The 117,661-nt window shown below is 38.7% G+C and overlaps 20 protein-coding genes and 1 pseudogene across 62 annotated transcripts; 8 read left to right on the forward strand and 13 right to left on the reverse strand.

Moving 5' to 3' along the window:
- Positions 1-12,654: 12,654 nt before the first annotated feature.
- Positions 12,655-17,842, forward strand: Pk34A (Protein kinase at 34A). 2 transcript variants are annotated; one of them, XR_016269457.1, is made up of 3 exons: positions 12,655-15,594; positions 15,660-16,901; positions 17,704-17,842. XR_016269457.1 is itself a non-coding variant. In XM_089465571.1 (2 exons), exons 1-2 carry the CDS (start codon positions 15,591-15,593, stop codon positions 16,802-16,804), a joined length of 1,149 nt encoding a protein of 382 aa, XP_089321697.1. In that variant the 5' UTR covers positions 12,655-15,590; the 3' UTR covers positions 16,805-16,944. The 2 variants fall into 2 exon arrangements, 1 of the variants encoding a protein (XP_089321697.1); XM_089465571.1 differs by lacking the exon at positions 17,704-17,842 and having other exon boundaries at positions 15,660-16,944.
- A 224-nt stretch (positions 17,843-18,066) lies between these two features.
- kmg (kumgang) lies at positions 18,067-20,609 on the forward strand. Its single transcript, XM_018001390.2, has 2 exons — positions 18,067-19,764; positions 19,822-20,609. Exons 1-2 carry the CDS (start codon positions 18,067-18,069, stop codon positions 20,431-20,433), a joined length of 2,310 nt encoding a protein of 769 aa, XP_017856879.1. The 3' UTR covers positions 20,434-20,609.
- Positions 20,610-20,983: 374 nt separating this feature from the next.
- DnaJ-H (DnaJ homolog) lies at positions 20,984-23,105 on the reverse strand. Its single transcript, XM_018004364.2, has 4 exons — positions 22,918-23,105; positions 22,634-22,721; positions 22,151-22,570; positions 20,984-22,093 (listed from the first exon to the last, which is right to left on the reverse strand). The coding sequence occupies exons 2-4, from the start codon at positions 22,700-22,702 to the stop codon at positions 21,440-21,442; spliced, it is 1,143 nt and encodes a 380-aa protein (XP_017859853.1). The 5' UTR covers positions 22,703-22,721; positions 22,918-23,105; the 3' UTR covers positions 20,984-21,439.
- A 253-nt stretch (positions 23,106-23,358) lies between these two features.
- On the forward strand, positions 23,359-27,948 carry Sirt1 (NAD-dependent protein deacetylase sirtuin-1). Of its 2 annotated transcripts, none has more exons than XM_089465570.1 (3): positions 23,359-24,202; positions 24,493-25,319; positions 25,613-27,948. In XM_089465570.1, the coding sequence occupies exons 1-3, from the start codon at positions 23,763-23,765 to the stop codon at positions 27,007-27,009; spliced, it is 2,664 nt and encodes an 887-aa protein (XP_089321696.1). In that variant the 5' UTR covers positions 23,359-23,762; the 3' UTR covers positions 27,010-27,948. The 2 variants fall into 2 exon arrangements, with proteins under 2 accessions (XP_089321696.1, XP_017859852.1); XM_018004363.2 differs by having other exon boundaries at positions 23,360-24,202; positions 24,481-25,319.
- Positions 27,949-28,593: 645 nt separating this feature from the next.
- On the reverse strand, positions 28,594-35,944 carry Sfmbt (Scm-related gene containing four mbt domains). Of its 4 annotated transcripts, XM_018002204.2 has the most exons (9): positions 35,590-35,754; positions 35,414-35,534; positions 35,075-35,342; positions 33,606-34,482; positions 31,589-32,932; positions 31,284-31,533; positions 30,685-31,217; positions 30,247-30,617; positions 28,594-29,928 (listed from the first exon to the last, which is right to left on the reverse strand). In XM_018002204.2, the coding sequence occupies exons 3-9, from the start codon at positions 35,216-35,218 to the stop codon at positions 29,596-29,598; spliced, it is 3,852 nt and encodes a 1,283-aa protein (XP_017857693.1). In that variant the 5' UTR covers positions 35,219-35,342; positions 35,414-35,534; positions 35,590-35,754; the 3' UTR covers positions 28,594-29,595. The 4 variants fall into 4 exon arrangements, with proteins under 4 accessions (XP_017857693.1, XP_017857696.1, XP_017857698.1 ...); XM_018002207.2 differs by lacking the exons at positions 35,414-35,534; positions 35,590-35,754 and adding an exon at positions 35,768-35,944 and having other exon boundaries at positions 30,247-30,614; XM_018002209.2 differs by lacking the exons at positions 35,414-35,534; positions 35,590-35,754 and adding an exon at positions 35,768-35,943 and having other exon boundaries at positions 30,319-30,617.
- An 89-nt stretch (positions 35,945-36,033) lies between these two features.
- LOC108610235 (uncharacterized) lies at positions 36,034-38,121 on the forward strand. Its single transcript, XM_018002219.2, has 2 exons — positions 36,034-36,176; positions 36,240-38,121. The coding sequence occupies exon 2, from the start codon at positions 36,340-36,342 to the stop codon at positions 37,915-37,917; it is 1,578 nt and encodes a 525-aa protein (XP_017857708.1). The 5' UTR covers positions 36,034-36,176; positions 36,240-36,339; the 3' UTR covers positions 37,918-38,121.
- A 197-nt stretch (positions 38,122-38,318) lies between these two features.
- Alg7 (Alg7 dolichyl-phosphate N-acetylglucosaminephosphotransferase) lies at positions 38,319-42,703 on the forward strand. Its single transcript, XM_018002224.2, has 5 exons — positions 38,319-38,716; positions 38,777-38,918; positions 38,984-39,197; positions 39,269-39,503; positions 42,118-42,703. The coding sequence occupies exons 1-5, from the start codon at positions 38,571-38,573 to the stop codon at positions 42,611-42,613; spliced, it is 1,233 nt and encodes a 410-aa protein (XP_017857713.1). The 5' UTR covers positions 38,319-38,570; the 3' UTR covers positions 42,614-42,703.
- Mgat3 (beta-1,4-mannosyl-glycoprotein 4-beta-N-acetylglucosaminyltransferase) lies at positions 39,543-41,817 on the reverse strand. Its single transcript, XM_018002220.2, has one exon. The coding sequence runs from the start codon at positions 41,446-41,448 to the stop codon at positions 39,976-39,978; it is 1,473 nt and encodes a 490-aa protein (XP_017857709.1). The 5' UTR covers positions 41,449-41,817; the 3' UTR covers positions 39,543-39,975.
- Rsph1 (Radial spoke head protein 1) lies at positions 42,694-44,258 on the forward strand. The gene is made up of 2 exons (XM_018002225.2): positions 42,694-42,834; positions 42,899-44,258. Exons 1-2 carry the CDS (start codon positions 42,760-42,762, stop codon positions 43,868-43,870), a joined length of 1,047 nt encoding a protein of 348 aa, XP_017857714.1. The 5' UTR covers positions 42,694-42,759; the 3' UTR covers positions 43,871-44,258.
- Positions 44,259-44,365: 107 nt separating this feature from the next.
- On the reverse strand, positions 44,366-50,701 carry LOC108610233 (uncharacterized). 5 transcript variants are annotated; one of them, XM_089465566.1, is made up of 7 exons: positions 50,393-50,701; positions 49,189-49,255; positions 48,635-48,742; positions 46,510-48,567; positions 46,148-46,440; positions 45,438-46,069; positions 44,366-45,376 (listed from the first exon to the last, which is right to left on the reverse strand). In XM_089465566.1, the coding sequence occupies exons 4-7, from the start codon at positions 48,496-48,498 to the stop codon at positions 44,595-44,597; spliced, it is 3,696 nt and encodes a 1,231-aa protein (XP_089321692.1). In that variant the 5' UTR covers positions 48,499-48,567; positions 48,635-48,742; positions 49,189-49,255; positions 50,393-50,701; the 3' UTR covers positions 44,366-44,594. The 5 variants fall into 5 exon arrangements, with proteins under 5 accessions (XP_089321692.1, XP_089321693.1, XP_089321691.1 ...); XM_089465567.1 differs by lacking the exon at positions 49,189-49,255; XM_089465565.1 differs by lacking the exon at positions 48,635-48,742.
- A 391-nt stretch (positions 50,702-51,092) lies between these two features.
- On the reverse strand, positions 51,093-53,746 carry LOC108609667 (uncharacterized). The gene is made up of 2 exons (XM_018001391.2): positions 51,869-53,746; positions 51,093-51,810 (listed from the first exon to the last, which is right to left on the reverse strand). The coding sequence occupies exons 1-2, from the start codon at positions 53,704-53,706 to the stop codon at positions 51,225-51,227; spliced, it is 2,424 nt and encodes an 807-aa protein (XP_017856880.2). The 5' UTR covers positions 53,707-53,746; the 3' UTR covers positions 51,093-51,224.
- A 1,249-nt stretch (positions 53,747-54,995) lies between these two features.
- On the reverse strand, positions 54,996-56,539 carry LOC108620613 (alpha1,4-N-acetylgalactosaminyltransferase 1-like). The gene is made up of 2 exons (XM_089464323.1): positions 55,899-56,539; positions 54,996-55,832 (listed from the first exon to the last, which is right to left on the reverse strand). Exons 1-2 carry the CDS (start codon positions 56,390-56,392, stop codon positions 55,250-55,252), a joined length of 1,077 nt encoding a protein of 358 aa, XP_089320449.1. The 5' UTR covers positions 56,393-56,539; the 3' UTR covers positions 54,996-55,249.
- Positions 56,540-57,422: 883 nt separating this feature from the next.
- On the reverse strand, positions 57,423-59,098 carry LOC149269680 (alpha1,4-N-acetylgalactosaminyltransferase 1 pseudogene; annotated as a pseudogene).
- A 97-nt stretch (positions 59,099-59,195) lies between these two features.
- Positions 59,196-60,837, reverse strand: LOC149269681 (alpha1,4-N-acetylgalactosaminyltransferase 1-like). The gene is made up of 2 exons (XM_089464322.1): positions 59,943-60,837; positions 59,196-59,876 (listed from the first exon to the last, which is right to left on the reverse strand). The coding sequence occupies exons 1-2, from the start codon at positions 60,440-60,442 to the stop codon at positions 59,294-59,296; spliced, it is 1,083 nt and encodes a 360-aa protein (XP_089320448.1). The 5' UTR covers positions 60,443-60,837; the 3' UTR covers positions 59,196-59,293.
- A 6,468-nt stretch (positions 60,838-67,305) lies between these two features.
- LOC149269682 (alpha1,4-N-acetylgalactosaminyltransferase 1-like) lies at positions 67,306-68,873 on the reverse strand. The gene is made up of 2 exons (XM_089464922.1): positions 68,205-68,873; positions 67,306-68,138 (listed from the first exon to the last, which is right to left on the reverse strand). The coding sequence occupies exons 1-2, from the start codon at positions 68,723-68,725 to the stop codon at positions 67,556-67,558; spliced, it is 1,104 nt and encodes a 367-aa protein (XP_089321048.1). The 5' UTR covers positions 68,726-68,873; the 3' UTR covers positions 67,306-67,555.
- A 3,239-nt stretch (positions 68,874-72,112) lies between these two features.
- LOC149269683 (alpha1,4-N-acetylgalactosaminyltransferase 1-like) lies at positions 72,113-73,496 on the reverse strand. Its single transcript, XM_089464637.1, has 2 exons — positions 72,843-73,496; positions 72,113-72,788 (listed from the first exon to the last, which is right to left on the reverse strand). The coding sequence occupies exons 1-2, from the start codon at positions 73,370-73,372 to the stop codon at positions 72,206-72,208; spliced, it is 1,113 nt and encodes a 370-aa protein (XP_089320763.1). The 5' UTR covers positions 73,373-73,496; the 3' UTR covers positions 72,113-72,205.
- A 32-nt stretch (positions 73,497-73,528) lies between these two features.
- Positions 73,529-74,845, reverse strand: LOC149269684 (alpha1,4-N-acetylgalactosaminyltransferase 1-like). 2 transcript variants are annotated; one of them, XM_089464639.1, is made up of 3 exons: positions 74,779-74,835; positions 74,299-74,700; positions 73,529-74,232 (listed from the first exon to the last, which is right to left on the reverse strand). In XM_089464639.1, exons 1-3 carry the CDS (start codon positions 74,796-74,798, stop codon positions 73,650-73,652), a joined length of 1,005 nt encoding a protein of 334 aa, XP_089320765.1. In that variant the 5' UTR covers positions 74,799-74,835; the 3' UTR covers positions 73,529-73,649. The 2 variants fall into 2 exon arrangements, with proteins under 2 accessions (XP_089320765.1, XP_089320764.1); XM_089464638.1 differs by having other exon boundaries at positions 74,299-74,845.
- Positions 74,846-75,406: 561 nt separating this feature from the next.
- Positions 75,407-79,410, forward strand: del (deadlock). 2 transcript variants are annotated; one of them, XM_089466106.1, is made up of 5 exons: positions 75,407-75,706; positions 75,775-76,806; positions 76,867-77,127; positions 77,191-79,176; positions 79,248-79,410. In XM_089466106.1, the coding sequence occupies exons 1-4, from the start codon at positions 75,557-75,559 to the stop codon at positions 79,159-79,161; spliced, it is 3,414 nt and encodes a 1,137-aa protein (XP_089322232.1). In that variant the 5' UTR covers positions 75,407-75,556; the 3' UTR covers positions 79,162-79,176; positions 79,248-79,410. The 2 variants fall into 2 exon arrangements, with proteins under 2 accessions (XP_089322232.1, XP_089322231.1); XM_089466105.1 differs by having other exon boundaries at positions 76,867-79,176.
- On the reverse strand, positions 79,303-81,322 carry pths (probable ATP-dependent RNA helicase DDX47). Its single transcript, XM_018001393.2, has 3 exons — positions 81,028-81,322; positions 80,706-80,964; positions 79,303-80,502 (listed from the first exon to the last, which is right to left on the reverse strand). Exons 1-3 carry the CDS (start codon positions 81,217-81,219, stop codon positions 79,412-79,414), a joined length of 1,542 nt encoding a protein of 513 aa, XP_017856882.1. The 5' UTR covers positions 81,220-81,322; the 3' UTR covers positions 79,303-79,411.
- Positions 81,323-81,534: 212 nt separating this feature from the next.
- Positions 81,535-91,558, forward strand: Dap160 (dynamin associated protein 160). Of its 7 annotated transcripts, none has more exons than XM_018002211.2 (12): positions 81,535-81,677; positions 81,927-82,488; positions 83,116-83,523; positions 83,586-84,016; positions 84,070-84,343; positions 84,409-84,556; positions 84,611-84,874; positions 84,941-85,891; positions 86,071-86,286; positions 86,367-86,640; positions 86,704-86,877; positions 90,031-91,558. In XM_018002211.2, exons 2-12 carry the CDS (start codon positions 82,325-82,327, stop codon positions 90,432-90,434), a joined length of 3,708 nt encoding a protein of 1,235 aa, XP_017857700.1. In that variant the 5' UTR covers positions 81,535-81,677; positions 81,927-82,324; the 3' UTR covers positions 90,435-91,558. The 7 variants fall into 7 exon arrangements, with proteins under 7 accessions (XP_017857700.1, XP_089322229.1, XP_089322227.1 ...); XM_089466102.1 differs by having other exon boundaries at positions 81,553-81,649; XM_089466101.1 differs by having other exon boundaries at positions 81,548-82,488.
- A 143-nt stretch (positions 91,559-91,701) lies between these two features.
- On the reverse strand, positions 91,702-112,608 carry Nhe2 (Na[+]/H[+] hydrogen exchanger 2). Of its 26 annotated transcripts, none has more exons than XM_089466091.1 (21): positions 112,102-112,608; positions 110,180-110,438; positions 108,408-108,671; positions 106,381-106,577; positions 106,106-106,226; positions 105,662-105,800; positions 105,327-105,544; positions 104,974-105,266; positions 104,722-104,847; positions 104,489-104,646; positions 103,986-104,124; positions 103,338-103,352; positions 101,583-101,639; positions 101,381-101,467; positions 101,135-101,315; positions 100,334-100,456; positions 99,311-99,523; positions 97,188-97,400; positions 96,265-96,610; positions 95,150-95,461; positions 91,702-92,941 (listed from the first exon to the last, which is right to left on the reverse strand). In XM_089466091.1, the coding sequence occupies exons 1-21, from the start codon at positions 112,606-112,608 to the stop codon at positions 92,416-92,418; spliced, it is 4,494 nt and encodes a 1,497-aa protein (XP_089322217.1). In that variant the 3' UTR covers positions 91,702-92,415. The 26 variants fall into 26 exon arrangements, with proteins under 26 accessions (XP_089322217.1, XP_017857676.1, XP_017857675.1 ...); XM_018002187.2 differs by having other exon boundaries at positions 100,334-100,426; positions 101,234-101,315; positions 104,459-104,646; XM_018002186.2 differs by having other exon boundaries at positions 101,234-101,315; positions 104,459-104,646.
- Between the last annotated feature and the right edge of the window lie 5,053 nt (positions 112,609-117,661).

The following is a 117,661-nucleotide window of genomic DNA, read 5'->3' on the forward strand; positions in this document are numbered from 1 at the left end:
ATCATCGACAGCTTATCATAGTTTGTAAAAAGTAAATATAAGTTGGAAGTATATATATTCACATGATTCCCTTGACTAAAATAAAGTACTATAGGAATATGTATATGTTTCGCTTTGCAAATGTTGCTACATGTACTTACAGGTGTATAGCCAACGATGACGAATTCAACAGAAACTCCAGCAAATGTCAAGGAATTTTTCTGTAGAAATAAAAGACTGAATGCTTCATATGTCTGCGCTATACAAAATGCAAATGTGGCTCGAATCGTGTTTTATTCATTTTTCTCTTTATGTTGTTGTTGTTGTTTTACTTTATTTTAGTTTTAATTGCGCGCACGCAATAATTTTCTTTGATGGCACATCAGCGTCAAGGCGAATCACCCAATATGCGCCATCCATCATAAATGCCAGCTCACCCCAAAGTGGCAGCCGATACGGAATCCCACTGAGGAATCTTTGATTATGAGCGCGTGCGCACAATCAGTCAGCAGTGGCACAGTCAGTGTCAGTCAGTGGAAGACTCAGACTCTGTCTCTGTCTCTGCCTCTGCCTCTGCCTCGGACTCTGCTTCTGTCTCTCTGACTTGGATACGATGTCAGTATTTCTATGGCTCAATTATCATGCATAAAGCGCAGCGTTCATAAAACGATTCTGCGTTTCTTTCTGGCCAAATGGCGTCTTGCGCCTTGTTTTGCATGCGCTGCTCGTTAAGAACGACGCAGAGAACAATGCAACAGCAGCAGCAGCAGCAGCAATCGCAGCAACGGCAGCAGTTACCCAACTGGTGTCCAGTAATGGGCTAAGCCCATTTTACCCAAGTCACAGTCATAGCCCATACCAAAGCTGCTCTGGCATATAATGATGCCTCGCAAGCAAACAAAACAAAATATAACCAGCGCTGTGCACTGCATATTGATTGGCCAACAACTTCTCCCAAAGGCACGTTGCAATCAGCCAAAGAATGTGATAAGACAGCGCGCAAAGTCACAATCTCATCTTCACTGTATTATTATAGAATAGAAGTTAGTCAATACTAGTGAAATTGGTTATTATTTGTGCAAATAAATATATAGCTAACCATTCTCTTTACTTGTAAAATACTTTTTAGATATTCAATATTTTTTTATATATATTGAATATTATATTATATTCAATTATATTACATAAATGAAAAGATTTATTTTACTACATTTGAGTATGTTGCACCTTCCCTAAACATATCTAAATACTAAATTTATGAATAATTTCATGTCGCTCAATTCATAATGAATGAATTATTATTATTCTTAGACTATATAGGTGCAGTACAAAGACTGAACTGAAAATGCTTATCCTATGTGTGTAAAATTTACACTTTTTCCACACCCACAACTAGCATTTTCCTGAAATACTGCGCCCATAACTCACTTGTTACTCATACGGCACACAGGAAGATACTGCCGTTTGCACCGCTGTCAAATAGGAGAAGCTACATCTATATACACACTATAATCTATATATACTGTAAATCTAAAATATTTCCGTAATTTGCTCAAAATATACATTCGTCTATCTAAGACATTTTTTATATCTATATTCCAGCCAAATCTGGAAACTGTCAAAACTAAATTTATTTATTTATTATATCATTTATAAAAATCTATTTCCTTATTCAGAATTTTTCTATCAATACTTATTTTAAATAATATTTGATCTATATATGTTATATTTATCAATAATGTTTAACTATTTAGTTCTTCAACATATTCTCGATATTTCGTTGTAGCTCTTACAAACTTTTTCGATCTCAGTTCGAATGATTTGGGGCCAGTTCTTAAGCCAAGGCTGGCATGTACTCATACAGTCGTAACATAACCAATTTAATTTGTTTGTTTTACTAATCAGTGGCACGTACAAGCCCGTTTCGATGCCCTCTATCTATATAGGTATACGTAAAAGTGGGTATATTGGTTTGTATTAGAAGTGGAAGAAGGGTTTGTTGATTCTTAAACTCAAAGAACATATTCGTTAAATTATGAAAAAACAAATTTGTATAGTTTTACGCTAGTTTCAGTCTAACTTTGCATAAACATAAATAAAACAAAAATCATATATAGTTTAAACTGGCCTGTACAAATTTTATCTACACTTTCCATACTCTTTATCTTCGATAGGCATCAGATTAGCCTACGGCAACCTCTTTGATTACAGGGTAGTGCATAGTCGACTCATGTCTATGGCACTCTCACTTTTTTTTGCGTTAAAGTGTCTGTAGCTTGTGGTTCGGTTCTTTTGGGCTGTTTGCTCAAATTGTTGTTGTTGCTGTTGATGTGCCGTTTTTGTATTGCCCGCCGTTTGGTTAAACAGCCCACGTTTAAACATGGCTAAGAGCGTGCTAATCAAGTAGCTCAAAAAAAGACAACAACAAAAAAATGAAAATGAAAAAAAAATTACGCGACCGACTGAACAAATGCTGTTGGGCCGTGTTGTTGGCTATTCTGCTTGGCTATCTGCTCGTCCGCTGTTTGGCTGTTTGGCTATTTGGCCAACCTATCTACATTTGGCTGTACGGGTTTTGGTCTCCTATACAGAGTTACGTTTTGGGGCTGGGCCACCGGTTCGTTTTGATGGCTTCTAGGTGAAGGTCATTGTGTGACTGAAATGTTAATTCCGTCTGTCCACCCGTCCGTTCGTCTGTTCGTCCGTCTCTCTCTGTCTGTCTGTTTGTCTATCCGTTTATAGCCAAACACTCTCTACCCAGCTACGGCATGTGGGCAACAAGAGTTTCTTTTTATGACAGTTGATATATTCTGCTTTGAGGGTGCCCAAATGCTTAATGTGGTTAGAACCCATTAAAACAAAACAAAACAAAACAAAAACTTGGCTATTTGAGGCAAGCGTTGGCATCAACTGAACTCAATTGGTGTTTGTTTCACTTGATGTGTGTTTATGTCCATCAACTTTGCTCGTTTGAATTGACTAACTGAATGATTGGCTAATTGACTAAATGCTAAGACTGCTTATCAATACGAAGGTGCAAATCTAAATTGTTTTTATAATAGTAGTTACCGTTTTTTGTGATTTATGTGAATGAAAATGAATGAAGTTAAGAATTGTTTGGGTTTATTTAAGTTTTTATAGAAGAAAATGTTTTTGTCACTTGCACAAAATATTAAAAATTAATTTGGAATTATTAATATATATAATGAAAAGAAAAAATGAGGTTAATATTTAATATTACATAGTTATTAATACTTGAATTTCCATTCCTCAACTCTAGATCTGTGAAGCGAAAAGAGTTAAAGCTGCAATAAAAAACAAAACAAATAAGAGCAAAAAATTATAATAATAATAATACAATTAAAATTATAAATATCCAAATGCTTTTTTTTATCATGCAAGTATTAATTTTTACTAATCAACAAATTAATTATATTCAAGATACGCTACATTCTAACGTAAGTGTCTCTATGGCCAATAACCCATCGACTATATTATAACATAATAGGTATTTTAATCCAATTTTGAGTTATTAACAAAGCTCTATATAGTTTCAAATTAAAATGCTCTGCGAATATATTAATATATAAATATACGTATTATAATTTTAAACATAAATATTTAGAAACTATTTTTCTTTTAATTTACATAAAAAACCATTTAATTTTACGGAGCTAGCTCGAACAATGTTTCAATCTAAGTTATACTTTCAAAGCATATGCACTCCACTTTGCCCCTAACAATATTATTTTTAGTTCACAAATAGTTAGAGCAGACAAAATATGTGCAACTCAACTTTCATTTAGAAATTTCGTATAAATTTTCTGTGTCACGGCCACGTTGCATATTCCAGCATGTCCTTTGTTGTTATTTTTATTTATTTTGGGGCTTTGTACTCTTGAGCTTTTTGTGGCAACTAAAAGTGTCCAAACAATTTGCATACTGATTGTCATAACATCAAAACTTTGTCAGTTAACAAATAAAGAGAAATGCTGTTTCCCGCTATGCAATCTTTATGCTGTGACGCATAGGCTCCGTGTCCGTCCCAGTCTATGTATATGTATATGTATTTATTTATTTATTTTTTTTTTTTTAGGGCGGAAGTTCCTATCGTGTGCTGACAAACGTGTCTATGCTGGCCCCGCAGCTCTGTCAAGGGGCTAACCCTGGCGCTTAAGAGCGACATTGTTGACATTTCGCTGAGCTATCTGGACAGTTGGATCGCGATGTCTGCCCGATAGGCCAGGCAATCGGATTTCAAATGAATGCGTGAATGTGTGCGGATGTGTAGAGCCGTGGATGGGTGTCTGCCAGATGCCTTTCAAAATTTATGGCGGTTCGCGAACAAACGCAACAAAAAGGGAGTTCTTGTTCATGATAGAATGTAAAGGTTTCTTATTTTTTATCGAGTTGCTATTGCAACAGTTCACAGGCTGCAAGGTTGATTTATTTCTGCTTATTTCACTTATTAAACGAATTACATAAGAAATATAGTCCGATGCATATCTGCAAAACAAATTGCAGGCCGTCAGCTGAATGAATGAGCAGATGTTTGATTGCCAAAACAAAATTTTTGAGATTGTTAATCATAAAGTAGCTGCGAGCTACTGCATACCACAACTGTTGAACACTCTGCGAAATGCCAAAGGAATTCCACAACAAACATCTTCAAAGACGCGCAAAATTATGTTTCAAAATATTTTATATGCAAATATTATTTAAGTGGTAAATAATGAAACAAAATGAATTGAAATTCAATGGAATGGAGACTTTTTAGATACTCTACAAACGTTTTATTTATGTACATTACCTGAAATTAGCTTCTTTTAGCTATTTCAAATTTGTTTTAAACTTACATTTTATATGAAGTAATACGACTTAAGTACAAATAAAAATAACATTAAAAAAAACTTGTAAGCTTCACGTTTAACTAATTACGCAATATAATTAAAGAGCTACTCTATGTTATCAACAAATTTAGACTCTAAATAGCACACTTAGATCTAAATATGTATAAATAAATATACATATATGTATATTCAAGCTATGTGGCCCATATACATATGTATACTATACGAAGTGATTATGTTTTAGTATATATTTTTATGATGAACTTGTTAAATTTTAAATGAATATAAATAATTAATAGAGACTATGTTTAAGCATACGTAAAATTTTTTATAACATTAAAAAAAAATAGATAAAGGCAATTAATAAATAAATAAATTTAAAAATGAAATAAAATATCTATAGGACATTATTATATAAATATTTTTTTTTTTAAAGATAGAGGCAATTAATAAATTAATAAATTTAAAAATAAAATAAAATATCTATAGGAAATTATTATATAAATAGAAAATTAATTTTATGTAAATAAAAATTAAATTAAGTGAATATACCACATTATTTTATTTAAATTAATTTTATGTAAATAAATAGGAATATACCACATTATTTTATTTTTATTAAGATATTATATACAAGATATTTTCTAATAATTTTCTTAATCTTAATATTAATTAACTAAATTTAACTACACATAACTACATAACTGAACAACCAAGCATATCTTCACTTGCAAGTCTTTGCCATTTAAAGAGTACGATTTCCAATCGATCAGTCACTTATAGACTCTATAGCTTTTAGCTTAGATACTCTGCCAGACAGCATAGCAGCAGCTTCAACGACGACAAAGGCAGCCGCAGGGCAAGCACGCGCTCGCCATATATAAACATACATATATACAAACATATTCATATACACAATTTATGAGCTGTGCCAAGCCGAAGATCATAAAACATATACAAACACACAGCCATGCATACATGTATGCATGCGAGGCAAATATAGGAGATATTGAGAACTGGCCCCGTTGTGATTTACCGACTGCGCTTCAAGTAGCCGTGGCAGCTGTCAATCAATCTGGCTGCAATCGGCTTCCATATGAGATGCCTATAAAAATGTCAGTGGATGATGAAGAGTAGGGAAAAAAAAGTAAAAGTGGCTTACGGTAAAACGATCTGTCGACAACACGAAGACAAAAGTGAAGAATCGCTATCTCCTCAATCCACCGAGCCACACCCCCAAAAACCCAAAATGCGTGCGCATCCGCAGTTATTAAACGACAAAACAAAAACAAAACAAAAAGACAATTGCCGACCTCAAAAACGTTTAGCACTCGAAATATTTGCGATCTGCCTGACCGATATTGGCAATAAGCCAGTGCATACATCACATATGCTCGGCTGCTGCATTTAGTTAATGAGCCCTTAAACTGTGCCGTTGCGTTTTCACTTGGCCAACGATCTCATTAAGCCGCCGCGGAACGTGAGCCCAGCCTTAAAAAGGAAAAAACCTAAAGATATACATATACATATATGTACATATTTATTTTTTATTATTATTATTATTATATATTGAGCTGGGTGTGGTGGACTCTGAAGAATGGTCAAATGCGATGGTCAACACGTTAATTTCTACCTGGTCACAAAAATGTATTAAAAACACTCAACTTTTTTTTTTATTATTTTGCAGACCTTCGCGGCGGCCTAACGCGCAAATAAAACCCCCAACAAATTGCCGTTGTTTTACCCACCAATTCTCCGTGGCTTTTTTTCTTATTTAAAAAAAAAAAAAAAAAAAAAAAAAAAAAAAAAAAAAACCTTTTCGAGTAACACGAAACGAAACTGTCAATTGATGTATTCGGCGCCAGCTTTTGGGCCAAGCCAAGTCAAAGTTTTTTTTTTTACTTTTTTTTTGTTATTTCCTTGGAATTATCTTAATGTGAAATCTTTAACTATGCTTGGGACATGGTCGGCAAGGGACACATACAGCCAGACAAATAGACAGCCAGACATACTAATACATTTTTCTGTGCACACTCACACGCACGCATACATGCATATGTTTATTGAGTGTACCTTAAGACGGTTTTAATGGATTTCGCTTGACATGGCTCGGGCTGCGCTGCCTTTGACAACGACCAAAGACTCATTTAATTGCAAAGTTTTGTAACAACCAAATTTTATTGTGAAACAAGAGAAAAGATTTTGTATATCATCTCCAGCTGTGCTTGTGTGTGTATTATATAAGAAAATAGTTACGTCCTTTTGAAATATTGAACTCAAATTCAGAGCTTTCTTATTCAATTTACTATAAAATTTCCACTGAAATTCAAGTTTATTTTCTTTTAGTGGCTGCAAAACTTTGTGGAATTTTAAACATAGCATACAATATTTATGGTAATTGGGGTTGCCGATGTCATACAGTGATAACAAAAAAATGGAAATTTCGTATTGCGGACGTGTGCGGAAAAGCGAAAATCTGTTCAACATATAATAAAGGCGAAAAAATGGGCAGACACACAAAGAAAAAACAAGCAAAAATGTGCTTTAAACAGAAAACAATAAAACCGAAACTGAAATTTACAAGAGATGGAGGCAGGCCAAAAAAAATAAATAAATAAATAAATATTCATTTCCTAATAGCTTGCAGAATCCTGGATCGAATTTTAAATAGGGAAATTTTCCCTTTTATTCCATTCTTAGTGTAGCCCCACGATTGAATGCCTTTTAACAATGCACTTATAGGAAAAAGTTCGAAATTTTGGCATCAATTCTAAAAGTAGAGCTAGGAAGTTGAAATTTTACATACACCTAGGATAGACTAAGTTAGAATTTCGATTTTTTTTTTCTCTACGACTAGACCACGCCTTTTCCCCGCCCCCTTGTTACTTATTAATTCAATCACCACTGCAGTGGTGTAGCTCATAAAGCGCTGCTTAGTTTTTAAATTAACTTTTCCCCTATTCATACAAAAAATCCTTTAATATTATTGCTACATTTGTAGTGCGGAAATTTCTTCTATGGTGAAATTGTTGGCTCTGCAGCGCTGCCATACTTTTAAAGCAATGGCTGTCCGTATTTGTGATTGGTTATTTTCCTCTTTAGTGAATTTCTCAGTTTGCTATTGTACATTGAACCCTCTAATTAGATATTGTAAATAGTCTTACCTCATTTTTATCATAGAAAAAGTATATTTATGGTAAAGCTATGCAGCGCAGCCACTGGAAGTATCGTATTTAGACTATTCCCCTATAAAACCTATCTAGTTAAACACATATCTGCAAAGGGCAAATAATTCATGAGCTCAATTCTCTGTATCTCATTATTTCTCCAATTTGCCATTCAATTGAAACAATACCCCGTTAAAAATATATAAAACACAAGCTAATAATGTTGCGATATGCCCTGAACTTAGCTGAAGACGATGCAACATTTAAAAGAGCCGGATAAGGATGTTTACGGACTCATTAGTAAGCACAATGTGTGTTGCCCGATTCGGTAGTGGGCTAATCCAAGCCTGGTTCAAAATGCCAGGTAGAGAGCGCCTGTTGAAGTGTTTAACTTTTATCTTGGCCACATAAAACAAACTTTACAGCAGTTTTACAGTCGTAAACAGCTTATGAAATTTTAATGCCCCAGCATCAACAGCGCAAATCTGTGTGAATTTCAAGAACTTTAAGGATATTGATTTTATACTCACTGATTTGGACAGTTTAATGCTCCGTTGTGTAGCGAGCACGTAGTGCACACTTGTTCAACGGACGGAGAGCTGTTCCGGCAGCGGATAGGGAAGAAGTCACATGTCCATGCCACGCAACAATGACTACAAAGCCGCTTAGAAGGTTGTGCTCCGTTCCAGCAGCCGGCGCGTCGCCCTGGCCATGTGCCCCATCGTTGGGGTGGCAACTCTGCTCGTTGTCTAAATCTGTCTGCTAAAAATGTCAATAGCGCTTATTAGGCAAAAGTTCAATGCGCTTCAAGCGGGCATTACTCGACGCAACAGTCTAAATGGCAACTGAGCATCTTCTACAGGCACTTGGCAGAGGTGTCATAAGTGGGCGCCCAAGTGTGTGGAAGCTCTGCCGAAGCGCTTTCAAGTCCGCTTAATGCCAGAGAAGAAGTCAGAAGACCTGCATAGGTATCTAAATGAGATGTAAGCATCACAGGTGTTGACCTGCTAAGTATTGAGACAACAGAGCGTTCATTTAGTTAATTCTGCATGTTTATTATTTATTTTAACAAATCAACGTGGGACAAATGGCTCTTAACGAGCTGCAAAGACTAACCAGGTGGCAACACTCCCAGGCCGCCACAGCTGTTGAAAAGAAACGTGCGAGCTGTGTTGGAAAGCGTGCTAATAATTGCTTTAAATTTGTAAATACGAAATGCCTTTAGTCAATTTAAATATTGTTTTTTATTATTTTTTTTTTTAATCCTTTTTAAAAATAAATTAATTTTAAATCAAAATTCAACATGTCTGATCGCTGAAACTAATGGCTTATATAGGGATATATTCAATTTCACCCAATTTCCTTTGTGATTTTCCTCAACAAATTTATTACGGGCACCGTTATACGATAACGATAAGTGAAGTAAGAAAATGAAAGAGTCTTAAAAAATAATAATAATTAGCAATTGCCAACTATACTAGATGATATTGATAAATGATACAAAAAAATCACTGCAGCTTCTACAAATGTACTGAATACTGACTCAAACAATGAAGCACTTAAATTTTGTTAAATAAAATGTTATCGGGGACATTGCTGCGGTACGTTTTATTTTTTCGGCGTTCAACGCTGCGTATGATTAATCACTTGGCTAATGCACGCGGCACGGCGCTTAGTGGCAGGGCTGCTGTATGACATTAAAGCCAAAGTATCAGACGCACTTAATTTAAAATGCATGTTAAAATGTCATTAAATTGAAGCAGGAAGTCAGCTGCTTAGCTACTTACTACACACACATACACACGAGCTGCTTGAAAGCCAGAGAAGAGACTTCATAAAAGGTTTGTTTTATGCCCGAGATTCTCGCATTATTGGCTCGGGCGTTTATTGAACTCTGCCCAGCGAGGCGTAGTCGCTGTCATATTTTAATATGAATATTACCAAAAAAATAAAACAATGCAAATTGTGGCTGATGCCAGTTACAGATAGTCTAATTACGGTGCAGGGGTCACATATGCACAAATCTGACTAATCAGACTCAGCTGACTTTAGCCACTTAAAATCTCTAAATTGAGTTTCGAGCTATTTCAAATATTACTCATGCAACCGCTGGCAGCAAACGCTTGCAAATGCCTGCAACAAAGCAATAGTGACACACACACACACACACACAACCACGCACGCAACATTGAGCGGCTGCAAATTGAAATCCACTGATGATCTACGCATGGCCGTCTGCGGCAGCCTTGACCTGGTTCTTGAAAACTGACAACAAGCAACAACAACGACTCCAGCCACATGCCACACAGCACTCAGCACACAGATTGCAGCCAAGTCTGGCAGAGACAGCGACTAGTTTGTTGCATTCAACTGCTGCAGCTGTTTGGTTAACCACCTAACCGGTTTGCCGTTGCCTGCATACCCTGTACACTTTTCGATTTTCAAACAAGGTAGTGGACGCTAAAGCCATTTGCAGGCGAGAGTCTATCAAATCAAACTAGAATGGAAATGGAGAGTCTAAATCGAGTCTCGATGATTTGTAGCCCGCTAAATCGAAAATCGCCTTAAATCGTAAGAAATTCTATCCCCTTTTAAAAAATTACATTCTCAATAATTTTCTGTGTAACTAAAAAAAAAAAAAAAAATAATAAGATCCCTTTGCCATTTTGAATTATCGGGACTTGACTGATCTCCCCACTTTCTGTTTAAGTTGTTATAAGAAAAAACCGTTTTTTTTTTTATTTTTAATTCCTGCGAATTCACTAAACTGCCCTCTTTTGTAATTTTTTCGTAAACATATGCTTATAGCATAATAATTCTATATTTTAATTTCGATATTCAATAAAAAACAAGTAATATCTCAGTTATTTATTCATTACAGCGTACATCCTAGTCGCGCATACCCCCCATGCTCCGCTGCAATCTCACTTATTTCACACTGTTTATGGCAATTCGTTTGATGTCGTTTACTTAAGAGACGCCAGCAGCAACAGCATCGATTTGTACATTTTTGGCGGTCAAATTTGTTGGACGTGCCACCAGTGCACTGGCTAAAATTGGGGGCGTGGCAGAGAGGGAAGACAAGTAGTCACTAGCGTAACTCGATCTGATAATGATAAAAATTATATAACTTGTAAATGTTTAATAAGCTAAAATTATGAAACAAATACTGTAAAAAACTTAAGATTATTGAAGTATGGCTGGATAATGTATTGAAAAGCCCAAACTATAAAATAAATATTAGGCCAAACAGTGTTTTATATATGCAATATATTCAGCACATTATTATATATTATTTTATTTTATTTATTTACCATCCGGTTATTTATAGTTATAGTTTAAAGATTTGCTTATTGTTTTGTACAAGACAGATTGCAAATAAAATATATATATATATATATATATACATTTTTTTATTTTTTTTTTATATATGTATATTTTTACACAAATATGCTTACATATACTATATGCTGCCCCAAAATGTCGCTAAGCAAACATATTAGCTTAAAGCTTAATTTATTAGTCCATAATGTGAGCAGCTGGCATCATGTGGTCGCTGCTTTCTTGTTTGTTTGTTGTGCTTTGCATACCCTTTATGTAGGTTGTTTTGATTATGAGATATATGAGATATATGAGATATATTGGTGGGATAATGGAGGGTTGATTCTTACTGAATTGTCACATCCCACTCACCACGCCCTCGCGACTCTAGGGTTTAGGAATGTAATTGGTGAGTCAGAGTTTCAAGGTGACTTAAGAGCAGCTATCATTTTTATATATCGAGCAACTATTTTATATCCCTATCCATATGTGCCAACCCACCCAAATATTTAAACAAACTTAAATTAATTGAAAAAATATATAAATATACTAAATATATATAAATATTATAATAATAAAGAATACAAAAAATACTTAGAGCAATAGTTCGAATATAGATATAGAAAATATTGTACATTGAGTGAGCGCATATATTGATTAACTATATATATCATATTTCCATATATATAATTTCTAATTGATTTTATTGCATTCAATTAGCAAAGGGCATTTGCTCTTCGACTTGCCGTTGCTTGGTTTACTTTTTTTACGAAGCTTTTAAAATTAAGCAGCACAGGCTGTGTGCATTCCACACAGCCAGCCACCCAACCACCCACTACAACGACCCACCACAGACAACCGCCCACGATAAAAACAAGGCTCTGTTCCGCCTGCTCTTAGGGCATACTTAACGGACGTCAGATTAGCTGCGGCTGCGGCGCAACATGTTGCCGGACTCGCTCTCTCTCTCTCTCTCTGTCTCTGTCTCCCTCACACACACACTGTGTGGTCTGTGTTTGTGTGTGTGTGTATATTTTGGCTAGCTTCTATTTGCGCTGCGGTTATGGCTGAAAAGGGTTTGGACTCGTATTTAATGCCAAACAATTAGAAATGTTCAGCCATGGAACAAGTGTTTCTCTTGCTGTTGCTGTTCATAACAGTTTTCCTTTTTTTTTTTTTTTTTGGGAGGGAAGCAGGGGCGTTTGTTTGCTCACTGTTTTTATCGACATAGAAATGTGATTTAAATTTACATTTCAAATGGAAATTTGCACACTGAGTGCCGAGGTGGTGGAATGGGGGCCCTGCGGTTCATTATATACCGACTGCTCTTAATTGACGCCGCAGTTGGTACTGGGCTCGAGTTTACCTCGTGCTTGTCACCGTTGTCTTGGCGCATTTTTTTCTGCTGCCCATTAATTTTACAGTACAAAAGCCTCGGTTAGCCAGGTAACCAAGCGAGTGCGCAAGCGACCAACCGGTTTCAAGAGAGCTCACACATCTAATACCAAGTTCAAGGTCAAGATCGCAGTCGCAGTCGCAGTCTCAATCGCAGTAACCGCAGTGTGCATCACCAGCAGCGTGAAAAAAAAATATATATACAGCATCACTAAGGTGTGACGATGGCGGCGTTGTCTTAAAAGATTTTTCAATCTTTGGCGAGGGCGGAGCCGTCCGAAAGGGACGGTCAGGGCAGGCGGTGGTGGGCGGAGCACAGGAGTTGTTTGTCAGCAGTGCAATGCATTGACTGTTAATTAAATATATAATATATATTCACATACACGTACATGTATTGTGAGTAAGTCAAACAGCCATATATACATACATATGTATATTTACTTTTTTGCAATAGAATGCAATCAAGAGATTTTCCCACGAATTACGCCATTGCCATTGACTTTGAGACGTCAAGTGCCTCCGAGCCGGCCGAGAACCGGGCACGACTTCCACTTTGAAGCGCTAAAGAATGTGCTTCAGCAACGCTCGAGAATGCATAGAACAGTGTTACACATAGATAGGTATGATTCCAGCTTGCACTCTTATTGATTTTCAAGGGACCGTGAGTAGAATCAAAATATTGTAATATAATATTATATTATATAAATAACATTTTACATTCATTAAGTAATAAAAAAAAAAATCCATTCCAAAGAAAACAACTTCAAATTTATTCCATTAAGTATCGAATCTCATTTAAAGGTTCTGAGAACAAGCCCATTTTTTACTAGACCCCAACACGCCTTAATTTTTCATTTGTTTCGCTAATTAACTATAATTAAATCAATTTACTGCTTAAATCAAAACAAAAAAATAGCTTCACTTAATTAATTATTTATGATATTTTAATTAATATATTCAATATGGTCTTAGAGAACTTATTTTGATGCAACGACGCCTTAAAACCTAACCTCCCTTCATTGAGAGCTCAAGAATTTGGTAGTATTAATATTTTATTAAAAAATCTTATAGAACTTCAGTTTATTTTAGAATATGTGAATCATTTAGACAGTAGCATATTTTGAACAAGATTCAATAAATATAAATGAAGAATGAAATTTCCGAGTACTTCCCGGTCATTAGGTATCCTCTATATAGGATCGATTGTGCCTTATTGAGTCGATTACCTAGGACTTCTCATTTTCATCACCTGCCTAATAAACTTAATTTTAAATATGTTTAAATTTACTATTACCTAATCCTATACACCTAACACACATACATACGTATCCTAAATCCAAGTTCCATACACTTCTAAAAATTTCCTACTCTCGAATTTGTAATGCAGAGCAGCCTTAAAAAAAAAAAAAAAAAAGAAGTGAAAAAGAAAAAAGCGGAAGACAGAATGGTCTGTGTGTGTGTTGCAAGGGCAAACGCAAAAAATATTCAGTCCATACGGACATCCGGAATATCTGTCCATAGCTATGCTACTTGCCACTTTGCTCTGACAGTCATTTCCGTTTTGCGGGTTTTGCTCTGCTCTCAATGAACTTTTAGCCATTTTGTTAGTGTGTGTGCGTGTGTTTGGGTTTGTGGGACCTGTTGCACCGGCTGCGATTTATATCATCGTAAAAGCTGCCATTTGAATTTGGGAATTTAATTTTAATGCCAAGGGTGGTGGGTGGCTCGGCGGATGCTTAATAAAAGGGCTCTGATAACTGAACTGAAACTGACGCAAAGCCGTGCAGTAAACGGCACAATATATATGTATATGTATATAATATATATTTGTATGCCTGCGTGTGTGTGTGTGAATGCCACAATGCCCAGCCGCATCCACATCGTCAACGATGGCATCGCACACGCGTCGCCCATTAGGCGAGCCTGTCATTTGCTCGTCTAACGGAAGTTGTCTGTGTTAATGGAATTACATGAATTTCAACTCTGAACCGCAGAGCAGGATGGCAAGCGACATTTCTCGTTGAAGTGTTGCCTACTTCGGCTGCTGCTGCTGCTGCTGCTGCTACGGCCCATAAACTTTGGTGGCGAAAGTTTGCTTTTTTCTTTTCATCAGCACAACCGGAAATGGAAATAGCAAGAGACACAAACAAACAAACACTAGCGATTCGCTGAGGTCTTAACATATTAAAGTCTAAGGCTTAATGCAACTAAATGTTCTTCAGCTGCCAAACTAAGAGAAAGATAGCATCAACTGCAATTCCACTAGATATACAATCGAATTGATTCTATTGCTTGATTTAAATTGAATGATAATCTCCTTTCTTCAGTTCAATTTCATTTACAGTGCAAACGACAATGGAAGCTTATTTTTAAATACATTATCCACCACTTAACCGTTTGGTGAAAACGCACAGTGCGTGGTGAATTTCAGCGCAATGCTTGCAAATGCATAATTTTGTGGCAACGCCAACGTTAGGTGGCAGCACTGCCCTATAAGCATGCGTGGCGCTGAAAACAACGCGGTTCTTTTTTAAATATTAACTCAAATATGCAAACAAATTGCTTAAAAAGTACAAAGTAAATAAATAAATAACACTAGAAATCTGTATACGTCAATTGCTGCTGTGTGTGCGATAGAGATATCAATTGCCGGACATTGACTGAACGAAGAGCGAGAGGAGGATAACGGCTGCCAGTGTGGTTTGCCTTTCTCGTATATGTATATTCGCATGTTATTATTAAGTTAAGCATAGACATAATGAAGGCGTTAATTTAGCTAATGCTAGCGCAGCTTGGCTTTTTATAAGCTGCCAGCATAATATCAACTACATATGTATGTATAGATCAAACAAATATAAACAAATTGGGAAAAATAAACATGTGTAAGTAAAAAATTAAAATACTTTCATTTCTGTGACGCTAATTGTAATGTCCTTTAAACTGCCAGCTAAAGTCTTTTATATTACAAAGCAAATGGAATCCACGCTGATACCGTCATGCAACTCAATAATATCGAATGGAAGCGTTTTTATGGTCATGGCCTATACACGTTGTGGCAGGGAACCGGTCCGCACCACAATTACCGTTAAGGAGCTGATTGGCAAAGGCACCTTCGGGCGCGTCTACAAAGCGCATCTCGACAAATCGGAGCGTCTGGTGGCTCTAAAGCAAGTCGACTTCGATCCCTACCTGATGGAACGTGAGCCGGAAATAATGAATTACCTTGAGGGGCACTGCAATATAGTGCGCCTGATCATGTACTGCTATGCCCAGATAAACTGCTCCAAGCAAAACTATCTGCTCATGGCCATGGAGTACATGCCAATGACGCTCGCCGAGCTCATAATCAAGCATCGCCAGCGACCCCTGCAGATGATCTACGTGCGCATTATTTCCTATCAACTGTTCCGGGGCCTCGGTTATTTGCACTCGCACTGCATCTGTCATCGGGATATTAAGCCGGAGAATATGCTGATCGATCCGCTCACAATGAGCCTCAAATTGGCCGACTTTGGCAGCGCCAAGTTCCTGGACGTCAACGAGTCCAGTGCCACGTACGTCTGCTCGCGGTTCTATCGGGCGCCCGAACTCTATGCCAGGTGCCAGCGTTATAGCACCACGGTGGACGTCTGGAGCGCCGGCTGTGTGCTCGCCGAGCTGCTCAAGAGCTTCGCGCTCTTCGCCAGCAACATGCACGACGAGGCCCAGCTGCTGCACATGATTAGTGTCCTGGGCACCGACGGCTTGGAGCGTGCGCCTCATATCCTAGCAGCCAGTGGCCTGGACACCGCAACTACAATCATCCCGCGACCCAGTTGGCAAATCCTGATTGGCGTCTGGGTGCCACAGGATTTGGCAGCACTGCTGGATGCTTGCCTGCAGTATGATCCCAAAGCTCGCATCGCCCCGCTGCGAGCCTGTGCCCACGCCAGCTATGACGAGCTGCGCACCATGGATGCCCTCAACACCCACATGCCCAACGGAGTGCGGCTGCCATCGCTGTTCAACTTTAGCCAGCATGAGCTGCAGGTTGATCCCGGCCTCTGGATGCATCTATTACCTCTCCACCTGGTGGAAGTCATCGAGCAGTAGCGACTCAAGTGCAACACTAGATTTTAAGTTCATATTGTTTATAGTCACCCAAGGCTGTATTAGTTATATACCTAGCTTTTTAAATACTAAACATGAGGTGAGTATGGAAAAAAGCAGCTCTACCTATGCACCTGATTAAATCTAACTTAAATGCGGGTCATTTTACGAGCAACTCCTTTACTATCCTTAGTATCTATTAATCTATTTGTAAAGAACATTAATTTTAAGCTATTTTACATAAGTGTCAATTCAAATATTTATTTTCATATTTATGCACATGATTTATGAGCTCTTTATTATCTTATATTATTCTATGTAATTTATAAAAACAAATTTTCCGGTTCTATTCTAATATAATCTATTCTTACCCTGTACAGAAATCATTTTGCATTACTGTCGACCTCGGCAGCCACAGGGTTTTGCTAGGTCTTTCTCTATAGCTTTCGTCCGACTCTATATTTCTCACGTAGCTTATGCCTTGAGACTGATAGGACTCTTTTATAGACGCTATAGCCCGGTGCTGACCGACTTTCTCGGGTCTTACCCTTAGTCCCTTCTGTCTCTTAGTCTTTCAAACAAGCATTTCCAGTTATATATCCTATCTATTTACTTTTAGTTCTCATTTTTTCATTTTTGCTAATAGGAATTTTGTACTGCAGTTTAGTTTTCTCTTTTCGCAAAACTCTTCAATTTCACATCTGTAGCAATATTTCTTAAAGTCCATACACACATACACATTGTGTCCTGTCTTTTGCTGTCACTTTGAGGCTAATTTTCTTTACTTTTCTTTTTATTTAGTTATTTTTTTGTGCTTACGCCCTCTGCTCTTTTGCTTGCCTAGCTTAGCTCTGCCACTGTTTCAGTCTCTTGATTTTGCCTTTTTTCTGTTTTATTTACAGAACTCAGTTGATGCCAGTCTAGATTTCGTAATATATTTACATATATACAGAGTCGTATATGAAATTTGTAGTTGATGTTGGTTAAGCCCATGAATTTGACAGGCTTTCCGATAGCACGCATGGGACTCGAGGAACCGCTTTGATTTCGAGACCCAGTAGCCTTTGCGTAATAGAAAAAGTCGACCATCCGTTTGACGGTCTGAAAAGTGGTTTAGTTCAATCTGTTCTGTCGTAGTGTGAACATCGCTAAAAAAAAACCAAAAACTTAAAGTCTAAGGAAAAAATTGAAGAAAAAACAAAAGAAAAATCTTGTGGAAAAATCGTGCAATCTGAATAGTGAAAAACTGAGGGCAAAACTTAAATATGGAATTGCCGTCGATGGTAGAGCGTTCGGGTGGCCGTTTGGTGGTGCGCAGCCTGGTGAGTGGTGTCACAGTCTTTCAGACAGCAATGGAGGAGAGTGACGCAGCAGCGGCAGAGAGTGCCAATCCGATGGCCACGCATCCCTTGGTCAGCGCCGAGATGCTCGAGCGCCAGCTGCAGCTCCTCAACAATCAGACAGCAACTGCTCAGCCGCAGCCGCCGATGGTGCCGTCGGCCATGTCCAAGGCGGAGCAGGAGGACGGCTGCAAGGAATCGCTGCCCATGCTAGAGTCGCGGCCCGAGGAGGAGCTGCCGCAGTGCAAGATCCGGCGAAACTACAGCTGCAATGCGTGCGCCTTCTTCACGCAGAATCCGCGCAGCCATTTGTCTCACCTGCGCGACGTGCACGGCGAGAAGATCGTGATAAACGAGTGCAAGCTGTGCCTGTATGCCTCCCGCCACTTCCAGAAGCTGGTGCGTCACATGAAGATGGTGCACGGCTGCTCGGACGATGACAGCAACGGCTTGGCCGGCAGACGCCACTGCAATCGGGAGGCGCGCAAGCGTCGCCTGGAGGAGAGCATCGAGGCGCCAACTGGGATGCCAGCCCCTTTGCAGCAGAGTGTTGCTGCACCTGTAGTACCACTGCCACTGGCACTGCCATTGCCACTACCACTACCCCTTGCAGTTGATGCCGACCAGAGGGGAGCAACGCTGGCGAGCAGTGCCATGCAGGCGGGGCCCTCGCTCAAGCAGCTGAAGAGCGAGCTGCAGCTGCAGGAGCAGCAGCTGCTGAGCAATGTGGAGGCGTTCAATCGCCAGCAGCAGCTGCAGCATCTGCAGCAGATGGTCTCGCGCAGCGCCAACATCTTCTCCATGGCTTTCGAGTTCCAGATGTGCATGCTGATGCCGGCATCGGCCATCCTGCCGAGCGCTCGACCCGTCGAGGAGCTGGGCCGTGAGCCGGAGAACAGCAGCTCGGACTCGGAGGCTTCGCCGCCTGCCGATGAGTGTGTGACACCCGAGGCGCTCGATCTGTCGGCCGGCAGCTCCTCGGTCACCCAGTACCAGTGCCAGAAATGCTCGTACAGCACACCGATCCGTGCACGCTTTAAGAAGCACGTCAAGTATCACACGATGCCGCTGATCAAGTGCGGCTCGTGTGACTTTCATTCGCCCTACAAATGGAACCTGGACAGGCACACGAAGAACCATGGCGCCAATGGCTACTTCAAGTGCGCCGTTTGCGACTTCAGCACCAACATCAAGCAATCGCTGACCATACATGAGCTCAACCATCATGTGGCTCGACGTTCGAGCTCGCAGGAGCAACAGCAACAGCAGCAGCAGCAGCAGCAGCAAGTGCAACATCAGGCAGCAGGAGCAGCCGCTCTGGATTCGTCAACTGATCAGGCAGAATCGATGGACCCTGAGCTCTGTCCTAGTCCCATCGTGGGGGCAATTGGGTCTAGTTCTGGCTCGCCACTGTCCGAGCTGCCGCCCATCAGCTGCTCACACTGCCAGCAGCGCGTGCCCAACGCCATGGAGCTGATCAGCCATCTGCAGCAGTGCGAGCCGGCGCTGCGAAACACCACGCAGCTGGCCTGCGACATGGATCTGACCGGGGAGGAGGACTTTCGCGGTGCTAGCACCGATCTGAGCTATTGTGGTGTCGAGACGGCACCCGGCTATGGCGAGGTAGGTACTCAGGAGCAGCCTAGAAACGATTCAGCAGTAACTTCTGCCCTTTGCCAGGTCACGGAGCAACTGCAGCCGGAGGACTCGGATGCCCTCAAGAAGGTCTTCAAATGTCCGCATTGCACATTTTGGGCAGCGACCGCCTCACGCTTCCACGTCCACATCGTGGGCCATCTGAACCGCAAGCCGTTCGAGTGCTCGCTGTGCTCGTACCGCTCCAACTGGCGCTGGGACATTACCAAGCACATTCGGTTGAAGGCCATGCGCGACAAGTCGCACACCCAGGCGCAGGTGCTGATGAACGATGAGACGGGCAGACGCAACTATGCCAAGTACAATCAATATCTCACCCTCATGAAGGTCAGCGCCGAGCAGGCAGCCGATGCCAAGACCATGCGCTGCGGCGAGATGCAGCCCAGCAATCTGGAGCAGCAGCACCAGCAACAGCTGCTCGCTGCTCTGCCTCAGCTCGAGGAGGATAATCTAGAGATTCAGGATGCACAATCAGACTCTTTTGCTGCTCTCGACTTGCGTGTGTCCAGCAAATCCCACGCGGAGCAGCCCCCAGCGCACACCAATGAACGGTCCATGGAACGCAGCCATTCGACACAGAAGCAAAAGCACAGCAAGACAAGCAGCAAATCCAATAAGCATTCACATAAAGGATAACTCGCATCATGAACAGGACTATTACACTAATTACACTAATCATTTGCTTTTACTATTTATACAAACTGGCATTGCAATTATTTATACAGGAATTATTTGTTATCCGTTATGTTTATACGGTATATATAGCTATTTATTGCACTTTTTCATATTTGAATAAAAGATTGCTTAAATTATATTCCTTGAAAGTCTTGCAGAACAGCTATAAGGAATCGAATTTTACTGAAGGGCTTGATTATGCTGAGAGTATTGCATGAGATCATTACAAGTAAAGCTTACGAGATTTACCAACAGATTCGACTTGCTAAACATTTTGCTCGAATTTGTCTGCGTTTACATTCAAATTTAATTTTATAGCTATATTATTAGTTCTTATTCATATTCAGCTAATAGCACTTTTTCATATTGGAATATAATATTGCTTAGAAATAGATAACTGGGGAAATTCATTCTAGAGTATAAAGCATTGCATGAGATCAATAAGAGTAGTTAGTCTTCGACTCAACTAGAGATTTGTTCGATTTGTTCTACATTTACATTTAAATTTGAATTGAGTCTTTTCTTAATTTATTTCTTCTAAAGGGAGCTATAGGATATAGGTAGTCAAAAGTACATGTTATTTGAAATTTACTTGGCAAATAATTTTGCTTTCGATAAATATATAGTTTTAGTTGCATAATGATTAGGCTTGAGTAAATAGTATAACACAGAATTTTCAGTTTGGGGTCCTAATAACAGCATAATAACAACTACTATCCATACTTTTAGCTAAGCTAAGTCTAAGATTTTTTTAGGGGCTTTCTGGCTAATAAAAAATTAGCCAAAATTTTGCATCACGCGCTGATCACAGCAGACATTCCTGTATGAAAAATAATACTATGCATAGTAAAACGATTAGCGGCACCAAAAAGCACAACTCGTCCACGCCAAGCGTGGGCCGCAGGTTCCAAAGATCGATGGCGAGGTAACGCGCCTGTAACAGCCACGGATACGCCCATGCCCACCACTAAGTTGTCTGGCATTGGACGCCATTGAAATGCGCTTCATCTTCATCATCGGTGTCTGGCAGACGTGGTTGTGGCTTATAGTCTGACATTTCCACATGCTGCGCTCCGGCCGGCGCTGTAATTTTTACACGCGGTGGGAGCACAGTCTCTAGCGTGGCCAACTGCTCTGGCGTGGCGAATCCATCGGGTGGGAAGTTCACCTTGAACTGTACAAAGAGATCACCATGATCTTCCGGTTTGGTGAACACCGGCATGCCAATTCCTTTCATCATTTTGATATTATTGTGCCGCAGCACTTCGCCCGGCTTCGTGGCCATGCACACTTGCCGTCCATTCAAGTGCTTGAAGCAATACGTATAGCCGCACAAAGCCTCTGTTAGATTAATCTCTAGATCGCCCATATACAGATTTGCATGGCGACGCCTGAAGAAGGGATGCTCAGCCTGCACGATAACCACAAAGAGGTCCCCATACTCTCCGTTACGCAACTGATGTCCCTCATGGGCAAAGGGCAACTTCAACATATGTGGCACGCCGCGTTCAACCACAATATCACGATGCATTTGCTGTTCCACAAAGCCGGAGCCAGTGCACTTCTTGCAGCGCATCGATTCCTTGATGGTAAAGCCACGACCATCACATGAGGAGCAAGGCTAGCAAACAGTGGACAATTAATTGATGCTTTTCTCAGCTGGTTACTTCCCACTTACCACATCGAAACTGGCCATACCCATAAATGTGAAGGCAGGTCTGTGGCCCACACCTTCGCATGTCTCGCAGGTTTCTCGGCCCTGCGGTGGGCCGCCTTCGCCATTGCACTTGTCACATAGCTTCTGTCGCTTATATTGCAACGTTTTTTTACTGCCACCCGTGTAAATCTCCTCCAGCGTCAACTCCAATTTGATCAAAACTTTACCATCGTTTATGCCGCCAAACCATTGTGTGAAAAACTCCGATGTACCCATGCCATTTTCGGCGCCTTCCTGCAGACCCCTTATCCCATACCGATCGTAAATGCGACGTTTTGCCGGATCGGAAAGTACTTCATAGGCGAACGATATTTCCTTAAATTTATCAGCCGTATTGGGATTCTTGTCCGGATGGAATTCTTTGGCCAATTTGCGATAATTCTATGTTGGGCACGGGGTTGATTAGGTATCAGTAAATTGAATACGAGAAAAACAACCAAGAACCTTTTTAATATCATCTGCGGTCGCATTCTTTGCCACGCCAAGAATATGGTACAAATTCAGGTTGTCCATTGCGATTGCGCGCTAGCCCCTATATTCAAAGACAATGCCCGTACATGGTAATCAATAGAAAATTTTTATAATTTAAAACAATTGTGACAAACTGATTTGCATTTCAAATTGTTACGATGTTCATTATGTTGTTTTCATTTGATTTTTGAATTGGCTCTATTCTAAGCAGCTGTGTTAACAGCTGTACAACTGGCATGCTATACGGTTCAGCTTACCGAAGTCTTTTGGAATATCAGCCTCTGTACGTTTTTGTTTGATCAATTTTGAATTATGCCCTTTAATTATTCATTTTATAAAGATTTTGAGGACAAGTGTTCAATGAATGCAATAATTGCATTGTTAAAGGGTAACTGTGGGGATAGCGAAGTCGATTTAGTGTTGTAAAGACACGATTGCACTACGATACATAAAAAGTGGTCACCCTAAAAATAGGTAAAGTACTGTAATTATTTTTAAAATGCATCTGTACTAATGGAAACCACAAAAACATCATTCATTTTACGAATCAATAGCTATTACGTTTTTTTGCTGAGCTATTGTTCATATTTTTTGTGCGAATACCAATTATTTGCAGTGTGACCGTATGCTGTCTGCTAAAAAGCACAAACATGAGTCATCAATGCGCGTCTTCGTAGATAACACGTTGGGCGTGGTGAAATTTAATTATTTATTCCAACGCTTGCTTTGGGCACACTAGGTGACTTGTACGTCACATCATCGGAAAATTTTCCAGAAATTACGTACAAATTTTACGAAAAAAATTTCATAAAAATCGCTTTTAAATTTTCTAAAATTTTTCTTTTAAGTTAAAAATCGGAAATAGAAGTGATTGAATTAAAAAAGTGGGATTTTTCGCCGTAAAATAGCGTTTTTACGCAAGCAAAATGGATGCAAAGTAGAGACGTAAAAATTTTGTGTGTGTACCAACGAAAGAGAGGAGAAAACGGAACGCGAGAAAGTAAAAAGAAGAAATCGTAACTACTCGCTGGTGGTGTGCGTGAGTGCTTGGTAAGAAGCAGATAAAGCATAACACACGAAAACTGTGTTGCGCCTGGCAAAAATGATGGAAAATTTTGAGGACATGGATGTTCGACTAGGACATATTAATTTTAAAGAGATTGGGGATGTACACGAAGTCCAAGTACAAGCCGAGCGCAACGAGCTACAAATTTTTGAGCACACGCAGGCAAATTTCGATTTTGGCGCTGAAATTGTGACAACAAATGCTAAGCCAGCAACAGCAGCAACAACATTAGTAGCGACAGCAACAGCAACGACGCCAGCAACAAGCGAAACGAAACCAAAAGAAAATAGTGAAATCAAAACAAAAACATTGCCTCAAATGGGAGAACATCAAATTGGCGCCAATCGAAATGCCGAAAATGTAACCAATGCGGAGCAAAACAGCCAGCAACAAACAAACAATTTGGAAAGATCCTTCTCCGAGGCAGATGATGATGATGAAGGAGATGAGGATGAGAATGAAGATTACAAATCAAGGTATAAATAGCGCATCTGAATGATGCTCATATAAATTAACATTATTAACCAATTACAAAATTATAAATAACAAACTAATCCTTTCTAAATTTAACTTTTTTCAACTTAGGTCTTAATTTTTTTTTTTTTTTTTTTTTTGTACAAACTCAAATTTAAAATAAAATTTAAATTATTTTAATTAAATTAAAAATATCTTTTATTTTTTTTTATATCAAATTGGCAAAAAAAAAAAAAAAAAATACACATTTGTATAAAATATTCATCTATAACTTCTTTAGCTGGGCCAACAGCGATGACGATGATGATGATGACACCTCCAGCTCGGATTGCTCATCTGTGAGCCGCAGCGACTGGAAAATGCGTTGGCTACAGCGCGAATTTTGCACTGGTCGCGTACCCCGCCAGGTGATTGCCAGCATAATGCCGCACTTTGCCACTGGATTGGCAGCAGACACAGAGGACTCGGTGTTGTGGGATTACCTGGCACATTTGTTGAATGAACCGAAGCGTCGCACTAAGCTGAGCAACGTTAACACCTTTGACGATGTCATTGATTTGGTTCACAAGTCGGAGCGGATTATTGTGCTCACTGGAGCCGGTGTCTCTGTTTCATGCGGCATACCAGATTTTCGCTCTACAAATGGTATCTATGCACGACTGGCGCATGATTTTCCCGACTTGCCTGATCCGCAGGCCATGTTCGATATTAACTACTTCAAGCGCGATCCGCGACCCTTCTATAAATTTGCTCGCGAAATTTATCCCGGCGAGTTCAAGCCCTCTCCGTGTCATCGTTTCATCAAGATGCTGGAGACAAAGGGCAAGCTGTTGCGGAATTATACCCAGAATATAGACACATTGGAGCGTGTTGCGGGCATTCAGCGGGTGATTGAATGCCATGGCTCATTTTCGACGGCATCGTGCACCAAATGCAAATACAAGTGCAATGCGGATGCACTACGTGCCGATATATTTGCCCAACGCATACCCGTGTGCCCGCAATGCCAGCCGAATGTGGAACACAGCGTTGATGCTTCCGTAGCTGTAACAGAGGAGCAGCTGAAGCAGCTGGTAGAGAATGGCATCATGAAACCAGATATAGTCTTCTTTGGCGAAGGTACGTAGTAGATAGTAGATTAGTCTTTAAATTTTAAACTCAAGTCACTAAGAGAAACCAACTAGCTCAAAAACTAATTTTGAATAAAGATATGGCGAATCGCTGCCAACTTCACTTTGTAAGGAGAAAAAAGTGCAGCCAACACTATAGTTTGAAATATTCAAATTATTCAACACTATTTCAAACCTTTTCAATTGCTGAAAGATTATCGTATTTTTAATTATTTTTTGTTTATTTATAATCTATTATTTAGTTATATAAACAATTGTTTTTCTGTTTTATCATAATCATAGGATTACCGGATGAGTACCACACGGTTATGGCCACAGATAAAGACAAATGCGATTTGCTGATTGTGATCGGCTCGTCGCTCAAGGTACGCCCCGTCGCACACATTCCCAGCAGCATACCAGCTTCGGTGCCGCAGATTCTGATCAATCGCGAGCAGCTGCATCATCTGAAGTTCGATGTGGAACTTCTGGGCGATTCGGATGTTATAATTAATCAGATCTGTCAACGTCTGTCGAGTGCTGGGTCCAGCGATGACGACCATGATTGGAAACAGCTTTGCTGTGACGATCAAGTTTTGCGTGAATCGAGAGAGCTATTGCCACCGACAGAGCATCATTATCATCATCATCATTATCACCATCATCGACTTCGAAGCTCAGAGTGTGAGCAACCATCACAACTAGACACGGATACGCAGTCCCTAAAATCAAATGGCTCGGTTGACTATCTGCTCGGGTCATCGGCAGGCACATGTTCCGATAGCGGCTTCGAGTCTTCCACATTTACAGCGGAACACAGCAAGCGAGATCAGCTGCAGCATCTGATGCTGCAGCAACCGCAACCAGTTGCCAGCAGCAGCCACAGCAATGCAGCCGATGCAGACCGAGAAGCCATTGAACGCATCAAGAGCGACATACTCGTCGAATTGAATGAGACGGCATTAAGTTGTGATCGTTTGGCGGCTCCAGTGGCAAATGGTGCCACCACCGCCGGCTACCGTCATCTGTCCGTTGACTCGTCAAAGGATAGTGGCATTGAGCAATGTGAGGCATCCAATCCCAGCAATATTGAAGTGTCCGCCGGCTATGCCAGCAATTTGGACCCAAACCTTTCTGCGAATATGGTTGTGGAAACTAAGACAGCGGCGCCCAGCCTAACACCGACTCCGCCGCAGCCGAGACGACAGACCATAGCCGAACGCCTACAACCCGGCACCTTCTATTGCCACAGCAATAGCTGCTCGTATGTCTTTCCCGGCGCTCAAGTGTTCTGGAATAGTGACTTTAGCGAGGACTACGAGGAGGAGGAGGATGGGGCAAGTGTGCGCGAAGCTGATCTCTTTAGCAACGTTGTGGCCAGCGATGAGGAAGCATGCGATCTAAATGCGGTGCCCCTATCACCGCTTCTACCGCCGGCACTGGAGGCACACATTGTCACCGAAATCACCAATGGCAACGCTCTCGACGTCGATGCACTACCAGCTGCTGCCACCAGCACCTCGAGCACCAGCAGTCCCAGCAATAAGCGGCGAAGTGCAACAGCCATGGAGCAATTGCAGTCGCCAACGTCTGCGGCCAGTCCAGCGATTGAATCTGAAACGCCGCCGCCTATTAAGAAGCGACGACCCAGTGTAGTTACAGCTACAGCAACAGCTGCAGCCACATTAACAACTGTGTAAATGTTTATATACATATATATATATTTAGTTGCCGGTTAAGTTAAGTTTATTATTTATTATAATTTTCACTGCGACTTTTGCAAGTCAATTCAATTTCGACTCAAAAGCCCGAACACTATTCAATGTCTAGAGAAGCTCAACACAAAACAGTAATTGAGGCTTTTGTAAAATGTCTATTTGTCTTCTTCGAACGTAACCAGACGAGAGATCCCGGTTTCATAGCTGGCTTGCGTATCCATTTTTGATATTTTTTTGGAAACTTAGTTTATATATTTATTCATTACGCAGATATATAGCGATCTATATATATGTACATGTAAAATCTTAGTATTTTTATCATGTTAAGTTGTTGCTGAGGCCTTTTAGTTAATCCACTGAAAGCTGGTGGGTAAAATGCACGCAAATTCTCTAATTTGCAATTTGTTAGCGCATGTTGCCTCGATTATATTCAAAATAGGCTAAGTTCAGAAGTAAGATGAAAAACAACGTTTTTTCTAGCATTTAAGAACCGGACAAAAACAAAAAAACAAAAAAAAAACAAAACAATTTGTATATAGGTAACTTTGTAAATGTAATTTTTCTATTTCATATGATTAAAAATAATCTGTTTCCTTATTTTTAACTCTCGGTTATGGCAGTTTTATATATATATAAATGTATTGCATTCATATTTACACTTCTCACACACACATAAACACATATTAGCTTGCAGTTTAGTGCGAGTTTTAATGAATGTTTAATCAAAAATTTAGCATAATTTTCAGAGATATACATATGCATATATATATATATATATATATATATATGTTATAGCCACCAAACGTATGTGTAAATGATTCATTAAGCACTAGTTGTAATATACCAATATATAATGTATTAATATCCAAAAACAAAAAAACGTAATAAACCAATTTATTCAGAGTTGTTGAGCAGCTACAAGAGCATCCTATTCATTCAATTGAATATCGAACAATGGGTATATCCTAATACTAAGTGGGAGATTCAACAGTTCTATAAGTGCAGCGGAAGAAGCCTTTCTTAATCATTAGCTTAAAGGAGTAGGATTCTAGATAAACATGAAACTTCTCTTCACCTACATATTATCTAAAGGGAGAGCATGCAGATCTACAACTGCATCTGAAGATACCGTTCTTGTTCATTAACTTTAAAGAGCAGATAGACCCGTAAGTTTAAATGACTGAACCATTAACTTACATGTACAATAGATCTAAAAAGTTAACTGCATCATCAACCATTGAGATGAGATTCAAGATGATTCAATTAAACATTCAAATCAAAATCGGGATCCTGGTACTCACATCAATGAAATTTTATGTATTGTTAAATATTTCCATTACCCAAAACAATTTAATATATGTAAACAGTATATTATAGAAGTTTGATTCAACACAGAATTCAAAGAAATGGGCTTTGATATTAATCATTTCAATACACCTCTCCAATTTCTTTAACCTAAAATATGAAGTGTGCCTAATAAGTATATCGTATATCCAATACGCACATGTTCGCTTTCCCATATCTATACACTAAATAGTCGCTCCAAATGCAATAACTCGCAAATCGTTTACACTTTGCAATTTTGAATTCGTTTTTTATTAATTACGGTTTGTTTTTTAGACATTAGCTGATATCTTAAACATATCTAGATACATAGTATTCTAATTTAAGGTTACCTTTTGCAGAAGTGCTCAATTAATTCATTTCATGCAATATGCTGGCTACCACAACGCAAAAAAATATATATTTATTATTAATTGGTTTTTTCTGTTTTCTTGGGACTTTTTGCTTACGGACTAGGAGCCATTAGCTCTGCTGTTAACTGGATGCATGTGCTCACGAGATGCTGCCTGATATTTGATATTTATGTCTTGCTTTACTTTGATACTATGTGTAGGGTTGGGTATATAGCTGCGTGATGTTGGGTTTATGGAGCTGCAAGGCTAGAACGGAACTCAAGTTCTATTTACATCCTAGTAAACCTAACCGGTATTTGTAAACAATTTAGTATATACCCATATTCAGATTTATATATAATGTTGTATGTGTATGTGTGTATGTACATATGTTTTTATATGTGTTGTACCTTAGCTTTCGATTTTCGATTATAAAAATATGCGTTTATGATAAAAATGAATTTCCCCAATTCACTTTGCTATATAGAAACTCTGACTGATAATAACATGAGCGTACATTAGAGACAACTACGGGGATGCGTATGTCTTTATATTTATACATATGTGTATGTATGTTTATATCTATATCTAGAGTAGATATAAAATACCGCGCTCTGAGACTTGAGTTAGTTGTATAAACTGTATGTGGATATATAAATCCGTTATAGGCAACGTATGTGTTTCGATTTCTAACAAAATACTTCAATTGTATGTATATATATGTATATATGGGATATACAATATAATATTATATATGTCTATATATAATATACACGTGTAGATGCGGGCGTTTCGTCGTTTCATAAAAATGAAAAACAACTACGCTTGGCTTTGTTAAACACTGTTTGGGTTTCGCTTCCGGCATTAAGATAATGTCCTGGCTGATGCCGCACTATAAGAACTGTGACTTGTTCGTCTTGTGCGATCTGGACTTGCTGGGATTGAGTTTGCACTTTAGTTGCGCAATGAGGTCAGAGATTTTGAGCGCAGGTCCCACTTTCATGCCCAGCAACGGCATTATATCATCCTTAGTCAGCTGCAGCAATCGCTTGCCATCGATCTTGTTGCGGCTAAACGTGTCGCAGTGTGCGGTGCAGTCGTTCACACGCAGAAACTGTGACACATCATACACGTTCCAGGTGTCCGGCATCAGCTCCAGATGCGCCTCATTCGAATCGACATCGGCCAAACGAGGAATGTACTTGCTGTTCGTAACCGCAGAGTTCTGTTTGACGACAAAGGATATCAAGAATATTAATTTCATATTGCTTAGAGGGCAGTTAGGTTGGAGGCGTGGCTGGGCTTCGAGCTGGGTGAATTGTTGATGAAGCTATGTAAGTACCAAAATAACAGTGCGTAACATAAGTTATATACAAATTGCATTCAAGTTTTGCTGAATTTTTGATGATTGTTAATATATATATATATATATACATATACAACTTATATATACATGTATACATAGGTGAGCTAGCGGGCGGACGGGCTTTGGTTGTTTAATTGTTTCTAAAAGCTATACGCACTATTATCCTACAGTACTCACCGCAATGTAACTAGTGGCTTTGCGACCCATAATTGGTGGCGCAGGAGATTTAGTAGTAGAAGATTTCTTTACCATTGTTTTGCTGGCATTGCTATTGCCGCCGCTGGCCGTCGGCGTTACCGTGTTGGCTGGAGCCCCGCCAAGTGAAGCAAACTGATCGGAGCTCGTTGTGGTAGACTGTTCAGACATGTGGCTGGTGCTGCAATCGCCATCGGCATCTTCCTCAGCCACCCCATCCTCATCCTCATCCTCCTCGACCTGATTATTCTCATAGAAGGCAGCATTGTGATGCTCCGGCTTCAGTTCCAGCTTAATGCTCAACTTCGGCAAGTGCGGCGTAGTCTTCAAGGCGATCGTGCGGGGCTTGACTGCTGCAAAGATTGTATTTAGAGTTAATAGTAATAAGTAAGCGTACATTTGGCTTAAACCTGAACCCACCTGTCTGCGTGCTATTGTCATGTTGCGATTGTTTGTTGGCAGCAGCGCCAGTTGAGCCATTGGCTCCCTTTTTAGTCTTGCGCTTTCTTTGCACTTTGGGTTTGGGGGCTGGCTTCGGCACTTGCTGGTGGGAGACGCGCGGTGGTCCCTCCAGTTTGTGGCCAACGAGCACACACCAGCCTACAGGATATATATCCGCCGACTCGCAGTCCAACCACTGATCATACTCGTCCGTCCAGCCATCAAAGTGAACCTTGAGTAGCCGACCCACAACACGCGCCACTGTGGCCACACACACTAGACGCGGATCCATCAGATCCGCACATTCCAGACTCATGCCCGCTTCAAAGCCATGATCGGGCACAATGCGATGGAACAGATGCTGGCCGGCCGCAACGGCGCCAGTGTCGCGCAGGTAACCCTCCCAGGTGAAGGTACGCGAATCGTAACCATTCGGCGGCGTCACAGCTATGTTATTTGAGTCACAAAAGCCAGCCGGGAAAATGCAAGGCGACTTCTCATGGTAGCAAAACCTGCAAATGCACATAATATGGTTTGTTTTATTTAACTCCTGAGTTTCCACTCGAAAATTGGCTCACCAATCAGACCCTGAGGCGTCCGGTTGATATGAATCGATGCGTATCATCATATATCCGAATTTGAGTACAGCCATCACAGTGGCGGGACAAATCGAGGATAGATTGAGCGGATCGACAGCCTCCAGCTTCATGCCTTCGATAAAGCCATTGGTTTTTCCATCCAGAAAGTATTCGTCAAATGTGAAATTCATTTTGAATAACTCAATGGTTGCATCATCCTCGTGCACTTCAATCATGGCCTCACGACCCGCTAAAAAATCTCATATGTCATATATGATACCATATTGAACTGTTAATGTGTTTACCCAGCATGCGTTCCAAATAGTCCTGCGGCGCAGCCAAATTGTGGCCAACTGTTGTGGCCCAACCAACTGGATGGATAATGGGCGAATCTTCGTGGCACCAGAAGCCGTCATCCGAATCGAAGTACCGCAAGAACAGACGTTTACCCACAATCTTGGTCACCGTGGCCAAGCGCACCTGTGATATGCGATCCTTGTCTACGCACTCCAGATTCAGGCCGAGTCGGAAACGCGACTGCAGACTGTCGTTGACCTTGTTATAGAAATTGGAGGGCAATGTGCGTGCGCCGGACAAACGCTCCACGAGAAAGTCCTTCCAATCCTTGTACTTGTGCTCGATGGTGCGTGGCGGTATTAAGGGCTTGCCACGCGTCGCACACCATCCCACCGAATGGACTTCGGCATTGCAGAGATTCACCCAAAAGTCGTGCGAGTTGACGTCGAATCCCTCGTAACTCATCAACGCTTTGTAGCCCTTAATCTCCAGTATGGTGGCCACCCAAAACGAGGTGGGTGTCTGTCCCGGCTGAATGACCTCAATGTTATCGCAATCGGTGTTCTCCACCTCCACCTTCATGCCCACGCCGAGACTATCCCACACCTCGTAGCCGGGCGCATGTGGAAAGCAGGTAACGGGCGCCGCATAGAAGTTCGGTTTGCCCAGCCGCGGCAGCCAGTCGTACGAGTGCATCGGATCGTACATGCGCCGTCGTATGCTGATGATCTTCTCCATTTGTGGGCATGGCGCCGGAAGACGTTCGTATTTGGGTATTTGAGGCAGATCTTCCTGCGGAAAGGCATCTCGAAACAGACGAAGTGCTTTGGGCGTTGGCGCAGCATTCACAAAAGAATTGCTGGCGGCGGCGTTCAGCTCGCTGCCGCTGGCTTCGGCCGGCGGCGCAGCAGCATCGCCAACGGCAGCTCCATTCAGTGCTGCAATTGTCTCCTCCGTGGCCATTTGCACATTATTGGCAGCTGCATCCCCGCCCAGCGACATGGGCTCTCCGAATCCGTTCAGCTGCGTTATCTTCGACTGATCCGTTATACGAAAACGATAGTTGGCATTTTTGATATGTGCCGCTTGCAGTGTTAGCTCAATGTCCGACTGCTGCTGCTGTTGCTGATGATGTTGATCCTGCGCATCCGACGGCGATGCCAGATTTGTTTCCGCTGCGCCCGTTGACTCGGGCATCTCCAGTGCAGGAGCTGGCGAGCTGCTGGCATCCATCTTGCTATTGAGCACCAGCGAATAGAGCTCTCCGCGAGCACAGGCCATGCTGCAGAAACGTCGCGACTTTGTGTAGAACGTGTGCTTCACACCAATGGCACCGCAACGTTCACAGACAGCTGCGAAGCAGAGCATTATCATTTGATAGGATTAATTGCAGAGTCGATAAAGTTTCGCAAATATCTAACTAATTAAAGCAATGCTGCTCTTAATTGCACTGAATTAGTTACAGGTCTAATGAAGCTTTTCAATAACATTTCAATAATTATATCTATGCTGCGTTACAATTACTATAATTGAAACATTTCTAGTTTAACAATTGTTTTAACAATTGCCATCTATATAAATTAATACACTGACTACATTAATAAATATATACAAATCAAATAGGACCAAGTAGCTTTGTGCATTAGACAGACATAATGAAGCTCCGAGATATTACCTATTTATACCTAGTTTAGGGTTGGTATGTAGAAATATTTGAGTTAGAAATTCATAACTATATGCTTAAGTTAATATAAATATTCAATTGAACCCATATGAGGGGTATATATGACATAATTGCTGAAACTTGGCTTTCAGCCATGATTTTGTTCCAGAAATTCCTGTGTTTCAACTAATTGTATAATATATAATAAATAAAAATAAAAATAATTGCTGTGAGCACGACCAAAATCTAAATTGAATTTTTTAATAAAAAAAAAATAAACATTTATAAAGAAAAACCTAAATCATATATAAAATCTAATTAAAAGAAAAAATTATGTAAAATGATGGTAAGTGAGAACATACCCATGCCGTCTTTCTGTATCGGTATGACCGAAGGATCAATGTTGCCCTTGTAGGCAATCGGTGTCTTGAGCACGAGTCCAGGCCGGTTCACTGGCTCAATTTTGCGCGTCTTGCGCTGGGCACGCATCGAGGAGCTGGACCCAGAGCCAGATCCGCTATTGCCAGCCTTACTGCTGCCGGACGCAATGCCGTAGGGACGCATTGCTTTTGCCGTGGGTGTGCCTGTTGCCTCCTCGCCGGCAATTAAGATGTTGGCAAAGCCATTGCCACTGCCAGATGCTCCTGGCATGCCGGCTAGGGATGTGCCGGCTTGATTTATCATCGCATGCGTGGTGCCCAGCAGCTTGTGATGCAGCAGGCCATCGGCTAACGGCACAAGCATATCATGATTCGGCATGCTGGTCATGCACGACGATGATGACTGTGAGATATCCTTATCCGACGAAGTCATAAAATCGGTGCCATCATACGAATTATTATCCTCGTTCATCATTACAAAATCATCAATGTTTATGATCTCCTGCTTGGGCTCTAGATCGGACATGCCGCCACTGGCAGCGCCATCATCATAGCCATCCTCCAATTGGCCATAGACCTGCTGATCATCATCAACGGCCGCCGAGCTGACGCCCATCAGTGCCACACCGGCATTGTTGCCATCATCGCCATCCATGACTTCGGCATAGTTTTGAAAGACGGTCGCTGCGGCGGATTGCTGCAGCAACTGTTGCTGCAGTCCACCCATATGCGCAAAGCCGTACAGATTATTTGTATTTGTGGCAATTAGCGTTCCTGGCTGAACGCCCAGTGCGGCAGCGGCTGCTGCTGCCTGTCCCGTAAAGTCCCCCCCAACAATACTCATCATTGGACTCATATCCTTTTTGTGGTATGGGTGAAGAGTTGGAGGTGTTTATCATGTTGTTGTTGTTGTTTGTGTTTGGGTTTGTGTTGATTTGGTTTTATTTTTGATAGACAGTTGCATACAGTTGACAGTTGAATGGATACGGATACGGATACAACGTAACCAATACATAAATCATAGAAAAGAAAGTAGAAGGAAATAAGTAAACGAAGTCCAATTTTTAACTAAAGCATAAACATATGATATTGCATATAAATATATGATGGGTGTTTCTGTGATACCTGACTTAAGCTAAGTTTTATGCCCTTCCACCTGTTGATGTATTAAATCTAAAAAAGAATTCAATATTTACCCTAACGAGTTAGGAAAAACTAGGCTTTAAGCTGATTTTCCCTAAAGTTGATATAAACCTAAGCTTGAAATTGCAAATTCACATAGTCTGATACAACTAAGGATTACGTATCGATAATACTATGGCTTCAAGACTTTGATTACACAGCATAAAAAACCAATAAATATGTTGATAGATCGTAAGTCTAAATATTTTATTTTTATTCAGTTAAAATATTTTCAAAAATAAGGGAACAATGGTCCCATTAGGACTTACCAAAGTGGGCTGATGTGCCATATCCTCCATAACGGATAGGCCAACGGTTGAGTGACCTAGCAGAGTCGCAGCATCCTCCAATGTAATGCGCTCCGAGTTGTATTGGCTGCTCATCCACATCATCCGCAGCTCAGCCGGATTCATTGTTTATATTTTTGCTTATTGATAGTTGTTGATTTTGTTGTTGTGACTTTAGTATATTAGTTGTTTACTATTCAGACAAATTGTAGCGTCTTTTGTTGTGGCATTTGTGAAGAGGCGATTTTGGCTGCAATGGGAAATACACACTGATCACAATACACACAAAAACACTTATAACAGACTCCTGCACTTGCTGACCATATGGACCGTCATCGGCGCCTGTTTTTTCGTTTTCTTCTGATTCTGTTTTTTTTTTTTAGTTCCGCTTCTGTTTGTTTCCTCTCTTTACGCTTTCTACGAAATCGTAATTGAAATGGAGCTGCAACAAAATCTCTGACGATTTCAAATTGCAATAAAAAATTCAAACAAATCACTTGTGGACAATTGCAAATGAGTTCGGTTTGCAAAAACCGAATTATTTTAGGCAGCTTTGGTCATTTTTATGCTTTACACTCGCTCGAAAAGTCAATGAAGCGCACCGTGCGACCAGACGACGAACGAACGAACACAAAAGAAAACTAACAAATCGTCCTCACGCATCAGAAAACTTACATTTTTAGCACACCCAATATGCAGTTTATTTATGTGAATTCGTATGATCACATTTGTTGCTATTTACTTAAACGCGTATATTAACTTTGTTGCAATAATCCAATTTTTGGCATTCTTTTACGCGCAAATTTAATGCCAGTTTTACGATGATTGGTGATGCGCAAACGCAACTTAGCCGATAGTTAGTGGTGTGTTATTGTTAATTTGTGAATCGCGTGGATCAAGCAGTGCTCTAAAACTGGTACATTTTGTTAATAGCTGAAGTCGTCGATAAATAAAATGAATGAATAAGGAAAATATGAAAACTATGTTGTTGGTGTAAAATACTAAATTATTAATCTAATAATAAAAAGCACTAACCAGGCAGCTGTAATATTTATAGAATAAGTGTGGATACCCACACATTATCGTAAGTGCTTATAAATATAAATCTATCGATATACTAATATAATTCGAAATTATCAAACACTAGTTATAGAAAAAACAATGAAAACGCAAATAAATAAATAGCCAAACAATAACAAGCGTAATATATAGGTACACATATATAACATCTATGTAAACATAAGAAAATGCCCGAAAATGCATTGCCAGAAACGATTCGTTCCACTTTGGGTGGGTGCACTTTTGGTCAACGCAGAGAGGATATTTTTCGACGATTACAGCAAACTGCGCAACAAACAAGTGATACTTACAGTGGAAAACGCGAGCTAGCAACGGAAAAGGATGATGTTGTGCAGGAATTATGTGAGGCATTGGAAGAAACACTTTCGTATGGCCTACGACAGACCTTAAATGTTACACTGACAGCCGCAAGCATCTTTCAAAATATGCATGAGATCGTAACAGGTGGCAGTGGCAGCAGCACCACTAACAACAATGAGACGACGTTCTGGGACTTCTGTGAAACACAGCTTACGCCACACGAAAAGCAACGTTACGAGGGACTCAAGCAGATCTGGACGAAATATGGACGTGGCCGCGCTTTTATACGCGCTACACTCAATGAAAAGCGTCTGATGAGTCATGTTCTTACTTGGCTCAATGACGAGGCGCAACTGCAGCGTTTCTATACCCCCTGGTCGCTGTTACTTAATGAGGAGGCGGCCAAAAAATTGCCCGAGATTCTAGACAGTCTCAAAGATGTGCTCTTTGCTCTGAACGTTGAAAATCCCGAACTTAATGCACCAAAACGTTTTTCCGTGCAAGCGGTTGGCATTGTCAAGGAGGAGCCAATCATCTATGCACCACAACCCGTGCCTGTGGCAGCACGCAGGAAGGGACGCTTAGCAAATGCTGTAAAGCGGCCAATTGTGTGCGCCAGCTCTACAGAGGACCTACTGGGGGCACTTACTCCTCGAGAAATGCTTGAAGTTCAGCAAATAACGTCGAGAGATGCAGTTGAGCAGGAATTGAAGCAGGCAATGGCAATAGAACCCATTTGTACTACGCCATGTGATCCAATAGAACCAGAATTGGAATTTCTGAAAACTCCTCTGCCCGATGTGCAGCCGATTGGCCAAGATGAGGAGCTTGTACAAGAATCTCAGGAACTGTTTGAGGACCACAGTGATACTTCCTCGCAGTGGAGCAAATCATCGTCTTCGGGCAATGGCGCTAACAGTCAGCAGACTATGCAACTGGCGGAGCAGGTAACCCAACTTACCGAACGCTGTGCACTGCTGGAAACACGGGTGGCTGAGCTGAAGTTACAAAATCGACAACTGATACGTCGTCTCACCAAACAGTTCAACGAAACGGGCATCGATCCTTCATCGTCATTCTGCTCCAACTTTCTGATTACCATTCCACATGTGAAACTTGTTAAGACCCCACGCTCAGGGTCGCATTACGTTTACGAGATGCACATTACTATGCGCCAGCGGCTGGAGCATTGGACACTGTTTCGTCGTTATAGTGATTTCAACAAGCTACATAAATCGTTGTTACGCACGCATCCCAACATAATTAGCTCCATCGAGTTTCCGCCCAAAAAACATTTTGGCAACATGAATCTTGTCTTTGTTGAGGAGCGTCGACAACAGTTACAAATCTACATGTTGAATGTTATTGAGGCACTACCACAGGTGGAGGCGTGCAAGTCGAAGGCGGAATTACAAAAAGTGTTCCCATTCTTTCGCGAGCGATAGCATCCGTATCATGGCAACAGACCCAAAAACAACTTTGGACCAACAACAACTTAAAAATATATAAAAGTATTTTCTCTTGTTAAGTTAATTCTGTTATATTTATTGTAATGTTTATTTACATGTATAAAATTGGAGATGAGTTTTTGAACGATAACAAAATGATATTAAATAAAATTTTAAAAACTATATTAAAAAAACATAAAATTGCTAATCCTAAAATTTTTTAAATTAAAGATTTATCAACAAAATATATTATTCATCGACTGTGGATACCCCGCTTTATTGTAAGAATTTCAAAAACAGTAAAGTACTCGTGTATCCGATGACTCATCGATATATGTTTAATTTTTTAGAATTTCAATCGATAGAGTTTAACTTGGGCGATTACCAATCGCAGGCCCGCTTGATACCAAAAGGAACAGCTGTATTTGTTATTATCTGTTGTCATAATATTGCGTGTACATTTGTGCCCACCGTTTGCATCACTTTAGGAGAAAATGATTTTCTGAGTGATGATCTTTCGCCTGTTGTGCGGTCAAACCCATAATTTAAGTCTGTGCAATCAAAACCATACATTAAGCTGTTGCCATACAAGTCTGTGCAATTGATTTGCCTGTAATTTTAATCTAATTAGTGCAAGTGCAGCATTCAACATGTCCACGACCGCAATAGCGATCATCGGCTCAATATCTGTGGGTGCGTACCTCATGACGGTACGCATGATACCCCGTCTCCGTGAAATGTTCATCAAGGCGAATTTGTGCGGCCGAGATCTGTGCAAAAAGGACAAGCCACAGGTGTAAGTAATGCTGTTACATCTGTTCATATACTCTTAATAGTACTATTTGATTTTTTTCAGTCCCGAGTCCTATGGCGTAATTATTGGCTGCGTGTTCTTGATCTCAATGTTTCTCTTTATACCCATACCATTTGCATTTGACAAAGATGCCGCCACGGATGCAGTTACTGGCGGTAAGCCGGTCACGTTTCCCCACGATAAGGTGATTTACGATGAGTCAATTCAACGAAGAAAAACAAATTACTTTATTATTATCTTTCGGAACAGTTTGTGGAACTAATTGCCGCTTTGTTATCAATATGCTGTATGATATTTCTTGGCTTTGCCGACGATGTGCTCGACTTACGCTGGCGGCATAAGCTTCTGCTGCCTACCATAGCAACATTGCCTTTGTTGATGGTCTACTATGTCAACTATAATTCTACGACGGTCATGATGCCCAACTTTGCACGTGGACTCTTTGGTACATCAGTTAATATTGGTAAGGATTTGGTTACCTACATATGTATATGTATATGCGTGATTTAATAACATTTTCTTTTTATATTACAGGCATTTTTTATTACATATTCATGGGCAGTCTGGCTGTATTCTGTACGAATGCCATTAATATACTCGCTGGCATCAATGGCCTGGAGGTGGGTCAATCCATTATCATTGCCGGTTCAGTATTGGTATTCAATCTAATGGAACTCAGTCTGGGCCATCAGGTGGAATCACATCAATTTTCTCTATACTTTATGATACCTTTTTTTGCTACATCTTTGGCTCTATGGAAATTCAATAGGTAAGTGGACAATTGAATGAAAAAGATTATTCTAATCAATTTAGTATACATTAGCAAACATTTAAAATATTTATTCAATCAAATTTGATTTATTTCATAAATTAACTGAAATTAAATTTGCTTATAACATTTATTCATATTATGAATCCGCATACCTAAATTACATATTTTTAACTTAATTCACAACAGCTAATTCCATGAAATTTGAGAATCGTTTTTAAATTCTTTTCTAGTTTAGTTTCTTATCACAGATCTGTCTGTCTGTCGGCACTGTCTGCCTGCTGAGATACTAAATTTTGAATAATTTTTATGAAAAATCAGACGATATAAATATTGTATATATTTATATAATGATGGCGATATGTTCGATATGAAGAAACAAAATCATGTAAGTTCGGTTGATGATTGGGAAAGCAGGCACATATACCTATATATGTATATATATATAGCCGAATAGGATAATGTATGTTTCTTAGTCTTCGTCCTCCTGCACATCGTCCAGTGCATTCGCATCATACAAATTGACCAGCAATTGTCCAAATTGACTGCTATAAAGCAGCGCCGTCGGTGGCGCATAATATTTCTCACTCTGTTGCCGCAAACGCAGCAACGTGGTGTGGCCATCCAGCAGGATGCCAGCTCCAATCAGCTTCTGTATATAGTCAGCATCGATGCGTGAACTCCTCGTTTCGTTGGGCATTCGTATATTTGGGCTATTCCCAGTTTCTTTGGCTGTCAGCATCTGAGCAATCTGTTCAGGCGGCATGCATAGCTCACAGCTCCAGCCGCCAAAATGATTGAGGTCGCCCAGCGTATAGGCCGCCTGTCGCTCCAGCCTTTGCGGATCCATTTGGGCGTTGTGCAGATGCACGAGGGAACTAATGATACCGTCTAAGCGTGCCAGCTGCGGATGCTGCCAGTAGAACCCGTAGACGTTGTGCTTCAGCCTAAAGCGCAACGGCAGCACATCAGTTGCAAAGTATTTAAGATATTTCAAGGCCGCTGGCGCATAAACAGTTTCCCCATTGCCATACAAAAGCAAATCCGTGGGCTGCATTTGCACCCCGCAACGCGCCCATAGCTGGTGACGAAAGTAGCTGTAGGCCGCTGCACCACTGCAGTTTCCAGGGTTCTGTCCCTCTTCACACTGATAAACCAGGTAACTGGGAATGGGTATCGCGTCCAATTGGCGCTCGAGCGTGCGCTGTTTCAGTCTATCCTTGCTGTCCCTGACATAATAATAGATAAGAAATGTATCCACAACCTTGATAAGTGTGCGCAGCTGCAGTTCCAGCAGTTCCATATTTATATGCTCCCAGGCACCTAAGTTAAGTATATAGTAAAGGCGTTTCAATGACGTACTGCTCGCCTCATGCAGCTTCAATGGCGCCTCGTTGCCGCCTCGCTTGCTGGCCCGACTGTGCGTCATCAGTGCTCGCCATATAATCTCCGGCTGTCCGCAGTCCCGTCCATGCCAGCCGCTGGCACACAGGCACTGTGGCTGTGCCAGCAAATAGTCTACGCTGTTGCGTCCCTGACGGGTTTCGTTTAGCGTGCCCTCACTGTAGCACCATAGAGTTGGAGTTAAGTCCATGTCCATGTAAGCCGGCATAGCATAATCTGCAGAGCGATTCATCCGATCGATTTTCATTTGAAAAAAATCCTGTTGATATCGATTAATGTTCTCGCTCCGCGGACAATGGGATGAGGCTAGAGACTTCTTGGCATGTCTGGCCTGGTGCACGAAATGCACACGCCCCATCTCTAGCTCCAATTTGTTGTTGTTACTAGTGGATTGCAGTTGGAGCTCATTGTGATTGCTCTGCAGCAGCCAAATGCAGGCAATGAAACACACCTGCACCAGCACCACAGACCACAGGACAAGCCTTTTGCTATTCGCCAGACGGCCGCCGGCTGTTAGATTTTGAGCCGTGCTCCTGGTCATGGTGTATGATTGATACTACACACTGTACATGCTTATTCGATTTGTATTTCTGCTTGCGATTTTTGCCTTTATGAATTTTTTCTTGCTTTTTTCTTGGCTAACACACCCACTTTTCACACATTGCTGCCCACCCGCACAGCTGTCGCTGGCCTTTTTTTTTTTTTTTTTTTTTTTTAGCAATGTCTGCGTTTCTCAGCTGTTCAATATTGAGCACGAATAGAATGGAAATTTATTTCGGATTTTCTTTGTAAGCGACAATCAACAAAATTTAATCATACTTTAATTTTAAACACTTTTGGCATTTCAGTTCATGAGCAATTGGTAATTTCTCACAATTATAGTTTGTACTATTGTGACGTCACTCATTTACTCGTTATATACATGCTCGCCCTAACGATACGTACAACCTTCGTTTACTATATACACTCTTCCTCATACATAAAAATACATAATTGTACTTAAAAGAAGATTGTTTTAGTAAAATTGTACTTTTTCATAATGGTACAAATTTTTAGAATAAATCGAATTAAGGTCTAGTTTGTTGTTTGTTTAACATATCAATTGGTTTATATGTTATTTTTATATTTTTATATATTCTATGTGGCCAGTGTGACCTTACTTTATAACTGATCGTTATATTTGAAATGTTTTCCTTTTATTTACTTGCAGATATCCATCACAGGTTTTTGTGGGCGATACTTATTGTTACTTTGCCGGAATGTCCTTCGCTGTGGTTGGCATTTTGGGTCATTTTAGCAAAACGCTCTTACTCTTTTTTCTGCCTCAGATACTAAATTTCCTGTACTCAACCCCGCAGTTGTTTCACTTTGTACCCTGCCCGCGGCATCGACTGCCCAAATATGATGCCAAAACGGATTTGTTGCACATCAGCACAACGGAATTTCGATTGAATGAACTGGGTAGCCTGGGTCGATTGATGGTTAAAGTACTGCGCACCTTCCGTCTGATCAGCTGGCAGGAGCAGCCGGATGGACGTATCATCACCAACAATTTCACGCTCATCAACTTTGTGTTGTTCATCTTTGGACCGGTGCATGAACGGATTGCCACTCAAATGTTGATGTCCTTCCAGCTGTTGTGCACCTTGTTGGCCCTCTTCATACGCTATCCACTGGCCAACTATTTCTACACCCTGGAAACATAGCAAGCGTTCGCCTAGCATACATATGTCGATATATATATATATATATTTAACATAGTTTATGTAAATATAGAACACAGTTCCCAAAACTAATTTAAGTACGATATATTTATTACATACAAAGCGAAGTAATAAATTAAAATTATATTATGAGCGTTTCAGAGGGGTCTGACGAAACCGAACTTTCCTTTCCCGATGAAGAAGATGAGGGACCAAATATCGGAGTAGGTCAAATGGGTTCTTTCGTCTCTCCGGCTCACACTCTTTTCTATCACCATTCGTTTTCAGAAATACATAGGCGGACGCAATGCGGCTGGGCAGCGTCATGGACGTGGCTGGGCTATTCTACCCAATGGTGATCAGTACGATGGCAATTATCGCAAGGGACGACGTCATGGCATCGGTCTATATGTCTTTAAGAATGGCGCTCGCTACTATGGCCAGTACCGCTGTGGCGTTCGCTGCGGCCGCGGCATATTCATTTATCCAGATGGCTCCGTCTACGAGGGCAACTGGCGCAGGAATCTGAAGCACGGCAAGGGTCGTTATAATTATGCTATTGGGGACACTTACTCGGGCGATTGGTATAAGGGCTATCGCCATGGTGTTGGCATCTACAGCTTTAAGACCGAGAAGGACAACTGCTGTATGACGGTACGTCTTAAGTCCACTTGGAACAGCAATGTCCGCATGGGACCCTTTGAGCTGTATATTGGCAACGATGATAAGTGCACCATTCTACACGGTCTCTGGGACAATCTCTATCCCAATGGACCGGCTGTGTTCAGCTTTGATAATCGTTACATGCTGCTTGGCTATTTCTTGCCGGGCGACTATAAATTCAAAGTTATTCGCTCATCCGCGGATGTAGAGGAGGACGAATACAACCAGGAGGACGAAATTGCAAATGAAGAGGACCAGCCCGAGGAAATAAAGCCTACATTGTGGTTCGCCCAAGAGATCGCTGTCTACGACTATTCTCTACTGCCGCAAGAGCCGGTGCCATTGCCTATCTCTGACTCTGAGCTTTCGGTATGCTCGATCACCTCAGAGGTGAGCACACTCAGCCAGGAGAAGTTTAGCTTTTATGGCGAGGGCGAAGAAGCCGAAGACGAAGGCGAGGAGTTCGAAATGGAGTGCTTCCCATGCGAGTGTGATTATGATCTCAGTGAAGTGGAAACTGAGTCCGAGCCATGCAAGATCGACGCCAATCCCTGTGCCATCGAAGTGCTCAAACAGCCCGAATGTCCCGAACCCTAGATTGAAACTATTCCCATATTATTGTTTGTTCAGCTTTCAAATATACTGAGTATCCGTGTAAAGTATTTGAATGGATATAAACTCCATCATCAAATATATACGATCGTTTGGCATTATGCATCCCATAGAAATAGATGTATGTGGGGGTAAATATTGGTAATATATATATATAGCATGTCTGAGTTGTGCACATCAAGTTAACAGCTAATATTTTTATTATAATAGAAATATATTTGTGTGTAATTTTGTATGGTTGCTTTATTTACCATTTCAGGAATTCAATAAAATTTGTTTTATATTTTGTTTAAAAATACGTCTGCATATATTTAAGTAGATTTAATGTGCTCTCTATAAATAAATCGCTTCATATGTTATTGATGAAATCACAAATGGGGGCTTTCCAAGTATTATTGACATTATTGATGATACCTTCGACACGAGACACATTATATATATTTTTTTCTCTAATTTTTACTATTATTTAAATCGCATGACTTGTTTTTTTTTTTTTTTTTTTTTTTTTTTTTTTTTAAGTGGCTTTATTTCATTTTTTTCAGCATTTGAATTCTTTAAGTTGCACTAATTAATTCTATACGCAATTATTGTTTGATGCCTTCATCATTAAACACATTTGAAACATTAACACTTCAGTTGAATGTGCTTTCAGGGTCCAATCATTTTGTTTTTGCTTTTTAAATTATATATATTAAAATTAATAAAATCTCTAAGTGGTAGCAGGGGTTGAAGGGGTAGCATTTGCGGTCACATAGGATGATGCACAGCAGCTGTCCGGGCTGCTGTCGGATTCACATTGTTCTGTCGAGACTGCCACTTTGGAATCCTTGCTTTGTTCGGTGTTCATCGGATGATGATTTGGAAATAGCGCGGCCCCGTCACCGTCCTCCTCAACGATGTTGAGCTGATCCTTTGGCAAGTGCAACATCGTCAATGAGGTCTCATCGACTGGATTTAGATGAACCATTTGATGTGGCTCACCGTCTGTGGTGAGTAGCTCGTGCAGTGTGCTACCGTCTCGCTGTTTGGATACCTTATAAATAGCAGGACACGATTTGGAATTCTTAACATCGCTCGCATCCTTCAGTTCACCCATCTCCACATTACTAATGCTATTCTCCTCCATCAGCTGCGCATTCTGATTGTTATCCTCAATACTGCAAGCAGCTAGAGCAAGGGCCATGGCAGCTGCCTGACTGCTGCTCGAGCCCTCTGGATAAACATTTAATTGCGATTTGCTAAAGAGCAACAGATGCGGATCCATTTTGAAGTCATGCAAATCGAGCTTCTTCTGGTCCAGATTCTCATCAATATAGTTAATGTGTATTGGTGAGGCTTGCAGATTTAGCTCGGAGCTCTGGAATAATTCGTCATCTGGCGGCGTGTAGTAGACGGAAGCCTTACTAGCCGAATTGTTGGCGGCTTTCAGTGATTTGATTTTCTGTATGTGCAGTTCCTTCTCCATTTGGCTCTTGAAGTAACAGTCTATGTCTGCAAATATATGTTCATGTATTATTGAGTTTCTTATCATAAATATAAATATAATATTTACCCTCGACAATGTCTTCTTCGCAGCGTCCGCGGCAGTTTTCAAAGTAAAAGCTGGGCAAATTTTCCAATACCTTGTTCAATGATTGCTGCTGGTACTTGTAGCCCTCACGTAGTCGCAATACCTGATGGGCACTAAACTTACGGATCTTATTGCGCTGGAAGACATAGTTCTCGCGCACCCAACTCAATTGGCCAGTGGAATAGTCGCGCACCTTCTTCACCTGATCGTAATATTGATCTTTTAGTGCGGTCAAATGATTAGAGCCCATGTCACGGAACTCTTTGACGTGCTTGGCCTGTGTTGTATAGCTGCTCTGTATCCATTCCACTTGTAGTGCACAATTCTCCCGTATGCGATGCACTTGTTGTGCATAATTCTCACGCAAACGCTCCAACTGCTGGCTCTTGTAGTTCTCAATGCTATCCAGCATGGCATAAATTTGCCGTGATCGTGGTGACCTTTTATTGCGATTCGCACAACAGCTCAAGCGTTCACAGAGTCCACAGCGCTGTAGGCAGCTGCGTAAGCCTTGCACCAAAAGTGTTAGCAACAAAAATGCCGTGGCAAGTAAAGTACCCGCCAGAAGGCTTTCAATTTTAACGCGATAAAATACAATGGGATCGATGTAGAGTCTGTAAAGTGACATATGAATACAATTAAATGATCGGCTATGATATGACTTGTATATTATATGCATCGATTTATACTACCTAATGCCTGCCGATGAATTCCCCATCACATTAAAGGCGTAGCAGGTGTATAGGCCACTATCACCACGCGATATATTGTGCACGAGCAGCGAGCCGTTCTCAATGAGCACCACGCGCTGACCCACAATCGTCTTCTGTCGGCTGATGTTCATGTGCAGCGATTTGGTGTTGCTGTCATCCGTCAGGGCAAACAGTTCAAACTTACTCGGCTGATGCTCTTTGTCGCTGTTGATGATGGTGGGCCGTTTGTCGGGATCGGCATGATGCCGTAGAATCTTGTGGCGTGGTGTCACCTGCAAACAGCAATCCAAATTTGGCAATTAACATATGATTATTATTATTATTATTCAAGTACGCGTTACCCAAATAATATCTGGAGTAGGACTGCCATAAACCATACACTCTAGCTTGGCTGTGGCATGCAACCTGTACATCTTGGGCTCTGAAGATTGCACCACAACTGGTACGGTACAATTGAGATTGCTTAACACGCGCAGCATGTCGCCGGGATAACCGTATTGGCATTTCAGTGCATCAATCTGGTTATCAATATGCTCATACGAGTCCAGACTGCGACTGGCATTTGGTGTTGCCCGTCGCAGAGAGGTCGTCGCATTTGTTAACCAGTTGGACAGCCAGTACATGCTGCAGTCACATTGATATTCATTGCCCAAGATGTTCAAATAGTGCAGATGGTTTAACTCTTTGAGGCCTTCGGGCAGTGAGCCCAACCGATTGCCACGTACACTCAGCCGCTGCAGACGCGACAAGCTGGCAATCTGTGGGGGCAACTTGGTAAGACTATTATCGGCCAGCAGCAGTTCGCGCAGATTGCGCACGTTGCCAAACAATGTGGCTGGCAGCTGAGTGAGCTGCAGATTCTGTTGCATCGATAAGTAGCGTAGGCGTTGCAGTATTTGCCCATCTACGTAGTCCTCGTCGCGCGAAATCCAATTGGGCAGTTCTTCGAGCGGCGTCTCATCGATGCGCAGCAACACCAACTTACGCTGCGCCTGAAAGAGTCCGTCAGGCAATTGCTTGAACTGATTCCGGCTCAAGTCCAGTTGCTGCAATGAGCCGAGTGGCTGGAATATGATGGAGGACAGTACGGTTAGTTCATTGCCAGATATATTAAGAGTCACCAGATGTTCCAGAGACTCAAAAGCCTTGCGATCGATGCTTCCCAGCTCATTCTGTGACAGATCCAGAATTCGCAGCTGGCGTAGATTATATAGGCTGTGCTTGCCTAAGGACTTCAATTGATTTCTCTGCAGCAGGAGCTGACGCAATTGATTGTTGAGTGCAAAGAAGTTGTCCGGGAATGAGAGCAAACGATTATTGCTGAGATCCAAGTGGCGCAGTTCACGTGCCGTCTGGAAAAGCTGAAAGGGCAAAACGGTCAACTGGTTGCCCGAGAGATGCAGCGACTCCAGCTGAAGTGCACCCTCGAATGTGTTGCGTGGCAGCTCGATCAATCGATTATAGCTAAGATTCAGCAGTCGGAGCTCGCTTAGGTGCTGCACGAACTGCACGGGTAAACCGTGCAGCCCATTGCGATCCAAGTGCAGCTCCAACAGATGATTCATATGCTGCAGTTCGCTCAGACTGCAATTGTGGGCCAAGCGATTCCCACTCAGCTTAAGTACTTGAAGACGTCGCATCGCCTGCGGCTGCGCCCAATGGATGCAGCTAAGCAAATTCTCACTAAAGTCCAGTGATTCAACCGATTCGAAGCGTGTCACATACTGCACAAACAGCCGTTGCAGTGTTTCATCGTGTAATGAACTAACCGTCCATTTAAATTTCTGTATACTATCATATTGTTGCAATTTCAGCGGCACTGCGTCAGCATGGCCCGGTACATGCATCAGCGATATCTGCTCATAGTTCATCTGGCTATTGAGCTGCAGCTGGGCATTGATTTCAGCTACGCTGACATTTTGACAGCGCAGCTTTACGATGCTGTTGGCAGGATCACCTTCCTCAGAACTCTCCTGCTCTTGGTCCTCCTGTTGAACATATAATGTCTGGGCTCTATTATCCAACAGCCAGGCATCATCGAGGCTATAGCCATCGTCCACATCCGAGTCCACAGCATGACCGACAAATGGCAAATGGAACTTGTAACCCAGCAGCGAGAACTCATGCTCCTGCCACGTTCGTATCGGCACCAACTCCTCCGCTCCCTTTACAGCTCTTCCCGGCGACTGCAGTGTAGCGTTCCTCGAACTGTAGACGGTGCTGCAACCAGGCTTATAGTTTGGCACATCAACTGTGACAGCGGCGACGACGACAGCATTGTAAACAAACAACGCAGCCAATATCAAGGATTTCTTGGATATTGTTTCCATTTTTCCGTGTACAATCTCAAAAACTTATATGGCATTATATGTGTCTCATCGTTCGATCGCATAGTACACCTGTGAATACAAACATCAAATAGATTAATTTGACCGCTATTTATAGCTACATTTAAAATTAGTTTACCTAACAAACCATGTAATTACCGTGAAGGCGTCTCGAATGAGTTACATCTTTTGTACTACATTTTTTTAGACTTCCAAGAAAGTCGCAAAGAAAAGTTTTCACTTTTTCCTGAAGGGGAATTCATGTATTTTCAGAACAAAAAACAATGTACTAACCATTATCTCAGTCATAAAACCTTACTGTTTAAACAGCAATTAAAACTGCCTAAATGTAAAGTGTTCAGAAGACTCACTGAATCAAAAAGTCTTATCTCCACAATAGCAAAAAACAAACAAATTTTTATCGCTCTTTTTTATAGGCTTTTGAATGGGAAAAAGATTTTGAAAATAAATAAATCAATAAAATCGTAAATATATTTCAAACTAAACTATAGCTGATTGAAAAAATATATTATGTATATTTGTATTAATAGATTTCACATGGCTTTTGTGACAAACGAAATCGATGGGATTTTCTTTTTTTAATAAATCCAATAGAAATTCTATTGAATATAACATAGTTTTGAAATATTTACGAATAAACTTTTGCTAATTAGAAATAATATATGTACTTACATACATATGTATATGTATAATAGTTTTCCTTTTTCAGTCGTGACAGTCAAAGCATTATCATAGCCGTCTTAAACATGCATAGGGTATACATATGTATATAAAAAAAAAAAAAAAACAATAACTAAATGCTCATCGCATGCGAAAAAAAAATGACAAAAAAGATAATAATTAAATTAGCTTAAGCAAAAACAAATTCCAATGGACGTGGCTATGCACAATAGTTAAAAACTTCTTTCTTAATTGCCTATACCTAAGGCCACTGAAATCGTGAAATCAAACGTCTCAGAAAATATTACAGCACACTCACAGAGTATTGATGAGCTTGAGTACCAAGTATCTTTTTATGTGTCATTTTTTACAACACACAGATATAAATCTTCATTAAAAGGTTGCATTTATTATCTAGCTAGTAGACCTGAGTCTGAGACGAAGTTATATAATAAAGAATTGAGAAAATTCATGTGTACTTATGTGTATGTATGTTTGCACCTATGTATGTAAATATGTAAAACGAGCTCAAAGAGTGCAATAAACAACCGTTGAAGAGATAATTCGTATGTGTATATTTATATTGCCTGTTATGTACAAACTTATATACACTTGCAAATTAGCAATATGAATAGATGCCTTATTTTCTGTCTCTGTGTGGGTGCGTGTGTATTTTGTATACAATGACGTCCAAAATGCCGCTAATGAGCAAAGTGTACAAATAAGAAATATGTATTTGTATTGGCACGCACACCAATGTGAAGCAAGACACGTTAGTGACGCCAGGTGAAATGGAAAAACCATTCACAAAATTAAGCTTGCGACTTCATTTGTAGCAGAAGGTGCTTTTACATTTCTATAAAGTTCTGCTTCTGATTACATTATACTGTTTGTTGTTTTGTTTTCTGGTATTGTATCGACCCAGCTGTACAAAACTACAGCAGCTGGAGTCGAGAAGTGTGATTTAGTGTGAATATGTACATGTATATACACACACTTGCGCATGATTGTGCTTCGTTGTTGTTTTTTCTTCTTTTTTCACCCTTTTGTGGCAAAATCAACCGTTTTTGCAATATTTCAAACGCATACATGTATAAAACACATATCTTGAAAAATGTATAAATATTTATGTGCCAATAGATTTATTTACAGCTGCAATAAATGCAGCACACTGTTCATAATCACCAATAAATTACACATTAAAAAAACCACTCACTGCTGCTTAACGCATTTTAGAAAAGTTGTATCCCCAATAGTTCCGACGCAGCAATTGATACTTGCTCAAAGAGGATTTTACGATGTAGTGGTGCTGCTGTTAAGTAGCAAATTTTATGTTATTCAATTGGTTAGCCTATTCTGTTATTATGTTGGAAAGTTAAAAACTTGTATATGTTATTAATTAATAGTTTTACATCGTTTATGTTTATTTTATTAGAGATTTGTAATTTATCATTATTCTTTATATATTTAGAGCTGCAAATAATTATGGTATTTCTTTTTTAGCTGTTAACACACTTTTATACTTAAAAATACTCAATATAGCGATTCTCCATCCCTGCTTAGTAGTCGATAAAAAGTAATGCAGCAATTATACTGAATTTAAATACCATCAAACAGCATGTATTTCTATTCTATTTTTGTAAGTATTTTGTATTATATTATGTATTTATATCCTTAAAAATAATCGGTGTCGATAGGTATATAATTTTGGCGCCAATGAACGGATTCAAAATTTTAAAATTGCTTCGAAAATGAATAGCCGGTTTGGATAGTTTGGTTTTCCCTTAGCTGAATTCGGCTTCTGGTCTTATAGGTATGGTGTAAATTAGCTTAAAATATATAAGCGTGTCGCAAAATAGCATTGCCATCTATGCAAATATACGCAATCGGTTTGTATAGCTGTATCAACAAACATCTAAATTAAGCTGTTTTATTTATTCCACCTATTTAAGTGTTATTTATTATGCTATATGGTCCAAGCTATCATGGTTAACAATCTTAAAATTATAAATAATGAATTGTTGTATATGTAGAAAATATAATGTCAGCTAAGAAAACAAATTCCCCGCTGCCTTAAATACTTTGGGACAATGTTTCGCAGCCAGCTGCATATAAGCTGCCTTTGAATCAATCTTCAAAGGCCATTTCGAGGAGAATCGATTCCATACATGAATTAGACGAGAGTTCTTAATACGTTCCAGCACTTCACTCGCACGTTTTGGGTCGAGAAACAGTTCGGAATGCTTCAATGGCACCTTGTAAAATTCGCTTATGCTAAATACTTTGAAGCCCTTACAACGTTTCGGATCCTTAACCATGAGTGTAACATTTCTTGTGCTACAAACCTCTTGCAGAACCCGCAGCAAGAGATTGTGTTCAGTTGAGTCGAATGCATCTTTTACCAAGGACTTGCGGAAATCCTGCAAAAACCACTTGGCAAGCTGATGTCCAAATCCTTTAGGTTCCAGGCCCAAAATACTATTGCTAATGCTCTGATTTGCCATTGAGCACGCATAGTTCAGATGCAAGTCCTCAAAAGTACGCAGCAGCATCACATCCGTATCCAAATAGATACCTCCATAGCGATAGAGCGTTAGAAGACGCAATAGATCGGACATGTGATGCATCAGAAAACTAAGTTGAATATAAATAAATATATAAGATTTAGCTAGTTTATATAATATTTTCTAACCTTGAGCGATAAAAATCGTTTAACTTAAGCCAGTCCGTAATGGGCGTATCTAGTATATAAGTCCCAATATTTAACTCTCGAAATTTTATATTTTTATAGCTTAATAATGCATCAATAATAGGCGCCGGTTTCTCCAGATATGTGTGACAAGCAAACAGCACAAAAACCTGAAAATTTGGATTATGCAATGCAGCCGATTCAATGGCGCAAGCTTGATGTGCCCTCATTTCATGAATATTATAAGAAATATCTGAATATTGGCTACTTTCTGAGAAGAAAATGGTCTTTCCGGGCGTTGGCTTTGAGCTGCATAACAAAATATCCTCTATTAGAGCATGAGCTATGTTAATAGGTGCGGAGTTGTTACTTTTTGAGCTGAGGTTTGATGTAAAATTTGGAAATTTGTTTTCTAACTGTGTTTTGTTAAATGTCGATTCTGGAACCTTTCGCTTATTGAAACTTAAGTTTTGATGAGTTTTATTAAACGAATTTACATGCTTGTTGCTCTGAGCACTGGATGAAAGCATATCCATAACTATTTTCTCAATTTTTACTGTTGAGTTATGTACTGGTAAATTCGTAATATTACACCTGAGCACCTTTTTGATGTGATCTTTGTTGAAAATATTGAATGATGAAATATTCTTAAAGATATTTTCAATTCTTTGTGTTAGGTTCTGATGTTGTTCCACTGTAGGTGTTGCAATAGGTTTTGCTGATGTGAAAACTTTATGCTTAGTTAAATTTTGGTGATCTCTGTTGAAGTATTTTGCCTGCATATTCTCTTTAGTAGTAGTCGATGATAGCATTTCTTTAAATATTTTATCACCGTGAAATATAAAATTTTGGGGCTGTAACTTTGACTCATTTGAAAGAATTATTTTGGATTCATTTGGTTTCTTCTCATTCTTGGAATTATATAAATGAATTATGTTAGATTCATTTGATTTTTTCTCATTTGTAGTTAAGTTCTGAGCTAGGGACTGTAATTTTGAAGAATTCGTCTCATTCATATTTAGGTTCTGACTTTGAGCCTGCAACTTTGAAGAATTTAAATGAATAATTTTAGATTCATGAAGTTTCTTATCATTCATTATATTATGATGATTTGTCTCTTGGGGTTTCGCGCTAATCTGCTTAGCAAAAACTTTCGGATTTGGGTTCCGAAGTTGTGGCTTAAAATTTTTTAAGCTAATCATATTGCTTACATTTGATGGTTTATGTGTATTGGATAATAGCACCGTTTGCATTTTTTCAGGTGCCTTTTCCTGTTTTAAGTTCTGCGTAGATCCGACAAGATTTTGACGATTAGTAATCATATTTAGATGATTTATCTGAACTGTTGGGGAAGCTTTTACATGGGTATTCCCGATCATTTCAGGCATTTTTAGCTTGTTGAGGGTCAAATTTTGGGTTTGCTGTTGTAGATTTGTAACAATGAATGAAGGTGCATTTTTATTATGAGTAGAAGAGCCATTTAAACTGTGTGAATGAATATTCTTATGTACTTCTGGTGAATTTTTCTTAGCAACATGTTGCTTTACGTGATCAGCTTTATTATATCCTTTTAGGGGTTTCGTCTGAGTTCCATTTTGAGTGAGTATCATATTTGCCGTTTTTAAGAGAATTGCGCAATGGGAATTGTTAAACTCTGAAACTTTACTCTTATTTACATTCCATTTGTCATTATACTTAGTAAACTCAATCTGATTTGCGGTCTCCTTTTTAGAGAACGGGTTGAAGGACACTATAATGAAAACGATGCCAATAATTAGAGCTAAAAAGAGTAGGCCACGTCCCCAGATTAGGCACGGCGTCACCATCTTTCTTATGAACATTACAATCCTGAGCGAAGGTATAAGTGAGACTAAAAATTGTAAATTAATTGTGAAGGGGATATTAAATTTCAATATCAATGATAATGCTCATGTCAGATTATTCAGCTGCATTTACTTAAGCATATATCGCTTTTTGTTCTGTTCTATTTCTAGACGATAAAATTGTGTCTGCAAAAAATTAACGAAACTTTAGACATGCACAGAAATAAACAATATTCACCTAAATATTTTCGTGTTGTTAACATATGTATTGTAGGATTATGAAATTATGAAGTGAATTTTTATACCCTAAACCCATTTTCAATGAGAAATCAGGGTATAATGGTTTTCTTAAAAGCAGGTAACAGGCAGAAGGAGGTGTGGCAGACCCCATAAAGTATGTATATTTTTGATCAGGGCGACGAGCTGAGTCGATTTATCCCTGTCCGTCTCTCTGGCCGTCCGTTCGTCCGGCTGCATGTATGAACGCGTCTATCCCAGAAAATATAAGATCGATTAAAACCCTTATCGAAAACTAGTTAGACTATACCTTTAGAGGTAGAGTCTACAAATTTTAAATATAGACTCATATGTATTTTATAGAATTTCGATTTTTGCTGTAAATTGAAAATTTAATGTCAATATCTAAAGTATGTAAACAAAATACAGTATGTATTTAATCTTTAGATATAACATTATTCAAAATACGTTTAAAAACAAATACAATTATTGAATATTAGCGATAACAAGAAAATCAGATGAGTTTTCGACAAAATATAAAATAAATCAGAGTATACAGGTAAAATTTCAAGCTTCTAGCTTTCTGGTGTTCATGGTAAACATAGAAATATGATAAAAATGAGAGCATACCCTCTACGCACTTAACGGCTAGCATACATAAAATAGATAACATGTGCGACATGTATGGACTCTCAAGATAGACAGATGAACTGTGACTCTGGCAATCGTAGCAAAAAAAAAAATATGTAAGAGAGTGCTGAGCCCTACCAACTCAGCGATAAGATAAGAATAACTAATATATCCACGCTGAGCCTTACAAACTCAGCAATAGAAGCACTAGATTTAAGGGCTGAAAATATGCATGAGTCTGGGTATATAAACTCAGAAAAATAAAGATCATTACAAAACTAAACACCATCATAGTCAAGTGTATTCATCTGGTTTACGATGTAGCTGCGTTCATACGGGCGGACTGGCGGACTGATGGCCATCAACATATACACGCTCATCAACCTAGTTAAGAACATATATATTCTTTATATACATGTACAGGTATATACATACATTTACACAAAAATATTTTATCCAAACTATATTTATGTGTTACTATACGCATCGTAGAATATTGCCTGACTGTCTGGACTTCATGTTTACAAATTCAATATTTGTTCACCTATTCTTGTTTGGAAAGTAAGCAACAGGTTGGAACATTCAATTTCGTAGAATAGAAGTGAAATGCACACTTCTATTGTTTGAATAGCTTATATAGGAAACGTATTTATTTTAGAAATATATTGTTTGAAACCGACTTAAATAAAATACATTAAAAGTAATCACCAGCTACCGCATACGTCCTGGGACAGTATTTTTCCGCATACTTTACATAGGCAATATTGGAGTCGACTTTGATGCGCTCTCTCCTGGACGCAATGTTCCATATGTGTATCATTAATGAATCCTTAGTTCTTTCCATAGTTTCCTCCAGGTACCTGGGCTCAGTGAAATGCCTCCACTCTTGCCAAGGAATTGAATAGAATGCAGTCGTATTAAATAGTCGAAAACCCTTGCAGCTCTTACGACCGTCTTCCATCGCCTTCATGAGGCTGGTACCACAAAATTTCAACAGAACGGCTGTCACAAGAGCTGGTCCATTTTGTGCATAAGCTTTCCCATTGAAATATTTTACATATCGCTCTAAAAATAGTTCAGCAACTTCATGACCTATTCCATCGGCTGCTAAACCAATAACAGCATTGCACAGGGAATAGTTAGATTCAGCTCCCACATAGTTCAGGGGTAATTTCTCTAAGCTCTTCAGGACAATAATATCCATGTCTAAATAGATGCCTCCAAACCGATAGAGACTTATGAGGCGGAGGAGGTCAGATGTGTGCTCCATTGGAAAGCTGTGTATTACACCAGCAGAATTATGCTACACTCTAAAAGGAAATCAACATGAATTTAAAACTTACCTAGAGTTAAGCAATTCGCCTCTTTTTACCCAATCTTCAATAGGAGTGTTCATAGCATAGTCCCTTAGATTTAGGTGACGAAAGTTCACGTTCTCATAGCTTGCGATGGCATCCACGAGAAGTTTTTGACGACCGACGAGAGGACGATAGGTGGGACAGGAAAACACAATAAAGGTTTGGAAGTTGGGATTATTCAGAGCAGCCGATTCTATGGAACAGGCTTGTCGAGCCGTCAGATTCATAATGTTGGATACCGAATCTGGAGAAATGCAGCTGGTCTCATGAAAGAAAATGCTGCGTCCTGGCGGAGGCTGCGAGCTCGAACATAGTATGTCCTCAATAACATTCTCAGTTGAAACAGATTTAGCTTTTAATGTATTGGATAGCTCCTTGATAGTGGATAGTATGACTAGGAATATTAGAGTAGCAGCCAGAACTGGTGTTACGAGACGTCGTCCCATCTTGTAAACATACTTCGACTCTTTCTTCAACATGATGAACCGATGCTGCTGGGGCTTTACGATACACTAACCAATAAGACCAATAATAAGGTTTACATATGTACATCTTGAATTTTACTAAATATCGATTACCGCCATTTAGTGTAGTCAGCTGTTTAATGTTTTTGTTTGCTTTAAACATTCTGGTATGAAAACTTTAAGAACAATATGCTGTAAAAATGCTTGATACATATTTTAAGTTCAGTGGGTGAAGCAAGTTCGCTATGATGATTTAGATAGGTAGATATAATGTTAATAATGTATCATAATGTTATTATACCCTGAACCCATTGAAAATGGGAAATCAGGGTATAATGGTTTTGTGAAAAAGTATGTAACGGGCAGAAGGAGGCGTGGCAGACCCCACAAAGTATATATATTCTTGATCAGCGTGACGAGCTGAGTCGATATAGCCCTGTCCGTCTGTCCGTCCGTCCGTCCGTCCGTCCGTCCGTCCGTCCGTATGAGTGCGTCGATCTCAGAAGTTATAAGAGCTAGAGAGCTGAAATTTGGCATGCATACTCGTGTGTACCATACGCAGTACGAGTTTGCTTTATTTTTTCGATAAATCGTCCGATAACTTTTTTATCGAGAATAATCGAAAAATTGATTTTGTTTTTTTCGCCTAATTTGAACATTTTCAGACCTGGAGTCTTAAAATTTGTGTTGTATATAAAGTTAATCGATACAAAGATTTTGTGATTTACAGATTTTGGATACCACGCCCCCTTCTCCCCCAATTTGCAAAAAACGCATTTCAAGTACTAGAGACTTGTGCTTTGGAATGTACACACATATTTACCATATGATTACACTCTGAAAGTTTCATTAAGATCATATGTTCACAAAAGAAATTATTCGACAAATAAATTCTCATAATATTGCCCACACTGCAGCGCAGCCCAAGCGCAGTCGCTGCTTACTGCGCAGTTAGCAGAGCGCAGGCTTATGCGTGCGTGTGGATGCATCTGTATGTATGTGTGCATAAAAGAAGTGCAGAATGATTAGAATATCAGATTAGAGGGTTCAGGGTATCTCCTAGTCGAGCAGTCTCGACTAGAGCTTTCTTACTTGTTTTTAAACTGTCTTTAAATAGGGATTTCTTATCGCCAAAATACAATAATAAGGAGAAATGCTCAGCTATCGTCATTGATTGCGGAAAATGAATGAGCTCCTAATGGATGCCTCGATATATTTATAAAAATATATGGTGTACCATTCGATAATTTTGCGATGAGTCCAATGCCAGATAGCTTTGCCCCGATTTCCTATTATGAATTCAGCGTATACAAAACTCCAAACTATATTTATAAACATACAATCGTCACTCTATCTGTTACTCTATGTGCATAGAGAATATTGCCTCACTGCCTGGGCTTCGTGTTTACAAATTCAATATTTGGTCACCTACTCTTATTTGAAAAGTAAGCAACTGGGTACAACATTAAATTTCGTAGAACAGAAATAAAATGCACACTTCTATTATTTGAATAGCTTATATATACATATATAGGAAACGTATTTACTTAAATGAAACACATTACAAGTAATCACCAACTGCCGCATACGTCCTGGGACAGTACTTTCCCGCATACTTTACATACGCAGCGTTGGATCCGACTTTGATACGCTCTCCACAAGAAACTTTGTTCCACATGTATATAATATATGAAACCTTAGTTCTTGCCATAGTAGGTACCTGGGCTCAGTGAAATGCCTCCACTCTTCAAAAGGAATTGAATAGAATGCAGTCTTATTAAATAGTCGAAAACTCCTGCACCTCTTACGAGTTTCATGAGGCTGGTGCCACAATATTATAACCGAACGGCTGTCACAAGAGTTAGTCCAATTTATACACAATCATACCCAATAAAATATTTTTGATACTGCTGTAAATAAAAATTCAGCAACTTCATGACCTATTCCATCGGCTGCTAAACCGATGATACCATTTGCCAGGGTATAAATAGATTGAGCTCCCACATAGTTCAGGGGTAATTTCTCTAAACTCTTCAGGACAATAATATCCATGTCTAACTAGAGGTGTGTTAAAGTAGGTGAATTACGCTGCTCCTCACATGAATTTAAAACTTACCTAGCAATTCGCCTCTTTTTACCCAATCTTCAATAGGAGTGTTCAGAGCATAGTTCCTCAGATTCAGGTGACGAAAGTTCACGTTCTCATAGCTTTCAATGGCATCGACGAGAAGTTTTTGACGACCGACGAGAGGACGATAGGTGGGACAGGAAAATACAGTAAAGATTTGGAAGTTGGGATTATTCAGAGCTGCCGATTCTATGGAACAGACTTGACGAGCCGTCAGATTCATGACATAGTAACGTGAATTTCTATAAGTGCAGCTGGTCTCATGAAAGAAAATGCTGCGTCCTGGCGGTGGCTGTAAGCTTGAGTATAGAATATCCTCTGTATCACTTTGATTTGAAGCAAATTCTGTTTCGAATGACTCTAAGTCAGAAATTTTGCTTAAACTTGTATAGAGATCCTGAATTGTGGACACTATAACTAACAGCATTAGAATAGCAGCCAGAGCTGGTATTACGAGACGTCGGCTTTTCATTAGCAAGATATTAAATTGCTGCTTTAGAGCTGCGATCATGATGAACCGTGCGGACTGTGCCTAAGCGCTTTACTAATTACCAACTGAGTCAATTGCGAATCATTCCGTCTATACAGCATACTGCACTTACAACAGTCAGTTTATTCAGCTGCTTCAATTTGTATAGAGTCTGAAGCTATAGCATTCTATGCCACTTCTCCAATATATTAACATGTGAATTATTAGTTTGTGTTATATATTTGGGGAATTCAAATATGTGTTTATTTCTAACCGTCAATTATTTAATTGCAAGTGTGTCAACGTTAAATGAATGTCCTTAGAAATAGTCACCAGCTGCCTCATACGTTCTGGGACAGTTCTTTTCCGCATACTTTACATACGCAGCGTTGGATCCGACTTTGATACGCTCTCCACTAGAAGCTTTGTTCCACATGTGTATCATAAATGAATCCTTAGTTCTTGCCATAGTTTCATCCAGGTACCTGGGCTCAGTGAAATGCCTCCACTCTGGCCAAGGAATTGAATAGAATGCAGTCGTATTAAATAGTCGAAATCCCTTGCAACTCTTACGACCGCCTTCCATGGCTTTCATGAGGCTGGTGCCACAATATTTTAACAGAACGGCTGTCACAAGAGTTGGTCCATTTTGTACATAATCTTTCCCATTGAAATATTTTTGATACTGCTGTAAAAATAAATCAGCAACTTCATGACCCATTCCATCGGCTGCTAGGCCGATGACAGCATTGCACAGGGTATAGTTAGATTGAGCTCCCACATAGTTCAGGGGTAATTTCTCTAAGCTCTTCAGGACAATAATATCCATGTCTAAATAGATGCCTCCAAACCGATAGAGACTTATAAGGCGGAGGAGGTCAGATGTGTGTTGCATCGGATAGCTGTGTATTACACCAGGAGAATTATGCTACACTCTAAAAGGAAATCAACATGAATTTAAAATTTACCTAGAGTTAAGCAATTCGCCTCTTTTTACCCAATCTTCAATAGGAGTGTTCATAGCATAGTCCCTTAGATTTAGGTGACGAAAGTTCACGTTCTCATAGCTTTCGATGGCATCGACGAGAAGTTTTTGACGACCGACGAGAGGACGATAGGTGGGACAGGAAAACACAATAAAGATTTGGAAGTTGGGATTATTCAGAGCAGCCGATTCTATTGAACAGGCTTGTCGAGCCGTCAGATTCATAATGTTGGATACCGAATCTGGAGAAATGCCGCTGGTCTCATGAAAGAAAATGCTGCGTCCTGGTGGAGGCTGCGAGCTCGAATATAGTATATTCTTGGTAACATTCTCAGTCGAAAGTAAGCCGTAAATTCCATTCGAAATAATGGAAGAGTCCTTGATACTAGATAGTACGACTAGGAATATTAGAGTAGCAGCCAGAACTAGTATTACGAGACGTCGTCTCTTGATGTAATCGCACTTGGACTCTTTCTTCAACATGATAAACCGATGCTGCTGGTGCAAAACAACAAACTTTAACCACTAACCTTACAACACAAAAGTCGACCATCCCAATCGAGCGACCCGAGCAATTACGAAGGTGTCAGGGATTCCAATGCTTCGATCATTCTGCGATGAGTCCAATATCAGCTAGTTTTAATTGTTTAATAATGTTCCATTGCTATTACTATTGAACTAAGAAAACAAGTAAGAAGGCTCCAGTCGAGAGTGCTCGACTAGGAGATACCCTGAACCCTCTAGGCTGATATTCTACTCATTTTGCACTTCTTTTATGCACACATGCATACACACGCACGTATAATCACGCGCTCTGCTGACTGCGCAGTTAGCAGCGACAGCGCTTGGGCTGCACTGCGGTGAGGGCAATAGCATAAGCATTTATTTGTTGAATAATTTCTCTTGTTGTAAGACTATCTTTATGAAACCTTCATAGCGTGATCATATGGCTCTGTATGGACATTCTGTATATTCCAAATCACAGTCTTTAATACTTGAAATGCGTTTCTTACAAATCGGTGGCTAAGGGAGCATGGTATCCAAAACCTATAAATGACAAAATCCTTGTATCCATCAACTGTATATACACAGTAAATCTGAAGTCTCCAGGTCTAAAAATGTTCAGATTAGGCTAAAAAAAAAAAAAAAACAAAACTGGTATACGAGTCTACATGAAAAATTTCAGCTTTGTAGCTCTCGGACGGACAGACGGACAGGGCTATATCGTCTCAGCTTGTCGCCCTGATCAAGAATATATATTCTTTATGGGGTCTGCAATGATTCCTTCTGCCTGTTACATACTTTTCACAAAACTATTATACCCTGATTTCCCATTTTCAATGGGTTCAGGGTATAACAAAATGAGAGTCAAGATTGTGACTTATTGAATTGAGCAATTTTAAGAACAAGTTAGTTAATTTATTTTCAATTCTTCTTGGCGATAGACGATAAAGTTGTGTAATCACAGTCGAATTTATTGCACAGACATGTTCACCAAACACAAATCAGCTTGAACAAGCAAGCGGAACACAACAAATACGTGTCGCGATTACAGCTAGAATAAACATGTGACTATATGCGTGTGGGAATAAGTGAAATTGAATTTGAGCGCAAATCAAGGTGATCTGATCTGATTTGAACGATGTTTTTATACCCTGAACCCATTTTCAATGGGAAATCAGGGTATAATGGTTTTGTTGAAATGTATGTAACAGGGAGAAGGAGGCGTGGCAGACCCCACAAAGTATATATATTCTTGATCAGGGTGACGAGCTGAGTTGATTTGGCCCTGTCCGTCTGTCTGTCCGTCTGTCCGTCTGTCCGTATGTATAAACGCGTCGATTTCAGAAGATATAAGAGCTAGAGACTTCAAATTTTTTTTTAAAATGTCCGTAATTACAGCGCGCATATCAAGTTTATCATTAAAATTCGATAACTCATCCCGATCTTTTTTATCGATAAAAAACCTTATCGAAAACCAGTTATAAAATTATATCTTCTACACCTTTATTGCTAGAGTCTCCAAATTTTATGTATGCTTACATGCAATTTATACAATTTCGGTTTTTGTTAAAATTTACCCCCCACCCTTAAATTCACCCCCTCACCCTCACTTTTGTAAAAAGCGTATTTCAAATACTAGAGACTTGTGCTTTGGCAATTACATGCATATCCATGTTATAATCATAATCTGAAAGTTTCATGAAGATCGTACGTCCATAAATTAATTAAACAATTAAGTTCTCATAGTAAGCGCACACTGCAGCCCATGCGTGTTTATGCGTGGGTGCTTGTGTGTGTATGTGTGTGTGTATGTGTATGTGTGTGTGTATGCGTTTGTGTATGTATGCGTGTGTGTGTGTGTATGTGTGTCTGTATGCGTGTGTGTGTATGTATGCCTGTGTGTGCGTACGTGCCTGTGTGTGTGCGTGTTTCTTGTGTAAGCTGAAAGACGCGAAAAATTATTGAAATATCTATTGCTCCAAGGGTTCAGGGGATCTCGTAGTCGAGCAGTCTCGACTAGAGCTTTCTTACTTGTTAATTAATATATATAGTAATATATCCACCAACAATACACACATCAGCACTTGAGGAAATCATAAAAACCACGCTCGCTCCCCATCATCTATAAACAAATCAATCAATCAATCAACAACAGATCACATTACACCCTTTTTGTGTACCCACAACCCCGCGGTAAGCATAATCCAAAGAAACCAATTAGGAGCGATTAGAGTTAACATAAACTGATTAAACCAAATACGATAAATAAAACCCTCTTAAAGCTCTATCTCTTCAAGATTGAGATCCATTTTATATAAGAGCACAAAAGCTCAACAAGTCCAAAGTCCAATCAACAAAAGCGAAGTCAGGCCTATAAAACATCCCCAGAATATAGCATAAGCAGTTCAATTCAGTGCAGCTCAGTTTAGTCTAGCATAGTAATTGTTCTAAGCGGCTTGTACTCCGTTATAGAACAAGTAAGAAGGCTCCAGTCGAGACTGCTCGACTAGGAGATACCCTGAACCCTCAAAGCTGATATTCTAATTATTCTGCACCCCTTTTATGCACACATAATACATATGCATCCACACGCACGCATAAGCCTGCGCTCTGCTAACTGCGCAGTAAGCAGCGGCTGCGCTTGGGCTGCGCTGCAGTGTGGGCAATATTATGATAATTTATTTGTCGAATAATTTCTTTTGTAAACATATGATCTTAATGAAACTTTCAGAGTGTAATCATATGGTAAATATGTGTGCACATTCCAAAGCACAAGTCTCTAGTACTTGAAATGCGTTTTTTACAAATTGGTGGAGAAGGGGGCGTGGTATCCAAAATCTGTAAATCACAAAATCTTTGTATCGATTAACTTTATATACAACACAAATTTGAAGACTCCAGGTCTGAAAATGTTCAAATTAGGCTAAAAAACCAAATCAATTTTTCGATTATTCTCGATAAAAAAGTTATCGGACGATTTATCGAAAAAATAAAGCAAACTCTTATATCTTCTGAGATCGACACACTCATACGGACGGACGGACGGACGGACGGACGGACGGACAGACGGACAGGGCTATATCAACTCAGCTCGTCGCGCTGATCAAGAATATATATACTTTGTGGGGTCTGCCACGCCTCCTTCTGCCCGTTACATACTTTTTCACAAAACCATTATACCCTGATTTCCCATTTTCAATGGGTTCAGGGTATAAAAATCGTTTAACTTAAGCCAGTCCGTAATGGGTGTATCTAGTATAGAAGTCCCAATATTTAACTCTCGAAATTGTATATTTTTATAGCATAATAATGCATCAATAATAGGCGCCGGTTTCTCCAGATATGTGCGACAAGCAAACAGCACAAAAACCTGAAAATTTGGATTATGCAATGCAGCCGATTCAATGGCGCAAGCTTGATGTGCCCTCATTTCATGAATATTATAAGAAATATCTGAATATTGGCTACTTTCTGAGAAGAAAATGGTCTTTCCGGGCGTTGGCTTTGAGCTGCATAACAAAATATCCTCTATTAGAGCATGAGCTATGTTAATAGGTGCGGAGTTGTTACTTTTTGAGCTGAGGTTTGATGTAAAATTCGGAAATTTGTTTTCTAACTGTGTTTTGTTAAATGTCGATTCTGGAACTTTTCGCTTATTGAAACTTAAGTTTTGATGAGTTTTATTAAACGAATTTACATGCTTGTTGCTCTGAGCACTGGATGAAAGCATATCCATAACTATTTTCTCAATTTTTACTGTTAAGTTATGTACTGGTAAATTCGTAATATTAGACCTGAGCACCTTTTTGATGTGATCTTTGTTGAAAATATTGAATGTTGAAATATTCTTAAAGATATTTTCAATTCTTTGTGTCTGTAACTTTGACTCATTTGAAAGAATTATTTTGGATTCATTTGGTTTCTTCTCATTCTTAGAATTATATAAATGAATTATGTTAGATTCATTTGATTTTTTCTCATTCGTAGTTAAGTTCTGAGCTAGGGACTGTAATTTTGAAGAATTCGTCCCATTCATATTTAGGTTCTGACTTTGAGCCTGCAACTTTGAAGAATTTAAATGAATAATTTTAGATTCATTAAGTTTCTTATCATTCATTATACCCTGAACCTATTGAAAATGGGAAATCAGGGTATAATGGTTTTGTGAAAAAGTATGTAACGGGCAGAAGGAGGCGTGGCAGACCCCACAAAGTATATATATTCTTGATCAGCGTGACGAGCTGAGTCGATATAGCCCTGTCCGTCTGTCCGTCCGTCCGTCCGTATGAGTGCGTCGATCTCAGAAGTTATAAGAGCTAGAGAGCTGAAATTTGGCATGCATACTCGTGTGTACCATACGCAGTACGAGTTTGCTTTATTTTTTCGATAAATCGTCCGATAACTTTTTTATCGAGAATAATCGAAAAATTGATTTTGTTTTTTTCGCCTAATTTGAACATTTTCAGACCTGGAGTCTTAAAATTTGTGTTGTATATAAAGTTAATCGATACAAAGATTTTGTAATTTACAGATTTTGGATACCACGCCCCCTTCTCCCCTAATTTGTAAAAAAGTACTAGAGACTTGTGCTTTGGAATGTGCACACATATTTACCATATGATTACACTCTGAAAGTTTCATTAAGATCATATGTTTACAAAAGAAATTATTCGACAAATAAATTCTCATAATATTGCCCACACTGCAGCGCAGCCCAAGCGCAGTCGCTGCTTACTGCGCAGTTAGCAGAGCGCAGGCTTATGCGTGCGTGTGGATGCATCTGTATGTATGTGTGCATAAAAGAAGTGCAGAATGATTAGAATATCAGATTAGAGGGTTCAGGGTATCTCCTAGTCGAGCAGTCTCGACTAGAGCTTTCTTACTTGTTATATTATGAAGATTTGTCTCTTGGGGTTTCGCGCTAATCTGCTTAGCAAAAACTTTCGGATTTGGGTTCCGAAGTTGTGGCTTAAAATTTTTTAAGCTAATCATATTGCTTACATTTGATGGTTTATGTGTATTGGATAATAGCACCGTTTGCATTTTTTCAGGTGCCTTTTCTTGTTTTAAGTTCTGCGTAGATCCGAAAAGATTTTGATGATTAGTAATCACATTTAGATGATTTATCTTAACTTTTGGGGAAGCTTTTACATGGGTATTCACGATCATTTCAGGCATTTTTAGCTTGTTGAGGGTCAAATTTTGGGTTTGCTGTTGTAGATTTGTAACAATGAATGAAGGTGCATTTTTATTATGAGTAGAAGAACCATTTAAGCTGTGTGAATGAATATTCTTATGTACTGGTATGTACTCTGGTGAATTTTTCTTAGCAAAATGTTGCTTTACGTGATCAGCTTTATTATATCCTTTTAGGGGTTTCGTCTGAGTTCCATTTTGAGTGAGTATCATATTTGCCGTTTTTAAGAGAATTGCGCAATGGGAATTGTTAAACTCTGAAACTTTACTCTTATTTACATTCCATTTGTCATTATACTTAGTAAACTCAATCTGATTTGCGGTCTCCTTTTTAGAGAACGGGTTGAAGGACACTATAATGAAAACGATGCCAATAATTAGAGCTAACAAGTAAGAAAGCTCCAGTCGAGACTGCTCGACTAGGAGATACCCTGAACCCTCCAAGCTGATATTCTAATCATTCTGCACTTTTATGCACACATACATACACATGCATTAACACGCACGCATAAGCCTGCGCTCTGCTAACTGCGCAGTAAGCAGCGACTGCGCTTGGGCTGCGCTGCTGTGTGGGCAATATTATGAGAATTTATTTGTCGAATAATTTCTTTTGTAGACATACGATCTTCATGAAACTTTCAGAGTGTAATCATATAATGAATATGTGTGTACATTCCAAAGCACAAGTCTCTAGTATTTGAAATGCGTTTTTTACAAATTGGGGGCGAGTGGGGCGTGGTATCCAAAATCTGTAAATTACAAAATCTTTGTATCGATTAACTTTATATACAACACAAATTTGAAGACTCCAGGTCTGAAAATGTTCAAATTAGGCTAAAAAAACAAAATCAATTTTTCGATTATTCTCGATAAAAAAGTTATCGGACGATTTATCGAAAAAATAAAGCAAACTCGTACTGCGTATGGTACTCACGAGTATGCATGCCAAATTTCAGCTCTCTAGCTCTTATAACTTCTGAGATCGACGCACTCATACGGACGGACGGACGGACGGACGGACGGACGGACGGACGGACGGACAGACGGACAGGGCTATATCGACTCAGCTCGTCACGCTGATCAAGAATATATATACTTTGTGGGGTCTGCCACGCCTCCTTCTGCCCGTTACATACTTTTTCACAAAACCATTATACCCTGATTTCCCATTTTCAATGGGTTCAGGGTATAATGAGAGCATACCCTCTATGCACTTAACGGCTAGCATACATAAAATAGATAACATGTGCGACATGTATGGACTCTCAAGATAGACAGATGAACTGTGACTCTGGCAATCGTAGCAAAAAAAAAATATGTAAGAGAGTGCTGAGCCCTACCAACTCAGCGATAAGATAAGAATAACTAATATATCCACGCTGAGCCTTACAAACTCAGCAATAGAAGCACTAGATTTAAGGGCTGAAAATATGCATGAGTCTGGGTATATAAACTCAGAAAAATAAAGATCATTACAAAACTAAACACCATCATAGTCAAGTGTATTCATCTGGTTTACGATGTAGCTGCGTTCATACGGGCGGACTGGCGGACTGATGGCCATCAACATATACACGCTCATCAACCTAGTTAAGAACATATATATTCTTTATATACATGTACAGGTATATACATACATTTACACAAAAATATTTTATCCAAACTATATTTATGTGTTACTATACGCATCGTAGAATATTGCCTGACTGTCTGGACTTCATGTTTACAAATTCAATATTTGTTCACCTATTCTTGTTTGGAAAGTAAGCAACAGGTTGGAACATTCAATTTCGTAGAATAGAAGTGAAATGCACACTTCTATTGTTTGAATAGCTTATATAGGAAACGTATTTATTTTAGAAATATATTGTTTGAAACCGACTTAAATAAAATACATTAAAAGTAATCACCAGCTACCGCATACGTCCTGGGACAGTATTTTTCCGCATACTTTACATAGGCAATATTGGAGTCGACTTTGATGCGCTCTCTCCTGGACGCAATGTTCCATATGTGTATCATTAATGAATCCTTAGTTCTTTCCATAGTTTCCTCCAGGTACCTGGGCTCAGTGAAATGCCTCCACTCTTGCCAAGGAATTGAATAGAATGCAGTCGTATTAAATAGTCGAAAACCCTTGCAGCTCTTACGACCGTCTTCCATCGCCTTCATGAGGCTGGTACCACAAAATTTCAACAGAACGGCTGTCACAAGAGCTGGTCCATTTTGTGCATAAGCTTTCCCATTGAAATATTTTACATATCGCTCTAAAAATAGTTCAGCAACTTCATGACCTATTCCATCGGCTGCTAAACCAATAACAGCATTGCACAGGGAATAGTTAGATTCAGCTCCCACATAGTTCAGGGGTAATTTCTCTAAGCTCTTCAGGACAATAATATCCATGTCTAAATAGATGCCTCCAAACCGATAGAGACTTATGAGGCGGAGGAGGTCAGATGTGTGCTCCATTGGAAAGCTGTGTATTACACCAGCAGAATTATGCTACACTCTAAAAGGAAATGAACATGAATTTAAAACTTACCTAGAGTTAAGCAATTCGCCTCTTTTTACCCAATCTTCAATAGGAGTGTTCATAGCATAGTCCCTTAGATTTAGGTGACGAAAGTTCACGTTCTCATAGCTTGCGATGGCATCGACGAGAAGTTTTTGACGACCGACGAGAGGACGATAGGTGGGACAGGAAAACACAATAAAGATTTGGAAGTTGGGATTATTCAGAGCAGCCGATTCTATGGAACAGGCTTGTCGAGCCGTCAGATTCATAATGTTGGATACCGAATCTGGAGAAATGCAGCTGGTCTCATGAAAGAAAATGCTGCGTCCTGGTGGAGGCTGCGAGCTCGAACATAGTATGTCCTCAATAACATTCTCAGTTGAAACAGATTTAGCTTTTAATTCACGAAAGCCGTAAGTTTCATTCCAAGCATTGGATAGATCCTTGATAATGGATAGTACGACTAGGAATATTAGAGTAGCAACTAGAACTGGTATTACGAGACGTCGTCCCATGATGTAAACGCACTTCGACTTATTCTTCAACATGATAAACCAATGCTGTTGGGGCAGAGCAACTATCTATAACCACTAACCATACAACACAAAAGTCGACCATCCCAATCGAGCGACCCGAGCAATTACGAAGGTGTCAGGGATTCCAATGCTTCGATCATTCTGCGATGAGTCCAATATCAGCTAGTTTTAATTGTTTAATAATGTTCCATTGCTATTACTATTGAACTAAGAAAACAAGTAAGAAGGCTCCAGTCGAGAGTGCTCGACTAGGAGATACCCTGAACCCTCTAGGCTGATATTCTACTCATTTTGCACTTCTTTTATGCACACATGCATACACACGCACGTATAATCACGCGCTCTGCTGACTGCGCAGTTAGCAGCGACAGCGCTTGGGCTGCACTGCGGTGAGGGCAATAGCATAAGCATTTATTTGTTGAATAATTTCTCTTGTTGTAAGACTATCTTTATGAAACCTTCATAGCGTGATCATATGGCTCTGTATGGACATTCTGTATATTCCAAATCACAGTCTTTAATACTTGAAATGCGTTTCTTACAAATCGGTGGCTAAGGGAGCATGGTATCCAAAACCTATAAATGACAAAATCCTTGTATCCATCAACTGTATATACACAGTAAATCTGAAGTCTCCAGGTCTAAAAATGTTCAGATTAGGCTAAAAAAAAAAAAAACAAAACTGGTATACGAGTCTACATGAAAAATTTCAGCTTTGTAGCTCTCGGACGGACAGACGGACAGGGCTATATCGTCTCAGCTTGTCGCCCTGATCAAGAATATATATTCTTTATGGGGTCTGCAATGATTCCTTCTGCCTGTTACATACTTTTCACAAAACTATTATACCCTGATTTCCCATTTTCAATGGGTTCAGGGTATAACAAAATGAGAGTCAAGATTGTGACTTATTGAATTGAGCAATTTTGAGAACAAGTTAGTTAATTTATTTTCAACTCTTCTTGACGATAGACGATAAAGTCGTGTAATCACAGTCGAATTTATCGCACAGACATGTTCACCAAACACAAATCAGCTTGAACAAGCAAGCGGAACACAACAAATACGTGTCGCGATTACAGCTAGAATAAACATGTGACTATATGTGTGTGGGAATAAGTGAAATTGAATTTGAGCGCAGATCAAGGTGATCTGATCTGATTTGAACGATGTTTTTAATTAATATATATAGTAATATATCCACCAACAATACACACATCAGCACTTGAGGAAATCATAAAAACCACGCTCGCTCCCCATCATCTATAAACAAATCAATCAATCAATCAACAACAGATCACATTACACCCTTTTTGTGTACCCACAACCCCGCGGTAAGCATAATCCAAAGAAACCAATTAGGAGCGATTAGAGTTAACATAAACTGATTAAACCAAATACGATAAATAAAATACGATAAATAAAGATTGAGATCCATTTTATATAAGAGCATAAAAGCTCAACAAGTCCAAAGTCCAATCAACAAAAGCGAAGCCAGGCCTATAAAACATCCCCAGAATATAGCATAAGCAGTTCAATTCAGTGCAGCTCAGTTTAGTCTAGCATAGTAATTGTTCTAAGCGGCTTGTACTCCGTTATAGAAAAAACATTTTTTTTAAAGAATTATAGCGTATAAGTTATTATATGTATGTACATATGTATGTGCCTTTATTGTATGTCATGCCAGCGTAGCACCTCATCTGGTTGTGTACATGTATGTATGTGTTTATTTCTGATCCATATTGATTGAAGTAATACAGAGTAAATGAAACCAAGGGATTTATTATGTAGCGCCGAATGTGCGGCTAGAGACTCGTGTTTATTTGTTTTTATTGGTAATATACATCATTTAAATATTTATTGGAAATATTGAAAGTGCACCAAATTAGTTAAATTTATTTTATTCTCTTTTATATTAATTGGGACTTTATATATTTATGCGTTAATATATATTTGTATTGTCATCTAATATATTCCACTAAAAATGTTTTTGATTGTGAAGGGGATATTAAAATACAATGTCAATGAGAAACCTCATGTCCGCTTATTCAGCTGAATTTGCTTAAACAGATATAGACTTTTTCTCTGTTCTATTTCTAGACGATAAAAATGTGAATGCAAACAAGTAAGAAAGCTCTAGTCGAGACTGGTCGACTTCGAGATCCCCTGAACCCTTCAAGCAACTGATATTTCAATAATTATTCTCAAATGCACACACACACGCACACACACATGCATACGCACGCACGAATAAATAAAATAATAAAAAAATAAGCTAATATTTTAGAATTGTTTTCTTTATATTTTAATAGATAGATACACGTACAAATATTGTAACAAACATTTCATATTCATGAAAAACAAACGAAAATAATTGATATTTTAACATTATGCATTTTAAATGTTCACATTGAACACACATCAGCAAACGGCAACACTCATTGAGGACGACGCGTTCATACATACGGACGGACGGACACACAGACGGACAGTGCTAAATCGACTCAGCTCGTCGCCCTGATCAAAAATATATACATACGTATGCATTGTGGGATCTGCCACGCTTCCTTCTGCCTGTTACATACGATTAGCAAAACCATTATACCCTGATTTCCCATTTTCAATGGGTTCAGGGTATACAAATGACCGAAACTTTAGACATGCACGCAAATATACAATATTCACCTATGTAAATATTCTCGTTTTAATAAGGGTTTTGATGATAGGTAAAAAAACATATTTAGGGTGACCATCCGTCCTGGAATTCCGGGACATGTCCCGCTTTTGGAGGTAATGTCCCGGTGTCCCGACCTGACACGAAATTGTACTGGTTTTCAATTGTTTCATATATCCATATAGCTCAATTTAATTTTGTGTTCATAAATCATTAAATATTGATGATAGAAATGTCATTTAAATATGTTCGGAAAAATAGGCAGTGTGGAGAAGTATAACTCAGGCAATCATATATATAATAACAATTAAATATAAGGATGTATTCATATAATATAATTTAATTATGCTAAATATCAAGAAAGTAAAAGTTGAATTTATGTGTTTATTTAAAATGTTTTTTTTTTTTCAAAGAGGGGGGGGGGGGGGGGGGGGTGTTGGTAGTTCTTGACAGTCCCAGAATGGGCTCCGGCCCAGATGGTCCCCTAACATATTGCGATTAGACTTAATCGACTTATTAATGCTTCACACAAATGCATTACGATTGCACCTCATCAAGATACTGAAAAGTTCCTACGATATAATGGGTCTTTTTGTATTACGAATCTTCTCAGAACCATATGGAAAGTCACGCTGGCTCTTTAAACTGTGGATAATAGAATATTTGTTCACCTATTCTTGTTTAGAAAATAATAATAGAAATAAGCAAGTGGATATCAAATTAAATTTCGTAGATAGAGCATTTATTTTCTTGGCATGCTTCAGCGTTATAGGAAACGTATTTACTTTTTGTTTTGGCAATAAACTATTTGAAACACATTAAACGTAATCACCAGCTGCCGCATAAGTCCTGGGACAGTTCTTTTCCGCATACTTTACATACGCAGCGTTGGATCCGACTTTGATACGCTCTCCCCTAGAGAGCTTGTTCCACATGTGTATCATAAATGAATCCTTAGTTCTTGCCAATGTTTCCTCCAGGTACCTGGGCTCAGTGAAATGTCTCCACTCTTTAAAATGAATTGAATAGAATGCAGTCTTATTAAATAGTCGAAAACCCTTGCAACTCCTACGACCGCCTTCCATGGCTTTCATGAGGTTGGTGCCACAAAATTTCAATATAACGGCTGTTACAAGAGCTGGTCCATTTCGTACATAGTCTTTCCCATTGAAATCTTTTGCATATTGCTCTAAAAATAGTTCAGCAATTTCATGACCTATTCCATCGGCTGTTAAACCAATGACACCATTGGCCAGGGTATAATTAGATTGAGCTCCCACATAGTTCAGGGGCAATTTCTCTAAGCTCTTCAGGACAATAATATCCATGTCTAAATAGATGCCTCCAAACCGATAGAGACTTATGAGGCGGAGTAGATCAGATGTGTGCTCCATCGGATATCTGTGAGTTAAAGTAGGTGAATTACGCCGCTCTTCACATGAAATTAAAACTTACCTAGAGTTAAGCAATTCCCCTCTTTTTACCCAATCTTCAATAGGAGTGTTCATAGCATAGTTCCTCAGATTCAGGTGACGAAAGTTCACGTTCTCATAGCTTTCGATGGCATCGACGAGAAGTTTTTGACGACCGACGAGAGAACGATAGGTGGGACAGGAAAATACAGTAAAGATTTGGAAGTTGGGATTATTCAGAGCTGCCGATTCTATGGAACAGACTTGTCGAGCCGTCAGATTCATGACATAGTAACGTGAATTTCTATAAGTGCAGCTGGTCTCATGAAAGAAAATGCTGCGTCCTGGCGGTGGCTGTAAGCTTGAGTACAGAATATCCTCTGTATCACTTTGATTTGAAGCAAATTCTGTTTCGAATGACTCTAAGTCAGAAATTTTGCTTAAACTTGTATAGAGATCCTGAATTGTGGACACTATAACTAACAGCATTAGAATAGCAGCCAGAGCTGGTATTACGAGACGTCGGCTTTTCATTAGCAAGATATTAAATTGCTGCTTTAGAGCTGCGATCATGATGAACCGTGCGGACTGTGCCTAAGCGCTTTACTAATTACCAACTAAGTCAATTGAGAATCATTCCGTCTATACAGCATACTGCACTTACAACAGTCAGTTTATTCAGCTGCTTCAATTTGTATAGAGTCTGAAGCTATAGCATTCTATGCCACTTCTCCAATATATTAACATGTGAATTATTAGTTTGTGTTATATATTTGGGGAATTCAAATATGTGTTTATTTCTAACCGTCAATTATTTAATTGCAAGTGTGTCAACGTTAAATGAATGTCCTTAGAAATAGTCACCAGCTGCCTTATACGTTCTGGGACAGTTCTTTTTCGCATACTTTACATACGCAGCGTTGGATCCGACTTTGATACGCTCTCCACTAGAAGCTTTGTTCCACATGTGTATCATAAATGAATCCTTAGTTCTTGCCATAGTTTCATCCAGGTATCTGGGCTCAGTGAAATGCCTCCACTCTGGCCAAGGAATTGAATAGAATGCAGTCGTATTAAATAGTCGAAATCCCTTGCAACTCTTACGACCGCCTTCCATGGCTTTCATGAGGCTGGTGCCACAATATTTTAACAGAACGGCTGTCACAAGAGTTGGTCCATTTTGTACATAATCTTTCCCATTGAAATATTTTTGATACTGCTGTAAAAATAAATCAGCAACTTCATGACCCATTCCATCGGCTGCTAGGCCGATGACAGCATTGCACAGGGTATAGTTAGATTGAGCTCCCACATAGTTCAGGGGTAATTTCTCTAAGCTCTTCAGGACAATAATATCCATGTCTAAATAGATGCCTCCAAACCGATAGAGACTTATAAGGCGGAGGAGGTCAGATGTGTGTTGCATCGGATAGCTGTGTATTACACCAGGAGAATTATGCTACACTCTAAAAGGAAATCAACATGAATTTAAAACTTACCTAGAGTTAAGCAATTCGCCTCTTTTTACCCAATCTTCAATAGGAGTGTTCATAGCATAGTCCCTTAGATTCAGGTGACGAAAGTTCACGTTCTCATAGCTTTCGATGGCATCGACAAGAAGTTTTTGACGACCGACGAGAGGACGATAGGTGGGACATGAAAACACAGTGAAGATTTGGAAGTTGGGATTATTCAGAGCAGCCGATTCTATTGAACAGGCTTGTCGAGCCGTCAGATTCATAATGTTGGATCCCGAATCTGGAGAAGTGCAGCTGGTCTCATGAAAGAAAATGCTGCGTTCAGGCGGAGGCTGCGAGCTCGAATATAGTATATTCTTGGTAACATTCTCAGTTGAAAGTAAGCCGTAAATTCCATTCGAAATATTGGAAGAGTCCTTGATACTAGATAGTACGACTAGGAATATTAGAGTAGCAGCCAGAACTGGTATTACGAGACGTCGTCCCATCTTGTAAACATACTTCGACTCTTTCTTCAACATGATGAACCGATGCTGCTGGGGCTTAACCACACACTAACCAATAACACCAATAATAAGGTTTACATACATCTTGAATTTTCCTAAATTTGAATTGTCACAATTCAGTTTAGTCAGCTGTTTAATGCTTTTGTTTGCTTAAGACATTCTGGTTTGAAAACTAAAAGAACAAAACACTCCCAAAATGCTTGAGATACATTTTAAGTTCAGTGGGTGTAGCTAGTTAGTTATGAGGATTCAGATAGGTAAGTACATAATGTTAATTATGTATCATAATGTTGTTTTAAAAATGTTTTTAAATAGGGAATTTTTACCGCCAAATTACAATAATAGCGAGAAATGGTCAGCTATTGTGATTGATTGCGGAAAATTGAATGGGCTCGATATGTTCATAAAAATCTATATGTACAATTCGATTATTTCGCGATGAGTCCAATATCAGATAGTTTTTATTGATTAATAATTTCCATATTGCACTATTATTGAATTAAGGAAAACAGATGAGACTCTATTGAGCAATTATAAGAAAAGTTAGCCAGTTAATTAATTTTAAATTCTTGTTGTTGCCAAGCCACAGAATTTTATCGATATTTTCAAAGCATCCACGCGATATAGCATTTGCCCATCTCCAGTGTAACGGCACTTGTCAAAACGTAAGCGCTAAATTAGTTCTGGCGTGCTTTCACATTTATATTTTCACGTGGAATCCTAATATCAAAGTCCCACAATCGAGTATAACGCTTAAATTTAAGATTGCCAAGATGCGGCGCCGTGACATTTTACGTTTGTGGGCTCAGATAGTGCAACACACAGGCATAGAGAAATACACCGCTGAGGAATGGCAGGAACACTATGAGGATTTCTGGAAATGCATGCAAACGAATGAAAATCCGTATATACGTGTTGAAAGTGTAATTAAATGAGCAGGACAGATGTTTTAGTATAATAATTTAAATCGAGTTTTGCTTTTACCCCATAGATTGACTTAATGTTAAAGGATGATGTATCAATTAAACCAGTGCAACAAATCCAACGGACAAAAAGGAATAATGAAACGCGGATTGATAATGACGAATTGGAGCCACAGAGTGTGTTACGAAAACGTCTTAAATTAGAGGCGGATAATATGTTATTGATGCAGAAATCAAATGAATCAAAAGTGACTCCTGGAATGAAGTGTACGCGAAAGAGAAATACAAATGATAAAATCGAGGATCATATTCCAAAGTCTAATACCACCATTGTAGACGAGCCAATGACAAGCTCAAAGTTACAAGATAAGAAAGCAAGGAATAGAGTATCGGTATCTAATAGGGATAATTTGCCAAAAGATCAAGTAATAGATAAGGCAGAATTTTCAATTAAAAAATTAACGAACAACAATTGCACTACGAATGTCCAGAGTGACTCACCTGAGAAGTGGAATCTGCCAAAAGAACAGCTATCTGATGAAGAACAAGAAACTTTAAATGAACAGAGGGAACAACTTCAGTTAGAGGAGGAGATTAGCCATCTAGAAGCTGAACTGGAGCAGTTATATGAGGCGGAGACGCAGCCTGAGAAACCTATGATACAAACCAAAAATTCGAATAAAGAAAAGAAAAATAAAAAACTGGTGGATGAGCCGGAGGATGAGCAAAGGAAGCAAGAAATCGTTAGGATAAAAAAGCAAAAAGTACAAGATAAATTAATTGATGAGGTGGAGCTGGATAATGAAAAGCAAGTAGATGAACAAGAATTTTTAAATAAGTTGGAGCATGAGATTTGGATTTCGAAAGAAGACCAAGGAAGTCTAAAAATAGAGGAGAAAAAAGATAAGAATGTATCAATGCAAGATAATACAAAACAAATAAATGTAGAAAAATGCCAAGAATCAAAGCAGCAAAAGTTACAAACGCCGCAAGAAGTGGAGGAGAGCATTTCGTTTTCAAAATCTGTGAAAGAGAAAAAAAATCAGAAGCAGCTTATTGAGCCTGAGCCCGAGCCAGAGCAGATTGTTACAAATATCAAGGTACGTAATACAAGACACAAACGCATTATTTAAATAAATGCAAAATTTTCTTCATTTTAGGAAAGCAAAAATAATTTGAAAAATTCTTTAGTAGAGCTTTCCGTGCAGAACTTGTCAAAGAAGGCTGAAGAGCAATTAGACAGTATTAATTTAAGCACCAGCGCAGAACCAGAATTAAATAAGAAGCTAACAGAAACTCGATATGGAATGCGCACACGTTCGCAATATGTAGAGAAACAAGAACCAAACAGAGCAAATCAAGAACAACAGCAAGTGAATCCGAATAAAAGAAAACCCAGATCATCCCGTAAATCAAATGCTGTAAACTTAATTTGCGTTACCCTAGAGTTCTCGCCACCTAATCAATTTTTTTTGTTACCACAGATTAATGAACAGATGGCGCATATGCCAGAAAAAGCAATCGATATGTCTCCAACCAGTCATGCAGCTTATACTGCGGCTCCTGTAACTGAAAAAGATTCGTCATCAATTGAGCCTGAAAATCTCAGCATAACTCAGTTAAGTAACGATATAGAAACTCCAAAAAGTGACGATTCCGTAACGTTAAACCAGACGGATTCTTTTGAATTCAGCAAACCAGATTCGACATATTCCAAAGCCAATTGTGAACTAGAAGATAAGCTCATCAAGGAAGTCATGGAACTGGCTGTACCAAGTGGCGGAAGTACGGATATAAGTCAGTTATTGACTGACGTTGGCAAATGCGAAATGTTTCAATCAGGTGTGGAAGAAATCGATCGTTGTTTGGAAGTTTTCATTAATAAGACGCCCAGTGAAATTGATCATCAGATAGCTGATACATCTGAATTTTTCGATAATTTGCCCAGTCTATCAACTTTAGTGGATAAAACGCCTTTGGAAATGGAAGTACTACTGAATGATACGCTCAATTATGATGTTGACGTCGAAGATGATGATGATAATGATGCCATATCGGTGACCACATCCTGGGATGGCGATGATCAATTGCCAGTGCCGAATCCCGTGTTGTCTGAAAAGGAATCAACTATTGGGGAGCAGCCTGAGATGATTAACTCCGCTGCAAAGACGGACCCTGCAACACAGAGCAGGGAATCGCTGTCCTACCGCATACTCAAAGGGACATATACTCAGACAGAGAAGCTGCAACCACATAAAGAACAAGTACAATCGACTCAAACTGTTGTAGACCGGGAAAAGATGGAGCTGCAACAGCCAGCGCCACAACAAAAGAAGCAGACACGACCACAGCCAAGGAATGAACAAGTTATACAGGCTGAGGCACCATTGGACGTGCAACCGAATCAAAGTGCTGTAGACCGAGAAAAGATGGAACTGCAGCAATCATCGCCACAACCGAAGCAATTACTGCAGCAACAGCAATGTCAAGAGCGACGGCAGCAATCGCTTCCACGGCTGAAATTCATTCCATTACATCGTACAATTAGACAGGATTCGTTGCCTACAGAAGAAGCCAATAAGGTGCCCCTCTTTGGTCCTCTATATCGTGTGCCTTTGGAACCAGCTTCCACCGCTCAATCCGCTATTCCAAATGAGTGCAAATATTTTATATTTGGCATTAAATGCTGGGCCTATTTGGACGGCCGGTGCCAGGACAGCAACTGCAATCACAGGCTGGCGAGCCCGTGGGAAGTGCAGCGGAAGCTGAACCAGATGACGACCGATAAATTGTGTGACACCTACAGCATGGTCTTGCGACATGGCATGTTGTTCCGAAACTATTTTATTATTTTCGCTGAGATCTATGGCAATCGGGGCATGATGTCGTATTTAATGAAAATGGTTGAGGATTGTGGCTTATATATGGCGTATAGTGCACCCTATATCACTGAACTCTACTGTATCTTGATGCGTTACGATCTAATGCCACAAATTGCAACCGACCACATTATGAAGCATCTATGGGGTCCAGAAATCGGTCAAATCTATCCGGAATTTGCTATGCAACTTCTCCGAATTCTTGCGTCGGCTGATTGGTTTAACTATGTACCACAACTGAAGCATCTCTTCGAAAATCAGAAATTTCCCATACCCGGGGAATTCATGATATGCTTGACTAATGATGCAATCGCCAAGAAGGACAACGCGCTCGTTAGGAAAGTCTGGGAGATGATGCTCTTTTGTCCCATAAACCGAAACGATGTCACACTGACTTCCGTCGTTCAAATTGTGAACGATTGGTGTTTATCAAATCCGTCGACAATGCTGCCGCAGCAACTGGAACAGCAACCAAACCACCCATCACAGGAAAAAGAGCAGCCGCAAAACTTAAAGAGACGCTTCAACAATTCGGGTCAAAGAAAGAGAGGGAGGAATAACTCGGCAAATCGATGATTTGTAACTGATTATGTAAGCGTCTAAAAATAATATTAATTTAATATTATTAATTAATATTATCCGCTTTCCTTTTCATTTTAAAGGGTTCCTGGATGACTTTATCGCTTTTAACTGTTGAGCAGCACAAAGTGAACGAAATTTATACTTTTATTTTTATTTTTTATTGATTTTTACACAATTGAAATGTGTATATACTTTTGTTTTATTATTAACTTACATTTATAAACGGATTTAAATGCTTAAAAATCTAGTTTTTCTTTTTGCCCCGATTCCAGTTCTTTTTAGCACCGCCACCGCCGCGGCCACCTCCCGCTGCTCCCTTGCCCATGGGTTTCATGCGCTTCCGCGCGCCTGTAAACTGCTCGGAGTCATCAATATCACCAGGAGCAGCGCGTTTATTGCCTTTGCTGCCCTTATAGCCTTTGCTATCTTCTAGATCTTTCAGCTCCAGCTTGGCCGTGCGTTGCGCTTCGGCGACGCGTTCTTGCAGCGCCATCACCTCGTCCTCCTCGCATTTGTAGAGCGGCAACTGCTTGCCCAACAATTGCTCAATGCGCTGGTACAGCTCAATGTCATACTGAGTGACCATAGTAATGGCTTGACCAGACCGACCGGCACGCGCAGTGCGCCCAACGCGATGTATATAGTCCTTGCTGTGCGTGGGTATATCAAAATTGACAACCACATCGACGTGAGGAATGTCGAGACCACGCGAAGCTACATCTGTTGATATCAATATGGAGCGATTCTTCGCCTTGAATTTGTTCAGAGCAGCTAAACGTTTATTCTGAGACATCTGACCATGTAGCGGAATAGCAGCCAATCCTAGGGCGCGCAGCATTAGCGCGGTCTTAACAGTATTGTTACAGGTGCTGCAAAAGATCATGAAGCTGTTGCCTGCCAATTCGTTGAGTATATGCACGAGATACACATCCTTGTATTTAACTGGTATGAAGATGTAGTACTGTTGCAGCTGATCTACTGTTTGGTATTTGTTGGATACTTCCACTTTGACAGGATCTTTAAGAGATGCGCGCTGTAGCTTTTTAACCTTCTTCGTCATCGTGGCGCTAAACAGAAATGTGCGACGCTCGCGCGGTAAAACCTTTAATATCTTGTCTAGCTCTACCTCGAAATCCATATTAAGTATGCGATCCGCCTCGTCCATGACCAAGTACTTAATAGCTTTCAAATTAAAGCCCTTCAGGTTCTCCAGATGATCCACCAGACGCCCGGGCGTAGCAATTATTATGTGCGGTTTCTTTGCCAGCTGCAAGCCCTGTGCCACCATATCCATGCCACCGACTACCACACAACATTTGATGCCGATGCCGCTACCTGCGGAGAGAGATAGAGAAGAAATCTATTCAAAATGTTGCTCATTTTGGGTTAACATACCATAGAAATAACATTTTTACTCAGAGGTAGTGACGAATAAAGAAATAATAATTTCATATTTTCGTTTAAGAACATAAAATCAAAAAGGGTTTTTACATCATTGTGGATATATATATGAATAATATGTAAATAACTAGACTCACCCAGTGCTTCGAACTGTTCACCTATTTGAAAAGCCAATTCACGCGTGGGCGTCAGCACCAGCGCAAAATAACGCTGTGGATTCTCGAGCAATGCATGTAAAATGGGCAAGGCAAATGCTCCCGTTTTGCCTGAGCCGGTTTCCGCCAGGCCAATGATGTCTTTGCCCTGCAGCGCAACAGGTATTGCTTCCTTTTGAATTTTCGAGGGCGCCTTCCATTTCAGCTCTTCGCATGCTTTGCATAAAGTTTCGTTAAGTCCCTAAATATTAAAGAAAATATATTGAGCAGTTTTCGATGTGCTTGCTTATTCTCAGAAATTTACAAGTTCTTTCCAGGTCTGCAGCTGTTCGCATTTGGGAGCCTCAGTTTCTTCGGATTCATCAGGGTCACTAGAGTCTTGATCTTCAGCATTTTCACCGTCAGCTTCTGCGTCATCTTCAATTTCTTCCTCATCACTTATCTCTTCCTCGGTTGTTTCCCCATGCGCTTGTTCGTCTTCTGAAGTTTCCGACATATTGTTACATATTATTCTACACTCTTGCTCTTGCGGACATTACCAGTCGCCACACGTGCTCGTTGAGAAAAGAACGCTACGAGTAAAATGTGGAAGGCGTATGCTATCGAAATAGTATCGAGTATTATTTAAGTAAGCGGCAACCCTTATTGAATATTCTGCAATATATCATAAAACTCCAAGCTACATTTTCGCATTAAATTATCGCCAACGCATCAAATATATAAGCATTCAAACACTCCTTTTGAGTATATATTTAAATTTATATAAAAAATAAATTGGTCACGGTTTACAGTAGCCCTGAACTAGTGAATGAACAACCAAATCAAAGTTAATTTTTTCGGTTCGTTCACCTGAGGGATAGTTCGTTATGCTTAGTTCGTGAACATTTAATTTGCACGACAAAACGAAGCTAAAAAATAACAGAAACGTAACATAATTTAGTGTTCAAATGAAAAGTATGCACTTAATCGAGCACCACACAAGGCACACAATTCCAAAGATTCGAATTAAATAGAAATCAATACCAGCAATATATGGAAGTGAATTTTTCGAGCAACCAAAACGCCCACCAAATAACCGAGTGTCAATTCTCATACAACTGAAACATTCACAAACTCTAATCTGAGGTGTTTGTTTCCTATTTGTTGTAGTTGCCGTTAGATAAGATTATGATGTGTTTCTAATAATTTGCAATTGCATTTTAGGTAAACCATAAAAATCCATTGTGAAAATTTGTTGGGTGGTGGGAGCAAAACGGATACTCAATAGTAAAAAGAGCGTAAGCTAGCGCAAAGGAGAGTGTGTGTGTGAGTGCACAGTGGAGAGAAGCATGACATGTATTTGATGTGTACTCAGCGGCCGAAGAGAGCGCATTAAACAAGAACAAAACACACACACACCACTGCGAGAAAGCTTCTTGTCGTTGTTGTTATCGGTGTGGGGGAGTCAAAGTCGGTTACGAAAAATACGCGGCGTAAAGCGTGTGTGGATAGCATAAAGTACACATACATACGTATATGCACGCATAATCATATATACAGAGTGTAGTATATTTTGCGAAGTTCGCACTCCAAGTAGAGGCACACAGAAAACAGGAAACAAAATGAATCCAGCAGTGGATGCATGGGTTATTACCCAGCGGGAGAAGATCAAGTACCAAGAGCAGTTCAAGGCACTACAACCCCAGGGCGGCTTTGTAACCGGAGCCCAAGCAAAAGGATTTTTTTTGCAGTCTCAGCTGCCGCCGCTGATCTTGGGTCAAATATGGTGAGTAGCTGAACTGACTCATTTGTTGTTAATATACACATATGTATATGCTCACATACAGTTATTCACTGTGCAATGCTGGCAAAGATAAGATGACAACAAAAATTTTGCCGATGCTTTGTTTTGTTCTTTGTTTTCCCATTTTGTTGATATGAACTAGAGATGTGATAATGAATAGCTGCAAACTAATTCTTAAGCATGAATCACGAAAAATATAAAACTGTTTATATATGTGTATTGTGGAGGATTTATTTTTTCTCTTTTAGTAACTCCGTTAAATATTATTAGTTAATAATGAGTTTTTATACGTTTGCACTGCTCACATATAGTTAATCATGAGTCTTCAATATAAAATGGTCAACAACACAATTAACTTATTATACGGTTAGAAAACTATAGTAAATTAGTTACAGTTGATGCTTTTTGGAAAACTGATTTTAACTGTAAGAATATAAATGTATTTTATTTTATTATTATTATTATTATTATTTTTTTCTATATCTCATGTTTTATTTGCAATAAAAATAGAGAATAACTCGATATTATATGTTGATCTATGATTTATGTACTGAAAATTTCCATACATGCGCACATCTCTAAAACGTTGTTTGTGTTTTGTATGTGTAGGGCACTGGCTGACACGGACTCTGATGGGAAAATGAACATTAATGAGTTCAGCATAGCTTGCAAGCTTATCAATCTGAAGCTGCGCGGCTTGGAAGTGCCCAAAACTTTGCCTCCCACACTGCTCAGCTCGCTAGCGGATGTTGTAGGCGGTCCGTCGCCTGCTATGACGCCCCGTGGTTCAACCAGCTCTATGAGTCCCGTGGATGCATTGAAAAACATTGCAGCTGTACCGCCGGTTGTGCCCATTGCTGTTGTTCCACCTCCAGTTGTGGCACCACCTGTAGCGATTCCACCACCAGTTGCGGTTCCTGTTGCTGCTGTGCCCGCAGCGATTGTCTCGCCTCCGCAAAGCAATCCACCTAGTCGTCATATGTCCATTTCGGAGCGGGCTCCTTCCATCGAATCGCCGTAAGTAAACCAGAGAAGAAAAGAGAGCCACTCTTTTAATATATTAATTCCTCCATCTACAGTCAGGCGGAGTGGGCCGTGCAGGCAGCACAGAAACGCAAATACACGCAGGTGTTTAATGCCAATGATCGCACCCGGTCGGGCTTTTTGACGGGTGCCCAGGCCCGTAGTGTGCTTGTGCAGAGCAAATTGCCGCAGGTAACGCTGGCACAGATTTGGACACTTGCCGATATAGATGGTGATGGCCGACTCAGTTGCGACGAGTTCATCTTGGCCATGTTTCTGTGCGAAAAGGCTATGGCTGGCGAGAAGATACCCGTTACTTTGCCACTCGATTGGGTGCCGCCCAGCTTGCGTAAAATCAAGTCGCGACCGGGTTCCGTCTCCGGTACTGGGTCTCGCCCAGGCTCGCAGCCTGCATCACGTCACACGTCGGTTTCCTCGCAAGGCGCTGTCATGTCGGACGCTGATCCTACTGCCGGCTTGCCGCAAAGTAAGTAGAACATTAGATGTTATTTACCATAATAAAACTATCGATATATTTAGCTTCGTTCGAGGACAAGCGCAAGGAGAACTATGAGAAGGGCAAGGTTGAACTGGACCGCAGGCGTAAGCTAATGGAGGATCAACAACGTAAGGAGCGGGAAGAGCGCGAGCGCAAGGAACGGGAGGAAGCAGAAAAACGCGAAAAGGCACGTCTTGAAGCTGAACGCAAACAACAGGAGGAACTGGAGCGTCAGCTTCAGCGTCAGCGTGAAATCGAGCAAGAGAAGGAAGAGCAGCGCAAACGTGAGCTGGAAGCCAAAGAGGCGGCCAGAAAGTCGGTGGACAAGCATAAAAATTCTGAGTGAATATTATTAAATAATTACTATTTCTTCTTGATAGAGAGCTGGAGAAGCAACGTCAACAAGAATGGGAGCAATCACGCATTGCCGAAATGAATGCGCAAAAGCAGCGGGAGCAGGAGCGTGTACTCAAGCAGAAAGCACACAACACTCAGCTAAACGTGGAGCTCAGCACACTGAACGAAAAGGTACCTAAAACACACATGCAAATTTTATAATAACTAAATTCGCCTCGCTTACAGATCAAGGATCTGTCGCAAAAGATATGCGATACACGCGCTGGAGTTACTAATGTCAAGTCAGTGATTGATGGCATGCGCACTCAGCGCGACACTTCCATGAGCGAAATGGCGCAGTTAAAGGCGCGCATCAAGGAACAAAACGCAAAGTTGCTGCAGCTAACACAGGAACGAGCGAAATGGGAGGCCAAGAGCAAAGTAAGCGGTGCCATACCCGGCGAGTCAGGACAGCAAGAGCAGCTAAACGCAGCGTTTGCGCACAAGCAGGTGAGGAAGTCTGAACAAGACTTAGAATAGAATATACGGCATATTTAATGCTTATTTTCATTGTAGCTGATGATTAAGCAGATCAAGGATAAAGTTGAAAATATTAAAAAAGAAATCGAATCCAAGAAAGAAGATCTCAATTCGAACGATATAACCATGCAGGAGCTGAAGGCCGAGCTTTCTGCACTGATTACCAAATGCGAGGATCTGTACAAGGAGTACGATGTGGAGCGCACGGCGGTGCTCGAATTGAAATATAATCGCAAGAATGAGGCAGCCACAATAAGCGCCACATCTGCTTGGGATACTGGCAGCGCCTGGGGCAGTACTGCCAGCAGCGTGCCAGCTGCTGTCGATGCATATGGTGGCTATGGCCTAAGCAATGATACAGCCGCTGCTGAAACGGTAGCCGCTGTTGATCTGAGCGGGCCGGCGCCTGAGGGTTTCGTCAAATATCGCGCCGTTTATGAGTTCAACGCGCGCAACGCAGAGGAGATTACGTTTGTGCCCGGCGACATAATCTTGGTGCCTCTGGAGCAGAACGCTGAGCCCGGCTGGTTGGCCGGTGAAATTAATGGCCATACTGGCTGGTTTCCCGAGTCCTACGTGGAGAAGCTGGAGGACGGGTCAACAGCATTGGCAACCGGAGAGGCAGTGGCAGTGCCAAGTGTTGCTGATACTGCTGCGACCCTTACCAATAGCTACGTGGACAATAACGCCTTGGCGGCACAGTCAGCGCTGGCAGCAACTGATGCTGCTGCTGTTACTAATGCTGCTTTAGGCGATGTCGAATACTATATAGCCGCATATCCTTATGAATCCGCCGAGGAGGGTGACCTGAGCTTTAGCGCTGGCGAAATGGTCATGGTCATCAAGAAGGAGGGCGAATGGTGGACGGGCACTATTGGCAATCGGACAGGCATGTTCCCGTCGAACTATGTACAAAAGGCCGATGTAGGCACGGCTGCTGTCGCCAATTCAGCTGAAGCTGCAGTTGAACCTGAACCCGTCGAACAGGTGAGTCTATGTCATAATGGTTCAAATCACAAAATGCAGCCAAATATAATACGTACTGCAACTGTATAAAGTAACGCACGATTCGTGTTTAACCATCATGTGCTCATCTACTAATCCAATGCTTTTCATTTGCTGAACCCCAATATCATCAACACACATCACGCTGCTCGCTCGTCCAGGAGGTCACACACAACGGCATTAGTGCTTCATATGCTGCTCAGCCAGAAGCGGTAGAAGTAAAGCAGTCACAGACCCAGCCGGCCGAGCTGGAGGAGTCGCACACAAACGAAGATCTCGACACTGAAGTATCGCAGATAAACACACAATCCAAATCACAGAGCGAACCGGCCGAAAGCTACAGCCGGCCCATGTCACGTACTTCTTCCATGACACCCGTAAATAGTTGACCTACATGCGCCCACACTTCCAGCTCCATAAAACGTAACGAATCCGTATTTCGTTAATTATTTTGCAGGGCATGCGCGCCAAGCGTTCTGAGATAGCACAAGTTATAGCACCATACGAGGCCACCAGCAGCGAGCAACTGTCGCTGACACGTGGCCAGCTGATCATGATACGCAAGAAGACCGACTCCGGCTGGTGGGAGGGTGAGCTGCAGGCCAAGGGCAGAAGGCGTCAAATCGGTTGGTTCCCGGCCACCTATGTCAAGGTGTTGCAAGGCGGACGCAACAGTGGACGTAATACGCCCGTCTCTGGCAGCCGCATCGAAATGACCGAACAGATTTTGGGTTGGCTATAAAACTTATCCAACATGAACATGTTTTTAAATATAGTTTTTTCTTCATATGCAGACAAGGTGATTGCTCTATATCCGTACAAAGCGCAAAACGATGACGAGCTCTCGTTCGAGAAGGACGACATCATCAGCGTACTGGGGCGCGATGAGCCGGAATGGTGGCGCGGCGAGCTGAATGGCCTGTCTGGCCTGTTCCCCAGCAATTATGTGGGACCGTTTGTTACGTCCGGTAAGCCAGCGAAAGTGAATGGTACTAAAACCAAGTGAATCTCCACAACAAGCGCCAGCTACAATCATGACGATGCTTTACAAGTAGTCACACCCCCACACACACGCGCTCTCTTTTCTCCCACATTCCAGTTTATTTTGTGTATCTAAAGCTAAAAATGCTATTTTAATTTCATATCGAATAAGTAAAGCCAATTTGTTCTCGCCACGCCTAACGTCTCGGAAGCTATTTATCTAATGATTTTTAGCTTTAATTTGTTGCAATATCTACACTCATGTATGATTTACCTATATGTATATTGTTAATTGTTATTATGTAGTTGTTTAGCAATTATTTAATTTTAAGTTAAATGCCCAATCCAAACACGTTTGTATCCTTGTTAGCCAATCTTTAGCTTTAACTGATATTAATTTGCATATACATATATACATATACATTTATATATATATATATACTTATACATATACATTTATTTACTATACGTACATTTTGTGTATTTAGTCCATTGATTTTGTATTTATTTTGTATAATTTTTTTGTACTTTTACCTGCTATTATTTATACATAGATAAAAACATGTTTATTCTGTATATAAAAAAAGTCAAATATCGAAAATCTAATTGATTATTATTTGAATCTTTAAACTTTTTGCTGCTGCGCGCAGGAAACGTATAACGAGTCATCGGGTTTGGTCTTTAAGCGGCGTTAGGACTACACCGCACACAACAGCAACTACAACAATAAAACCAGGTCTACACGGACCTTTATATTAAGTTCATTTACAAATTAAACAACATCTAGTCGAAATTTAGCGAGATTTTGTTAGTTTCGTAACTTTGTTCAGACTTTTTAAAGACGTCTTATATTATCACATACCATCAAATTGTACCAAAAAAATTGAATGAGTATTATTAAATATTGAAGTTGTTTAAAATTTAGGGTTCTCGCTCTCTCGTGTTTAGTCAGTTATCATCTTCAGCTTTATAGTTTTAGATATATGAGATATTTTATTTGATTTTTTTTTTAAATATTCAAGGATCTTCTTGTCGTAAAATCAAATGTGCAACTTCAAAAAAAACTCATAAATGTAATCAATCAAATTACCATAAAGAATACAAATCGCAATCGAAATCAAGTTACATACAAACATTTTTAATAGTATATATATATATATACACAAACATACATATAATATGCATATAGAATGAGTTAAAGGAAAAACATAGTTATATCAAGAAAAATATTACAATTTTGTTGTATTAGATGTGTTTCACTCAATATTTATATACTCTAAACATTTAAAGTGTTTTTCCCCCAAATAAAATCGAAAAAACAAGATATATATATAATAGTATATATATATATATATATACACTACCTATGAAACTACACCCATATATAAAGATAGTCTTCTGTGTTTTCCAATAATATGTGCATGTGTTTGTATATAACATATATTTAATATTACTTGTTAACTAAATACTAAGCATAAAGACCATTCACAACTATATATACAAACAATATATATATATATATACAAATTGGTATGGAGGAGAAGGCTTAAAAGCACACATACAACAGTATTGGTAATACATATAACATTTTCAATCGCTTAACTATATATATGAGTTTTTTTTGTTTATATACCTGATTTAATTGTTTTAAGCGCTTACTTTAACTGCCATATTTAAATTAGTTTTGCAAGCAGCATTTAAAGCGGGATTAAAAGTTGATTAGAATACTGTAAAAAAAAAAAAAAAAAAAAATAAGAAAAATGAAATTATTGTATAAAATTTGTGGGTAGATCATTATACGATTTCAATACAAATTAGCTATATATAAACATGATATGATCTAGTACAATATATATATATATGGCTATATTATGATCTGTTCTGTTATGCTGTGCATCAGCTCTATGCTAGTTATGGTTAAATATATAAATATACTTGAATATTCTATTAATGCTATATCTGCAATGAAATCACTCACACTCTCGATTGCCTTTCAAAACGATATCCAGTACTTAACATGATGAAAACTAATTTAGTAACTTGTTATTGCATACCAAAAACTAGACATAATATGCATCTATATAGGACCTATAACTACTAAAAAAAAAAAAGAAATCCAAATCGGATAACGAAAAAATAAGAAAAGCTTTTCCTAAAACTTGCCTCATTAAAAAGTTTTCGTATTTTTTTTTTTTCGTTTTGGTTTTGGCAAGTTTTTAGCTGAAACTTTAAAAACTTATTAACATATGTGTGTAAACAAAAACAAAATATATATTGAGTAAATGATATAAATTTCATTAGCAAAATGTTAAATAGCGAAAACAAAATAAATGAAAACTATTTATGTTTACCTTAAGTAAGGAATGCACACTTCTTATAGAGCAAACTCACACCCACACACACTTGCATACATATAATGCTCATATACGCGTATTTGTTTTTAGTGGTTAAAGCGTTCATGAATTTCACTAAGCAGTAAATAAAATATTAAACTAAAAATAAAAAAATTTAATATATACGCATTAGCTAGCACACACAGACGCAGATACACTTTAAAAGCGAAATGATGACCATCGATATACATATTTACCTACATACTAACATACACACATACAGACATATGCCTGCATATATATATAACACAAATAATGTACGTTATGCACATGGAACTTGAACATCTTATGTAGAAGTCCTGTTTTTCGGTTAGATCTGCAGAGATACAAACATAAATACATACATAATACATACTAAACACAAATATATACATACATATATATAGAAAGAGTTCTTCAAGAGATGCAAATATTAAAATGAGAAAATACCAATAAACATATTAAACTATATCAGTTTCAAAACGAAATGAAATTATGAAATTAAAAAAAGGACAAAAATTTAACACATATTTGGTGAAATAAATGTATAAACAAAATTTCAAACAAAAACTTTGATATTTCTTTAGTTATTTGGCGGCAGGTGATATCAGAGATAAGTTTATATATAAAATATTTCAATTGATTTTATATTCAAACCACATCTCTCTGAAATTAAAAAAATTTTTTTAGTTATTTTATTTTCAAATACAATTTATAGTATCTTTTGATTTTCAATTCTCTAGATATTCGTCTTATGTACTTACACAGTTTTCAAAACTAAAATTCAAAGCGCGCTAACGGCAAGCCCAACCGCAATCTCTGCCACATCCGTAACCGCAAGTGCCACCGCAGCCTCAACCGCAACGGCAGCCAATCAAACGGCTTTACGTCCTCTGCAGCGCTTCTGGCAACACTGGCGCTGCAAGCCAGAGCCTGAGCGCAGTGATGCCACACCAGACGAACGGTTGCGCGGCAAAATTCAATCGGTGCACATAACGAAGCGCAGAGATGGCCAGCTGATGGGCTGTGCTTACGTCACGTTTGCATGCAATGAGACGCTGGCGCGGGCAATGATGGAGGACCATAACAATCGTCTGGTGGGTCGTGGTGTCATCATGGACTGGCAGTTGCCCAAGAAACCCAATTGCACGCAGTGGCGCTGCTGGTGCTGAGTCATATTTATATTTGCTTTTGAAATGATTTGTAAATTGCATTTTTTTGATTTTTCATTTGATTTTTATTTTTAGTAAAATTTTCTTATACAATATTTAAAATCAGTTTAACAGTTTACAAGTTTTATTTTTGTATTATTTTTGCTGTATTTAATTTCCATTTTAGGTTTGTGTTTTGCTAAATAATTAGGTGAATTTTACTTTACTTTGTTATACTATATTTTATAATATGCACAACTTAAGGCCTACAGTATGAAAATTTGCAAACTATTTTCAAATTTCTTTCAATTTATTTGGTTTAGTTTATGTTCTCAAGGAATTTATTTGTTGAGCTGTCGTTAAATGTATAAAGTTTGCATTGCACTTACATATTCTGTATATTTATATATAGAAAACGCGCTCATAAGTAACACAGCTCTGATTTTATTTCATTCATGTATTTTATTTCATCATTTTTATTCATTTGTTCTCTTTTAAGTGAAACGACAATTCACAAGAAACTCGCACATTTCTTGCAGCTGTTTATTGTCTTTCGTTTAAATAATAGAATATATGTATTTTAGTTAACCAAAGAAAATTTATTTTTTAATAGTATAATTTATATCCAATCTTAACGGAATTTTCGGTCAATTGTAATTTTATTTTATTTATTCAGCTCAAATGTGCATATTTAGAAGGCAATTTCTTGGATAAATGTACTTAGACAAAGAATCACGTAGGACACAAATCTAGTAAACAATTATCGACTAAGCGCGTTGCAATTGAAACTGTAAGTTTTTAAATCAGCAAATGGATGATAGAAATGGATTCTGTTCTGGCATTATTCTTCACTTGATTTTCCATATATTATTGGGTTTTTACCTCGATCTAGTCATACAGTCAAAATTCACGCATACTTCTTATAAGATAAGATTTACTCTTGGGTCGCCTCGAGCGACCCTCTCGTGCTAAACTTTCACATTATTCATTTTGTGGCTCGTAAATGTTTACAAAAATAATTTATAAATTACACAACTCTTGCTAAATAGCTATGAACTAGTTAGTTGGTATTTATGTAATATACTAATTTAGTTTCACTTATGAATACGTTTTTATTTATTTATTGGTATTATTTTGCAACTTGACTGTTTATGGCAAAAACATTCGGCTTACTTTTTACACGCTGATTAACGGATACTTCAGTAATTAATTAGTTGGAAAGTATGACTAAAATTGAACTAAACACTGTAGCTATACCGGTAGCAACACAGTTCAAATTACGCTCATATATATTTATTTTGTATATATTTACGATAAATTTATCTAAACTAAAAGCAAAAACAATGTTACGACTTAATCTGAACTTTGGCTAAATTGTTAATGATAACACAATTGTTTCTGGAACACATTTGCATTAGGCTTGTTTAAATACAATGAAATACAATAGAATATGAATATATATTTAAGTAGATACGTTTCCAATTTTTCAAAGAAGCAATCAAATTTATGTGCTAGTCTAGGTAGGTAGGTATATACCCTTGCAGAGACAATTCTAGATCAGTAAAGGATAGAAGATTTGATCTCTTTATATACTTGATAGCATCCGTAAAATGTAGACATTTTAATGCAACTCACAAAAATTATTGATATTTTTCTTAAATTTAAATGTGAAATTTAAAATTGTATCCTTGTATATCAATTATACACATTGTTGCTATAGAATCCCATCTGCAAGGACAATTAATTTGCGGCAAGCCGTCGGTAGCTGTTCTCCCTTGGTATATACAGATTTTTAGTTATTTAGTTTTAATATGACGTTTTTTTCATTGTTTTTTACTTTTAAGCCAAAATGTATGCACATATAGAACGAACTATATATAGCTATGTTGGGGTTTAATCGTTGCTGATCTCAGTAGAACATTTCGTATTGGAAGGGACTAAATCTGGACCGGACACGGGCTGTCCAACTAGCTGAAACAGCTGCATCTGCACTGCTCGACACTCAAATGATGCTTTCATCGTTGTTCCGCGTCAGGCGAATGCTCGTGGTGGTGGTGCTGGTGGTTGGACCACCGCCAGATGCTCCACCACCACCAGGTCCGCCGCGTCTGCCCAGCTCGTGTAGGCGTGGCGTGAGTGGGGTTGTGAATGTGGTGACCACAATATTCTCATCGTCATACAAATCGAAATCCTCGCCTTCGTCATCGTCCTCGTCCTCGGTTTCGCTGTCAGTGTCCTCGTAGTCTAGCAACGCGGTGGTCACTTGATTCTTGCAGCCCGGCACGCCCACAGTAGCACCGCTCACCGCACCGGCGCTCATGTGTCGGATCTGGGCACGTGGCGTCGATGCCAAGCGGGGCAGCAAAGGCTCACGACCCGAATGCATTACTCTCTCGCCCGCCGTGGAGGCGGAGACGGAGGCGCCGGTATTAGTAAGCGGCATCGCGTCCCAATCATCCCCATCCGCGGGTTCGCAGAGCGATTTGGAGTGGCCGTGCTGATAGGTGGATTCCTCGGGTATTGTATCACTGTGATTGTGTTGTTGTTGTTGTTGTTGTGTGCGGTTGGGCAATGGATGTGAAGAGAGAGTCGAGAGAAAGTAAATGTCAATTTCGGGTTCAATTTTGATTGAGATGGAGCGATATATGAACATGGGTTACAATGAGGCTAAAACAACTAATTCATTAACTGGGGCCTCTACCGATAGATAACTAAGAAACGAATCAAATATTGTATTAATTACTCAATAGCTTCAACAAATAAGTAGTTTACATATAATTTGTTTATATTACTTTAATACTGAAATCACTACAGAGCAAGGAAATTTAATAAGCAAAGAATTAAGTGAGCTCTAGTCGAGAGTATCCGACTAGCAAATGACCTGAACCCAAGGAATATTATTGTTTTTATTATAATCTAATGTAAACTTATGATTATATCATTATTTTAATCGATATTAATATCATCTTTATCAGGGTATACGGCCTTCTTCAAGTTCACACACAGCCTCTGCGATGGACTTTAACATACATAATTCGGAATTCGTTTGCACCTGGGTTGGCAGCATTGCAGAGCGCTAGCACACTGGCTCTTAGGATAGCAAATGTATTTTTCTCATTGTTAAACACATTTATGTTCAATGGGTTCTGGGTACTCAGAGAAATAATTATATTATAGAATAGTTTGTAGTAAAAAAAGGAGAAGCGTAAGCAGAAAAATAGAAATTTTAAAGCAAATTTACAGAGTGAGGAGAAGACATGTAAAAGCTAATGTATAATATGGGGGTTTATTTTATTATTTATAGATATAGATAAATGTAAGCACATTTAAAACAACTTTTCAAACAACTGCCAGCAGTTTGTTGGGCTCTTTTCAAAGTAAGAATGATTTATGTTTGAGAATGTCGAATATTAGTATTTAGTTGCGGAGATATTTCAATGTAACTGATTGAACTAAATTTTTATTTAAGATTCTCTTTCTAATAGCTTACATGATTACATTTATTTATATTCGCTAGACTGATGAGAAACTAGAAAGTAATACAAAAACCTCTAGGATCGGTAGAGAAAATACATTTTTTTCCTATAAGAGAACCTCATAAAATCTGTATTTTCATGTTTTTTTTTTAGCTTTATTCACTTCTTTATTGTTTATTCATTTTTCGACTATATATTGTTCTGCATCAAACTAATTCTATTTCTTTGTTAATAATACAAAGTCCCTCTATATTTATAAATGATTCTATTTATATATCAATTCATACAAACAAACCCAGTCAATCAGTTACAGGAATACCTCTAATATACACACATATAACAGTAACACTTGTTGGGGTTAGCACAGTTGTTATCTATTTGGTAATCATATAAAGCAAGCCAAAATACTTACACATATTTATGAATCATATATTTGATATATATATAATTAAGAGCCAATAGCCAATAAATACTAGACTTTTACAACAGCTCGACTACTATTTTGGATATTGTGTATATAATTTGTAATTGGAAAATATTGATATATGTGTTGTGTTGTGGTGTTTACTAAGTGTGATAGAAGCATTTGGCTGTGGCATAGACAGCTGCTATACGGACTCAATTGAAACGGCGCTAAAAATATAATTCAAAATTATAAACAAAAAAGTTGAAAGCAATAAAGCAAATTTTCGATAACAGCAGCAAATTGTGCAATTGGTTTTAGTAAAATGTTAACTACATGTTAAATTACAGAGTAAGTGTTAATAATGAATCATTTAGTCGAAAACAGAAAACTTGTTAATAAATTATATATATACAAAAACTATAGAAAATTGAGTTAGTTGGGATAGTTACACCAATCTATTTAGTTCCTGCCTAGGCATACGGACAACTCATACAATTATGGAGCCCAGCTCTGCATAGAATACTTGATGAGTGCGATATGAAGTAATGCCAATTGCCAGAGAGATTGAAAGTCAAATCTAGATCCAGTTATATATATATGTGTATATAGACATAGACTACGTGAATTTTGATTTCCACTGACTGAATGAGATATGCGTGGACTGATCTCTATACAAATTATATATATATAGGACATATATATATAAATATAGTTTCGATCATAGGTTTTATTGTGTTAGTTTCTTTTTGTCTGGTATACGATATAAGATTAGTAGAAATTCGACATTGGCCGGCTTTAGTTGCATTGCATTTTGATTGCCCTTTGGTGGTATTATTTTTGGGCACTCGGATTACTTTGAATAGTACGTAGCGCCGCTGCTCTCCGATGTGGGTGAGCTGTAGTTGGTTGTTGACGAGTTGCTCGGGGAATTGTAATTTCCGGCTGTTTGATTTGCTGAATTGCTATTGCTGACTGTGGCTGTTGTTGCAGTAGTACTTGTTGTTGTTGGAGTTGTTGTTATTAATATTGGTTTGACATTGATAGCTGTTGCTGTTGTTGTGGCTGTTGTTCTTGTAGTTGTTGTTGTTGTTGTGTTCTCTAGCAAGTTATTAGCGCCAGGACTACAGAGCAAAATTCTACTGGGTCTGCGTCCAGTTGCTATAAGTCTGCGAAACCGTTGTCAAGTCGCGCATTTCGCATTTATTTGTATTTTTCGAAATCAAATTGAGAGCACACAAATATTAAAGTGTTACAAAAGAAATCATGGATAATTCAATTGTTTCGCTTAAGAAAGAATATGTGTATATATTCGAAATGTAAAAAACAATCAGCGAAATCAAAAGCAAATTTGAGCAAACGAACAAATTTTTATTACTTTTTTATTTTTATTGATCAAATTTGTAAAGAGCTTGGCTTTTTACTCAAATAAAGTAGTTCATAAGTATTCTTTTATTTTTTTTGCATATATATTTTTACGCCATTTTATGCATGCTTAGCTTAGGAAATTGTATAGCATTTGTTAGTAAAAGAAATGAATACTAGTAAAATGCAGAAAAATATATAAATGATATACGATATGAGGCAGCATCCCAAAATTTTGTTTCCGATTATTTCTAACAAAATAAAGTCTTAAGTTGTGTCTGCTTTCGTTATATCTCTTTGAGCTCATACGAATTGGGGTGGAAGCTATTGATTGGCATTCAACAAAAAATTATATTCTAAATATTTTGACCCTTGTTTAATGAAGTTTATGACATATATAAACAGTCCTAGGAAAAACTAAAGAAACAAAAAACAAGCACAGAAACGATCAATTACACCCACATGCATTGCACATTCAAGCTACATAAAGACAAAACAAAACACACACACATACATATATGTGCACACTGTGTGTGTGTGTGTGTGCGCGCGCGTGCGTGTGGACAACAAAGTGTGGCAGTGTGCCGCAGGCGTAACAAAGACTTACCCGCTAAGCTCCAGCATGGAGCCACGTCGCACGTTCCGGCGATGACTGGCCGTGACCGGAAAGGGTCCGGTATGACCGTCCGGCCCTACTAGGTGAGCGCCCAATGTGCTAGATGAAATGGACTGTGAGCGGTTGTCCAGCCGTGGATTGTGCTTGGACGTCGAAGCAGTGGGATTCATGGCGTTGCCCACATTGGGCGCAGCCACAAGATCCTGGCTGGCTGTGGCTGCATCCACCGCGCCACTGCTGTTGCTGCCAAGCCCCAGGCTGCCGGCCTTCGAGCTGGAACTTTCGCGACGGAACAGACCTATGACGGACTTGGGCTGTTTAGGCTTGTTTATACCACCTACGTGGGCGTGAGTCGGGAGCGAGCACAGTTGGTTGCGGGCAACATCAAAATGTACACGGTATCGAGAGATAGAGAGAGACAGAGAGTGTGTGTGTGTGTGTGTATTTATCGGTGTGTGGGCGTGGGCAACAGTTACCAAAGGATAAACAATGCGGCAAAGAGAAGAAAACACAAAGTTCAGGAAATTAACGAAAATAAAATCATATAGAAAAAGAACTGCATGTGATTTACGATCAATTAGAATTTTTTAGTTTGTTTCGTTTAGTCTCGAGCTCAAAGCTGTGGTGCACTTAGGAAACACAAGAGAAAACTATATATTTTACCAATTATACATATTTAGTTATATACACATGTAACTTCAGTTATTTACATATGTTTATTTTCTTTCATAGAGGTTTTTTTAAAAGCCAATTTACATTTAAATTTGAATAGCAGAAATAGAAATAGTTGAAGTCGTAACGGAAACGGAACCGGAATTTGTACATTCAGTGTTGGAAAACTGCCCGTTCCCGTCCGTACTTGGAGCTGGACTGGCTGCTATCTCGTCAGCAGCTTGATTAACTTTGTATCTTACCTAGAAAGGTGGCGCTGGGCGAATTGTATGCCAAATACTCCTTGTTTGAGGCCCAGGCGGGAAATTCATTTTGCTGCACTGCATCCGTGCTTTCATCGCCCTGGCGCTTCCACGGCAGCTGCGACTCTGTGGCTGTGGGCGTGGCCACGCGCCGTTCGCCATCCGAGTCGCGCGATAAATTGCGATCCTCTTCGGGTATTGGATGCTCCGCCACTGTGGGATAGAAATTTGGTGATTGTTTTTCAGTAGGTTTTTTAAACTTGTTTGACTATTCTCTGGCATGCGTCGCGCGTTCAGATTGGCTAGTTCGCTTAAGCTCAGTTATCGATAACTACTAAATATCGGGAGAGGAGTATATGAATAAAGTGCACTCAACTAAAATGCAAAACAATTCCGTTAGAATCAGCATACATAAATCAAAACGCATCGAATCGAGTTAGCGTGCTGTAAAGCGCGAACCAGCGAATGAACCGATCCATCAGTTTCAATGATATCGGAACTGGCGTTAGCTAGGCAGAACCATCGAACTTAATTTAATATATTTAATTAATTACTATTATTAAATATATTTAAAAATTCGATAGAAGTTCGAAAAGTTTGATTGATTCGATTCGATTCGTATTTTTTGTATGAAAAGAAGACTAATAAAAATATTAGGATAATAACCAATGACTTAAATATATCTGTTGTGTCGACGCGTCTTTGAACTTAAAAGGTTGTATATGGTTCTGGGAGGGCAACAACAAATAACTTTGTCATGCACAAAAATGCCATGCTGCTTTTGCTGTTTGGTTCGCTTCAAAATGCTCGAAATGTTTCAAATGCTTGAAATGCTTTCAATTTTTGTTTTGTGATTTCAATTTCAATTGATTTGCGTAATATTATGGATTTCTACAAATAAATACTAAATTTCGGCATTGCTTTTTCAGATGAACGCCTATGGTAATTATCATTAGTTATGGATTTATGGAACTACAAGAACTACGAGCTTTATTGCAGAGGTGTTTTGTTTTGTTTCTTTTTTTCTATCAATCAAGCAATTCAGCGAGAGTTTTTAGGTACATGGATGTATATATATATATATAACAATCAGTCGTTTCACAGACATCGATGACAACTATTGAAGACAGTTAAAGAACAGAGAAGAATAAGTAAAGAATACATTGGCCCAGTAGTACATGTTCCCATTCAAATAGACTGTCAGCTGATCTAGCTGTTAATTTTTAACAGGTAGTAGAGCTAACTGCATTTTTGAGCTTATATATTTGTATGTTGCCAATTCAGGAATATATAAGGATTTTGATAAATTAGGAACTAAATAAAATGGGCCTCAGTAAAAATCTGTTAACACAACTAAAATAAATAGAATAAATAGAAAAAATAGACAAATAAAGAAGCAACTAAATTAAACTCGGTATAGCTTAAACAGCAGCTTCAAATGTTTTAGCACAATTTACGTTTGTACATTCAATTTCTAAGAGATTATGAGATAGATAAACGGTTTTATGGCTTGCAAATGCAAAGAATTTATCTTTGATATTGTTCAGTTTTTATGAATGACGAATGACAAAACAGCGAATGGAGATGATCGGCTTTAAATCAAAGAGAGAAGCGCAGAAAAAAAAATAAGTTTCAGTGCCAGTTGTTAAGTAAACTCTATCATATATTTTAGATATACCGATTAAGTAAGTACTTTGTTATACTTTGGTGTATAAATATTTTATAATATCAAGATTAATTTCAACTTATTCATTACGCTTCTCTCAACTGTAAATGCTGACGAAATTTTAAGTTTTAATCTTTAAATATGCAAATTTAGATAGGTAGTATTACTTTATCTTTGATTATTTACAAGAATAGAAATACTGGCAATATTTTGTATATATATTTTCTCTATAGAATTTAGATGAGGAACTTGAGAGATATTCGTGTGGGTCAAGCCTAAGCGGATGATCTACAAATGTTTATGCATATCATAGATGTAGGGATAATGGAAGACATGGAATGTCGCTAAATATGAGATTGAATATACATAGTTTGTATATCCAAAGGTTCTTTTTCATATAATTATAGATATTTTTGGTGGTTTTTGTTATTGTTTGATTCTCGTTGATATTGTTTACCAATGCTCTGGTATGAACGATCCCGTCGCCAGGGCAGGATCAGTTCGGCCGCTGTGGGTCCAACTGGTGGATCGGGCGAGTCTAGTTCTGGCTGAGGACCGTCCTCAAGTTTGGGCGCATAGTGCTGAACGATGCGCGCTTTAGATGCATCAAAACCGGGCAGGTTTTGTATATGCGCTATCAGAGAGTTATTATTGGCGCGATCCGAGTCAGCTAATATACGGATATATACGGATATATCGAGCAACATATTGGTATGTCAAATCAAATGAAATTGGATAGGCATAAAATAGGGATAAAAAAATATATATAGAAATATTGTCGTTATAGCTTTTAGTTTATTTATTTTAGGTACTAGCCAAAGATTACGCGTTTAAGGACAATGTTAGGTGGTCAAAAAAAAAAAAAAAAAAATAAAATAAAATAAAAAAATAAAAATAAAAAAAGTTGATAGAGCTTTGGCTCTAGAGTTTATCTGTTATCATTTGAGTTGGTTCATGTGTCACTAAAGTGTGGGAGAGTATAAAAAACTATACAACTTTTCATCTAGATTTTAACAGCGAAACAACACCGGCTACTAGATATAATAAACAACTAGAGCAAATTGTACAAAATGTTCATAGCCTTCCGGAACTATTTTTACTGTACTTTAAGCAGTTGTGTCGGACTGTGTAAAATCATATAGATCAAGTCTGGCGTAAGGCCCATTTTGTTATAGGATCAAATGAAATACTTGATGGCATTTTTGTGTAGTCAGTTGCTCAGATTGAAAACGAAAAAACTTAAAAGGAATAAAGAAGAAGAACACAAATCGGTTATAGCTATATAACCACCGATCGAGAGCATAGATCATACAGATCGCTAGATTCGGTTGAGCAAAAGAGAAACTTTGAAATCATAACTCTTATAAGGCAATGCATTGGCCGGCCACCAATAGCCCTATATGGCATATCGCTTACACGAATTAGTTGACGATATATGGAACACAAAGATATGAAACATATAGAAGCAAATGGAACTTACGTGATGATTTTGCTGTGAATGTTAGACCATCGTCCCAATCGTCGCTGGGTCCAATGACATTGATCTCATTCGGATTTTGTTGGCAATCCTCGGCTGTTTCATTAAGCACATCGTTAATATAGTCTTTAGATGATATAATATCACAAGATTATATATATCATGGATGGAGTTGTTAAATACAAAATGGATTTGTTTTTGGTGAGTGCGTGTGGTCAGTGTTGTTAAATGTGCAAAACAATTTTTTTTTAACAGTTTTTTTAGTTTCAACCAATTGTTTTTGTTGGTAGACATCGGGAAGGATGGCGTGTGTCGTAGGAGGAAGAAAAAAAAAAGAAGATTTTTTGGGTATTTAGAATTAGTAACCAATTGTTCTTTAAATGAATTTTGTAAAAAAAAAAAATATATTAATAACAAAACGTGATGCATTATGTAAGAAAGGGTTCGTAAAATTGATATGTGGAAAAATTTACTGCAAAGTTGAAATATTTTTGTATTATATTTTACGAGCCCTCCGCATGCTTATTAGAAATGCATAAAAAAAACTTAAATATAATGAGGTGCAGGTTATGTATAGCTAGACTTGGATAGATTGTATTGATGTTGATCAAATTATAAAAATCGAAATAAACTCTACTTAAACGTTCAGATTATATCTGGGACACAGCTACAGTCCAGATAATCAACTGATAATTTTCAATTTTGATTATAACTCTCTACAGATGCTACTACAAATTGGAGGAATTAGTTTGTTTTCATTGTTTTTTAAATATTTAATTTCTGTATTCATTTAGCGGCATTTACCTATGTCTAATCTACGATATTTGTTAAGTGAATTGTGAGTATGTCTTTTTCTGTAAGATTTTTTGCGTGAATGGTTTGAACTCGGATGCGTATTCGTACCATTGGAGAGCTGCTTCGCGGTGCCGTTCTGCTGGAAATCATGGAAGGAGACATGATTCTGTTTAACATTCTCCTTGGTCTCCTGCAGAGAGCATAAGTATATATTAAATTCTAATTTACAACATTAAAACAAAGATCTCTCCTTACCTTATTGCTGGCGCCACGTTTGCTGCGCTTGTGATGTTTGCGATCGTTGAACATGCGACGGAAATTCATTTGCATTTTATAATTGACCTAAAATGATATATGCATAGAAATCATATATTTATATAAATTAAATAAATATATATGTGAGACAGTACTCTATAGGTGCTCTCAGAGATTTGTCAAAGTGTTTTCATGAACTCACCTGTGTGGACAAATCTCTGTCATCTACTGCGTGTCGGCTATAACTAAGACGACGGTGCTGTAAGGAATATGACGAAAGCACATTTAATGCAAGATCAGACATATACGAACATGTAGTGTTCTTAAGTGATATATGTATATATATATAGAATTCGTTAAAAGGATTAACTAGCGTCGGGGCAATGCTCAACATTTATTTTACATAAAGAAAAATTTATTATTTTAATTTGCTGAGAACTAACAAAAACAACAATTGATTACGGTGTAAAAAGGTCGCATAACATTTGTACAGAATATATATAGAGATTACGCCATCTGAATAATACATTTATATATATGTATATGTATATATATTTATATAGTTATCAAGGACGGTGCATTTGGGCGCAACAATTGAGGGTTAACTTCGGATCAGCCGAAACACGAATACTCTTTCCAATAATAAACGCATACGCAGTATACATATTTTCACATATTTTGTATATAATAAAACAAATAAATATATTATATTATATTATATATTCTTAGGTCACTCAGTTATGGCGGCAAGTTTGAATATTCCATATTTGTATAACTTTCACGTTTGCAATTGCTTTGGCTTTGAGAACCTAACATGGGGACACTAATAATGTTCTAGATTTCTCAGGCCTTTAATGTTTTTTTCTGTTTCTAAAAAGAACTATAAACAGGCCACAAAAATTTTTATACATCGGTTGAAAGGGACAAAGCAGATAAATATTGAACAGACCTCATACATATTCATTTGTTTCAAGCACTAATGTATATTTTGAAAAGAGTATACAGATATATAATATTAGAAGGATATAAATTGCAACACAACAACTATGATTATATATGAATATATATTACTAAACGGTAAGTGTTATAAGTATCTTGCAAAAGTGGAAGGTTAATCATATTATTTTCGTAAGTGAAAAGTGATAAATAATAAAATAAAATTTTATAAAAATATTTGCGCCGGAGCCGAACCCCTTACTTAATTCAGTGTAAAATTAAGTAAGACTTTCAATTAAATAACAAATTTTGTTAACGAAATTTGAAATACTATGGTAAAAATAATCTAATAAAAAATGTCAAGTATTTGTTCTATTTTTTTAAATTTTTTTATATATGTATATTTTTTAATTTTATACATCTTCTAATTTATCAAAAATCTTTTTGTTTCTGTTTATTATAAGAAAATATTTAAAGATTTCCATATCTCTTTTAGTTAGATTCTATCGGAATCACTTTTAAATTCTATTGAGTCTATCTATATCTAACCACCTTTACTTTTAGCTTGTTTCATGTACAATGAATGTAAAAATTAAAAAAAAAATAAAAATAACATATCAAATTTGATTTTAGAGCTTTATCAAATTGGATTTAAGTATACATATATGTACTCATGTATATTTATATAAAATGTGACAATTATTTTTGTCATTAAGAGAAAATTTGTTTATAAATACGATTATTTAAAGACTGTTTTTTGCATTTGTTTTCATATAGACACCAATTAAAATACATAAAGACAATTACTAGAAACTGTTGATTAGTTAATTAGTATAATTAATATAATTAATTATATGCATTACAAAAACGTTTTGTGGTCATTCGTACAGACTCACAAAGAGTGTAACATATACAGAAAAAAATTAGTTTTAATTGAAATGGTTATAAAAATTTGTTAAGAAAACGAAACTAAAAATTAAACATAAAACTCTTAAATCAGTTTGAACCAATTTATTCGTACCATTTGTATGGAAGCCTTTCATTACGAAAATATTTGAATATTTTTGTACAGTTTCGTAAATAATTTTCAAAGCACACAAAAATTTGAAGTAGTTTTTGGATATATTTTTTGTTTTTTTTTTTTTTTTTTTGATTTAGTTGAATACGTGACGTTGACGAGAAGTTGAAGTCGAAGTTGAGTTCGTAACAACGGGAAGAAATCAAACAAACGATTAATTACAAATATATCTAAATATATAGATATAATCAGTATATGTAAATAGAGAGTATGTGTGAGAGATAGATAAATATAGATATTTATATATATTGAGAGAAAGAGAGCGAGAGAGAGAGAGAGATAGAGAGAAGCGTGTCTCAAAACCAAATGCCCAAAAAGGAAACTAAGGTGAAAGCATAATATACAAATACGTCTACTAGGCGTCAAGTATTTTTGGTGAGATCGATTAGAATCGTGATATATATATCATATATTGGATTAGTATTTAAGAACTTGGGCTGTGTGTGTGTGTCTATATGTGTATGTGAAAATGCTATAAGGTATATAGTAGTAGTCGATAAAACTGGTACTGCTATATCATAGAAAACCAAACAAAAATCGATTATTATGCTGAAATGCTGAATGTTGTTCTTTCGTTATCGGTATACATACCCTTCGATAGGGCTTTAGTTCTTCGGCGAGCAAGTGATGTATCTTGGCATCAGTCAAATCCTTTTTCGATGGATTATAGTCCAGTTCAGCCATGTCGAGGTTGTGGGAGCACGAGTTATCCAGATTTGTTAAGCTTGGACTGTGCGATTCAAGAGATTAGAAGGCAATAAAATAAAGTTCTTATATGTATGTACATATAACACTACCAAATATTAACTAAAGATACAGATAAACGAATTTTAGATATGCAAAAGTAATATATAGAGAATAATCGTGTAAGAGTGAGAGAGAGACAGAAGTATTATTGAGTGTACAAATTAGGAGCCAATCAAATTGTTTGTGCTGTTCATGCTAAGAAAGGACTACAAAAGTTTTGTTGTTTAATTTGTTGCATACATGCATTGTACGTCTATTGTTATCGTTATCGTTATCGTTATCGATTATTGTTTATCGATTATCCAAAATTCGTTTACCAGGTGGTGTATATGGTTGGCGGTGCCCACCTGCCCCCAATATAATTATTGGTATAATTCCTAAACAGTGCACTCATCGACTCGGTGCCCGTCATCTGGCCAATTGTCGAAGGATTGCGACGCATCACCTCCATGGCATCGCGCATGGTCAGCTTGGAGTATGTCTCAATAATCTTTGGTTCAGCGCCCTGCAGAGTAAAACAGACAGAGATAGAGAGAGAGTTTAAATAAATCGAGATATAATCTGGTTAGGATTATTTTACCTTCAGATCTCTGATCAGCAGTGGGCGTATGAAGCGATTGTCGAAACGCTTGAACTTATCACGCACATTGTAGTTGCCTGTCTTGCCCACAATATCCTCAATGCCAGCCATCAAGTGGTCCATGAACTAAAGAAATAAACAAAATAATTAGTGTAGATTAGCTAGGTTTAATCAGGAGTATAAATGTATATCCTTCATACAGATAACATTTCTAACTACCAGCTAAATAATTAACATGCATGTCCAACTTACACGTTCGTGTATGCGTTCGTTCATGGAGGGTTTACGTTTGTTGGCTCGCTTCACATTTAGTATCTTGACGAGCGGTTTTATGGTGATGCCTTGCAGAAACACCGTAAAGTAGATCACAGCTATGGTTGTGGTCACAAACATATTCTTATGCTTGACCACCTTCTCATCGACGAGCAGCACGAGAGCAAAGGCAACAGCGCCACGTAGACCGCCATACGACATGACGAACTGATCCACCCGCGACAATTTGTGCAGTCGAAAACGATTGGCAATGGCCGACAGTATAATCACACCTGGGCAGGAATAGAATGATTTCAGCAATGGACATTTGGAAGAGTAAATAGATCACCCACCGATAACACGAAAAACGGAGCAGAAGGTAATGGTTAGCACCACAAACCACGTATTCCACACGTGCATGTTATTGACTGTCGCCACGCCTAGGAACATAAAGATAATTGTCTCCGCCGAGCTGGATAACATTTTCAGGGCATATTTAACGGTCGTGTGCGATTTCTGAGAGATATTCGATTCCACATAGTTCTTCATTGTAATGCCACAGAAGGTAATGCTGCACAATACAGCAAGAGAGAGCCAGAGAGAAACAGAGAGAGAGAGAGAAAAAGAGAAATGTAGAAATATTGAAATATACTAATATTTATATTAGTTTTATTTAGATCATACTTACGCTAGAATACCGCTCATATGAAAGATTTCCGCATTTAGATACGCAAGATAGGCCATAACAAATATAAATATGGGCTCTATGACACGCACATGATCCGTAAATCGTGTTACCAGACCGGTTAGGAAGCCCCAAATGATGCCTGAGTAGGGAAAATAAACAAAATACAAATAGAATATGAATTGAATAAGGATATAAAAACATATTTGAATATAAATCTAGATCTAGTAGACATACAGTATAACTTAAAATGGGATAAAAATCCTAGAAATGTCCGCAGGGCTCTAGATGTCTCCTAAGAGCACTCTTATATGTTTATTATTATTTATATAATATACATCAATCTGAATATGCATTTATAATGAACTACAGCTGTATGAATATGTCTTCATTCTACGCATACATCTATAGTATATATTCGATACGTTCAACTTATGTATATATTACCTATGGCAGTGCCTCCCAGAGCCACAACGAAAAAGGAGCCAACGCCGCTGGCAATGTCCTGCGCCATTATGTGCGGCAATCCAATTTCGTTATAGACTTCCATCATGTGGTACATGACAACCTGCAAGAGCATATCAAACGAATGTATATAGTATAGCCAGCTAGTAACAATCGGTAGTTGCATTTCGAGAGGAACTGCTTCGTGGCTTAAACGATGATTTGATGGGCTTGTAAAAGCTTCAGGCGAATCACCCAATAAAAGCAACTGTACTTACCGTAACGGCATCGTTTAGCAGGGACTCGCCGAAGACAACAATGTAGAGGATCTCGTTGACGTGTATTTCCTCGAAGACGGCAAGGACGGCCACCGGATCCACGGCGGAAATAAGCGACGCAAACAGAAAGACATCCAATAGCTTGGGCGTCTCATCGCCAAAGATGCCCATCACGCCACACGCATAAAGCGAGCCACCTGCAATGCAAGGACGGGCATGAATCTCTACACTCAGCTATTGCTATTCTCTGCTTCTTCTTTTTTTAATTTATTGCATTGTCAGTTGCACACGTCGGCACGTGTGCGCACACTTAATTAAACTGAGTTCTTCTAATGCAATTGAAATGGGAATACGCTGTATTAATATTGGGTTATTTGATGAGATAATGCACACACAGGTTGAATTTAGAGCAATTGATAATTGAAAAGCAGTAGCTATTTTGTGAAAGGGCAGGAACAGCTAGTTGCAGTTATTCATAAAAAAGAGCAGGAGAAGTAAAAGTAGTAATTTGGTTTTAACAAGCCAATAGGAGGAAAAGTAAAGGTACGTTGTAGCTCTGCAGAAAAAGTAATAGCAGCATATACTTAGAAGTATATATGTATATAGCAGTAGAAATACAGTTGCTGTAGAATAATACTCGAAAAAGACCGTGCAAAACAACCTCAACAAATCAGCAATGAAAATCTTAAATTTAAACTTGAGTTTCAAAGTTGGTCATATCTAACATTTGTAACAATATCTAGCAGCTTTGTATATCAGTAAAAACCCTGGTAGCACCAACAGTAAAATACTTGGAAAAGTACGCGTAATAAAATCTCAACAAGACACCAACAAAAATCTTAAATTTCAACTTACTCAAGGAAACACTACATTTAATATGAGTTTCAGTGTGGGTTTTATCTAACATTTGTCAACATTTAGGTGTAACAAAGTCTCTCAGATCTGTAAATATTTGCTTATATTTCATTAAAATCACTTTGTGGGGATGTGAGCCGACTGAGCGTACTGCCTCGTGCCTTCATCATTAAATCTCGTTTCCTCAAAAATTACCCTAGATACAGGCATGTATCTGTATCTGTATGTATGTATGTGTCTATCTATGTGTATATGCATGCACACATTCACATCAATCCCGTGCGGTGCCACATTTGGCATAAATCACGTCTAAACGGTCATCTACAACTGTTCCCTCCCCCCACAACCCTGCGCAGTCACTCTCCGTTCCATGCTCATATTGCCCTGCCCTTGGACAACAATGTTTGTTGTTCGCGTGCCACGAATTTCGATGTGTGTGTGTGTGTGTGTGTAACAAGCGTGTCGCCATTGTAATGTGCTCTGTGTAATGCTCCACATATGTATGTATGTACCCACTAATTTTGCTGACTGTGTCGGCGTGTGAAAATTGCAATTGAAATGTTGAGAGTTAACGCTACGCTGGCTGCACTGACATCGTATTATTAATTTTATATTCTGGTTTTAGTGGCTATATACATTAATATGGTATATAGCTACTAAATAGTTAATATTTAACATTAATATTTCCTTGGCAACGCTCATTTACTTTGAATTCCCAAATGTGTTCAGTTTAACATTCCGAAAAGGTTTAAAGCAGGTTTATATGAAAATCTGAATTGATAATTTGGGAATGGAATAACTATATAATTTTTAAGAGATTAAAGTTTACCTTTGTGAAAATATTTACTTATACACATATTCATATTTTATCTATCCAACATTTTAACTATTACCAAGTACCAAGTACCAAGTATTACCAAGTACCCCAAGATCCCTCCACTCAAACTATCTATGCTTATTGTTAGGCTCCATGAGAGGGCAAATGAATTAAGCTTTCGCGCGTAATGGATGAGTGTGATCCACCATCAAGTGGTGCAGTCATGGCTGAGCAACCACTTCAATTTCAACACACTTAAGGGTCGCGTTCCACTCAATTGGCGGCACAGATGCGATAACGATGACGATGACGATGACGCAACTTCAATGGAAATCAATTCATTGGATACGCTTACCAATTGTGGCCACATTGAAGATGGTGCCGACGACGGCCATTAGCAGGATGGTGCCCAGGTTGTCGAAGAACATGCGATTCGGCATAAAGTAGCCCGCATCCAGAATTATCGGCGGCAGCATGTAGAAGAAGAACGTGTTCGGCGTGAGTGGGGAAACGGCAACATCCGTGCAAAAGTAGAGCACAACGCCTATTACCACGCCCACGACAATCAGCAGGCAGGATTCCGGAAATATCAGATGCAACTTGGGTGTCATGTGAAAACCTGAAATGTAAAGAGAAAAACAAATATAAGTTTAAAATGCGAAAAAAAGAAAACTTGACATGGGCCTCACAATACTCATGTATTTACATATGCACATATCAGAGTAGTTGGGGCGTTGACGAGGGCGTGGCTTACAAATACTTTTGCTGAAGTTACACTGACTATAAAAAGCGAGACAATAGCCATTTCCATTTCAACAAAGGCCCATTTACATGGAAATTTCGCCATCAGATCCCCTCCCATATACCTCGCAAATATACACTTTGTTTATTGTTGATTTCTGTATTTGGGTCAATGTCTATACTGACGACTATACTACTATAGTACTATAGTACTATAGTACACTCTGCTACATAAAACAAGACACTTAAGGCACTTCAACACAAATATGCGCAAATAAATTTGTAAGAGTTGTAGAACAAAATTAGTAAAGACATAATTTAAAATCAAATATATTCCATTATATTTTATATATCTCAAATTATTTTCATTCTAATTAATGATTAGATTTGAATATTATTTATTATTGTCGAGACGAATGCAGAATATACCTTATATGAATGTTTCTATTACTAGTTTTATTTTATTATAATTTTAATATATGTTATAGTAACCTAATATTATTTTATTTATCGTTCTCTCTATTAAAAATCTATATAGAACCCGTGGTTGCAATTTCCCCAAAAATTTCATCAAGCTAAAGTGAGACTTTAATTTAATTAACTTCTGCATAATTTTGGCATCATTTTGAAAATGTTTCTTATAAGCGTTTAAGTCGCTCTGGTCACTTGTGTTGCCAATGCGGAGCAGCGGGGAGTTGTCTATAAAAAGAGGCTAACAATGGATGGGTGGGTGAGTTGTTTAGCTGCGTGTGCCTTTCGGGCGCATATTTGATGGCCTTCAGCAAATGGACTTTTGTGCAAAAGCGAATAAAATATTAAAAAAAAAAAAAAAAACAACAAAAACCAGTCAAGGTTTAAATCGGCTGCAAGAGCAAGCCAAGCAGATTACAAAGTCAAGAGCGCGATGGGGTCGACGGGCGGGAGGTGTGGTAGGTCGGCATCGAGATTGCAGCCAGAATGGTTTATGCAATCAGTAAATTGTTGCTCCTGGGGCTGATGTTTGGGCTACGGTTTGAGGGTTGGCGCAGGGATTGAATTACATTTTTTTTGGGGGTTGCTTTTTAGGGGGCAGTGTCAAGGTTTTCGTTGTGCTTGTTGCGCACTTGGCTGGCGCTTATGCAATGTCCTTCAGCTGGGACAGGGCTGTACACTCACACATCAATACAGGCACTCACACACACCCACACACACACACGCTTACAATTTGACGTAAATCTGCATGTCAGTGACAGCGGTAGGGCCAACGTTATATAAAACATATTGATTTTGCTGTCCTGGCAACCGCTGCCAGCCTACAGCCACGCCCCCACACAGACACAGCAACTAGAGTTACATACTATATACATAAATATGGGTATATTGTAGGTACTAAGCATATATACTTACCGATTTTGGCAATGCTCGCTGACAGTATCCAAATGCCAATTATGAACGGCGTCTTGACCCGTGCAAAATCCACTTGGGAGAGCGGATAGCGTTCCGTGTGATGATGTCCCTCCTCTTCCTCATCGTCGAGCGACACATCGAACAGGTCCTTCTCGCCGTGAGTGTCTGCTTTCAGGTGTGCGGCGTGGGGAAGAGGCAGAGGTGGCGGGAGCGCCGTTGACGCAGCCAACGACGACGACGTCGTTGTCGTCTGTGCCAGCTAAACGTGTTGGGGCGAAAGGATATAAGCATAAATGTAATCATTGGCCAGGGCGCCACTGTAATTGATTCGCTTTTATCAGGTCGAATTCGGTACACATATCGGTAATTGTCCATAAATAATGTCAAATAATGTCGAAAGGACTTTATCGAGCAGCTAGACAGTTAATTGAAGGGTGATTCACCCAACGGAAAAATTCATGAATGAATTCTTATAAATAATTTATCATATGTCGCTTGATATTTCAGTTCACGATATGTTGTTATAGGTCAGTGCCGTTATTTACTTTTATTGTTCAGACTCAAATTTATAAACCACTAAAGTTTCTTATAATCCATTTAATTTTTATAATTTCTGTATCACATTCTAATCCCTCGCTAAATTGTGAGTTCTTATATCACAACATCAAATACATTTATCTTTGTGTCACTCAACTAACTAACTAAGTGGAACAATCAGCCAAAGTAATCCCTGTCATATTACAAACTACAATTATCTCTTAAGGCTGTACAGTCGTATCTATCATAGACTATATCTTCAGTCGGTTGTCCGTCCATTCAGACTGTCAGCCATTGACGTCAGCCGACACATTTGTTAATAACTCATGACATAAGGCATTTCCAGCGTTTTGCAATTCTTCAACTTGGCCAATTATCATAATTAAAGCCATTTTTTTTTTTTTTGCGCAGTCGTTGAATAGGGCAAGAAAGCAGTCAATGTAACTAATTAAATTTTTATTATTTAAAAAATTCAGGAAAATTTCCGACGGAAATGAGAAACCTTTAACTGGCCTACTCGAAGGGAATCGAAGTTATTTAAGTAGGCCAGTTAAAGGTTTCTCATACTCCATTACATTTAACTAACCAAATTGACAGCAGTCAAAATCCAATTGAAATCAATTTAAAAGCAGTTGGAATCAAATGGCAGCTCATAAATTATAAATGACTTGATTTCATGCGGTAGGAATGAGGGAAACAACAAAGTTAAAATGAAGTAAGGTAAGTTAAACAGCAGCAATTGAATTGAAGGATATGGAAGGGGATGATTTTGATTTGTAGTTAAGCTATGAATTTTCTATACACTAAAATTTATATAAAATATAAAATGATTCGATAATTATGGATTTCTAATTAAATAAAGAGCGTTTGGCGAGTCTTCGAGATTCTGACGAATGGAGAATAAATATTCTAATCACTATCAATGTAGAAGAGTACTTGAAAAGCTTATGAGGAATCCTGCAAAGGGTCCTTGATGAGTTGAATAAAAAAATTAACAGATTAAGTGGATAGTAATGTTAGCAAGCTACTAAGCCAACAAAGGCGACAAAGGATACTCTGCTTGATCCCTAATCCTGAGAAATAAATGTGTATTGCTTAGTTTTGCAATAAATATTTATTTAATTTGTGCTGTTAAAAAAAAAAACTTTTATTTTTAACCAGAATTTAGGGTCGTTCAGAGTACTTTTTATTTCCTTTAATTGGCGACAATAATCTCAAGAATAATGACAGATAGTTAAACATATAAAATTGAAAAAAAAAAAATCTACTATTTGAATTAAAAATTTATTGAAATTGGCAGTGAGTCGACCAAACCTCTCTCATAACAATAACAGTCCGATATTCTAGGATAACCCCAAACGTATCAAAAAAGTATTGAAACTTACGTTTAGCTGTGGGAGGGAATCCGCCGGCTTCATTGTGGAGCTGGAGCTGGAGCTGGAGCTGGAACTGGAACTGGAGCTGCTGGCTGCACTCATATTGGGACGCGCCTCGATGCTGCCCAAGAGCAAACAAATGCCGCATAACAGAAGCAACAGTTGCCGCTGCCAGCTGCCACTGTCACTGTATTTACACATTTTTGTGGCTGCTGCTGATGGCGGCTCACTCGGTGGTGCGATTGCTGGTGGTGCAGCCAAGTGGTGCACGCTTTGATTTCGAGCCATTCGATTCACTGCCTGGCAAGCTGTTCTCTCGCGCAATTGAGTTTTTATAGCACCAAGGCGATAACTGGAATTGGAATTGGAGTCGGCGCTGCGCGTGTGAGTGGGAGTGGGAGTGGGAGGAGCTGCTGTGCTTGCGCAGCTGCTCCAGCAGGCGCGGCGGGCGAGGTTCATTTGTTGCTGCAACGCTGGCGTCGCACTGTCGTAATCCTTTTCCGTCCGGCCACTCATGCTCCGGCCTTTTGTTGTTGATTTATGTTGTTTACGACTTGAACTCGGTATACGGCAGAGTTATTGATTTCTGCGGGCATAATATACACTATGTGTGTATGTGTGTTTACTTGGCGTGTGTGTGTGGGTGTTTGTGCTTTGCTATACCGTTTCTTGCCGCCTAGTTGAACTCAATTTGGCGAGTGTCTGTAAGTAGAAGATTAAACAAAATGTCAAACGAGTTTGCTTAAGCGACCCGTGGGTCCTTCTACAAATACACATATACAATATATATACATTATATATTATGGACATTATTTAGACAAACAACGGCAGCCAGGAGTTCCTTGAATCCTTGAATTCATTCAAAAATGTGACTTCACTCTATGTGCATCTAAAAAAATTCCTAACAGCTAAATCACTTCATTTATATTTCAAGCACGCTTCCTACCTAACCTATCCTAATCGAATTGATTATCTATGGGCAATAGCCTATCGACCGACCTGCCGCAATAACCAACTTAAACTGGTTAAAACCCAGTAAATTCACTTAGCATGAAAACTTCCACATTTTAAGCGAATCTTTGCACAGAGAACATTAAAAGGCAAACCAATCAATAAAAAAATGCCAAACAATAAGAAAATGTGCTAAAATCACGCAGAGCCAAAAGTACAACCAATTCATTCTCTCGCTCTTTGTGTGCTTAAGCATATATATAGGTATATCAGATATCAATTGTAATCAAATATACTGTTCGTTTTCAGCTGTAAGAAATGGAAGTGAAAGCCAAGCCTGAAATACCACTGAGATATCGTATATCAATATATAAAGAAATACAATCTTGGGAATGGCTTATGATTTATCAGATAGAGGCTTAAATATGGATCTAGGTCTATTCCGTGCTGAGCGAATATTGGGGAAAAGTTCTAGGGATAGGAAATACTTTTATTAAAGTCCTTGAATTTTCTCTAACTTTTAAAATGAAAACTAAAAAATTTCTTTAAAATGTTTCTATGCTATTTAATAAATATAATTTTCTTAAATATGTTAAAAATAATATTTGTCTTGAATTTTCGATAACGTGAATCTTTTTCGTATTACGACTAATGGAAAATTGATATAAATAAAATTTAAAAAACTCATATTACAGCCCCAATGAATGATATTTCTGTTAAGTTAGTCCAAAGTTGAGTAACATTTTTGTACACACCTCTAAATTTTTGAATTTCCATTGTTAATTGACAATGTGACGTTGGGCGCTAATCGTATCGCAAGTATTCCACTTGAAGATGTTGAAAATCTTATTTGCAGATGTCGAGTAAATATTTGAACTTTTAACTGGATAGATCCAGTGCACTTAGCGCCATGATAGACCATGCTAATTGCCGTTATAATACAAGTAAAAAATTAAACAAATTAAAGTCTTTTCGTTTCTCATGGATGCTGATAGCGGGAGATTTAAATTGGACGCAAAAATAGCGGCTGATAGCAGACAATTACCGCTATCAACACGCGCTTCCATTACAGTCGCTTATCCATCAAGATGCCGCCACAGACAGATAAAGCGCGAAAGATCGTATAATTAGAATACTATGTGCCACAGTAATTGATGCATCGACTGGCTGCAGTCAAGTGCAATGACAAGATGCACTCAATTGAAGGGCAACATCGAGTGACAGAGCCTCCCGCTGTTGTCGCCTTCAGCCCAATATTTATGCAATTTTTATCAATTGAAAGTGGAATTCGTTTGCAAAAATATTACAGTTGTTTACTTTTCAGAGTGTTGCCCGTCAAATATGATTTATTATTGTCGCCACAGTCAAGTGATAAGCTATAGTTTATGGGTATACGGGGGCTAATTATAATAATATCTCATAATCTTTGGACCCACATTTAATTTGGCATATAAATTCATCTTAAGTATATACAAACATAGACCAAATAAATCATTCTGATAGCTTTATCTTTTCGAAAATGTGTATACTCAAGAAAACAACATGGCTGCAAGCGAAGACTTGGTTGGCTGAGGCCTTAAACCTGAAGCTCAGGGTATCTTCCAGTCGAAAATTCCTTACTAGAACATTCTTATTGGTGTGCTAATCAAAAAGCATTTCTATAATGCAAAGCTTTTATGTTAATTGTATAAATCGTATATCGATAGGTACCTACCTCTATGTTAAGTGTCAATCGATTTCATTTAAAGTCTTTATGTTAATTGCCTATCATCGTTTAAGTCTGACTTCAGTTTTACAGTGGATCTCGTTGAGTCAAATAGACTTTCATCCAGATTGAAAATAAAAAGAAGCAACTTAAGAAGTGTTATAACAAATTATTTTAATTCGATTCATATATCATATCAAACATAAATAATAGATGGAAATATTTCTGATACATCTCTCTATTTAAAAAAATGTCTTCAGCTGAACCAGAATTTGAGTCTGATTCTTGTTGTCGAAGTCTCAATTGGAGTCCTACAACGAGGTCTTTTATATCTCAATTAAGTCTTGTCCGTCTCATCTAATGAAATTTCCACTAACTCGTGGCCTGTCTTTGAAATTTAGTAATCAATCCCGAAATACGATATGAAATATGAAATCAATATGCGTCAAAAACTTTCCGTTTACATTAAATAAACCTAACCCCTCTTCAGATTGTAGTTCCTATTTTCAATTTAAACAATAGGCGCGTGCGTCACATCGGCCATCGGCGTATTCTAAATTGATTTACCCCCCAAGTCAATTCAGAGAGTCCGTCAATGAGCGGCATGGCGGGGCCACAACCAACTGAAAACATTTTCAAGCTCAGTGACTTCTATGCAAACGTTAACTAACCACTTAATCGCCCTAGAGCGGTAATCAAAGTCGCTAAACGGCTTATGGCTAACTTAATAATTGAACAACAGAGTTCAGTGTAAAATAAATTCATTTCAGATGGAACTAATTGCATCCAATTAAATAGTTTAAGAACTTAAGAGGCCAGAGTAAACGATAATGTTACTAGAATTTCAGCAATTCAAAAAGCACCATGAGCGCATAGCAAGGATGTTTGCAAACCGAGTGAATTATGTAACACAGTGGCTAAAGGCCACACAACACACAAAATCTGTGACCTTGACAGCCAAGCGTAAGTGTATTAATGAAATGCCTACAAATTTAAACTGGAAAATTATTCTCAAGTGCTATAAAAATATTGCTTTAAAAAGTAAAAATTTCTTTGCCTTAAGCTTAATCGGCTTTAATTATTAAGCACAATAAAAATACATAAATAAGAACGTTTTAGCCGGGCGTTATCGACTGCATAATACTCCAGATCCATTTTTAGCTTTATTTTTTTAGTTTCTAGCTGTGAAATTGTACACGATACAATTTTATCCGACTTGCCATGCCTCATTCACTATATCTCTTTGAACTTTCAGAGAAACGGGTAGCAAGACGGGCATTGCACAAAACTAATATACTCAACTGACATTTGTGAATGGATTTCCGAAATAATTTTCATAAAGTTCGCTTTTGGCACATAAATATTGACTGCTGTCGATAATAATTTATGGAATTATGGTCCGTGATATGACACCTGGGGGCAGTACTTGAGCGCTAAATGGAATTGACGTATCCGTTCAACTGTTGAATATTAACTTTGACTTTTGGTTTTTGCATTCACAATTTGTTTTGTTTTTTTTTTTTTTTTCAGTTTTCATATAAATTGCAAATATTTTTGAACAGAATTTAGTCGTCTGTAGCCGTTGGCCATGCCTCCAGACTGCGTCAAATTCAAGTTCAGGTTTGAAATGGCCAAAAAGAAAACATTTAAAGGTCAGACGAGAAAGTGGGTTATATGTAGTTGCTAGATACTCTGTACTGAAAGGAAGTATAATATAAATTGGTCATTATATGATCAAGTTCTATTTCGTTAGTTTGAGTAAATGTGTATTCAGCCTCTGACGATCTGTTCATCTTTGTGGTTAATTTTTAGACAGTCGAACAGACGTAAATGAAACTGAAGAATATGCCTATATATAGAATATTTTCGTATTTCTTTTTTTTTCCTTTATTTCTCACGTACAAACTTGAAAATAGATAATTTCTTTATCTTATCCATTTGGTAGTTATTACCTTTCTTAGACACTTAACGGCTCTAGGGTATACAAAATGCAATTTTAATATTCAAAACGCCATTTCTTTATGGTCAATAGACGGATTTATTTTTTGGACGCTTACCAAGAAAATGTTTGTCTTTGTGGCAGCAAAAAAAAAAAAAAAAATAGATATTCAAAATGCATTTCAGAAATGCATTCGACTGCACATACTATATGCCGCAGCTGTGTGTTACTATATGAACAGATCGATAAATAAATATATGCATATGAATTGAAAGCCAAATTCAAATTAAGCAAACTTTGACCTTAGGGCCAGGCCGAATCGATAGCCACACGCGCAGAGACAATTGCGATGTGTTGCTCTGGCTGGGCATGCAATAGTTTTCCTCCACATTCATAATAATGGTAATAATAATAATAATAATAATGTGATTCATTTTCAAGCAAATTAGCAAAATAGCAAAATAGCAAATTCTCAACACATGCAACTGTAACCGGTTGCAGGCGGATTATGAACCAGTTCAATGTAGCTCTCCAGCCAAGATGGCAAAGTTCCGCAGCGGAACTTGGTCAAAATGAAGCACTGCAGCTGCTAACAAACACAATTTATCAGTGAAATTCAATTTGGAAAACAATTTCCATATGCCTGGCGTTTTTGTGTGTACTAAATTTGACCTAAAACTGCGCAGAGAGTCTAGACTGAGTGATAGCAATTGCAATAGACATTAGTATGATATTAACACATTTTTAAAACATTTTAATTTTATATGAACATTGACGTTGACTAAATACCAACAATCTTTGAGCTTAGTTCAAAAACATAACTCCTGCATCCTCCCTCTCAGTGTATTTAAAAATATTCTATCATTCGAAGGCATTCAGTCAAACTTCCATTCTCCGCAGCATTTGAACAACTGAATTTTCTGACTCTAAGAAGGGATTCGTTGCCCTGGGGCGGAAGAGGTCATAAAATGCCT

The sequence above is a fragment of the Drosophila arizonae genome, chromosome 3 (genome assembly GCF_054131065.1).
Source record: "Drosophila arizonae isolate 15081-1271.41 chromosome 3, UAZ_ARI_1.0, whole genome shotgun sequence".
In the NCBI taxonomy this organism is placed as follows: Eukaryota; Metazoa; Arthropoda; class Insecta; order Diptera; family Drosophilidae; genus Drosophila; species Drosophila arizonae.

Bases quoted from the DNA above. Each gene is read 5' to 3' on its own strand.
- Mgat3 (XM_018002220.2), bottom strand. From the start codon at position 41,448: ATGACCAGGAGCACGGCTCAAAATCTAACAGCCGGCGGCCGTCTGGCG.
- Sfmbt (XM_018002206.2), bottom strand. From the start codon at position 35,218: ATGAATCCGGCTGAGCTGCGGATGATGTGGATGAGCAGCCAATACAAC. The intron at 34,483-35,074 runs GTAAGTCCTAAT...TACCACAAAAAG, and splicing joins TGGCACATCAGCCCACTTTG to GATATGAGTCCAATGATGAG. The intron at 30,618-30,684 runs GTGGGTTCAGGT...CAATCTTTGCAG, and splicing joins TGACAATAGCACGCAGACAG to CAGTCAAGCCCCGCACGATC.
- DnaJ-H (XM_018004364.2), bottom strand. From the start codon at position 22,702: ATGGACAACCTGAATTTGTACCATATTCTTGGCGTGGCAAAGAATGCG. The intron at 22,571-22,633 runs GTTCTTGGTTGT...TGCCCAACATAG, and splicing joins CCGCAGATGATATTAAAAAG to AATTATCGCAAATTGGCCAA. The intron at 22,094-22,150 runs GTAAGTGGGAAG...ACTGTTTGCTAG, and splicing joins GTATGGCCAGTTTCGATGTG to CCTTGCTCCTCATGTGATGG.
- Dap160 (XM_018002211.2), top strand. From the start codon at position 82,325: ATGAATCCAGCAGTGGATGCATGGGTTATTACCCAGCGGGAGAAGATC. The intron at 84,344-84,408 runs GTCGGTGGACAA...TCTTCTTGATAG, and splicing joins GCCAAAGAGGCGGCCAGAAA to AGAGCTGGAGAAGCAACGTC. The intron at 86,878-90,030 runs GTAAGCCAGCGA...GTACTTACACAG, and splicing joins GGGACCGTTTGTTACGTCCG to TTTTCAAAACTAAAATTCAA.
- LOC149269684 (XM_089464638.1), bottom strand. From the start codon at position 74,798: ATGTTGAAGAAAGAGTCGAAGTATGTTTACAAGATGGGACGACGTCTC. The intron at 74,233-74,298 runs GTAAGTTTTAAA...TGTAATACACAG, and splicing joins GGCGAATTGCTTAACTCTAG to CTATCCGATGCAACACACAT.
- pths (XM_018001393.2), bottom strand. From the start codon at position 81,219: ATGTCGGAAACTTCAGAAGACGAACAAGCGCATGGGGAAACAACCGAG. The intron at 80,965-81,027 runs GTAAATTTCTGA...TTTAATATTTAG, and splicing joins TGCAGACCTGGAAAGAACTT to GGACTTAACGAAACTTTATG. The intron at 80,503-80,705 runs GTGAGTCTAGTT...CTCTCTCCGCAG, and splicing joins TGAACAGTTCGAAGCACTGG to GTAGCGGCATCGGCATCAAA.
- LOC108620613 (XM_089464323.1), bottom strand. From the start codon at position 56,392: ATGTTGAAGAAAGAGTCGAAGTATGTTTACAAGATGGGACGACGTCTC. The intron at 55,833-55,898 runs GTAAGTTTTAAA...TGTAATACACAG, and splicing joins GGCGAATTGCTTAACTCTAG to CTTTCCAATGGAGCACACAT.
- LOC149269682 (XM_089464922.1), bottom strand. From the start codon at position 68,725: ATGTTGAAGAATAAGTCGAAGTGCGTTTACATCATGGGACGACGTCTC. The intron at 68,139-68,204 runs GTAAGTTTTAAA...TGTAATACACAG, and splicing joins GGCGAATTGCTTAACTCTAG to CTTTCCAATGGAGCACACAT.
- LOC108610233 (XM_018002216.2), bottom strand. From the start codon at position 48,498: ATGGAAACAATATCCAAGAAATCCTTGATATTGGCTGCGTTGTTTGTT. The intron at 46,441-46,509 runs GTAACGCGTACT...TGCTGTTTGCAG, and splicing joins CTACTCCAGATATTATTTGG to GTGACACCACGCCACAAGAT. The intron at 45,377-45,437 runs GTAAATATTATA...ATATATTTGCAG, and splicing joins CGAAGAAGACATTGTCGAGG to ACATAGACTGTTACTTCAAG.
- kmg (XM_018001390.2), top strand. From the start codon at position 18,067: ATGGAATTGCCGTCGATGGTAGAGCGTTCGGGTGGCCGTTTGGTGGTG. The intron at 19,765-19,821 runs GTAGGTACTCAG...GCCCTTTGCCAG, and splicing joins CGGCACCCGGCTATGGCGAG to GTCACGGAGCAACTGCAGCC.
- LOC149269683 (XM_089464637.1), bottom strand. From the start codon at position 73,372: ATGATCGCAGCTCTAAAGCAGCAATTTAATATCTTGCTAATGAAAAGC. The intron at 72,789-72,842 runs GTAAGTTTTAAT...TTTAACTCACAG, and splicing joins GGGGAATTGCTTAACTCTAG to ATATCCGATGGAGCACACAT.
- LOC108610235 (XM_018002219.2), top strand. From the start codon at position 36,340: ATGCCCGAAAATGCATTGCCAGAAACGATTCGTTCCACTTTGGGTGGG.
- Sirt1 (XM_018004363.2), top strand. From the start codon at position 23,763: ATGATGGAAAATTTTGAGGACATGGATGTTCGACTAGGACATATTAAT. The intron at 24,203-24,480 runs GTATAAATAGCG...TAACTTCTTTAG, and splicing joins AATGAAGATTACAAATCAAG to CTGGGCCAACAGCGATGACG. The intron at 25,320-25,612 runs GTACGTAGTAGA...TCATAATCATAG, and splicing joins TATAGTCTTCTTTGGCGAAG to GATTACCGGATGAGTACCAC.
- del (XM_089466105.1), top strand. From the start codon at position 75,557: ATGCGGCGCCGTGACATTTTACGTTTGTGGGCTCAGATAGTGCAACAC. The intron at 75,707-75,774 runs GTAATTAAATGA...TTTACCCCATAG, and splicing joins CGTATATACGTGTTGAAAGT to ATTGACTTAATGTTAAAGGA. The intron at 76,807-76,866 runs GTACGTAATACA...TCTTCATTTTAG, and splicing joins AGATTGTTACAAATATCAAG to GAAAGCAAAAATAATTTGAA.
- LOC149269681 (XM_089464322.1), bottom strand. From the start codon at position 60,442: ATGTTGAAGAAAGAGTCCAAGTGCGATTACATCAAGAGACGACGTCTC. The intron at 59,877-59,942 runs GTAAATTTTAAA...TGTAATACACAG, and splicing joins GGCGAATTGCTTAACTCTAG to CTATCCGATGCAACACACAT.
- LOC108609667 (XM_018001391.2), bottom strand. From the start codon at position 53,706: ATGTTCATAAGAAAGATGGTGACGCCGTGCCTAATCTGGGGACGTGGC. The intron at 51,811-51,868 runs GTTAGAAAATAT...TATTCAACTTAG, and splicing joins AACGATTTTTATCGCTCAAG to TTTTCTGATGCATCACATGT.
- Alg7 (XM_018002224.2), top strand. From the start codon at position 38,571: ATGTCCACGACCGCAATAGCGATCATCGGCTCAATATCTGTGGGTGCG. The intron at 38,919-38,983 runs GTGATTTACGAT...CTTTCGGAACAG, and splicing joins TCACGTTTCCCCACGATAAG to TTTGTGGAACTAATTGCCGC. The intron at 39,198-39,268 runs GTAAGGATTTGG...TTTATATTACAG, and splicing joins TGGTACATCAGTTAATATTG to GCATTTTTTATTACATATTC.
- Rsph1 (XM_018002225.2), top strand. From the start codon at position 42,760: ATGAGCGTTTCAGAGGGGTCTGACGAAACCGAACTTTCCTTTCCCGAT. The intron at 42,835-42,898 runs GTAGGTCAAATG...ATTCGTTTTCAG, and splicing joins ATGAGGGACCAAATATCGGA to AAATACATAGGCGGACGCAA.
- Nhe2 (XM_089466088.1), bottom strand. From the start codon at position 112,608: ATGAGTGGCCGGACGGAAAAGGATTACGACAGTGCGACGCCAGCGTTG. The intron at 104,647-104,721 runs GTAAAATAATCC...TTTACTCTGCAG, and splicing joins TGCTGATCAGAGATCTGAAG to GGCGCTGAACCAAAGATTAT. The intron at 95,462-96,264 runs GTAAGTCTTTGT...ACGGTTTCGCAG, and splicing joins TCCATGCTGGAGCTTAGCGG to ACTTATAGCAACTGGACGCA.